General features: G+C 36.1%; 3 protein-coding genes across 4 annotated transcripts; 2 read left to right on the top strand and 1 right to left on the bottom strand.

Annotated features, from left to right (window-relative positions):
* Nucleotides 1–3,276: 3,276 nt before the first annotated feature.
* LOC149410947 (protein takeout-like) lies at nucleotides 3,277–67,976 on the top strand. The gene is made up of 5 exons (XM_089647493.1): nucleotides 3,277–3,439; nucleotides 26,963–27,206; nucleotides 37,796–37,929; nucleotides 54,190–54,339; nucleotides 66,485–67,976. The coding sequence occupies exons 1-5, from the start codon at nucleotides 3,373–3,375 to the stop codon at nucleotides 66,637–66,639; spliced, it is 750 nt and encodes a 249-aa protein (XP_089503619.1). The 5' UTR covers nucleotides 3,277–3,372; the 3' UTR covers nucleotides 66,640–67,976.
* A 132-nt stretch (nucleotides 67,977–68,108) lies between these two features.
* On the bottom strand, nucleotides 68,109–74,057 carry LOC149410948 (S-formylglutathione hydrolase). The gene is made up of 5 exons (XM_089647492.1): nucleotides 73,917–74,057; nucleotides 73,544–73,767; nucleotides 71,663–71,908; nucleotides 70,974–71,193; nucleotides 68,109–68,890 (listed from the first exon to the last, which is right to left on the bottom strand). The coding sequence occupies exons 2-5, from the start codon at nucleotides 73,756–73,758 to the stop codon at nucleotides 68,708–68,710; spliced, it is 864 nt and encodes a 287-aa protein (XP_089503618.1). The 5' UTR covers nucleotides 73,759–73,767; nucleotides 73,917–74,057; the 3' UTR covers nucleotides 68,109–68,707.
* Nucleotides 74,058–75,873: 1,816 nt separating this feature from the next.
* Tango11 (transport and golgi organization 11) lies at nucleotides 75,874–104,150 on the top strand. 2 transcript variants are annotated; one of them, XM_089647481.1, is made up of 5 exons: nucleotides 75,874–76,029; nucleotides 78,210–78,454; nucleotides 86,924–87,179; nucleotides 88,844–88,870; nucleotides 91,645–104,150. In XM_089647481.1, exons 2-5 carry the CDS (start codon nucleotides 78,211–78,213, stop codon nucleotides 91,841–91,843), a joined length of 726 nt encoding a protein of 241 aa, XP_089503607.1. In that variant the 5' UTR covers nucleotides 75,874–76,029; nucleotide 78,210; the 3' UTR covers nucleotides 91,844–104,150. The 2 variants fall into 2 exon arrangements, with proteins under 2 accessions (XP_089503607.1, XP_089503608.1); XM_089647482.1 differs by lacking the exon at nucleotides 88,844–88,870.
* The last annotated feature ends 40,029 nt before the right edge of the window (nucleotides 104,151–144,179 follow it).

Raw genomic sequence — 144,179 nt, forward strand, 5'->3', positions numbered from 1 at the left:
TTATCATCATTATTTATGCAACTCTTTTTTTATTGAGTGATCAATAATTCTATATTGGAAATTAGTGTTTGTCAATTATCTTCTATTTTTTTCATCAATTCAATCTTTTAATTTTTGACAGATGATTTTTCAAGTTTACTAAAGGCTTTACCAAAAAGAGAATTATATTTTCTTAATAAAATTTAAAAATTGATTTTGGCAGGCATGATCCTGAGACAAATATTTTATTAATATTTCAGCTTCACAAATCCTAAAAAGGGGTTTTGAAGTGACCCACCGCTGTCCCACCCCGGTATAGGTGACTTATGGTCACCCCTTCGGAGTTCTCGCAAGAATCTAATTTTTTTGTGTAAACGCGTCTAGATAGTATAAGAAAGAATCTAGACCTTCAATGTCCCCGCATACAGTGTTAGGAAGCGGTATGCGAGCGCTTACAGGTAAGTAACTACAGAGCAATAAATGCTTCTCAACTAAGAAAGACAGCAACAAAACAGAAAAAAGATGGACATTTTGGAGAACGTGGAATTCGTAATCATTTGACAAAACCAAGAGAGAAAAAAAATGAAAAGACTATAAAGTGTAGATGCATCACCAACCTGGAATGAAAAAAAAAGAGATGAGAAGCATATTGTTACAGTGTAAAAAAATAAAAATAATGATAATAGAAAAGTAAAAAAGGACATATTCCAGCAACCATCACGAATATCGTGTGGTCACTGAGTAGCAGATGACCTGTAAGCATAAGAATATAAGAAGAAAAAAGAAAAGGAAGGTGGTTCAGCGCCTCGCAGCTGGCTGTCCTGTGGGGGGATTAGTGGTGGTTGGAAAGACTGAGACGGGTCCGGATGACGCGCCCCTAAGCCGACCTCCCGGTGGTGCCCCGAAGAAGTGTGTGGGATGGTAGGGATTATACCCTAAAGACCCTAGGGAAGAAAAGGGGTTTGAGGGGTAGACAGGAATCTTGGGTTCAATATGTATGATCCACCCCTCCCATTGCGGTGCAAGGCGATGGGTAAAGAGATATTCCAGCTGGAGAGGTTAAAAAGTCTATCTCGACCAGTCTATCCCGCCGCAAACACCTAGACAAACCTCACCCCACGAAGTTAGTCCTAAGTCACCAAATATAGCGAACCACTTGGGGTGACCTACGGCAGGGATGTTGATTACCCAATAAATAATTCCCGGCGGCGGTACCCAAAACCTATAAATACCTCCCAAATGAATAAATTCGCTCTAATTTTCTTTTCACAGAGTGCAAAATTTCACAACGTGTTCAATAAATTTGAAGGCGACATAAGCCTCTAATAACGGGGGTTTGCTCGACGTTCACATTTTAATTATTTCTTACGAAAGTATTCCTAAAATCTCAAATGTCTCTAGAAGGATTCCTACAATTGTAAGTTATTTATATTTAAGATTAATAAAAACATGACCTTACAATAAAAATATTTTATGTGAAACGTTTGGAAAATTTTATAAAACTTTTTCAAAATATAAAATTAGCGGCAAGCACCAGATTTTATTTTTCTAGACGATGAATTAGTAACTTCCCGAAGTATCCCTCTAGAAACATTTGAGATTATAGTAATAAGTTAATCAGAAATAATTACAATGAACCCCACGGAAAGATCAATTTTCTAAGCCTGCTAGGGCAAAGTCGATCGTAGGTCCATCCATTACGCCGGGCAACGCGCCGAATATAGTTTTTACATGAATTCATCAGTTATGTCGTTAAGATTCCCACTTTATTTTAGATATTTGACAGGGCAAATTCGACGCAGATCTGTCCAATACACCAAGGCCGCGCATCACACATTTTTGTGCACGGCTGCATCACTTACGTTGTTAAGATTCTGGCTTTATTTTAGGGTATTATCTCGTTTATTATATTTATTTATAATTTCTCACCATTTACTGGTTACCGCCGGGAATTTTTGATCTCGCCGCTTTGGGATGATTGCTTTTTCTCGAACAATGAATAATTTCACAAAATAGAATCTTATTCTGAGGAATCAGGATTGCATGGGTAGATTAAAACTTTAAACGGTAGCATTTATATATAATTGAGCGAGGCTTCCTGGAAATACATACATCAAACTGTAGTGATTCTTATGTTTTTTTTGTTTTTAATATAAAGCTACAAGTCAAACTTCATACAAATTAGGAGACGTACCTGACTTGCTTTAAACAGTGATTCCTGACAGTATTTGAAGTTAAAAATGCAAATGGAATTTCGGTCTCCGGAAACATTTCTTGTTGGGTTTTTTTTCAATTTTTTTAGCAACAAAAATTCTTTCACGTGTCACTGGTTAACCCCCCAAAACCTCACCCCGACACTAACTGTCCAATACCTCACCCCGACACTAACTGTCAAATACCTCACCCCAACACTAACTGTCCAATTTCTCACCCCGACACCAACTGTCCAATACCTTACCCCGACATTAATTGTCCAATATCTCACACCGATACAAACTGTCCAATACCTCACCCCGACACTAATTGTCCAATACCTCACACCGACACAAACTGTCCAATACCTCACCCCGACATTAATTGTCCAATACCTCACACCGACACAAACTGTCCAACATACTCTGTCTCTTAACATACTCTATATTTTCATCACAGGAAGTGGAAAATGCTCTTTCACTGGAAAGACATCACATTTCTGCATTTCTTGATATGGCTTTAGCTTAATTTAGTAACCAGATCTGAATATACAGGTATGCAGCTTTACTCTTCCCTCTCTTATTCCCCTTACCTGAAATGTTAAGATTTTCATAATCATGACAAAACATGAACATCACGTCAAAAAAAAAGTTTTTTTCGTTTATTAGAATACCTATCAATTCGAAGAGATTCTTAATAAATTATCAATATTTTTTATCACAATGTTTCTTACGTGTGTGAGAAAAGAAGAGATTATAAAAATTAATGCAAGGCCGATGTAAGCGTAATGAGAAAGATTAAAAAAGAGACGTTTAGACATGTAGAGTGAATGAACGACGAAAGGAATGTAACAATGGTACTTATTATTTGTGCAATCTGTATAAATGAGATAGGAGAACAGGAATAAATTAATTAATAAAATGTACTCTTGTATTATTGTTTCTGTTGCATGCATTAAGTAATGCACTTACAACTTACAATCAGACGATTCAGTAACTCGACCCAGTCCCAAGTACAAGTCATCCCCACTCTCACACTCTCGAAGCAATCCAAGTTTTCTTGTACACGGAGATGTCCCGACTTCAGCAATCGCATTTCAGTTTCTGTCGCGAAAGCAAGTCTCGAGTCTACAGTAGAAGATCGCAGATAAATTTTACATTAGAAACATTTTTTTACCTCGTTTTTGAATTTGAAATTAGAATGTCGAATTTGCATTTTGTTTTTGTGGCTGTGCTTTTGGCGGTTTCCACTGCGGAAGATGGACTACGTGAGTACCTACTTATTTATGTTTAAAATAATATTTCCAGTTTTTTCAGTATTTTATAAAATTATAAAAATCCAATTCTGGTGATCTTTTTCAAGGAAATTTTTAATTTTAATGATCTGAAAATTAGTGACTTTTTGTAAAACGTTAAAATATTAATATTTTAGGTAGGTATATGTAATATTTTAAGAAATCTTTTTAAAAACGAAAAGCTGTTATGCAAATTCGTTTTCATAAAATATCTCAGAGTTTTTCAAAACTGTATTAATTTTATAATAAATAAATTAACGTAATACGGAAAATGTAAATATTCCAAATATATATAGGATGTTTGGGAGTCAACTCAGCAACTTCGTGAGAATTTAGTAATTTGTTGTTAGTTGCAATTATTTTGATGGAAAAGTTAGACAATATAAAATAAATAACTTTTTAAAATTATAGTGTCATTTTTCTATACAAAAACATTTTCCCATAGAGCCTTGTCTAAAATCTCCTCCGCTCTGTTCAACATCACATATATTCCAAGTATGAACTCGACTACAATCCTGTATATAATTTATGAATTTTGCCAATTAAAATTAAATCAATTTATAAATTCAATTTCCCCTTCTATTCAATTTAAAATTATGGCTTAAAACACCCTTCAAGGGTAAAAAGACAGAAATATGTTTTTTAGTAATTTTTGTAACTTTAAAACTATAAATATTACGTGATTTTATTATTAGATTTACATATTAAAATACTTGAATTATATTTTTAACTACGCTTAAATATATTATTTTGATATTATTATAAGTTTCACTTGTTTTATAACCATTACGAAAGATGTAAGACCATCGTAATCTCTATTTTGTGAATTTAGAGGTATTTAATTTAGTCAACCTTTTTATCAGAGTGTGTTGTGGGAATAACGGGTGAAGAGAGCAAGGAGATGGGAAAGATAAAGGTTGAGAAGTATGTAGCTATTCAGATATGTCACTAAGTACGACCAAAGCTATTTCACAACATAATAAATAACCCTTTATATATAAACAGGCTAGAACACAAACATCATGCTCGTTTTAACTTTAATGTAGGACTTATTGTACCTAAGCATACAAATAAATATGGACAAAGAACGTTAAACTATATGATTCCCAGTTGTTTTAAAATGTTACCTGCTGAAATTACAAACTGTACCCAAAACAAACAATTGGTGAACTTACTGAAGACTTGGCTTACTGAAAGAATTAATTTGTATTAGCTTACAATGATATATTATTCTAAAGACTTTTAAAATTGTTATTTTTGTTTTCATAATTTTCTTTTGTTTCAATTCTGTAAAATTTTTAATTTTTAAAATTTGTAAAAATGTAACTATAATAAGATTTATAATGTAAAGAACCCGTTAGACAAACTGCTCACAAGTAGTTTATCGGGATTTTTTTTGCATTATTTTTGTTAAGTGTGTAAAACATTAATAAAAAATAAAAATAAAATAAAAAATTGTTCCATTGACTTATGGCAACTGTTGGCCATCCTATTTTATTTATTTGCGTCATAAACAATCTTTGTACATTTCATATTTTATAGCGTAAGGAATTTTACGTCATTGATCAATAAAATAATGACATTTAATATTTAAGACTAAATTAAAAATAGAAAAATACGTAATTCTGATAAAATGCAAGTGTATCATTTTTAAATATTCTCTGGGATTACATTTGAACACGGAACATCAATAATAACAATGAGATAAAGTGATTTTATTCAACCCAAACAGCTGTTGTTTAATAACGCATTTCATGTCATTTTGTTATTCAAACTTATTTTATTCAATTCAAACTGAAAATAAAACAGGAAAAAAAGGAAATCTCAATAAAATAATAAGTTTTCTGACATTTTATTTTGAATGTTATGAATTTAATGAGGTTCTTATTAACCAGATCGATATCTGAGAATAATCTATTAAACGTGCTACAGTTTCTTCTTTTAAATACATTTGCAAGATAATTAGTATTGCTGTTGGAAAGGAGTGTAAGGAGAATATACTACGCAAATGTGAATGGTAGCAAATGTCGGGGACACCCGAGGAAGACATGGCATCAAGATACTTGAGTCGGGCCATGTCAAGAGTCAAACAAATAGAAGAGTATGTATGATGCGATGTATGAATGTGAATGAGGCAAGAAGTGTGTGCCAAGACCGAGTTGTTTGGCGGTCCATCCTCTCTGCCTACCCCTGCGGGGAAATGGCGTGACGGTTAGCTAGTTAGCTCTAAGGAATATAAAATGTGTCCGAAGATCGTGTAGATTTTAAAGGAAATCTAAAATTAATATTTTAATAAATAAAATTGCTAAAATTATCTTGTAAAGCATTACCATTTACTATTTATACGGTAATCACATGAAAAATGTTTATCTGTGTCAAATTCCGCATTAATGATTCATGTTTATTATGATTTCAAATCCATGTAAACGTGCTTATTCAAATATACATTTTGAACGTGTTAATTTTATCAGTATACGTTCATTTTAACATCAATATCACGTAGTAAACTAACACTTCGTTCAATGTCAAAAAAGAGAAAACTCATGCAGTTGTTAGGTTTAGGATTATTCGCTTTTGTGTTAATCTCAATTTAGTAAAATAATAGCTGACGCGTACCCGGCGTTTCTGGGGGTTATCCTTAAGAGATAGACATATAACATCATGTATTTTTCTGTAGCTCTTTTTAAGATATACAATTTCGTAGTAAATTATTTTGATGTATCTCATAAGGTTTAGGCAGCGTTAGCAATGTAAGCGCGCGAAAATATTTTTTTACGACTTGATTAAAAACATCGATTTTTCTATACTATTCAAAAATGTAATATGCATGTTTTGTATACATAATCCTTCCTGAAAAAATTTTCTAAATGATAATGAAAACCCTATCAAAATCATTGCCTTGTTTAGAAGAACTAAGCGCACAAACAGACAGACGCGGATAGCAACTTTATTTTATACTATTTAAAGATGTCTTCCTAAATATTTTTTTCATTGGTTGCCTTCAGAAGGGCCGAGTAGTCGAAAGGGAGAAATAAAGTGTATGAAATCAATCATAAATAATACATTATATTCGGGCCTTTCCATCAATGTTCACGTATAAATTAACCCATCGCGAACTAAGATTTATTTACAAATATATCCGGATGAAATTAATTTTCAAATAGATTTGCTGTTTTTTTTAGTGCATAACAAAATGAATTACTGCTTTGGTAAGCAGAATAAATATCTATTTCGGTTTTAATGTTACAAATGGACATAATATGGCTTAGAAAACAAAATAATTTTCAGTTTACAAACATTGTGTAGACGATGTAAAGAAAACTTGAAACTAAATACAAAAGTTTAAAAACTACAGACTGCCTCAGAACAGGAAACCCTAGTTAGGAGAACTGTTTTTATACTTTATACCTACATCATGTATTAACTTTGCAATTGCAACTTAGAAAAAAAAAATCAAAATAAAAATATTGAAAATCTATGATTTTTTTTCGTTTACCGATTGTTTTTTTTATTGTTAGCTTAAAAATTATCACTTACTCAACTAAAAAACATTTTAATCGGGAAAAAAATTTAAAGATTATTGTTATTTCACTTTATCGTGCTATTTAAAATTACTTATATAAGCAAAACTAAATATATAATATTTTCAATGAGAGGCCATCCAGTAAAATCACGCGAACTAAAATTACACTAACGCCATAGAAATAATGTTTAATGTCAATGTCCAATTATAGAAAAGTCACAAAGCAAAAAAGTACAGTCTGTGGCAAGCCTACGCACGACGGAAGTGAAACTTTTAGTATTCTTCTCTCTCTCTTTTCATTTCATTCTCTCTTTTTTTCTGTCTATTGACATATTTATAAGTAGCATGTGATAAAAAAATTAAAAGTTATAAAAATATGGGATTCGAACCCGGGTCCTGCATAACGAGTGTCGAACGCTCTGCCTCTAGACCGCGAGGAGAGGTATCTCGCGCGACGAGAACCGCGTATACAACGTGTACTCCTCAATTGACTTGTCCTGCGCCAATTATCGTTTTCAAACACGGCAAATGAATAAAAACGAATAAAATATCAGATAACGTCTCGTTAACGCTTTATATAGGGTCGAATCGAAGATATATCGGCAGTGTGAAGTCATATCTGTCGTTTTTCAAAATATTTGCGTATATTTGTCCGTTTTGGAAAAGATCTATCGTGTTGTAACAGTCTTATACCCGTATGGAGTCTGAATTTGAAAAACATTTCTAAATTTTGAAAAATTCACTTACGGCTGTGTTTTTTACTAAAAAAAACTTGTCACGCACGTCTACGAGGGTAATTAGTCGCCTTATCAGTCTTTATTAGTTATTTTAATGATTCAAAATAAAAATAATTAATAAAATACCGAGCAACTCTACCGGCTCGATTTGTAAGCTATATTTCGACCAAAATATCATATAGTCAAAATATCTAAAAGTCGCAGCACGAGAGCATTTTATCACTTTTCCTCGTATTAAAAAAATCACAAAAAGAAAAAATAAATTAGTTAAAGCGGGGATCGAACCTCGGTTCTTCACGATGACAGTCGGGCGCTCTGCCTCTAGACGGCGAAGCTGAGTTTGGAGAGTGACCTTAACTAGGTATATAATATTACCTAGGCTCCTATAGTGACGTTCATGAGTTGGTTTTACTCCGGTCCTCGAAATTGCATGACGCGCGTAAAGAAGTTTCACTTCAAAAATATCTCGGGGTAGTTTTGATGAAAATCTTAGATGGGACCTACATATCAAAGGTATCGCGGAAAAACTTTCAAAACTAATATATTTCTTTAAAAATCAAAAAAAATGTGGTAAATAAAAAGGACATGAAAAAAATCTATTACGCTTAATGTCACTCTCGTATTGAATATGGAATTATAGGATTGGAGATCTGCTGTATCTAAGTATAAACATAACCTGAATATAATTCAAAAAGGAATCATAAAGACCATACTGAAAGTACCCATAAGAACGCCTTCGATTGAAATTTTCAATAATTTTTATGTACCAAACGTACAACAAATATATGCTAAAAATGTACCAGTGAAACTATTCAAAAAAACTGAATCAATACCGCGTATTCATCAAACAAGGTCAAATCACAATGACATAAAAATATACCAGGTCATAAAACCACATTCGAGTAAAGAAATTGTATTTATTTTGCGATGAAACTCCACAACATCTTTCCCCGTGATATAAAGCGAATAGGAAATTTGAATAATTACAATTTAATTATTTAGAAACATTTGTTATGTTATATAAAACCCTTGTCAGATGCCAACTTGAGTATAACTCTACGTTATGGTCTCCATTTTTCAATATTCATTCAGATAACATTGAAAAGATTCAATGGAAGTTTCTAAGGTTTATAATTTATAAATAGTATATTCCTATACAAAACATAAATTACAATTACCTCTTGGATAAAATGTCTCTATTGAAACTTTCAGAAAGAAGAATAAGCACAGATTTAATACTGTTACAAAGAATGCTACATTTTAAAATTGACTCTCCCGAATTACTTCAATGTATCGATATCCATGTTCCCAAAAAATCATGCCAACATTTCTTACCTTTTTACTTCAATAACACCAGGACACTAGCTTACCAAAATTCTCCGATTCCGAGACTTCACAATCTCGGAAACAAATATTCTGATCTGGGTGATATATTTCATTTGAAAACTAATCAGTATAAATGTTGTATATTCTTTTATATCACTTTTATTCTTCTAGACACAAATAGACCTATGTACCTATATAACTTCTCCGCTTCTACTATTTTGTTTTGTTGAATCTTTTAAATTCAATTATATTCGTGAGGATTCATTTTTGCCATTATGTTTACATTCTTCTTTATTGTATTAATTTTTAAGTGTTTATTACTCTGATACAAAATGCTTGTATTTCTTTTGAAATAAAAGCCCATTAGGGCGTGTAATAAATAAATAAATCAAAAATAAAAATATAGTTGAAAGAGATTAATAAAAAAAATATTAAAAACCACATAGAAAACTAATAAAACAGAAATTAATAACTTTAGACCGCCTCAGCACAGGTCACACTAATGAGGAGGACTAAGAAATACAATTTACTGTACATATATTTAATGTCATATTTTGTATGTACAATGATTAAATAGTCGCCATAGTAAAAAAAATTATAAACAATTGAGAAATTTTGATAAATTATTTGATAATAAAACAATAGTGTAGTGTTGCCTCTTTCTCTTACTGCTTAAATCATATATCTTGCCCTAATTCAAAATTATGTATAACGAATATTATGAGTCTGATTCAGTTTGTACCGTAAAGCACACAAAAATACCTGAGGGGTTGATTTACTAGCTAATTTGGGGCGGCTCACGTGCGTTGTGCGCGCAATCAATAAATCAAATCAATAAGACATCTGGAATTCAGGCTTAAAAAATTCGATTTTATTTTTAACTTTGGAAATGGCGCTTTTTTCATGTGAATTCCTCACAAGAGTCCCAAATTTTTTATACCAGTGGAACAATGGAATTACCAAATTTGGGTATTTCGTGAGGCAGAACAAAAGGAAATGAGTAAGAGGAAGGTTAGACCTCGCAATTTTTCATTAATTCTAATGTCTTTTTCGGGCGTCTCCTACTTCTTATACCATTCACTAATGTATACCACAATGTTACTGTTAAAAAAACGTATCATTCGGCACTGTATCCGACTTCTTTTACAATTTAAATCGCTCTCTAAACACTCCTGGCACTAATAAGAACAATTTTGACATATTCAGTGTTATCAGTAAACTACTTTACAAGGTTTGCGAACACGAACATACGCAGCCTGATGTTTTTGTACATTAAGAGATTCATTTTTTCATGAATAATTTACCACAAAAGTTTTACGGCATGAGCTTGGAACAAGGTATATATATACAGGGTGTATCGGCACGTACCCGACAAACTTTAACCAGCTTTTACTTAGCACATTTGGAGTAAAAAATGTAATGGGCACTTTGCTGTCCGGTAACATTTTTTTTCAATTAAAACAAAAAATTATAAAAAAATCCACACTACGTCACTGTCATTGGCATTGTTTCTCGTGTTCAACAGTTGTTATTAGCAAGTGTGTCAAAAAGCGTCTTCGCTCTTTCATACACACTAAATAATAATAGTTAAAAATGAGACGAATGGTGCCATGCCATTTCGTTGTGATTGTAAAAGCGCGCCAATGTAGGTACGTACGTATATTATTCAACGAAACTCGAATAAAATATTGCCAGATGGGTTTTCAAACTTTGACAAAGAATAAAACAGTAGTGACATGTGGTGAAAATATGAATGATAAATTTTTTATTAAAAAAATGTTACCGGACAGCAAAGTGCCCATAACATGTTTTACTCCAAATGTGCTAAGGAATAGCTGGTTAAAGTTTGTCGGGTACGTGCCGATACACCCTTTATATACGATTTTTTTACAATATCGCCTGAATTGCAAATGTACAATTTTTTCACATTGCACAAAAAAAAGCTAATTGAGTTTCAATATAAAATTTGAATAATGATATTGTTAGTCACGTCATATTCATTTATATTATTGGTAAATTAAATCAATTTATGTAAATTTTCATTTATCATATATTAGTAATAAAATGTGATAAAAAAGCACAGAGGCTAGATACGACGGAGCGGAATTTAATAAGCTATCAAATAAATTGCTTATTGAGTGGAAAAAAATATACTCCATAACAGGAACCACTCCGTAACAGGAACTTACGATGTAATTGTACTATTATAATGTCAGCACACTTCACGACATCCAATCGAGCTGAAACTCGCCGTGTAGCCTCTTTGTTGATGACAATGCATCCTATTAACATTTAGTGGCAATCACACTCATTTCTCTGAAATTGGATGATTCGCAATAAATTTCGGTTCCACTCAACGGAATTTGACTTTATTAGCGCTGTTGACTTCATTTGCTTGGGGAGAAAAGTTCAATCCTCAGGCAAATTTAAAAAAAAATATTAAAATGCATTTTTCCAGTTGACAGCAGTAAACAGTCAGTCCCTGGGGAGGAATGTTCAACCCTCCCCTTTTTAAATGCCTTAGAGCCTAGCAATAAATTTGTTTTAAATTTGACACGCTGTTAAATAGACGTTAATGTATGGTAAATGACTGTTTATCAGTTGTGTACAATTTAGAACACGTTTATTAGTTAGGCAGGAAGTGCATAGAATAAATTAAAAAAAAGCGAAATTTGGTTTTCTATTGAATTCCATGAAAAGTGAATTAAACAAAGTGTCCCTCTGTCGGTTATTGTTTATTCTTTAGCTGACTGATTTGGTTGGTTAACATTTCAGTTTGATCGTGTTTGTAATATTGCATGCTGCAATAAACATTTATAATAAGCGTATAAATCGTGTAATCGATTAATGATCATCGGCCTGATGCAGGTTTTTCATTTTACTTGATTTAGTGCATGACACAGAGAAAAAAACATAATTAATACAAATACAATACGGTGTATTATATATAGAAGCATATACAAAGTTTGACTTTATTTAACCAGTGATTCCTGACATTATTTGGAGAAAAAAAATTTTCTCCGGTGAATTTTTGATTTTTAATTTTTAATTTTTCACTTTCGACGAAAAATAAAATCTTTGGCTCTCCACTAACTTTATATTTAAAATCAAAATATATATTGGATATTGATGTCCGTATATAAAAACTAAAAACTGTTTTTGAAAGGCGAAATAATAAGCTTTTATATTGTGTAATTAAAAAATAAATATATAATTTTTTAATATTCAAATTTTGAAATCGAAAAAAAAAATTTAACCTACGTCTTTTTTTATATTTGTAGAAAGCATTAACTTTGTGGCTCGCCATAATTTACAATGTAAATTCGTTAATTTGTTTTTGACTTATTTGAATTATTAAAAAAAAAGATATTTTACTAGACAAAAATATTTTAAATATTATTCCTACTTCACTTTTGGTTCATACAAATATAAATATTAAAAAATTCATAAAGTTTAATATTTTTTTCTCAAATTGCGGTGGGAACCTTTAGTTTCATAGTGGTGTACATTTTAATTCTTCTGGATTTAATTGTAAAGCGTGGTGTTTTCTCTTTCTAATGCCATTTAGATCGTATTTCTAACCATGAAAGTAGGGGAGATACAATGATTTCGATGATATCATGTGAGTTATTCCCTGTCTTCATAATGCATGTTTCATTGGAGTCTTTTCTTGATTGTTGCTAAATGAGATAACAAATTAAATTAATCATCAATTGCCACTTATCATATTAACTAACACATTTTCCTAATCAATAAAATTACTATAATAATGACGTTATTATTGATACATTAATATTTATAATGCTAATATTACATAATTCCGGTTCAGGTGACATTTTTAAAATGACTTGTCAGTCGGAAGATGAGATCTCAATAGTAATTAATACCTTTATTCCTAATTGCTCGTTGCCCATAATATCATTTTATCACAGCAATTACCTGTCAGGTTAGGTTAGGTTAGGTTGAGTTCAATTAGAAATAATGTATTCATTGAAATGTTTGCATCATTATATATTATTTAATTGTTTTAATTTGTATATTGTTAATATCGGGCAATAATGTTTAAGATTGACAAGTATGTTTGACGGCCTTCGTTGACGAGGGTTTAGACTCTCGTCTAGCAAACCAGAGATTGCGGGTTCAAATCCCGACGTGCGTAAGTAAATTTTATTTGTTTGTGTTTAGTGTATTTGCGGCACGTTCAAGAGTGGAAGATATTCCCAGTATCGCCCTGGTGTAAGACCGCCATTCAGGATTGAAGCGTTGCTTTAAAAGGCTTTGATCGTGTTTGGTGACGAGATCTGAATAGCCAGGTACTTCCCCATTTAATAAAAAAAAAATAAAAAAAATAGTAAATATTCTTTTTAAACGTCGTTTTTAATTCTATTGAACTTTAAATACATTTTAAAACATTGTTGATAACAATCAGAAAAATTTCACGCGTTTGTGATTTAATGATTTTTTATTTATTTTTCTATAAAACCAATAAACTTGAGATAAATTATGAAATATACGTTAATTCATTGGCTTTAAAGTATTACTAATCTATTGACTGTCAACTCAAATGGACTTACAATATTGCACAAAACTGTCAATAAACTGAGGCACCTAATTTACATATTCAAACGCCTGAGCAATATTGTTAACATAAGAATTATGAGGCCTGTTTATGATGCATTGGTGCTTACATCCATTTCGTACGGAATAATCGCCTGGGGAGGAACAAACAATAACCATGTGAAACCTCTAGAAATTATTCAGAAGTCTATCATTAAGATAATGCACCAGAAGACCAAGACATATCCCGCCGATCAATTGTTTCAGGAATCTGACATTATGGAACTAAGGCGGATCTACTGTGTCCAATGTCCTTATAATTTCTGTAATAAGCCAAATCGTTCTTCCCAGAGACACAACTTTTGCGTGTACACAGTGTCCCACTGCAAAACCAGGCTGGCCCAAAGACACATTAACTATATTGACCCAAAATTGTTTAATTCCTTGCCGAATTCCATCAACATGTTCCAAAACCTATAATTTTTACTACGCCTATGATGTCTAAAATATGCCATTACCGACTACAGTAAAAAAACTTTTTAAATTACTTTAGCTTCTATTCAACTGTTTTCATTAAACTCCAGTAAAATCACATTCATCTATCTATAGGTACTATATGTTTTTCTTTATTTAACCACTGTTTTGTATACATAATTTATAATGCCCACGCACAGACTTCTCCTTTGTGGGATTTTTTGTAACTGTCTTATATATTGTATAATTATATATTATGTACCTGTATCGTAAATATCGGGCTCCTGTGGTAAGTTACAAAAGACATATTACTTTTTTTTATTAAGTGTGTAGCTAGGTTAGGTTAGGTTAGAGAGGTACGTATATTTAACTTAAGAGGAAGGTACATGCCAAAAATGTGTATATTCTTGGTAAACCTTATATCTTAGGTAATAGACATTAAAATTGCTTGACAAACGGAGTCTAAAAACGTTCGATTTCAAGCAAATAAATGGTTTTTATTTATTTTGTAAATAATTTCATAAGAAAGCAAAAAAGTTAATCAAGTGAAACTGTCACAGGTAATTTTAGCTACAATACTGTATTTTTTAAAAGTTGTTTCCTTTATGCGTTCATAAATTTCTACTGAAAAAATATATTTTTTATTAGTTTGCATTTATATTTTTTATTGAGTAATTTATTTTTTTATTTGTATTCTACTCAAATGAAGCGCTAGGAAAACCTTCAATTTATCTAAAGCATATTTTTTTGGTATAAATAATGTACACCAATTCGTTATAAATATTAATCAAAATAGTGATTTGACATAAAGCAACAAAAGGTTAATAACAAGAATGATGAAATTACACAATTGTGTCTTGCAAACATTACGCACAAAGCGCTCAATCACAAATCTCAAACTTAAGTATGACAGTACATCATAATAAACGTCACTGGTCAATACATTTTTAGCGTTGATTTAATACTACAAACAATGCCAAGGTTACTACAGCTAAATCGTAAAAAAATCAAGGTTTACGAACAAGTTTTTATAAAACTATTTTTAAAATAATATTTAGAAATAAAATGAGGAAAAATTATTGTTACTAATTAATATCCGGTTATGTTCGAATTTTAATGAAGTTAATCTTCTCGATCAATTGAATAAATTTCTTGTTGCCAGAGTTTAATCTGTTTGGTTAATAAAATGTGTCGAGAGGAATCGACCAAGCGAAGTGACAATTTTTCAGATCAAGTTAATTTATTCTAGATTTACAAAAACTTATTAAAACCTTTGATATTTTTATATTAGAAAAGTAAAAAAAAAACTGCTTTTCATTTACATACAAAAGTATTAAAACTGAGAGCTTTTGATTTATTAACGTCTCAATTTGCCATTATAAGCGACAAAAGGTTAATTGACGGTCTCCGTGGTCAAAGGGTAAGGCTCTCGACAGCAAATCAGGAGGTCGCGGGTTCAAGTTCTGTAAAAGCAAATTTTATTTGATTCATTTTTAGTTTTTCATAATGAAGTGGAAGATACTCTTAGTATCGCCCTAGTGAAAGACCACCATTTAGAAATATATGGAATAGTTGCTTGAAATGGCTTTAGCCGTGTTTGGTGACCAGATCTGGATAGCCAGGTACATCGCAACCTTTATCTTCTCCACCTCTTTCCCCTCCGACTACATTCAGCCTCACAACACATCCCAATTAGGGATGGCGTGGTCTCACTGAATCTAGACGGTTAAGGGCAGTTGGGACTCTAGTGTGTTTCTCACATAAAAAAATATTATATGAACCCTTTTTCAAATACTTTTTTTATGATTGCAATCATGCATTATAAATAAATTAAACAAAATTAATTTGTTTAAAAAAAAATTAAAATGTAATGGTTGAACATATGTTGAAGTGGGGGTGGAGGCGTGTCTAGGGATTAGCGAAGAGTGGGGAGAAGAAGAGACGGTGAATTTTTAAAAAACCTAAGCCTAAACCGCTTGAAATCTCATACATATAAGTATCTATGTCATACATTATACGGGTATTACAGAGCACACTCTTCGAAAACTTTGCATAACAAAATTAGTCAGTCATTGCTTTTTTTACTCTTCATTAAAGTTATTTTGAATATATTTTCTATTGTACCATTCATAACAACAGTTGACACGTCGTTTTTCAACTACAATTATTTCTATAGGAAGTCATTCATCTTCTCAGGAAACAAAAAACCCAAAGTGTAAGAATTACCAGTAAAATATTTTTACTTCTCCGCTCCAAATTGTGATGAGAATTATTAATGAGATGGACAATAGATAGATGAGTCTATGAGAATACGTGATTACAAAAAAACGTATTGAAAATGATGTGTTGAAAAAGATTATATTTTTTATTTAAATTTTTGATTGATGCTCGCTTAGTTAAGAAATAGTTTTTTGTATGTGATGTAACACATTTAAACACCTTCAATCCCAATCAGCTTGAATTTTGGCTTCTATTTTTATATACTATTGTCATTCTTTCTACCTCATTTGCTTTTTCAAAATTATAAATGGTATTATTGATTCACCTACTCTACTGCAATTCATTCCCTTCAATATCCCCTCGCAAAGACTGAGAAATAATGAACTGCTCTTCCTCAACCATCATTCGACAAATTTTGGATATTATTCACCACTGTCCAGAATGTGTAGACTGGTCAACTCAAGTCAAAACCTTAACTTTTTTGGGATAAGTCTGAATGATTTTTGCCAGTCGCTAAACAAGTGACGGAATATTAAAAGTGTCCTGTGGTCCTGACCCACGGCGTAGTCTTGACTTGATTCGACTTCTCACGTTATTTTCTTATATTATATCTGCCTTAAGTCTTTACTTTCATGTATCTTTGTCTACTCCTGTATTTTTCATTTTACTGTATTCGTGTTATTATTTTGTAATTTGGACGATGTCCGTTAATAAATGAATAAATAAATAAATTCTGCAAAAAATATTTAAAAGTAACATCCCTGAGACATATTGCGGCATGGAAGTGGTAGAGGAAGAATCAAAGTAGACTGAATTAGAGCTGGGTCGATCACGATCGACCCACAGGCGAAGTGATCGGTTAGAGAGTACTTACCCGCTCTTTTATCGGGTTGTAAATCCATGTTACACGTATAAAAAATTGGCATAGAGAAAAGAGATTGTTGCACCACCCGCCGTGAGTCCCCGAACCCGTCACACCCGAGACCCGATCATTGATCGGGTGCTTTCGTTTGACGTATATAGGTAGGTAATGTGTATTTTAGGTAGACCGTGGCTACTATTTTTCTTTGTCGGCTGTACAAAGAAAACTTACTGCAGTAAATTTTGACAATTTATTAAAAATATGGTATCATTTTTCTTATCCCTGTTGAAAACGGGACTGCAGGCTTTTAACGAATGAATTTACAGATCTCCTAACAAAATTTCAGTAAAACGCGAAGTGTTGTGAGGACGGCGGAACATGTGTTCTTAAAAATTCTAATATTGTGGCATTTCGTCATTATATTTACTAGGAAAAAGATACCTGCATGAACACATATTCCGACATATTATTCTGAATGGACTGATTTTTTATAAGAAAATGCATTGAAATTATGTTTTAAAAGGATTTCAACAAATCAGCCTTCTTCGTTTTTCTTCGTGTTCTGGGGTGAGATTTGTGATCGCCGGTCTGTAAAATTTATATATATATGGTCGCTCGCCACACCGGCACATATTACGGGACATGGATGCTGACGATTGAATGTTTTTTTAAGTAACCTGATCGATCATTGGTGGTTCATGATCGGGTTACAATGATCGGGTAGATCACGAGCGACCCAGGACTAGACTGAATTCTGTGGAAAGGTATCTGAGGCCCGTATTTAAGGCCGAATTAGAAACGTGGAGATGCAAATTTAGTTTGATTTTATTATATTACATTTATTTTTTTATTGTGAAAGAAAAATAAAATATTAAAATCCATGAAGTTTCGTTAAATGGTTGAAATTTTATTTTCGCTCCGTGAATATATTTTTATTTTTCTCGATATTACTAACAGGTTTTCAAAAAGTAAAATGAGATCACGAATCCAGACTCTTATCCCCACAAAATGAAATCACGCAGACACCCATCCCCACAAAATTATATTACACAGACTCCCATCCCCACAAAATGACATCACGCAGACTCCTATCCCCACAAAATGAGAACACACAGACACCCATCCCCACATAATTATATCACGCAGATTCCCATCCCCACAAAATGAGATCAGGTAGACTTCCATCCCCATAAAATGAAATCACACAGACTCCCATCCCCACAAAATGATATCACGCAGACTCCCACCCCCACAATATGTGGTCAGGTATACTCCCATCCCCAGAAAATGAGATCACGCAGACTCCCATCCCCACAAAATGAGATCAGGTATAGGAACTCCCATCCCCAGAAAATGAAATCACGCAGACTCCCATCCCCACAAAATGAGATCACGTATACTCCCATCCCCATAAAATGAGATCAGGTAGACTCCCATCCCCATAAAATGAAATCTCACAGACTCCCATCCCCACAAAATGATATCACGCAGACTCCCACCCCCACAAAATGAGATCAGGTATACTCCCATCCCCAGAAAATGAGATCAGGTGTATAACTAGGAGATATACACCTGAAGATCTGTAAATTCATTCGTCAAAAGCCTGCAGTCCCGTTTTCAACAGGGATAAGAAAAATGATACCATATTTTTAATAAATTGTCAAAATTTACTGCAGTAAGTTTTCTTTGTGCAGCCGACAAAGAAAAATAGTAGCCACGGTCTGCCTAAAATACACATTACCTACCTATATACGTCAAACGAAAGCACCCGATCAATGATCGGTTCTCGGGTGTGACGGGTTCGGGGACTCACGGCGGGTGGTGCAACAATCTCTTTTCTCTATGCCAATTCTTGGGAGTATTCCCATCCCCAGAAAATGAGATCACGCATACTCCCATCCCCACAAAATGAGATCACGCAGACTCCCATCCCCATAAAATGAGATCACGCAGACTCCCATCCCCACAAAATGAAATCACGTATACCCCCATCCCCATAAAATGAGATCAGGTAGACTCCCATCCCCATAAAATGAAATCACACAGACTCCCATCCCCACAAAATGATATCACGCAGACTCCCACCCCCACAAAATGGGATCAGGTATTCTCCCATCCCCAGAAAATGAGATCACGCAGACTCCCATCACCCAAAATGAAATCTCTTATACTCCCATCCCCATAAAATGATATCACGTAGACTCCCATCCCCACAAAATGAGATCACATATACTCCCATCCTCATAAAATGATATCACGCAGACTCCCATCCCGACAAAATGAGATAACATATACTCCCATCCTCATAAAATGATATCACGCAGACTCCCATCCCCACAAAATGAGATCACATATACTCCCATCCCCATAAAATGAGATCAAGTATACTCCCATCCCCACAAAATGAGATCACGTATACTCCCATCCCACAAAATGAGATCACGCAGACTCCCATCCCCAGAAAATGAGATCACGTAGATTCCCATCCGCACAAAAGAATTCTATCTTATTATTTTACGTGATAAAATAATTCCGAAGGTTAAATAAACAAATTAACTTACTTCGTGACATTGAACTCGAAGACATACTTATTCTTACTGGTAAAACTGCTTTGCTGATAGCTTTAGTGATAAACGCACTGCATAATTCGTATACATGTGCCATATACTATATATATGATCGAAGAAAACAAACACTTCGTTGCTTTCCATTATATAAATGTAAAAAGTTCTTTCTTTTTTTGTTTTACACAAATGAAAAAGTTCTTTGTTTAAAACTACATTATTTGAGTTAAGTTTTCAGTTTTGTTTTCCTTGCAATCTTTCTCTGTACTGTAATTCAGTTTATATGTATATTGTCCTGATGAAGGTTGAGATTAACAGAAACCGGTTGACGTGCACAACTCAAATAATGTGGTTTAAACAGAGAATTTTTTCATTGAATATCTTATTTATTTTAATTTTATTGTGAAACAGATATACACACAAATTCTCTAACTTTCTGACAGAATCTCTAATAAATATAATGTCAGAGGCCCGAGGGCTGCATTACATCTGTGCTACAGATATTTTCATCAAATCTGCGCAAACTTATTAAGACTATATTAGCTCACCGCTCGAGAACACTCTCTGCTTTAGAAAGACAGATTTTCTGTTCATAATTACAGTAAGGAACTCCAGTGAAAAATATTATGGCTAAAAAAAAATATTATATATCATTGCACGTAGAATTTATAAATCGTCATTTAAAAACGAATATAACACCATCTCATTAAAATAGACCTTTTGGTTGGCAAGACAATGCGAATCTACTGATTCTGACGCGTTTCGACATCACAACCAGTCTGCGTGAGTAATATATCTATGGTCTATAAGGTCCACAGTCACATAATTTATTTCGTAGGTTTTTTTAACACCGGTAAAATGTTTATCAGGTGCTGTCTTGGATGTATTTTTGCACTTTGGTTCAATACAATAACATTGCTTTAACCTTGACTTTCTGCAGAAATAAAAATCCTGTTTTATTTGAATATTCGATTAACGATACAGCTTTAGAAAGAGTCACGGTAATGAGAGAGCACGGAATTAATTTGTATGAAAAACTAAGTTTCGCCAATCATATCCACCAAATTGTAAGCAAAGGCATGAAAACACTAGGCTTCGTATTAAGAACAACTAATAACTTTAACTCCATACAAGCCATTAAACTGTTATACATATCTCTAGTTAGAAGCATAATTGAATATAACTCAGTAGTTTGGTCTCCCTCTTACAAAATTCACATTAATAATATTGAGCGAATTTTAAATTAAATATCCCATTAGAAGACTTACAATATCATTTCTTATTAAATACTCTAAAAATACACACATTGGAAGACAGGCGTAAAATTAACAACTTTTTTATTAAAAATTCTAAACTCTAAATTCGACTGTTGCGAACTTCTGCAACTCATAAACTTACGAATACCTACAATAACAACACGACAAAATACACTATTCCACTGCAACACACATAAGCGCAATTACATTCTTAACGGTGGGAACACTATGGGAAACCAATACTAAGATGATGTCGAATGTCGATATATTTAATATTAACTTTGCGAATTTTGTGGATCACGTAAAAGATTTATTCCAACACTATTCTTAAACAGAAGTTGTATTTTTGTAAACCAGTCAAATCGATGTATTTTTTAATTTATGTTCTTGTTATTTTTATTTATTGTTTTTGTGTTTAATTCGTAGAACTCCATTTAATTTTTTTATAAATTTAATTTAGATTAAATTTGATAATATTATTATTAAGTTCTGCAAGTGTTTTAGTTTTTTATTATTGTGACAGCTGTTTCGGCTTACAAGGCCATTTTCAAACTGTGGTTAGTCCACATTGAGACGACGTTTTTATACTATTTCAAATTTAAATTTTGAAGGTGCATACATTGATTGTATGCACCTTCAAAATCAATGTATGCACCTTCAAAATTTAAATTTGAAATAGTATAAAAACGTCGTCTCAATGTGGACTAACCACAGTTTGAAAATGGCCTTGTAAGCCGAAACAGCTGTCACAATAATAAAAAACTAAAACACTTGCAGAACTTAATAATAATATTATCAAATTTAATCTAAATTAAATTTATAAAAAAATTGTTATTTTTAATTTTGTTTCTTGCATATATTATTTTTTAATGTAATTTTATTTTTATTATTTCTTTCTCATGTTTCAAATTTTGCTGTCATCAAAATTGTACTGCCTACATGTAAAAGCCCTCTGGGCGAATAGATAAATAAATAAATTACTAAATAAAATCTTCATCACAACGTTCAAAATTTTATATGCATGTTGATGCATTCTAACCGCTGCGCGCTGTAATAATACAATATTATATTGTGTCGTTAAACGCACAATTTAAATAATTCATTTGTTATGCCAACGCATATTGCAAAACGCTCGCTTTCAAATAAATACTGCAGACACGATAGCAAAGGTTTGCCGGAAGATGTAGGTGTTATTATATATTATTATTGGTAGTAGAGTTGCAGGTTTTAGGTAGGTAGTATATAACATATCCGGAAGACAGTTCGAGAAAACGGAAGAGGAAGCGGTGAAAGTTAAATATAATCCGTCTGCTCTGTAACACCACAATTGCATTAGTTGAAAGATGCTAAAACAAAAAGGGAGATATTGTAAACTATGAAAGAATAATATGATTGTAGAAGTGAATTCTTGTTCGATTTTTCATACAAATTAAAATTTATATTTGACTAGCAGACATGTACTCAGCGTTGCAAGTGGTTAGCCTTATGAGATAGACATATACCATCGCCTACTTTTCTGTAGGCCTTTTTAAGATATAAAATTCCGTAGTACATTGGTTTGATATATCTCATAAGGTTTAGCCAGCGTTAACAATGTAGTGCACGAAAATATATTTTTACGACTTCATTATACTACATCGAATTTTCTCTACTTTCTATAAATATAATATGCATGTATTATATATGTACACCTTTCGGCAGAAATTCTCGAAATGATATTGAAAACCCTATCAAAATCCGTTCCGTATTTAGAAGAACTAAGCGCACAAACAGACAGACCCGGATAGCGACTTGTACTTGAAGTGATTAAAAAACGCATTTTAGTGGGCGTAAATTTAAATTTACGTTGGAGCACAAATTTTTCGTTTGTAAATTAATAGTATATTAAAGTATAAGTGGATAAACAGGTCTTTAAAACACGCGCGATTATTCGAGCACGACGGCGTAGCCGAGTGCTCGAAATAAAGCAAGTGTTTTAAAGACCAGTTATCCACGAATACTTTACGCTATTTTTTTTTATTGGTACACTTTGAAAACATAAATATTGATATTATTATTGAAAATTTGGAAATAAGAACTATTAATGAATTCGTGATGTGACATCACAATATCTTGTTGTCATGGAAATGAAAAAACAAATATTAATTTGCAATGTTTTATTTGACGTTTAAAATATTCCTGTCAGATTTATAGTTAAAAGTTGACATTTAGACTTCACATTTTGTTGATTTGTTGATGTTGCCATGGTAACTTTAAAAAACGCGCGTTCTATAAAGTGCGATTTAAACACGCAAGAGAGTACTTTAAATGAGTAAAAAAGGGCACCAATATAAAAAAAATTCTTAACGATATTTATTGTTTAAATTTAATTTTTATTATATTATCGCAGTAGGTAGGGCAGGATTATTTTTTTTAACAATTACAATTATCTCGCGGGCCGCGGGTGCTCATTCCCCACTGTTCTAGAACTTGTATTAATGTTATACTTAATTGTTATTTTAAAAAATATATTATTCTTATGCTTGTATTTAGAATATGCAATTATTATTGTTTATAGTATCGTTGATATAAAATTAAATTGCTTATAATTAAAGGTAGTAAAGGTTTTTTGAATTGTCAATTGATCTATCTTTAGGTCATCCCAAGTGGTTGGATACTACTTTTGGTGACTTAGGAGGAGTGCCCAAGTTCATAGGGTGTGTTTTGTCTAGGTCTCGGCGGGCAGAATCGGAAGAGACTAGTTGAGGGAATGTTAAGTACTGAAACAGTTTTGGATAATACCTACCATTTTTCCCCTAATACTCTATCATATCTACTATCCATTTCCTTCCTTAAAAACAGCCTTACCCACATTGGAAAGAAGATGATTTGTTGCATTGTAAATTTTCGCAAGTCAACATTCGTATTCGTAGAAGGTGTAATCGTCGTGTCCTCGTCGTATATTCACATGCTTTGTGCTCTGTTTTCAAATATCAAAATCACATCAAAGATTATTTCGTTTTGGAGGAAACTTTTAGACCTGCAGCCGGACTCTCTCGACCCTTGCACCACAGTGGGAGGGATGGATTCATACGTCCTTCACTCCTGGACACATTGACCCCCAGTTCGTACCTACCTCTCATACCTTTTTCCTTCACAAAACTTTCTTCCAATAGAAAGAACCTCCACAAGTTTTTCCTCAAGGCCTCCTGTGTAGAGCTAATGTAAAAAATATATATACCCAATAAATTTAAAACGTTCGCACTTTCCTCTCACTGAATAAATTCCTCAAACGCATTTTCCTCAAGCTAGTCTTAGTTCGTTAGTGCACTTGTTGCACCTTCATATACCTGCAACAGTTGTGTGTCACAGTCAGTGGCGCAGCGGCGATGGTTCAAAGGCTTTTAATTGGGCTCGACAATAAAGTAAAATAATTTGATTGTCGATTTTACTGGCTACATAATAGAATAACCTTTTTTTACATTAACTCCATACAGAAGGCACTGAGGATCATCATTTTCTCAGGACCTATGTCATCTTTGGGGATACTCTGTGGCGGGTCATTTTGAGGAGAGGAAGGAATGAGCATGGACATCTTTAAAAGACCCATGTTGTAGGAGAGAGGAAACATAGAGGCCGGCAAATCGTTAAGAAGCGACAGATTTCAACTTTGTTGGTCGCATTTTTACTGTGTTTCCCTACCATTTACAGGTGCCGAAGGGATCAATGACATAATTTCCTCGGAGCATCTTCCGTAGAAATACCGGAAGAACAAAGAAAGATTGTCTACCTAACGTCTGTGCTCTGAAGATTGCAATCCGTTTGTTAAGATGGGGGAATCAATTTAACAGACCGCCCGTTTTTGCACAAAGTCAAGGATTTTTTTCAGGTATTTTGGAGCTTCAGACTAGAGGTGGCTACCATATTCAACAGTGGAACGCACTTGCAATTTGTACAGGGTCAGCAGTTGTGTACTATTAATATATTTGTAATACCTAAATAATGTATTTCATTGAACCTGTCAATTTATCGTATTTAGTTCTTCGGTGTCCATTCTATTCAAATCAAATGTTTTTAATTCGAATGTACTTAACACATGTGTGAGCTAAGCTATCGATATGTAGCCTTAGGTGTTTATCTGTGGCCATAAAGGATTTGATACGCCACTGTTTGGGTTCCAAGTAGGTACTGGTCTCACTTGCCTTGAAGCGGTTCGTTGGACTATTGCAAGTGCGATGTTTGCAACCAGGTGAACAGTCAATGCAGCCACAACTGAAGGTACCTAATAATTAATAATAAACTAGTTAACTCACTGAAAATAAACAGGTGCATACAAATAAAATGGAAATATGACTAGGTTGCATTTCAGTGGTTTTTAGCTTTTTCTTTTTTAAAGAAAGAAAAAAATTAATGGCAAAGTTGGGATCCCACCAGGAGATCCTATATCAATACAATATTGACAATATCCGTCAGCTAGATAATGTCTTTAGTTATTATTACGATCTATGATTCTACAATTGATAATGAACCATGTGGACGCATAACTCATCAAGATGACAATTCAACACACATTTAACAAGTTATATAAAGTCATTGGTGATGATCTGGCTTGTAAGCCACACAGACCATCAGGGAATAATTAATTCCCTATGAAAAATGGGTTGATTACAAAATTCACTCTGCAGGAAATGTAACAAATTATCATCCAGCCACCAAATACAAAAAAACAGAGAACTCACCGAATATATCACTCGCATTGAGTTTGGCAGCGATTCCTTAATCCCCAAATTCGGCAGCGGACGGCAATCAGCACAATAACACTTGCATTCGCACCATGAAATAATTATCTGTCACGACCAGCTCTCAAGAGAGTAGAATTTTGAATGAAATTGAATTAAAACATTGTAATTCTAAAAGTACTGTCACATTCTTGTGACAAAAATATTTAAATCTTTTAGTCTTAAATCGACCAAACAAGAATAGTGGTGCCCTCTTTGACTGTATTTCATTATCACTTACCTGCAGAGCAAAATCTATGCGAGAATTCCCAAAGAGGTCTATAATATCACTATTTTTTATTTTAATTTTCAAATTTTAAGTTAAATAATTTGAAGTCTACTGCTTCTCCAGTAATGAAAAGTGATGTCACAATAACTATATATAGGTAACATAGGTTAGGTTATGTGTCACCTTTTTTCATCGCTTTTATTAACTTTATATACGAGCATATATCTAACTTCTTAATATTTACCTCATTTTGTCGGCTAAATCATGTAAGTCAAATAACACGTTTGAAATATGCTGTATGTAAACAATGCATCTGTGTGATTAGTGCGCTCAGTGTGTTCGCATCACCAATCGCAGCATACTCATAACTAAATTTAGAAGAATTGATCGTTTTACTAAAAATTAAATATTTCGTGAAAAGGTTTAAAAAATAATTTGAAAAAATCTCATCGTAAATTTGTAAAAAGGGTCGCAAGGAACGCGGGGAGTGTTATAATTAATTTGGTGTAAATGAAGAATGGGGCATGTTGCTGTCAGGTTACACTATATTTTATCATAAAATACCCCAATAAATCACTGTTGAGAAATAAGAAAACGTTTTACCTGGAGTCCCTAATCTTGTCTGCGAATCAATTTGTGGTTTTATTGTGGACTGTAATCAATATTTCAACTGGAAACTGTTTTTTTTACATTCGCTCCACTCTGGACCTATTTCATCTTTCGGGATACTGTGCGGGGAGTCATTTTTACGAAAGGAAGAAGAGGAAAGAAAAGGGTGTAAGGGGTGGGTAGGAATCTGGAGGTCAGTGTGTTCAAGAGTTACAAACGTATGAATTCATTTCTCCCACTGCGGTGCAAGGTGATGATTTATACAATGAATGGTTTCCGAGGCGGCGGTACTCATTACCACTTTCCAAATTGAATTCTGATGGAATAGAAAATCGCGTTATGATGAAATTTTTTTTAATTTTTTTTTTTTGTATTTTCCCAGCCCCTTACATCAAGCAGAGATGCCACTCTTCGGATCCAAAACTACTGTCTTGCATCACGGAATCCGTGCAGCACGTCAGGCCGTGGCTGGCTTCCGGGATTCCGGAAATCAGCATGCCCAGCGTGGAACCCTTCAGGGTGGACCAGCTCAGCATCTCGCTAAGCACGGGGCCGCAGGGCTACAAGGTCACCCTGAAGGACGTGGACATCTCGGGAGCAAGCAACTTTACTCTTTCTAAGCTGAAGTAAGTACCAGAAGCTACTTTATGATTTAATATATAGACCTGAAAGTTTCCCTTTGCGAATTTTGAAACAAAAAGCGCAAATTTCGCATAGTAAGCGTTTAAAGAATATTTGGAAGGGAGTTGTGTAAATACGAATGTTAGAGGGAGCACGCTAACATTAAAAAAAACGATAATAATAAAGCGAAAATAGTACAAAATATTTAATAAAACACGAATCGTTTAAAATAGAGCAAAAATCACTTAACAAATGCTTTACTTGCATTTGAAGTTACACTGCGAATTTTTCATACCTATTACATATTAAATAACAGAACCAAACATGTTTTTAATAATTTTCAGAGCTTAGTTTTCGTTTTTTTTCCAATGACGGAATTGCATATAATTACCGTTTCGGCATAAGAAATGTATAAGTATTATGTTAAAAAATAACATATATTTTTTTGAAACTCAAAAACTTAAAGATTTTAAGAGAAAGGGTTATAAATTGGTAGAAGTTGGGAATGCGGGGGCTTAAGTAACGTGAATTTTTAATCGAAATTCGTAATATTTACACAATAAATGCAAATTGCGCCAAATAACAAAAACGGGGAATTATTTTCCAAACGGCCTCCTGTGTAAAGTTACAGTTAACAATAATTTATTGTTATCAAGTTTACTTGATAATTCCTTCGGAAGGCGAAACAGCTGTCCCACATAATAACATTTTATTTTTTGCACTATTGTAATAGTGTACATTAAATTACATTATAAGTAACTTGCAAATAATAATAATTAATTTATTTACTATAAATAGAGGTTGCATGTGAATTCAAGTTGCCATTCTGCTTGCCTGGAGATTTAACGATAAAGCCCTATGTCAATACGATATTGAAAAAATCTTTGGTCAGATAGCGATATTTGCGAACACGGTCAGAATGCGATTTCGACAGTCGGTAGACAAAATCCGCTGCTTTTAGCGTGGCCTTCAAGGTGTGGATAAGTTGTCAATATCCACAACTTTTTGAATAATTTTGTTCGTTATGCAAAATAACTGGCTTATTAATTAATTCAGCTTCCAGCTTCGAGAAATAAATGTTGTTTGTTATGGCTAATGACCTCATGCATTAATTAACTCCCTTTATAGAATGTACATGCGAACTGCCAATGTTTATTAAAGTTAATATTTAAATTCGACATTGTCAATTTATTAGTATATTTAACTTTTAGGTAGCCGTCTGACGTTTACGAATGTCAATTCGTGGAGAGAATTGAGAGAGAACATCAGTCTGGCTATCAACAGCGCAACCGTGCAAGGAAAATCGGTATAAAAGCATACGCCTATCGATCCGATTTTTTAATGTGAAACTGCACAAGAATCCCAATTGTTCCCAACCGTCTGCAGCCAATTGAGGTATTTTGTGAGGTTGAGGGGTAGGAGATGGATAAGAGCAAGGTGGAAAAGTACCTGGCTATTCAGATCTGGTCAACTAACACGACCAAAGCCATTTCAAGCAACATTTCAATTCTTAATGGTGGTCTTACACCATGGCTATACTGAGAGTATCTTCCACTCTGAAACGTGCCGAAAATATACTATTTATTATTTTTGATGAGTAATTTGTGAAATGACACAAATTAATCTAATATTTGCGCACGCTAGGATTTGAACCCGCGACCTCCCGCTTGCTAGTCGAGAGCTTTACCCCTCGACAACGGAGGCCGTCGATATTTATACGGCGTCGTGTGAATTTATCCGGTACATAGAATTCTACTTTATAGCGCTATAGGATGACTTGTATAGCGCCGTTTTTGTGCAAAATCACCTCAAGGGCGCTGTACAAGCTCATAATACATTTCTACAGTGATCTATGTTATTACTAACTTTTTATGGAGATAATATACAGTACAATACTTACCTGGTAGGTCACTTGAGATTAACACTTAATTTACATTATCTAATTGTTTATTAGCGAAATTTAGATAAAGAATATAGGACATAATGGGAAAATTGAATATAACTGGACTTTCTCTCAGCTTAAAAAGGTAAATTTTTAGTTTAGACCTGAATTCTGTTGGACTTGTTATGGAATTTAGTTCCGGAGGGAGTTTATTCCAAGCCTTCGGCCCAGATACTCCGAAAGCGCGATCACCAAACTTAGTATTTGGCTTGCGCTTAGGGTCTATCAGTCTGCCTACAGCTGCTGATGTTGCTGATCTAAGAGTTGACTGCCTCAGACCAGTGTTTTCCGAGAAGCATAGTTCAGAGATGTAGGGTGGGGCCATTTCATTGATGGATTTAAACACCATCCAGCACAGTTTGTACTGGATTCTTTCAGGGCACTTGAGCCAGTGAAGGTTACGAAGGTATTCCGTGCTGCTGCATTAAACACTGATTGAAGTTTGTCAATTTGATATTTTGGAAGGCTGACATAAATGCCGTTGAAATAATCATGTAGTTATCATGTAGATAGACATTGCATTTACGTACACTATAATAATTTAACTTCAAACAACACTGCAGGCGCCTTGTCCCAAATAAGCTATAAGTGCCAATGTTTTGTCTATACTTTCAACTGTCAGTAGCTAGCTAATAGGTCGGTATATACTCATTATCTAAGTACCGTCTGTTGCATGTTGGGTTGTTGACCGCAAATTATACAACTGTTCTGTGATGTTTGTTTTGTAATAGACGAAAGTCATCACCGGGTACAGCATTATATTATCTTCATCCTTTATACACAGAGGCGAATCTTCCCTGTGTTCAATGTGTGCGGTGCACAAGGGAGTTCAAACCTGGGGCAGACTTTAAAATGATGATAGCAATTCAACATCTTTTTTGATTTACACAAAAGTTCCGTTCTCATGAAACCAACATCAACTGTGAATGAGTGTTCCGCTCACTGAATGAGAGATGGTTCAATAGAATGAACAGAACGAGAAATTATTAACGTCACGAGATGATTCGAAGCTAAAGTTAACAAAAGAAGACGTCGGGGATGCCTCGGGAATATATTGAACGATAAATTGGATTTAATACTCTTTCTGGCTACCCAATTTCATGGCATTTTAAAATTTGAATCCTTGTTTCGACTCTGCTCATGCCGAGATCATCGCATGTTTCCTGATGATTATTGTAAGCATTATCTAGCAGAATTTTGATGCAACGTATCATTATTTCGCGTGCTGGATGGATGTTGCCCAATTGTGTATTTTATCATTTGAAAGACAAGTCATCATTAGTTTTGTGTTTCCACTTTAACCAACGGTGATGCCACTAGACAAGATGGTGTAAATAAATTTAAAGGAAAATGTTGCCAAAACTACAAATCTATAATTTGATTTACACAAATTACTAATTTTATAATAAACGTAGCAAGTTTAGTGACAGAAACAGCAGTAAAGAGTCGTTTCGGTTAGTGCCGGACTACTGCCTAGGCCTTGGAGTACCCCAACCAAGCGGGCCCCAGGGACAGGTTTTAATTTTATTTTTTAAAACACGGAGAAAACTTGAGATAAAATATTGCTAATTTATTAGGAATCTCTTCAAAATATTTTTAATACGGTTAAAAGCGGGATTGTAGTTCTTCAACGACCAAGGTTTCCTAATAGATTTGAAGTAAAACACGAACTTTTAGTCATTGTATATTATGCAGCTGCATGAACACGAGTTCCGATTTATTATGAATGTACTAAAAGTTTATTAGGAAACGGGCTGCAATCCCGTTTTTAACTGGATTTTAATAAATCAACAATACTCATTTTTCTCCGTTCATTTACTTATTGAATTAGACAGTACACGTCCCCACCGTCCTCCTACCCAACCCCCTTTAGTCACAAAAAATCTTTATCAACTTCCTTAATTAACCGTAATTGAGATTTTATAATTTTATTTTATAACACGAAGAATATATAATCAGATATAATTGTAATGTTTTCATTTCATTTTTTAATATGAACACCGCAAACAAGAGTCTTAACTGCTCCCAACCTTCTGAATGAGGAGGGGAAGGAGGAGGGGAAGGAGGTGGGAAAGGGGAAGGTGGTGGAGTACCTGGCTATTCAGTTATTGTTACCAAACACAGCCAAAGTAATTTCTGCGTTTAGTTTTGATGTAGCCGTCAATTAGCGGATACCAAGAACTATTGAGCTTAGCCCCGAAGTACACATCTGCCCTGATGGCGGACAATGCAATACTGTCCGAAATGTTGGCTAAAAAGGGAGGTAGAGCAACACGGCATAATACCCCAAAAATAAATCCCTATAAGACAGTTTAAAAGTTCACTGCAATTAAAAACCAAATTACGTCTTTTTTAAAATACATCTGTTATTATAAAAACTTACTTTTTTGGGTTGACTTTTCAATTCATTTGGACTGAATTGAAAAATAATGACTGCAGAAATATTGCAATGATGTAACGAAGCATGAATAACAAGAAAAAATTATCTCACATAATAATGCCAATACCTGCAATTAACAATTTGTTCTCTCCTTGACTTACATTGACCTAATTAAAATGGACATCGATCTTAATTAATCCTTTTTATTCAAAACACAATTATTAATAATTATTGATGAAACTTACTTAGTAACCATCTCGCCACACATCTTTGTCTTGGCAAACAATCCTTGCTTCATTTACATTCATGCAACATCTCACGCATACATACGTCTGTTATTCGAGGCGCGTTTGTTCTTTTGAGGAATTCATTTTTTTTAGATTTGATCTTTGGTTTTCGAGGAAATTGAGTCCGAATTTAGATTTTGATAATTAAATTTTTTTTAATTGTTCACTAGGGGGTTAATAGCTATTTAATGTCTTTTAAAATGCGCCGAAGCATGGAAAAAGGATTTTTAACCCTTTAGTTGGAGAAAAAACAAAAATATACAAAAAGCAAAAACCAAAGTGATATAATAATAATAATAATATTTTATTCCAGAATGTGGGGAGGTTAGTGCAATCCCACACGTTCCATATAGATATACATTTTCTTTGTACAATAGATATAATAAATTATCAAATAAGGACAACTATGCAGGGTGTGGTCTTGAGCGCGCTTGGGCCCAGCGCTCACTCAGGAGTGGCGCTTGGTGCTGGTAGGCTGCGGTCACCAACGTGTTGGCGGAGGCCATTAGCCGCATCCTGGCTCCAGTGACCCGGTGTCTCATCAGGCCGGCAAATCCATTCAGTCCTAGTTCCGTGAACATTTTCGATGCGCTGCTGTATCTTTGGTATCCAAATATGATTCTACAGGCGTCATTATATTGAATTCGAAGTCGTTCCATCGAGCAAGTTTGGTAGTGACACCATGTCTCACACGTATACAGGCCAGTACAGAATGCGTTGAACAGTATTTTTTTAACAGTATTGCTGCATTTGCAAAATCTGCGGGCAATCATGTTAGACACTATGCTTAAGCTTCTCCTTTGTCGTTCGATATCGTCATCGTTCGATAGGTCTTCATTAATAATGTGCCCCAAGTATTTCACGTTCGAACATGTATTTATTTTTGCCTCGTTAAGGTATACGGGTAGCATCTTACTTGTATCTTGACTTTTTCCGTGGTGGAAAGCAATCAATTCCGTCTTCTTCGGGTTGTACATCATATTATGCTGTTTTCCATATTCTTCACAAATGTTTAGGAGTAATCTTGATCCCTTGATCGACGGAGCTAGGAGGATCATGTCGTCCGCGTAGCTTGTATGATTCATACATATACTGTTAACACGACAGCCTGCTCTGATGTCCAGGTGACTTTACAACTCGTCCATGTATACATTAAATAGAATGGGGGACATACACCCTCCTTGCCTTACTCCTGACCGCAAATATATCGGCTGGGAGTATGTACTTGCCCACCGTACAACATTTCGGTGGATATGAATTCACCATTTCCCCCTTGCACTATGTGTTTCTGTGGGGGTCAATCGGCGTAACTACCGGTGATTTTATACCCGAGTACAGTCACGCTATTAATAGCCAAACCAATATTATTGGCTACGTAAATGTTAAAAATACTAATAAATTGTCAATATCGAATCTAAATAATAACTTCAACATACATTGGTCATCCGCTTGTACTTTTTGATACAAAAGAGGTAGTTAATTAGTCAACTTTTATTTCTTAATGCTGCAACGAAATCAATTGATCGCGTATTAGATTTAATTACGTCTATGGATCGTTATATTTTGTCTTGTATTCCTAGTCGGCACATGGAGTTTAATAATGGCAAGGATGGCAGGACTATATATTTGTATATTTGACAAACCTACTGAAAACTAGAATCAAGTTTATAAATGTATAAAAAAACATTTTTAATACGTTTATTTTGCTACGCATGCAGATTGCACAATACACATCGTACAGTAATCCAATAATTAAAATTGACCTTTAAAACCGTACCGTTACGAGTGCATCGAGAAGTTGAAGTTTGTCCCCTACTCAACTGGGACCTTCAAAAGACAATATGTTCGAGGTCAAACACGTTCTGGACACAATACACTGGAATCGATTTCAGTGACCTAGACACACTTCTTATAATCAACAAACAATCATGACTGATGAATACTTGGAGCAGGTGGATGAGTTTTTGTATTTGGGAAGAATGTTCTAGAGAGATGGGAAGGCTGACAGAGATATTGAAAGAAGGGTAAATGCAGGTAACTCCGTTAATGGAGGACTGAACGCAGTTGGCGCCAAGAAAAATATGCCCAAAGAAGCGAAGGTAAAGGTCCACAATGGAGTATACTAACTACTCTGATATATGGCAGTGAGGCATGTAACAGGCAAAGGATGGACGAAATTAGACTGAATGCTGTAGAAATGAGATCTCGGAGGCGTACGTGTGCTAAAACCATGTATGATTGAGTGAGAAATGTAGAGATTAGCAAAGAATGCAAGACTGATGTAAACGTAATGAGTAATATTGTAGTAATGAATGAGCGAAGAAAGGAGTGTAAGGAAGAACATATGATGAAAATGTGAATAATTATTTTTATAAGCAATAATTATTAGCCTGAAACACTCATCCACATTGAAAAATCTCCTGATAAAAGATACATGACGCCAACGGGACTTGAACCCGTGTCCTTTCGATTTCCGGTCGACAGCTCTGACCACTGAGCCATGGCGGCTTATCTCTTATCCACGAAATAATTCAATATATACTAGTGTTTCATTCAACAATTACTGCTTGTTACATTTTTTCACCTGAAACAACCAACTTTATTTTATATGAGAAAGGCATTGTAAGTGCTAACTCTCTCACTAGATGGCGTCGAGACAAATTGTCTACATTTTTTGGTGAAAATACTAGTAAGCGCCCCTGAGGTGATATCTCACAAAAGCGGCGCTATACAAATTGTCCAAATATTATTATTATTATTATTATTAACTTGTCAAATATTGATTATTATTTTTTTGATAAACTAATGTTTAAGAAAAGATTTTTTGATGAGTGTTTCAGGCTAATAATTATTGCTTATAAAAATAATTGTTACCCTTTGTGCGATGCATAAAAAATCTTGTCTTAAACATTAGTTAACCAAAAAAATAATAATGAAAATGTGAATGTTAGAAGAAGTCGGGGATGCCCGAGGAAGACATGGCACGATCGAGTGAACCAGATAATTGAGACGGGCCGATGTACGAATGTGAATGAGGTAAGAAGTGTGTGCCAAGACCGAGTTGTTTGGAGATGCGTTCTCTCTGCCTACCTCTGCGAGAAACAGCGTGATGGTTAGTTAGTTAGTTAACAATCATCATCATCATAAGCACTAGAAATGTGAGATATTTTCAACAACAGCCTTAATCTATTCGTTCCGTACGTATAGTACGGAATTGGATTGAATCATCGATAAAATATTGTATTTGTTTGCCTTTCTTGAAAGAATTGAGGTTTCAAACAAACAAAACTATCTATTCAGATTCATATTGCGTATGTACGGGCGCAAACAAATAATTTGTCTTAATATTGTAAAGCAATACCTTGCAAAAAGCGTATTTTAATAAAATAAATTAATTAACGCCATCTATAAATACGTAGAACATAACGAGCGTGGCGTTTAACCTATAATTATTATATATTTATATGCCAATTTTTGCATTGGATTTTGGAAACTCGTTCACGCGGCGGACATTTTGCATTTTGAAAGGCTAATTTTGTGCATTTTTTTGTTGTTCAATTAGCTGAAAAATTAAAACCGCTGAATTTTGTATCTGTCTACAAACTATCTTATACAGGATAATTAATTGGTGTACTCTTAATAAATTTTATCTTAAAATGAATAAGTGTCATACGTATAATAAATCAGCCAATTATTTATCCATATGAACTTAATAACTCAACCCTTTCCTCTGTCGAAGAAATTAATAACCTGGGCATCATTTTCGACTCTAAATTAAACTTTATATCTCACATAAACGCAATTAATAATAAGGGAATGAAAATGCTTGGATTGATTCTTCGAAACTCCAGAGGCTTCACGTATGGTTTAACCTTGAAAATTTTGTATACATCTTTCGTTCGAAGTCAATTCGAATATAACTCCTCAATCTTGTACCCCCATTATAAAATTCATTCAGATTCAATGGAAAAAAACTTAGCACAAATTCCTAAGACCCATTAATTTTAAACTTGGTATTACCGTTGAAAGTATAATTTTTTATTACTTAAAAGGAAGCTACAAGCCGAAAGTGTGTACATTCTTGGTATACCTTATATTGTAGGTAATAGGCATTAAAATCGCTTGACAAACGGAGTCTAGAAACGTTCGTTTTCAGGGATAAAACTGTTTTTCATTTATTTTGTAAATGATTTTATAAGAAAGCAAAAAAGTTAATCAATTGAAACTGTCACTAATAATCTTAGCTATAATACTGTATTTTTCAAAGTTGTTTCCTTTACGCGTTCATACATTTCTATCAAAAAATATTTTTTTAGTAGTTTACATTTATATTTTTTATTGGGTAATTTATTTTTTATTTATATTCTACTCAAGCGCAACGATAGGAAAACCTTCAATTTATTTAAAGCACATTTTTTCGTATCTATAATGAACACTAATTCGTTATAAACATTAATCAAAATAGTGTTTTAGCATTAAGCTTCGCCATGAAAAAAATAAATTTATTAAAACTCTCAGATCGAAGAATTATATCCGATTTCATATTTATGTTCAAAATTGTAAATGGTAAAGTAGACAGCCTTGATTTAATTAACCTGATTGAATGTAATACACCTACAAGAGCTACTCGTTCTAAAACCCTGTTTAATTGTAACAATTATAGGACGGAGTATTTCAAACATTCGCTTGTAGGTACCGAGATTACATGAAGTTAGTAATAGGTACGCAGATGTACTTGTACTTGTACTTGTTTATAGTATTTTGTATGTACTTGTATCTCCTTCTAGAACTTGTATTAATTTTATACTTTCTATCGTCATTTTATGATCAAATGCCACAGTTAATTGTTATTTTTGTTTAAATTATTACTAGTGTTTGATTATGCTTGCTTTCTGTGATGTGTAATTATTGTGTATGGTATATTTATACCGTTTATATTAAAAAATAAAATAATATATTTAAATATTCAATTTGTTGTTTTGTTGAAGGGCAAGGGTTTGCATTTGAATCGCGGAAGTGTAATTTAGTCAGTTAATATATTTTTTTAAATTTATGTGTATCGTTAAATGGCTATAAGGTATTATAACTTCCTAAATCACAGAATACTAATGATCTTCAAAAAAGGAAAACAAGTTATGTTCGCTGAATATGCATTAAAATTAAATTTAGGTACTTTAACCTTTAAAGCGCCAAAAGTATCCATCAGATACGAAAAATTTGTATCCGTTGAGCGCCGGCGTATCCAATAGGTTATCTGAACAATACTTTCTGTCTGTGGAATTTTCACCGTATCAGTTTTCAGAAGCTCGACATCCCTACGGATGTAAGTTACATATTTATATTTAAGATTAATAAAACCAGTACCTTTCGGTTTAAATATTTTATGTAAAACCGTTTGAAAATTTTATAAACCGTTTTTCAACTGTAAAGTTAGCAGTAAGCCTCAGATTTTATTTTTCTAGGCGATGAATTATTAACTTCCCTAGGGATCCCTCTAGAAACATCTTAGAGTTTAGTAATACGTTCATCAGAAATTATTGAAATTAACCCACGAAAAGATCAATTTTCAGTCCTGCTAGGGCATACTCGACTGTAGGTCCGTCCATTACGCCGGGCCGCGTGCCGACAATTGTTTGTAAACAACTTCATTACTTACATCGTTAAGATTCCTGCTTTATTTTAGAAATTTGCTAGGGCAAACTTAACCGCAGGTCTGTCTAATACACCAGAACCGCGCGTCGCATATTTTCGTGCATGGCTTCTTCCGACTTTATTTTAGGTTATTGTCTCATCTTAAGTTTGCTTTGAGAGACAGGTACTTACGTGCTTCAAGTTGCTTTCTGTTAGGAACCCTGACAAGATAAACCGACTTATAAACTTCCCGAGTATACTGAAATACCAGCCAAAAAAGTTTTATCTGAAACAAAGTACCTATTAAATTTGATTACAAAAACTATAAATGTACCAACGTGTATTGTGTTGCAGGCTGAGCGAAGACGGCAAGCCCTTTGAGGCCCGCGTAAAGATGCCCCAACTGCGCATCGCCTCCCGCTACACCAGCAGTGGGGTGCTCTTCATCATTCCAGCTTCCGGCAGCGGGAACTTCAACGGACTACTTGGTAACATCGCATTCTTCATCCTATTATTAGTCGTGTTCTTTATCTTCAACTTTAGCTTCTTATTTATAGAGATACCTACCGTTTTATTTTCTTCTTTCCCCGCATGCCCTACTTCGTATTGTTCGTCATATTTCACTTTAGCTTCTTATTTAGGTACTTCTTTTTATCTCATTCTTCTTACTCTATTTCGTCTTGTTCTTCATCCTTCACTCCTTTTCCTTTATTTTTTTGTTAACATTCTTCTTTTTCTACTAATTAATCTTCTAATTTTTCTCTTCTTTAACCTTATTCTTTAGCTTTTTCCTGTATCTTCTTAATTTCATCATTTATCTCCTTCATTATCTCTTATTCACTTGACTCATCAATTTGTGAGGCGTATTTGGGTACCGCCGCTCCAGGAAATATTCTTCGATAACCAACACCTGCGCCATAGGTTACCCAAAGTATTTGGGTAACTTTTGTGACTTAGCAGTGGTGATTTATCAATGTCTTGGCGGCGGATGCGTGAGCTACCACTGCGCGACGGGCTTGATCGCGAAAGACTGGTTGAGGGAGGCTTTTTGGCCTTTTGACTCCAGCCGGAATATCTCAGCCCATCGCCTTGAACTGGATTTGGAGGGATGGATTCATACGTCACTCCTGGACACACTGATCCCCGGATTCCTACTCACCTAAGATACCTTTTTAATTCCCAGAACATCCTTCCTTTCCAATTACCATTTTTCCCTCCTTCCTTAACTTAGGACCCTCCAGCGTCCCCTAAGGTGACATTGGTGAAAACTCAAAACATCTTCATTTTCTTTCTACGTACCTATCTCAAAGACTTGTTCCGTTTTGTTCCTCACCTCATTTATCTTGATCTATCTAAATATTTATATAAAGAAGAGTGTTTGTGGCGGCGTGGCTTTGTTTTTATGCCTTGATTACACTAGACTACATGAGATTTAGAAAACTACCCTCCATCCACTTTTCCCACAACTCAAAGCAGAAACTTGATGAATGCACACGTGACGTTTAAAATAAGAGGAAAATTGCTGTCTGCATCTGATTTCTAAAAACTTTGTGGAAAGCCAAGGTAACGCCTGAGACTTCAGCCAGTTTTAAATAATTTTGAACAACACATAATAGTGGCAAAAAACAGGCTTGACTATCGAAAACATGGCCAGACTGAGAGTGTACTTTGTATCTTTTTAACTTGTCTCGAGGAAACTTTACCTCTCCTAAAATGATTATTATTATTTATAAAATATAATAATTTCATATCATTGCGAATCACTCGTAGAATAGTGTAGAAGGCTAAAAAACCGCCAAGGTCAACATTGTAACAAGCAGGGTTGCCAATGCAATGTTCGAAAACACCCACAATGGATGTTCAAATTCCCCATAAGTTCCTTAAACTCCAAATTGAAACAAAAATCTGTGGAAATTAGCATTTATTTTCTATTATTTAGTCATTTTTAGATTTTCTCTTTAGGCTTGAAAAATAGAAATTGCTTGAAAATTTGCTGCGATAGTAAACGAAATAATAGTACATTCACACATGTAATTTTAAATATTATATTTTAATGTGGTTGGATAATCAAGAACTAAAACTTTTTTTAAATATTGTTATTTTTACATTTTTTCTGGGAATGTTAGTTTAGGCGTAAAATAAATCAAAAAGCCTCTAATATTAATTTCGCATTGCAAAGAAACAGATTTTATGGAACTTTTTGACATTTATTCGACATGAACACAGATTCTAGTGTTATAACAACATACTAATACCTAGATTCTAGTGTTATAACCCCATACTAATACATAGATTCTTGTGTTATAACAACATACTAATAAACATAGATTCTAGTGTTATAACCCCATACTAATACATAGATTCTTGTGTTATAACAACATACTAATAAACATAGATTCTAGTATTACAATCCCATACAAATAAACATAGATTCTAGTGCTATAACCCCATACTAATAAACATACATTCTAGTGTTATAACGCCATACAAATACACATAGATTCTAGTGTTATAACCCCATCCTAATAAACATAGATTCTAGTGTTATAACCCCGTATAAATCTCACAATTGACCTCTATAAACAAAATATTTGAATGTTTGAAATATTTGGAAATCCATCTGTTCTGTTTTAAAAGTGTTCATAATATGTTTTAATTGTTTTTTAATTAAATCGTGAATGTCAGGGGAAATTTCCCTACATTATTGGGAAAAATCGAAATCCAGCGATTTACGAAAATTACCCAAATTTAATGTGACATTTTTAATTTGTGTTCGAAAATGTTCGTTGTAACTTCGGATTTAACGAGGGGATATACTGGTATCACAGACATAGGAATTAATAGACGAGAAGATAATGGCGAGGGGTAAAATCAACTGTTGAAGAACGAAGGGAGTGAAGCTGACTGTGATTCGTCAATAAATCAATCTGACAGTAAATAGGCATCTCGCATTATAATATCACCATTTACTTCTTAAAAGTAAAATCTGCTTTTGAATGAATAGACATTTTTACATGGGAGCGCAAATTACTCGCCACGTTATGAACAAATTTGCGAAGTCCAAATTCGGCAAAAAAATTCGGTTCTATTTTCAGAGTCGAATATTTCGTTTAAGTATTTAGTTAAGACACTTTTATAAATGTTCATAATTTACTTCCCAGCAACCAACCAGCTTTGTGTTTCGCGTCCAGACGTTTCTCGATGTGATAGTAACAACTGATTCATATTATACGATGTGAATATGCTTAAAATAAAGTAAAATAATACTTATATATGGAATGTAATACGACAATTGGGTTTATTCTCTTTTTCACATCTATTTTTACAAGTTTTCATAATACAAGTCAACATTTTGCCGTGTTATTTCGTAAAATGAACCGATGATGCCTCGACCATAGTTCGCACAAGAATGATGACGTCACGTTTTCAAATTTCACTTGAGGCCATACGCGAGCACAGCCGGCTCCAATGGAACCGGTATGGGGAGTGGGGATAATACGCTTTTAATCACTTAGGGCAGGTCTACTAATATTCATATGTCTATGACTGGTATCAATTCCATACGATCTTAACCCTTCTATGGGCAATGTGGCCTGGCCAGGCCATATAAGAGGTGTGAGCTATCAAAATAGTTTTAGATAAAGACAGGTGTGCAAATAGTGTGTATGAACGTATCAATATGTTGTATATAATGTGCAGAGATGTGCTTTATTTCAAATAAATCCATTTCAAATGGAAATGCAAAATGGGTATTTTCCATTTTGCATTTTAAATGCTTTTCTAAAAACCATTTTCCATTTTGCATTTTAAATGCTTTTCTTCAACATTCTTCCTACTATCTCCATTCATCTTTTTTTCATAAGCCCCAAATATCAGTCGGTCCTCAACCTCGCTATGAGAGATAAATTACATTTGTCAAGTTGCTCCCTGGTAGGAGCCCTGGCAATTGAGTGATACCATTACAAAAATACTGATTCAAATACTGAACATGGGGCCATGACGCTGTAATATTAAATGTTAGATAGCAGTTTCTATGTTTTTACGTTGGCAACATTAGTCCCGCGCAAATTTTTTGTGGTTTCATTATATGTAGTCGTGGTGTTTTTGGATTTACCATCATGTAATATGTTTGTTCTACATTGATGTCCATTATTAAATGACAAAATTGTTTTAAAATTTTATAATTATTTTAATTGTTTGACCTGAGAAACCATTTTGTATTTTCAATGCATTTTGAAAATAGGTATTTTGCATTTTGCATTTGAAATGCTTTTCTAAAAACCATTTTGCATTTTGCATTTTCAAATGGAAAAGTTTTGACCCATTTCCATTTTGCATTTCGAATAGTTTTGGGTACCCATTTGCACATCTCTGATAATGTGTATATAACTGGACAAACACCCTGTTTGCGCGCACACTACCAACGATGGCAAGTCCTTCTTTCCATCAGAATTCTGGCCAAGTCAAGAGACGTGAAAAGATAATCGCAGCATACTGTTCGGCCGGTATAGCGATACTTGCAAACTAAATCCAACACCACTCGTGCGCCTTGATTCACTTCACGATCAGCATCTGGAAACTTTCCGATGTAAATTTGACCACTTAGCGGGTAACAGACCCACCAGACCGCTATTTAAGGATTGTTCAAGTCCTTGAATTTTTTGACTTAAATTATTATTTTTTATTCTATCAGCTGAACGTAACCTCATTGGCAATTTCACCATTATGAGTTGTATAGAATATTGATATGGCTTGCCAAAAAGTCGACGAAAAAAAAATCACATTTAAAACCAAAATGGCCTGACCAGGTCACATTGTCCATCGGAAGGATAAGTCCGTTCTCATATTGTAGAACCTCCGCATTTTACCCACAAAATACCCAATCGAATTAAATTCTCCGCAAATTAGAGAATTCTCACGAATTGTCAACCCTGGTTATTTAGTATTTGGCCTCGACTATTTTGTTGTGATATTTTTTCTCGGTCTCCCGGTCAGCAAACTTCTTAAGTACCTACTTACTTCCAATGTGCGTACTACACTTTTAAATTAGAGATTTGTTTATTGCATACCTACATCCTTTTAAATTGTAATAATCTTAACTAAGTTACCTTACTTAGTTAAGTGGTCGAGTGGTGAAGATCATCGACTTCGATTTCGGATTTTGCGAGTTCGAACCCCTGGGTGGGCTGTGGTATTTTGTAATACATAATATTACATTATTTTTAATTTTATTAATCTAGAAAATATATAGAGGGGTAAAGTCCACAAACTTCGGGAAGTAATTCTATATGATGGTAGAAGGTAGATCGGTATTACAATGGAAGATGCTCTGAGGAACTAGCGTCATTGATCCCTTCGGCACCGGTGAATAGTCGGGATACACGCCAAACGCGCGCCCAACATTTGTACACAGTTGACATTTGTCACATGAGAACGGGTCGCTTCTACGATTCGTTCTTAAGTTCAACAGCTCGGCTGTGGAACGAACTGCCGGCCTCTGTGTTTCCTCCCTCCTACAACATGGGACTCTTCAAGACCCATGTTCACTCCTTCCTCTCCACAAAAAGACCCTCCACACAGCATCCCCAAAGATGACATAGGCCCTGAGGGAAATTATTTTCTTCAGGGCCTCCTGTGTGGAGTTAATATAAAAAAAAAATTTAAAAAAAGAAGTAAAAAAAAATATTCTTTTATTCGAAATTCCTTTCTTTGTTAAAAGTTATTTGTCTTTTTTACTTGTACTAACATGTAGAATCACCTCCCGAAGTTTGTGCACTTTACTCAGTATATACAGGGTGTCCGGGGGTAAAGTACGCTAACTTCGGGAGGTGATTCTACATGATGGTAGAAGTAAAACAGTTAAATAACTAACTTTTTTAGAAATTCCAATGTTTATTTTCCCCCACAAAAATATTTTTCCATAGAAGAATATTTATTTTCCCAAACTTACAATTCAACTTTTTAACCTAAAAACTACCTTAAAACGTATACCATACTCTAAGTGTCGCCCTGGTGGTGACCTGATCTGAATAGCCAGGTACTCCCCCACCCTCCTCTTCCTCTTCTCCTTCCCCTCCCCACTACATTCAGTCTCACAACATACCCCAATTGGGGATGCCTTAGTCTCACTGGCTCCATACCGGTGGGAGCAGTTGGGCCTCTTGTGCGGTATTCAGGTTTAAAAAAAACTGTACACAAGATTGAACCTCAAAATCTAAAATTGTTAAATAGGTAATTTTTAAATTCAGCTTGGCAAACTTTGGCACCTCAGAATATGGTAAAGCGAATTTAGAACCCTATACGACCAATATGACCAACTACAACAATGGTCAACTGTCAGATAAAAACAAAACGGCGATTGTAATGTTAGAACTTCGTCATCATTGATGTATTATACTAGATTAGCCCTGTGTAGTTAAATTCATTTTCAAAATAACGCCACGTAGCGTACGTCACAAATATGGAGATGAACTTAACAACCCAACTCTGTTTAAACTCCTTGTACAAGCGTTCAAACTCGTAAGCGAAACCACGGAGAATTTGTTGTCAGAGGTGTTGTAATATTTGGAACGGGGTTATTTTTGTGATTGAAAAAATGAACTTGCCCAGCATAGCTGGGAAGCAAAATAGACCAACAAAAGGTAAAACGCAATGCACAGTGCCCATTTCGCATTGCGTCATAATGCGTGGGCCTTTTCATAAATGTGGATGTGAACCAAACCAAAATTGTATTGGGGTTATTTTTAAGTGAATATGCCGTGTCTAGTCTAATTTAGTCTATGTTCGTCATACAATTATTACGACTACAACACAGATGGCCCTAACAATTATTTTTGTCATAGAAATGATTTTGCATTCAAATGTCGTTTCCCAGCAAAGGTGACGATTCGATCTAGTAAGTGGTATATCTATGGTCGCACGTTGCACGCCACTTTCCTCTTCATCATCTCCTTCCCCTACATTCAACCTCACAACATACCCAAATTGAGGATGCCATAGTCTCACTGGCTCCAGACGGTTGGGAGCAGTTGGGACTGAATGTCATTTACACTGTGCTTATATATAATTTTACTTGAGGAACGGCTGCGGTACCTTTTTCATACAAAACTTAATTTTAAAACTGCCTAAAGAAAATATCTAGTAAGGATGCCAGCTATTTTATTGGTTGTGTTTGAAATTTTAAAATAAATGCCACTAAAGAATTTGTTTTTCCATGAACGTCGAAAGTATTATAATGAGCTTGACGGAACACAAATTTGCTGTGTATTTCATTATGTTAACAAAGTAAATTGGGCAATATTAATTAATTCATTTTTAATAACAACTGTTAACTCACAAAATATTGCTAAAGTTGTAATGAAAAATTAAATTTTTAATGGCCTATATTTTATAATTTAAAACACAAATAAATAAAACAGCCAACATCCACACTACATAATTATGTTGTCTCTGGGATTTTCTCACAAACTTTTTAATTCAATAAAACAATTGGACTTTTATTGTGATAGATCAGGGGTTCCCAACCTTTTGTACTGTAGAGCACATTCTAAAATGTCGGTAGGGTGGCAGGCACCACCTATTTTTAATCGACAAAATAGGGGCAGCAATCGCAATCAAAATGACAACAACGCGGTTCCAGGCGGAGAATGCTATTTGCACATCACTCCTTGTACACGCCGAAAACCCGAAGTGAGCCGATGATCGCCGAACCGATCGGGACGGTACGAGCACGTGACTACTGTCAGTTTGGTTGTCGGGGCCATGCTTATTGCTTTCACTGACAGAAAGAGCTGGCAGAGTCATGTGCCGTGTGTTTTGGCGTCTTCGGCGTTCATCAGCTCAGTTCGTGACGTTCGTTCACTTCGGGTTTTCTGCGTGTACGAGGAGTGATGTGCAAATAGAACTCCTCGTTCCAGGCTACCGTGAAGAGTGCAGTCTGGCTTGCCGCTCGACGAATTGCAACAAGTACTGTCAGCAGAGGAAGCACTCATACATACAATATCGCAAACATGCGTACATATTTAATAAACCTAGGCAATTAAAAAAATTAAAACTCTAACAAATAAATAAAAATAATTCATATTTTTAATTAATGTTAATCAAAAAATTCTTTCACTGTCGAATAGTGGCGGGCACATACGAATCGTCCCGGCGCACGGTGTTCGGAACCCCTGTGATAGATTGACAAAAATCTTATTGCTCGTTGGAATAATCCGGACCCCGACCTTGAGTTTCTCACCTTATTTATTATCCTGTTATTCTCTACAGTTAACGCCATCTATGGTTAGGTCACCTAGTAGACTAATTAATGCTATCTATGGGTGAGGTCATTTACGAATATCAAGGATATTACAATATATATATTAGCTATATCTTTAGATTTAAAAAAAATTATTCTGCTTGCTTGGGCATTTCGGCCTCAAATCAATCATTTTGTGTAAAAAAAACCGCATAACAGTTCCTTTTAACACTATATGGTCGGGCATTTTACCGCCAAATTGGGGGCAAAGCGTGGGTGTTTTTTTTAAATTTTAGCGCCAAAATTAGACTTTCCGCAAAATATTCATATCTTATGATCTATTTGATATTTTTCGATGAAACTTTCAGTGTTTTACTTTAAAAAGATGTCTCTATTTATAAAAAAAAACTATAACCTAATAGTGCTTCAATGTGTGATAGCATTCGAAACACTTTCCTTTATGCAGGGGCACATTGCAAAACTTGCTCATCTACCGCGTTTCACTGCGTAGTTTGTGAGCGGAACATACGCGACAACGATTTTATTTTTTTGTTGTGTTTCAAACTCATTGTATTGACAGGTAGATAGATCGGGTACCGCCGACAATAGAAAACACATGACCCCTGTATCGAACGCATTACGCAATGCTACCCAAAGGCCGCAAAGCAGATGTCTGACCATGTGAGGATAAGAAAGCTGTATTTACCCGGCCGGCGAGTACTGAGCACAACGCGCGCCAGGACTCAGTATTTACGTAGTATCCCCTCCCCGGCTCGAGAGCACTGGGCACATCGCAAGCCATGGACCCAGTATTTACGTAGCATCCCCTCTCCTTTGCCCAGGCGAAGCTAGGCCAAACACTGAACAGCAATGGTCAGCCAATCAGCGCAAAGCCACAATAATGCTAGAAATATTTCTCTTTTCATATATAATTGCGCAAATTAATGTTAGATTTGCGTGAGTCTCGCCGCAACAATGCTAAATAAAAATATACAGGTTGAAAGGCTGGACTCACGTCTATGTTGTAAAGTAATATTGAAATATGTAAACATTAATATTAAGTAGTTATAAGGATTTCCTCACACCAATGTCGGTCTGAGGACCCACTGATTCATATTGTACAATTTATTATAAAAACATTAAAAATGCTAGGGAAAAACAGTTTTCATGAGATGAAGCGGCGTAAAGAGTACTATTGAATAAATAATTTTAATATTGACTATTAAAGTCATATGAAAACACACGAAGCTGCACAAAAATGCACCTCGTTTACGCTGGGCATTTTAGACGCGCGCACACCGATGTGTGCACGCCCCCGCTAGTCCTATATATACTGCGCGTAAAGCGATCTCAACTCTCTCTCTTCCGACATCTACTCTGACCGCTTCACTCTGGACTGCTTCTCCCGCTGGAACTACTACAACCGCCTTTGACTTCTGACCTCTCGCTTCCTTGGACTACCTACTGCTCTTTCCTTGGATACACGACATCACAGCAACCGGAAAAGGCCCTGAACATAAAGCAGCTCACCGACTAGAAGATTCAGCACCCCTTATTTACAGTCAATGTAGAGGACTTGCGTCTGATACATTGTGTGGTCCTTCGCAGCCGCATTTTCTAGTCTCCAGCTGCCAAGATGACACCATCTCTACGCTCCGGGAAGAATACATTGGAGGGAACCGGAAAAGATGAGTCACAAGCCGCTGGCAGTACCCCGCACCCCGCCGGTCCCTCACAAGCCACTGGAATGGCGATATCGGACCATTCTCCGGTACAGATACCCATCCATGACTCATCATCAGACAGCGAGGCGTCAAATGCAGATTCATTCAAACAACTGCAGCGAGAATTGAGAGCAGAAAGGCGACGAAATCGGAAATTACAGGAGGCCCTCATCGCTTCAATAGCGGCTCCTACGAAAAAACAAGCGCCTTTAGTGGAACCTGACACACATACGGAGCAGGCAACCACACATCAACAAGGTGCCATGCAGGGCGCCTTACAAGGCTCCATGCAAGGTGCCGCACAACAAAACAGCGCAGAGTACCGGTCTTCAGCATCCAACACCACGATGCGAGGCCAAACAACCCCTCTGCAGCCTGCTATCATCAACACGGAGTATCCGGCCGCAATATCCGGACAACAGCCGACACAAAGTACAGCTCAAGGGGCCTCACAGATCCCCGCAGCATCCTACAATCCGGAATATCAGCCGGGCTCACCACATACACAGTTCGGCCAGACACCGCCTGCAAACAACACATACGCGACATTCCCGGGCCATCCCACGCAGGATGACACGGCGCGACAAACCCAAGACTGGGTCAATAATAGAACGGAACAAACGGCGCCAGCAAATTCGTTTCAACAGTTTGCGGCCTTTATGACCGAGGCTTTCCGCGCCTCGCAAAATGGCGGTACTCCGCGGCAGCAGCCCGAAGAAGAAAACCGCATGGCGTCCCTTATCGCACGCCAATCAAGCGCTAAGGACCTCCCACCATACTACGGAGACGCCGTAGAGTGGCCAGCATGGCGCGCTCAATTTTATCAATCAACGTCTACGTGTGGGATGACGCAATCAGAAAACCTAATGCGCCTTCAGAGAGCATTGAAAGGCAAGGCTCGTGAAGCGGTAAGTCCACTCCTATTGGACCCCACGCAAGTACCGGAAATAATGGACGTGTTAGAACATCGGTTTGGTGGTGCTCACACAATTGCATCACTGATGTTTGAAAAAATAAAAAAGTTGCCGCGGCTTCCCGAAGATGCATCAAACGACGCACTTATTGAGTTTTCGGGTACAGTTCAAAATGTGGTGGCCTCACTCGGCAGTCTTAAGTGTGATTATTTATCTAACCCCGCGCTACTAAGTGAAATTGCGTCGAAAATGCCTCTCGTCCTAAGAGTGGCGTGGTTGGATAAAATAGCCGATCAAGTGATAAGTGCGACAATTCAACAATTAGCCGCATTTCTAAAGCGGCTCACAAACGCGATCCCGCGCTCGGGCTTAGTTGACAATGCTCGGGTTCCAATACGACCACGACGGGAACAAGTATATGCGCAAAATTCTCAAACTGATACGGAGAGCGAAAAGTGTTCACAGTGTTTAAATTCGCACAAAATTCACGAGTGCCCCGTGTTTTTGGGGAAAAATATCCCCGGACGATGGGAAAAAGTAAAAAATTCCCGACTTTGCCATAAATGTCTAGACGCAAGACACCATACGAGAGCGTGCAAATACCGTGTGTGGTGTGGAGTGGGTTCTTGTCGGCTTCCTCATCATAAACTACTTCACGACCCGTCGCGTGTGAAATCATCTGCCGGTACCTCGCGCGATAGTGAAAACCAAACTGTAACCAGTACCACGTCGTATGGACATGAATCAGTGCTGTTGAAAGTGATACCGGTAACCATATGTGGCCCAAACGGGCAAGTGTCAATTTATGCCCTACTAGACGAGGGGTCAACTGTGACCCTTCTAGACAATGAAACAGCGGACAAAGTGGGAGCGAACGGGCCGATCCGCGGGCTCCGTATTCACGGGGCGAGTGGTATGTGTTCGTCAGATAGTACATCCCGGCGAGTTAAACTATCAGTGCGCGGAGACGGTGACGAATATGTTATTACGGCGAATACAGTGCGAAACCTGGACCTACCGCAACAAAACATAGCCGGTCGATGCCAAGTGAAACCAAAAATATTATTGGGACAGGACAACGTGCATCTCATCGTGTCAAGAGAGGTGCGTGAAGATACCGAGAAAAGAATGCTGTCCCGTACTGCACTCGGTTGGATCGCGCATGGAGGCGTTCATCCCGTAGAAAATATAACGCTGAGCATTATCGGCGAAACCGAGAGTGGAGACCAACAGCTCTCAGAGCTAATAAAACAAAACTTTGCGATCGATTCACTTGGAGTGACGTCAGCGACACGCGTAAATGCGACCATTCAGCGAGCAGAGGCTCTTATGGAAAACACCACTCGGCCATATGACACCGACCGGTGGGAAACGGGCCTACTGTGGAAAGAAGATAATACGCACCTGCCTGACAACAAACAGTGCGCGCTAAAACGATTATACGCATTAGAGAGAAAGCTAGCGAAAAATAATACATTAGAAGCAGCATATAAAATGAAAATTAATTCTCTGATCGAACGTGGATACGCGCGCAAATTAAATATTCAGGAGGCGGCCATTCCAAGCCCTCGAAAATGGTACCTACCGCATTTCGCGGTAGTTAATCCCAATAAACCGGGAAAGCTAAGAGTGGTTTTCGACGCAGCAAGCCGCTGTCGAGGTGTATCATTAAATGATAAACTGTTAACAGGGCCCGATCTGCTCTCCTCGCTATTGGGTAACATTTTGCGCTTCCGCGAAGGAAAAATCGCGCTCGCGGCAGATATTGCAGAAATGTTCTTACAAATAAAAATAAAAAGTGAGGACCAACCATCTCAACTATTTATGTGGAGAGCAACGCCAAATGAAGAGCCGAGCACTTACATGCTCACCTCAATGATGTTTGGGGCAACTTGTTCCCCAAGCAGCGCGCAATTCGTGCGAAACAAGGTAGCTGAGAAACACAAAGTGCAATATACCGCCGCGGCAACAGCCATACAGAAAAAATTCTATATGGATGATTATCTCGACGCCGTGGACACATCGGACGAAGCCGCCAAGTTGGTACGGGAGGTGAGCGCAATCCTTGCGAGTGGGGGTTTCCTGCTCACCAATTGGGCTTCAAATGACCCTGCCGCTATTGCAGAAGTACCCTTTGAACAACGGGCGAAATCGGCAATACCTATCAGCAGCGGGGACCACGAAAACGAGCGCATACTAGGCCTCGTATGGGACCCCATAGGTGATCACTTTCTCTACAGCTTCAGGGAGGCAGCCTCAGCCGAGATGATCCCACACCCAACGAAAAGACAATTACTAAGTATTGTCATGAAGATTTTTGATCCTATTGGTTTCGTATCATGCTTGACAATACGTTCAAAAATACTTCTACAAGCAGTGTGGAGATCGAATATAGGTTAGGATGAACCAATTAAACCCGAGCACGCGAATAAATGGTCGGAATGGCTACTACTTCTCAGCCAGAGTAGCGTTTCTATACCACGAAGATGCTTAATTAATAAAAACGGCGATTTTGAACTCCACCTGTTCTGCGATGCATCGGAGTCGGCGTGTTGCGCTATTGCTTATTTAACCGAAAACTCCCAGGAAGGCACACACTCAACTTTCCTGGCTAGTAAATGTAAAGTGGCACCATTGAAACCCCTTTCTATACCGCGCCTTGAGCTACAAGCAGCCCTAATGGCCGCACGATTGGCGGCTACAATCAAAAGGGAAAGCCAAATTCACATAAGAAGAATAACATATTGGACGGACTCAACGACCGTCTTGTGTTGGCTAAGGACAGACCCGAGGACTTACTCCGCCTTCGTGGCCAACAGGCTAGGAGAAATTGATGATTTAAGTGAAATAATGAATTGGAGATGGGTACCTACTAAATTAAACCCGGCCGATATCGGTACAAGAGACATCGAGCCGCCCGACCTCTCGCCCACTAGCAGGTGGTTTTGCGGTCCTGCCTTTATTACCCACCCAGAAGCTACATGGCCCCGTGAAAAGGAGCCAGTCATCCGACCTGATAACCAAGTTTTGGAGGTGAGGCCTCAATTTGTCGGCCTCACAATAATAAAAGGAAGCGGATTACCTCTTATTGAGCGATTTTCATCGTGGCATCGGCTCATACGCACCACTGGATGGGTTCTCCGCTTCATAAGGAGATGTCGGCCGAACCCCAATAAATCATCAGAAGGTCCTCTGAGTGCCGAAGAGACCCGAGGAGCAGAAATATTATGGGTAAAGAAATCTCAAGCAGACTCTTTCGCGGCCGAAATTTGCGCTACCCAAAAAGGCGATACACTACCCGCCGACAGTCGCTTGCGAACGCTAACGCCTTTCCTTGGCCCAGATGGCATTATACGAATGGGCTCACGGTTACAAGCCCTGAAAGGAGTTGCCAGTGGAGTACGGACACCAGTCATCCTGGATGGTGACGAGGCATACACTCGGCTCCTGATCCGCCACTATCATCAAATGGCGGACCATTCGAGCACCGAAAAAACCATGGCGGAAATCAGAGGCAGCTTTTTTATATTGAAATTGCGCACCAACCTTCGCCGAATAGCGCATGAATGCCTCGAATGCCGCATTAGGAAAGCTCAACCACTGCCACCACTGATGGGACCATTACCGGCTGCCAGGCTTACACATCACGTGAGCCCCTTCACGCACTGCGGCCTAGACTATTTTGGCCCTATGGAAGTGACAATCGGTAGGCGTCGAGAGAAACGGTACGGGGCATTATTCACCTGCCTGTCAACCAGGGCTGTACATCTCGAGTTAGCGGCCTCACTAAGTGCCGATTCAGCTATAATGGCAATGCAGCGAATGTCAGCTAGACGAGGCCAGCCCGAATGTATATACTCCGATAACGGGACTAATTTCCATGGCGCTGACAAAGAAATCCGAGACGCGCTGGAATCAATCAGTCGAGACCCCAGAGTACAAAACTACATTGCAACACAAAAAACATCGTGGAAATTTATCCCCCCCCTGTCTCCCCACATGGGGGGAGCTTGGGAGCGCCTCGTGCGCTCTATAAAGAGAGCCCTCAAGTCAACTATGAAAGAGCGCTCACCGAAAGAAGAAACTCTCCTCACGGCCCTGGCAGAAGCAGAGTACATAGTGAACAATCGCCCGCTGACACATGTCTCTGTCGACCCGAGAGATGAGGAGCCGCTAACCCCTAACCATTTTTTGCTGGGATCAGCAGGAAAGCGGCCACACCTGTCACTGTATGCGGCAAAAGAAGAAGAGGTCTGCCTAAGAAAACAATGGCGAATCAGCCAGCAATTAGCAGATATGTTTTGGCGGCGATGGATGAAGGAATACTTGCCCACTATAGCCGCACGTCAAAAATGGCACCAGCCAGGTACCCCTATCAAAACGGGTGATCTTGTGCTAATCGTGGATCCCGCTTTGCCCCGCAATAGTTGGCCCCGCGGGCGAATCATTGAAACAATGCCCGCCGCTGATGGGCATGTAAGGACCGTTCGGGTCCAAACCAACACCGGAGTGTACGTGCGCCCAGCGGTCAAAATTGCCGTACTCATGACGACACCAAACACGGGCCCTAAATCACAAGAGGCCCCCCCACGCCGCCAAAAAGGAACCGGCCGAATGGATCGCCGCCGGACAAAAGCATCCCGTCACGTTCGAATTTGCTAGGCGCAGCCGATACTGCACCGGGGGGAGGATGTATCGAACGCATTACGCAATGCTACCCAAAGGCCGCAAAGCAGATGTCTGACCATGTGAGGATAAGAAAGCTGTATTTACCCGGCCGGCGAGTACTGAGCACAACGCGCGCCAGGACACAGTATTTACGTAGTATCCCCTCCCCGGCTCGAGAGCACTGGGCACATCGCAAGCCATGGACCCAGTATTTACGTAGCATCCCCTCTCCTTTGCCCAGGCGAAGCTAGGCCAAACACTGAACAGCAATGGTCAGCCAATCAGCGCAAAGCCACAATAATGCTAGAAATATTTCTCTTTTCATATATAATTGCGCAAATTAATGTTAGATTTGCGTGAGTCTCGCCGCAACAATGCTAAATAAAAATATACAGGTTGAAAGGCTGGACTCACGTCTATGTTGTAAAGTAATATTGAAATATGTAAACATTAATATTAAGTAGTTATAAGGATTTCCTCACACCAATGTCGGTCTGAGGACCCACTGATTCATATTGTACAATTTATTATAAAAACATTAAAAATGCTAGGGAAAAACAGTTTTCATGAGATGAAGCGGCGTAAAGAGTACTATTGAATAAATAATTTTAATATTGACTATTAAAGTCATATGAAAACACACGAAGCTGCACAAAAATGCACCTCGTTTACGCTGGGCATTTTAGACGCGCGCACACCGATGTGTGCACGCCCCCGCTAGTCCTATATATACTGCGCGTAAAGCGATCTCAACTCTCTCTCTTCCGACATCTACTCTGACCGCTTCACTCTGGACTGCTTCTCCCGCTGGAACTACTACAACCGCCTTTGACTTCTGACCTCTCGCTTCCTTGGACTACCTACTGCTCTTTCCTTGGATACACGACATCACAGCAACCGGAAAAGGCCCTGAACATAAAGCAGCTCACCGACTAGAAGATTCAGCACCCCTTATTTACAGTCAATGTAGAGGACTTGCGTCTGATACAACCCCGCACCCATTTAGAACCCCTTGTTTACAAGTTTCTCACTCCTTACAGCTTTGCACAACAAAACGAGTAAACTCGTCTCCCGCGTCTTACTGTAAAAAGGTGTATGACGAGTTTTCTCGTTTCCCACAAAGAATGTGTTCTGGTGAGTGTTAATTAATAAATGTTTTTTATCTCCACAAACTAATGTATTTGAACATGTTACATATTCCAGATGGGGTGACAGCCGACTTGAAAGGTCAGGTGGTGTCAAAGGTCAAGGACGGAGAGCGCTACCTGCAGGTCAAGTCCCTGGACCTTGACCTCCACGTCAAGACCGTCAAGATGGGCGTCAAGAAGATATTCAACAACAACAGGATCTTGAGTAGGTTGCCTTCGATGATCTAAAAAATATCCAATAAATAATAAAGGCCGGGCATGTTGCTTGAGTAAGAGGAAAGTGGCTGGTTTAGATAATTTGCCTGCGACACTCATGCTCGTAAAATCGGAAATAAAACTGTGCTACACCAGCATAAATTTAAAGTAACTACCTATTTAGCCATTTGTACAAATGCCTAACTTATTACATTTTCTTTTGATTAATATGGCTCCTACAATCTATCAATTAGTGCAGACTTTATAGTTACCTACCACAAAAGTTTTTTGGTAATAGGTTTTTTATTATTTTATGTATAAATATCATCGTGTTCAAGGTTAGCATTTGTTTCACTGTTAGCCAATTTAGTTCCTTTAACATTTTAGTTACTATTTCGCCAAGTATTATTCTCATTGTTCTATTTTAGAGAAATTGCAACCAATTATTGTTAGTTGTTACATAAGAAAAGAATCGTTGAGCAGTAGTCAAAATGGGCAGCAATAGAGCAATTTTGAATAGCTTACTAGGTGCATTCTGTTCTTATAATCTATTAACTGACATTTACACGGCGTTACTCCACTAGTCTCTAGTTTGATAGGATATAGAATATCATTGTATAAAGAAGATAATAAAACACTTATTATTATTATATGTAATAAATATAATATGCATGTATTATACATATATATATATATATATTTATCCCCTCTCGTACTATGTTGATCTCGAGCGACGGTACGCCAGGTATATGTTGATCCGTTTGCATTTGTTGATCCACCCCGGATATGTTGATCCATTACCCAAGCTGGCATACATATGTAAATCCCTACAGATCAACTTGTGTCATCGAGATTTAGCTGTAAGCCACGACCATTTTTCGGTCGCATATACATTTTACACGATTTATTTTGTTGATCCATATATTTCTGAAACTTGACGGCTTGCATGCGTTTTAACTTGTAACCGCCAATTTCGCGCGCGTTGTGGTACTTTTTAGATTCCGTTAGAACATCCATATTCTATGAAAATGACTTTGTACTTAAGAGGATAGACTGCCGCACGCGTATTTATATTGGAATGGAACTTTCGCAAACGTCAAATCCATGCTTAAAACATCTTTTGAACTTGATTAAACAAAAATGTAACTTTAATGCATCATTTACTACGTTTCGTGACTTAGCAGGGGTGCCCGGGTTCATGGGGTGAGATTTGTCTAAGTCATTTTATGAGAGAAATTTTGAACATTGATTGAATCAAATTTTATTTTAATGTATCTTTTACCATCTCTCCGGACGTAAGTTTCTTGTAATGATTAAGTTGAAACAAAGCGTAATATCCATAATATGTGCCTATTAAAATTGCGGCGATTAGATTGGTGAAAATTAAATTTTTCAAATTTTTAATTGAAATTGCTGAAAAAATTATTCCAATTTGTTTTTTATTAAACATGGCTAAAGTCATTTCAAGCACCGATTCCAACCAACGATGTTTTAGTATATGTTCGTCAATCAACAGGAGCCATAATATCTGTACATCAGAGCCCTCGAGAATTATTACAATTATGTGTACCGCCGCCCCGGGAGCCATTTATTAGATAACCAACACCCCTACCATTAGTCACCGCCAACGATTTAGCGAGACAGTTGTTTATTTTTTGTATTTTTTTACATCGTCTCCACACAGCAGGCCCTAAGGAAAATCGTAACCCTCAAGGCCTATGTCATCTTTGTGAATGCTGTGTTGAGGGTATTTTGAAAGAAAGGAAGGACAGTGAGTTTTGGGAAGGAAATAGGTATGGATGGGTGGGTAGTAATCTGGGGGTCAGTGTGTTCGAGTGATAAACATAAGAATCCAACTCTCCTACTGCGTTGCAAGGCGATGCGTTGAAAGAGGATTAATCGATCCGGCCCACCACGCATTTGGTAGGCAAGCGCATCCGCCGCCAAGAACCGAACAAACCTCACCCCATAAACCCGGGCACTCCTGCTAAGTCACCAAACATATCAAACTACTTGAGGTGGCTCTCGACTAGCAATCCGAAGGTCGCGGGTTCAAATAAATTTTATTAAAATTAATTTGCACTATTTTACAATTAGTGTTTGGTTATATCTGAATAGCCAGGTACTCTCCCACCTTCCTCCTCGTCATCTCCTTTGAGGTCTCCTTTGAGGATGCCATAGTCTCACTGGCTACAGACGGGAGCGGTTAGGACTGTATGACTCTGGTGCGGTATTCACACAAGTTTTTATTTATAAAAAATGAAAAAAGAAATATTGACAATATTATAATCAGATATCATATTTCCTACAAAAAGCTACAGCTTGCTTCGAGAAGTTGAATAAAATATTTTTAGCACAAACATGGCAGAAGATGAACTAACACGTGCAGTTTATAGTAATACCAACTAAAAGATAAGATAAAACACTTCAATATAGTTTATTTAAATTTTGATAATTCCTTCATGCTTCATATTAGTGTTTAATAAAAAAATACAAATCATATCACACTACATCTTAACTTAAAAGCAGATATGTTTTTATACACAAAAAAGGTTTATTTGTATATTCTCTGTATGAAAACTATTTTCGTTAAAAAATAATACTGTATTGAAAATGTGATCAGACCAAAATTTCGTTGTTAAGACAATGGACCTGCATACTGGCCGGGATGTGACAACACCCTGATTTGAATACATTTAACCCATATAATAATTAAAATTTAATTGTTTTGTCTTTGATAATCAACGGCTATGGAATTCTACGTCTTGCCACCGCGTTTCCTGATACTATTTATTACTAAACACGGCGAAATATTTCAAAACGACTTATTTACGATTCCAGAATGTACTTTATTCATAATTGTTTTAAAAATTTATCTTTTTCTTCAGACAATTTTTTTTAAAAAGTGCTTATAAAATACGTTTTATTACTTATCCACTGGAGCGATTTCTGCCATATTTTGCCAATATTGTGCAATATCTTAGTTTTACCTCTAGGTACACAATAGAGTGGGTACATATGGAATCTAAAAATATGGGATTATTGATTAAATCTAGGTGGATTCATTAGCTTTAAACCGCATTTAGTAGTTTATATGGTTTCTGTGTTAATGTTTTTGGGGGATGATTATACCGGTACAATTGACCCCGTATTACAACAAAACTCCAGTTTCTGTGAGTACAGCTCCTAAGTTTTATAAGCTCAAGTGCATGTCCGTCCGTAACACTTAGTCAATGTACTTATTTGTTCGTTGTCCTCTATTTTCTAATGTGAAGTTGCTATTTTAATTTAAATGAATATATATACACATTGTTTGGGAATTAAATGACAAAATTGATTTAATATAATAGTATTTGTAACCACCTTGTAGCTGTTTTTTTAGTTCAGCCGATTTCCGGTTATATTGTTTTATAATATTAAATATGAGATGATTTTAAAAGAATCGTCTTTAGAGCTATTCGAAACATTCGCAAAAATCAAATCCATAAAAAAATCATAACTTAGCAGGGGTACACTGTTGCATTTGCTCAGCTACTACGTGGCGGGCCGGATCGAAAGAGACTGGTTGAGGGATACCTTTTGGCCATAAAAATCTAAAATGGCGGCAAAGGGAATAATGTTATATGGTATATTTTGAACTTCTTACTACCTCTCCTGATTACGCTTCGTGACTTAGTAGGGGTAGCCGGGTTCTTGATTATAATGGGTAATTATTTAAAATGGGTAATCACCGGATGATTGAACGCGGTTGGAGATAGCAAAAACTGTCCAAAGAAGCGAAACTCCACAATGGAGTGCTGGTACCTACCCTAATATATGGAAGTGAGGCATGGAACTGGTAGAAGAAGGCTGAAAGTAGACTGAATACTGTAGATATGAGATCCCTGATGCATATGTGCGGTAAAATCATGTATGACGAAATCTATTCTACAGGTATTTTATTAGAGCCTGTTAAAAGGAGCTAGCAGCATTGATCCCCGGACGGACACGAGCGGAACGCACGTTCAAAATAAAGTTGATGTTGTCTTTATGAGAACGGGTCGTTTTTCCAACTCGTTTTTGCGTAAGTCCGCTCGTGTGTGTGTTTTTTCCTCCATATAATACGGGCCTCTTTCAGATCCGCATTAATAAATTCATCCCTACAGCCCCTACCTTAACCCGCCTTATAACGCTGCCCAACTGGGTGGCGACATAGTTTCTCTGTATTTAAAGTGTGAAGACAGGGGCGCTCTTGTGATAGGTGTCACATAAAAAATCATACTTGCGAATTTGAATATAAAGACAAACAAAATGATCATTTTGATGATTTATCCGGTCATCTCCGGTAAGATGTAACAATCGTTTATACAGAATATTAATATTTGAAGTTGAGTTGAGTTGTGCGATTACATTTTGTAAGTCTCCATATTCAAATTCGGCGGTATGATTTTTTTATGTGACACCTTTCACTAGAGCGGCCCTGTCTTTACACTCTAAATACAGATAAACTATGTCGCCAACCGGTTGGGCAGCGTTATGAGGGGGGTTAAGGTAGGGGCTGTAGGAATGAATGTATTAATGCTGGTCTTAAAGAGGCGCGAATTATATGGAGGAGGAAAAACAGATGCTGATAGCTCGTTCCACATGCGAGCCGACTTACGGTAAAACGAGTCGGAGAAACGACCCGTTCATATATAGATAACATCAACTTTACTGTGAACCTGTGTTCCGCTCGTGTCCGTCGAGTATCACTGGGGATCAATGCTGCTAGCTCCTTTTAACAGGCTCTTATAAAATATCTGTAGAATAGACACAGCATACGCACATTTTGTCATACATGATTTTACTGCACATATTTTTTTTTTTTTAAATGAAAGACAAACATTCCCAGGTTACGAATAACCCAACAATGTTTAAAAATCTCCTACTACCACCACAGAAAGCCGAAAATGTTGCTTGTGTTGTGATGGAGGACTTAGCCAGCCGAGGAATCGAACACGCGACGCTCGGGTGAGACCCAAGCGCTATGCCCACTCAACCACTGACCGGTCTCAGGGATCTCATTTCTACAGTATTCTGTCTACTTTCAGCCTTCTTCTGCCAATTCTGTGCCTCATTTCCATATATTAGGGTAGGTACCAGCACTCCATTGTGGACTGCTAGCTTCGCTTCTTTGGACAGTTTTTAGTTAGCTCCAACCGCGTCCAATCATACATTAATTACCCATTATAATCAAGAACCCGGCCTCCCCTACTAAGTCACGAAGCGTAATCAGGAGAGATGGTAAAAGATATAGGTTCAAAATTTCCTACATAACATTATTCCTTTTGCGGCCATTTTGGATTTTTATGATCGAAAGGTATCCCTCAACCAGTTTCTTTCGATCCGGCCCGCCACGCAGTAAATGGGCAAACGCATCCGCCGCCAGGACCTAGACAAACCTCACCCAATGAACCCGTTTTTTTGTTTTTGAATCTTTATTTAGATGTATGCAAATTTTTTCATACATCTAGTAGGAAAATGTAAAAAAATACAAGAAATAACAATTACATTTTAAAAGAAAAAGATAAATACACAAAATTATATTATATAAGATATCTAGGTGACTAAAATAATGTACCCCTGCTAAGTTATGATTTTTTTATGGATTTGTTTTTGCGAAATTTTCGTTTCAATCTAAATACGCATACATTTCTTATAAACAATTCAAGCAACAAACAGTCGAATGAACACGTCATTTTTATTTGAAACGGTACCATCTCACAGTTATTTCATGCGATATTCGACTCTAGAGACTAATACTTTGAGTTCAATATCACAAAAGATTACGGAATCACATAAAACCTTATGATGAACAGTCCACCGATTGCCCCTTGATTGGTCCATTTAGTAAAACCATATATAGGGACACAGATCAACTTTGTCTAATAACTTCTTACCTGGATTAACATACTACGGGAATAGATCAATATATATGAGATCAACATAAGTATGCCAATTTGGGTAGATCAATATATATGAGATCAACATAAGTATGCCAATTTGGGTAGATCAACATAAATTATGCATCCGATTTCCATACAAATTTTGAAAATTTTATTAACAGTATATCAAATGGTTTTTCTGGCAAACTGGCAACATTGATAATTATTGTACCACTGTTACCAATTCATTCAGATGTATTCCACAATAGCCAAGTTATATGGTGTTAAAGGTGGATCAACTTAGTCTAACAACTTCTTACTGGATCAACATACTACGGGAAGAGGTCAATATATATATATATATATATATATTGTCCTCTTCCCGTATTATGTTGATCCAGTAAGAAGTTGTTAGACTAAGTTGATCCACCTTTAACACCATATAACTTGGCTATTATGGAATACATCTGAATAAATTGACAACAGTGGTACAATAATTATCAATGTTGCCAGTTTGCCAGAAAAACCATTTGATATACTGTTAGTAAAATTTTCAAAATTTGTATGGAAATCGGATGCATAATTTATGTTGATCTACCCAAATTGGCATACTTATGTTGATCTCATATATATTGATCTATTCCCGTAGTATGTTGATCTACCCAAATTGGCATACTTATGTTGATCTCATATATATTGATCTATTCCCGTTGTATGTTGATCCAGGTAAGAAGTTATTAGACAAAGTTGATCTGTGTCCCTATATATGGTTTTACTAAATGAACCAATCAAGGGGCAATCGGTGGACTGTTCATCACAAGGTTTTATGTGATTCCGTAATCTTTTGTGATATTGAACTCAAAGTATTAGTCTCTAGAGTCGAATATCGCATGAAATGACTGTGAAATGGTACCGTTTCAAATCAAAATGACGTGTGTTGCTTGAATTGTTTATAAGAAATGTATGCGTATTTAGATCGAAACGAAAATTTCGCAAAAACAAATCCATAAAAAATCATAACTTAGCAGGGGTACACGGGTTCATAGGGTGAGGTTTGTCTTGGTCCTGGCGGCGGATGCGTTTTCCCATCTACTGCGTGGCGGGCCGGATCGAAATAAACTGGTTGAGGGATACCTTTCGACCATAAAAATCCAAAATGGCGGCAAAAGGAATAATGTTATGTAGGAAATTTTGAACCTGTATCTTTTACCATCTCTCCTGATTACGCTTCGTGACTTAGTAGGGGAGGCCGGGTTCTTGGTTATAATGGGTAATTAATGGATGATTGGACGCGGTTGGAGCTAACTAAAAACTGTCCAAAGAAGCGAAGTTAGCAGTCCACAATGGAGTGCTGGTACCTACCCTAATATATGTTGCTTGAATTGTTTATAAGAAATGTATGCGTATTCAGATTGAAACGAAACTTTCGCAAAAATCAAATCAATAAAAAATACCTACTGCCTGGCGGGCCGGATCGAAAGAGACTGGTTGAGGGATACCTTTTGACCATCAAAATCCAAAATGGCGGCAAAAGGCATAATGTTATATGGGAAATTTTGAACTTGCATCTATTACCATCTCTCCTGATTACGCTTCGTGACTTAGTAGGGGTGGCCGGGTTCTTGGTTATAATGGGTAATTAGTGGATGATTGGACGAGGTTGGAGCTAACAAAAAACTGTCCAAAGAAGCGAAGCTAGCAGTCCACAATGGAGTGCTGGTACCTACCCTAATATATGGAAGTGAGGCATGGAACTGGCAGAAGAAGGCTGAAAGTAGACTGAATACTGTAGAAATGAGATCCCTGAGGCATATGTACGGTAAAATAAGTTGATGGTATATCTGGTGCAATATCGCACCAGAGTCCCAACTGCTACCGTCTGGAGCCAGTGAGACTATGGCATCCCCAATTGGGGTTGTTGTGAGACTGAAGATATTGTGAACCTCGAAGGAGATGACGGGGAGAAAGTTGGGAGAGTACCTGGCTATTCAGATCTGGTTGCCAAACACTAATTGTAAAATAGTACAAATTTATTTTAGTAAAATTTATTTGAGCCCGCGACCTTCGGATTGCTAGTCGATAGCCTTACCCCTCGATAACGGAGGCCGTCATTTAGGTACGTTTTAAATTATGTTTTACATTTGAAAGTAGAAGTTTATCACAATTTGGGAGGAGGGTATGTGTACCGCCGCCCCGGGAACCATTTATTTGATAACCCACACTTCTGCCATAGGTCTCCCCAAGTTGTTTGATATGTTTGGTGACTTATCAGGAGTGCCCGAGTTTATGGGGTGAGGTATGTGAGGGGCTTGGCGGCGGATGCGCCTGCCTAATAACTGCGTGGTGGGCCGGATCGATTAGTCCTCTTTCAACGCATCGCCTTGCAACGCAGTAGGAGAGTTAGATTCTTATGTATATCACTCGAACACACTGAACCCCAGATTACTACCCACCCATCAAACCTATTTACTTCCCAGAACTCACTCTCTTTCGTTTCCTTCAAAATTCCCCCAGCACAGCATTCACAAAGATGACATAGGCCCTGAGGGTTACGATTTTCCTCAGGGCCTCCTGTGTGGATATGATGTAAAAAATATAAGAAATAAACAACAATCTCGCTAAACGTTGGCGGTGACCTATGGTAGGGGTGTTGGTTATCTAATAAATGGTTCCCGGGGCGGCGGTACACATAATTGTAATAGTTCTCGAGGGCTCTGATGTACAGACATTATGGCTCCTGTTGATTGACGAACATATACTAAAACATCGTTGGTTGGAATCGTAGCTTGAAATGACTTTAGCCATGTTTAGTAATAAACAAATTAGAATAAATTTTTTAACAATCATAATTTAAAATTTGAAAAATTTAATTCTCACCAATCTAATCGCCGCAATTTTAATAGGCACATATTATGGATATTACGCTTTGGTTCAACTTAATCATTACAAGAAACTTACGTCGGGAGAAATGATAAAAGATACATTAAAATAAAATTTTATTCAATCAATGTTCAAAATTTCTCTTATAAAATGACTTAGACAAATCTCACCCCATGAACCCGGGCACCCCTGCTAAGTCACGAAACGTAGTAAATGATGCATTAAAGTTACATTTTTGTTTAATCAAGTTCAAAAGATTTTGTTGATCTCATATATATTGATCTATTCCCGTAGTATGTTGATCCAGGTAAGAAGTTATTAGACAAAGTTGATCTGTGTCCCTATATATGGTTTTACTAAATGAACCAATCAAGGGGCAATCGGTGGACTGTTCATCACAAGGTTTTATGTGATTCCGTAATCTTTTGTGATATTAAACTCAAAGTATTAGTCTCTAGAGTCGAATATCGCATGAAATGACTGTGAGATGGTACCGTTTCAAATCAAAATGACGTGTGTTTCTTGAATTGTTTATAAGAAATGTATGCGTATTTAGATTGAAACGAAAATTTCGCAAAAACAAATCCATAAAAAAATCATAACTTAGCAGGGGTACACGGGTTCATAGGGTGAGGTTTGTCTAAGTCCTGGCGGCGGATGCGTTTTCCCATCTACTGCGTGGCGGGCCGGATCGAAAGAAACTGGTTGAGGGATACCTTTCGACCATAAAAATCCAAAATGGCGGCAAAAGGAATAATGTTATGTAGGAAATTTTGAACCTGTATCTTTTACCATCTCTCCTGATTACGCTTCGTGACTTAGTAGGGGAGGCCGGGTTCTTGGTTATAATGGGTAATTAATGGATGATTGGACGCGGTTGGAGCTAACTAAAAACTGTCCAAAGAAGCGAAGCTAGCAGTCCACAATGTAGTGCTGGTACCTACCCTAATATATGGAAATGAGGCATGGAATTGGCAGAAGAAGGCTGAAAGTAGACAGAATACTGTAGAAATGAAATCCCTGAGGCATATGTGCAGTAAAATCATGTATGACGAAATGTGCGTATGCTGTGTCTATTCTACAGGTATTTTATAAGAGCCTGTTAAAAGAAGCTAGCAGCATTGATCCCCGGTGCACCGTGCACGTGCGTGATACTCGAGCGGAACACAGGTTCACAGTAAAGTTGATGTTATCTATGTATGAACGGGTCGTTTCTCCGACTCGTTTTACCGTAAGTCGGCTCGCATGTGGAACGAGCTATCAGCATCTGTTTTTACTCGTCCATATAATTCGTGCCTCTTTAAGACCAGCATTAATAAATTCATTCCAACAGCCCCTACCTTAACCCGCCTCATAACGCTGCCCAACCGGTTGGCGACATAGTTTCTATGTATTTAACGTGTAAAGACAGGGGCGCTCTTGTGGTAGGTGTCACATAAAAAAATCATACCGCCGAATTTGAATATGGAGACTTACAAAAACTTCCGTCTGGAGCCAGTGAGACTATGGCATCCTCAAAGGAGACCTCAAAGGAGATGACGAGGAGGAAGGTGGGAGAGTACCTGGCTATTCAGATATAACCAAACACTAATTGTAAAATAGTGCAAATTAATTTTAATAAAATTTATTTGAACCCGCGACCTTCGGATTGCTAGTCGAGAGCCACCTCAAGTAGTTTGATATGTTTGGTGACTTAGCAGGAGTGCCCGGGTTTATGGGGTGAGGTTTGTTCGGTTCTTGGCGGCGGATGCGCTTGCCTACCAAATGCGTGGTGGGCCGGATCGATTAATCCTCTTTCAACGCATCGCCTTGCAACGCAGTAGGAGAGTTGGAATCTTATGTTTATCACTCGAACACACTGACCCCCAGAATACTACCCACCCATCCATACCTATTTCCTTCCCAGAACTCACTGACCTTCCTTTCTTTCAAAATACCCCCAACACAGCATTCACAAAGATGACATAGGCCTTGAGGGTTACGATTTTCCTTAGGGCCTCCTGTGTGGAGACGATGTAAAAAAATACAAAAAATAAACAACTATCTCGCTAAATCGTTGGCGGTGACTAATGGTAGGTGTATTGGTTATCTAATAAATGGCTCCCGGGGCGGCGGTACACATAATTGTAATAATTCTCGAGGGCTCTGATGTACAGACATTATGGCTCCTGTTGATTGACGAACATATACTAAAACATCGTTGGTTGGAATCGGTGCTTGAAATGACTTTAGCCATGTTTAGTAAAAAACAAATTGGAATAAATTTTTCAGCAATTTCAATTTAAAATTTGAAAAATTTAATTCTCACCAATCTAATCACCGCAATTTTAATAGGCACATATTATGGATATTACGCTTTGTTTCAACTTAATCATTACAAGAAACTTACGTCGGGAGAGATGGTAAAAGATACATTAAAATAAAATTTTATTCAATCAATGTTCAAAATTTCTCTTATAAAATGACTTAGACAAACCTCACCCTTTGAACCCGAGCACCCCTGCTAAGTCACGAAACGTAGTAAATGATGTATTAAATTTACAATTTTTGTTTAATCAAGTTCAAAAGATTTTTTTAGCATGGATTTGACGTTTGCGAAAGTTCCATTTCAATATAAATACTCGTGAGGCAGTCTATCCTCTGTAAGTATAAAGTCATTTTCATAGAATATGGATGTACTAACAGGATCTAAAAAGTACGACAGCGCGCGCGAAAAGTTACAACGCATGCAAGCCGTCAAGTTTGTCAGAAATATATAGATCAACAAAATAAATCGTGTAAAATGTATATGGCACCGAAAAATGGGCGTGGCTTACAGCAAAATCTCGATGACACAAGTTGATCTGTAGGGATTTACATATGTATGCCAGCTTGGGTAATGGATCAACATATCCGGAGTGGATCAACAAATGCAAACGGATCAACATATACCTGGCGTACCGTCGCGCGAGATCAACATAGTACGAGAGGGGATAAATATAAATATATATATATATATATATATATATAAACCTTCCGGAAGAAATTCTCTAAATGATAGTGAAAATCCTATCAAAATCCGTTGCGTAGTTTAGAAGAACTAAGCACACAAACAGACAGACGCGGATAGCGACTTTATTTTATACTATTTAGAGATATGTAGCTTCTCTGACTATAATAATAAATTATCTAGCTAAATTAATGAGACTGCACGTTAATATGTAGTTTATGTTTGAAATGGTGATGAATCGACTCCGTGGCATAAAGTTGTATAATTGAAAAAACAGACAGAAGCAGATAGCGACATTATTTTAGTATAATAGAGATGTAAAAGCCAAGCTGGGGGTAAAACCAAATAGAATATATTTATTTGAATTTTTTTCTTCTTTCCAGTTGAAGCCACAAATCTTTTCTTGAGGGAAAACGGCCAAGAAGTCCTGAAGGCGATGCTGCCCCAACTGAAAACCCAACTGTCCAAAGAATTCATGAGGATTGTGAATCAGCTGCTGATCAATGTTCCCGTCTCGCTGTTCTACGTCGTGGATTGATTCAACGACGCTTTATTAATTAACAACAAGTGCAATTTAAATTATAACTATAGTGTTAAGTTTATTGTTTATTGATAAACTTGTCGAATTCCGCTTCAAGCTTAATATGCAAAAAATATATAATAGCACTCGGTCTCAGATTAATTACTACAAGAAAATATATAAATAGCACTCGGTCTCAACCATAGACATATGAATATTAGTAGACCTGCCCTAAGTGATTAAAAGCGTATTATTCCCCACTCCCCATACCGGTTCCATTGGAGCCGGCTGTGCTCGCGTATGGCCTCAAGTGAATTTAGAAAACGTGACGTCATCATTCTTGTGCGAACTATGGTCGAGGCATCATCGGTTCATTTTACGAAATAACACGGCAAAATGGTGGCTTGTGGTATGAAAACTTGTAAAAATAGATGTGAAAAAGAGAATAAACCCAATTGTCGTATTACATTCCATATATAAGCATTATTTTACTTTATTTTAAGCATATTCACATCGTATAATATGGATCAGTTGTAGAAACATATACTATCACATCGAGATACGTCTGGACGCGAAACACAAAGCTGGTTGGTTGCTGGGAAGTAAATTTTGAACATTTATAAAAGTGTCTTAACTAAATACGTAAACGAAATATTCGACTCTGAAAATAGAAGAAATTTATTTTGCCGAATTTGGACTTCGCAAATTTGTTCATAACGTGGCGAGTAATTTGCGCTCCCATGTAAAAATGTCTATTCATTCAAAAGCAGATTTTACTTTTAAGAACTAAATGGTGATATTATAATGCGAGATGCCTATATACTGTCAGATTGATTTATTGACGAATCACAGTCAGCTTTACCCCCTTCGTTCTTCAACAGTTGATTTTACCCCTCATCTTTAATTTCTAGTCTATATATTCATATGTCTGTGGTCTCAACTTAATTAATACAAGAAAATATATAAATAGCACTCGGTCTCAACTTAATTAATACAGGAAAATATATAAATAGCACTCGGTCTCAACTTAATTACTACAAGAAAATATATAAATAGCACTCGGTCTCAACTTAATTATTACACGAAATAACTATTTATGTTGTGGGAGATTGTAAAAGATGCATTAAAGTCAATGAAAGTAAAGTTCTCAGGTTAGAAAATACGCATAAATTATTAAAATAATCCAAACAAACACCCTGAAAAGCTATTTAGTTCGACTTAAATACGCGTAAACTTTACACAGAGAACTTCAAATCAAGTGTTTTTTTAATGAACCTGCAACTTGCAGCGGAATTCAACAAGTATACCTTACTATTTTATGTACGCATTACCGATGTTTGATGAATAAAATTTCTTACTTCTTTTTGTGTACATGCTGTGTTATTTATCTTCCTGACCGATAAAAGTTAAAAAAATAAGAAAAACAATAAAAATTGGACAATTTCTTAAATGCAATTTTTGTGTCATGTTTATTAAGTTTTATTTACAAAATGTATAAAATAGAATATTATTGGCAACTGATTTATATATTTTACAGGATATATATTATGTATAACAGGAAAATAAAAAGATATCTAAAAAGTTGACAAATTCAAACAAAATGTACTGCGAAATCTTAAAAAATAAATTCGCCACTGTCGGGAATTCCATTTAATGTAATCTACGGTAAAGGATAAGTTGCTTCCCGGCTAAGCCGAAACTGATTAAACTGCTTCCCGCCTAGGCTGAACCAGGTTAAGTCACTCTCTGTCTAAGCTGAACTCGATTAAACAACTTCCTGGTTAGGATGAACACGTTAAGCCGCTTTCCAATTAAGCTGAACCAGGTTAAGCTGCTTTCGGACTAGGCTGAACCCAGTTAAGATGCTGTTTGGTTAAGCCGAACCCAGTTAAGCTGCTACCCAATTAGGCTGAACCCGGTTGAGATGCTGCCTGGTTTAGCAGAACCCGTTTAAGCTGTTTCTCGACTAGGCTGAACCCGGATAAGATGCCGCCTGGTTAAGCTTAACCCAGTTAAGTTGCTTCCCGGCTAAGTCGAAAGTAGTAAATGAAGAGTCTGCTATAGTTTGTTTGTACGATGCGATGAGTTACGCGTAGAGGATCTTGGCATGGTACTCGAGGTGTTCTCCGATATAGGTGGCAATGTAATAGTAGGAGTGGTCGTATTCCTCCCTCATCTTAAGGACGCACGGCAAAGCGGCGCTGAGGCACGCCTCCACCAGCTTTTCGGGTAACAGCTGTTTCTCCTTGTAGAAGTTATCCGCCTTACCCTGTGAGGAAAAAATTCATATTATATTCTCCAAACGATGCCAGAGAAAACATTTCATTAATTTCAAAACATAAGGCTCACATTTCGCCAGTAAATTTGATTATTTTTTCGCAAATGTTGCACAGTGAGGAATTTTGAACCATTCCAGCTGTCATCCCATACAACGAAAGTGAATTTTCGATTTACATAATTAAAAATTAAATTGCTAAAATTAAAATTATCCCAAATGCAGTCAGATTCCTTTTATGGTAATTAAGGTAAATCAGAAGGTTTTATTAAAAAATATTTTGTATAATCCGTGTCCAGCGATTCTGAATAATATTTAATATATATAATGATATTTTCCTTGTGATTTGAATGACAGTCAATTAAAACACAATTGAGTTTCTCTGTATTGAAAGAAGAGGTTTATTTTGTTAATCTCACAAGAGTTACATACAGAAAAGCATTCAGTAACAAAACATTACCTGTAATGAAAGAAACGACATTTAATGTTATTAATTTTATGTCAATTCCTTAATCACAATCACGATAGCAATTACAAATTATTTCCATCAATCTGTCATGTCACAACCCATAGATTATTTTTACTATGTCACCATAAACTACGAAATATCGAGTCGACTGTGTAGGTACTGTGGCGCACATCCAGCCAGTGACAGTCCACGACACACACAGCCACAATGACGAGACAAGCTCGGCATTGCATTGAATTAAAGAAAATTATATTTTTCTTTACATATACAGGGTGTCCGAAAACTCGTAGTACAAGCGGGAAACTGGTGAATCTACATCACATTTGGAGTCGATTTTGTAGTATATATTTTTTTTATTTGAGCTTTCGTTATCGAGTAAATCGAGTTTGAAGTTGATTTTTTTTTAATTTTATTTTTTTTTTTTTTAATCAAATTCTTATAAATTATTACTGAAGATCAAAGTACCCAACTAATTAAAACTATTTGAAAGTAAAACAAATGAAGAAACTCGGATTTGAAGCATTATTTTGAAATCACCCCTCATTTAACCCGGTGTAATCATAAAATATTTCTGCTCTGCAGGGTTAAAACATCTGTTATTCAACCCTAAACACCAGAAAAAACTTTAACCCTAAAATAGCCGAAAAATATATTTTTTTGGTTTTTTTTTTTTTTTGAAAATGCTCAAATCAAAAAACTTTATGTTTTTTTGGGTTCCCCATGTGGTGTAGATTCTCCAGTTTCCCGCTTGTACTACGAGTTTCCGGACACCGTGTATATAAATATAATAAATATAAATAATAATATATAAATAAATATATTTATTTGAACACTTTTCTTCTTTTCAGTTGAAGCCACGAACCTCGTGTTAAGACGAAAGCGCTAATGTTGGTACTTACCTACCTATGATCGAAAATATATTTACTTTTAATTAATTAATTAATAATTCTAAATTTGAAATGTGCATTTCTTTTGTTTAAATTTTTGACACATTTCGAGTTTTTTCAAGTTTACTAATGGTGTTCATTCGAAAGGTAAATTTCTGATTGTCAACAATTCAATGACATTATTAGTCACATGAGAATGACATTATTTTTCACATGAGAATGACATTATTTGTCACATGAGAATGACATTATTTGTCACGGGAGAATGACATTATTTGTCACATGAGAATGACATTATTTATCACATGAGAATGACATTATTTGTCACATGAGAATGACCTTATTTGTCACATGAGAATTTCATTATTTATCACATGAGAATGACATTATTTGTCACATGAGAATGACATTATTTGTCACGTGAGAATGACATTATTTGTCACATGAGAATAACATTATTTGTCACATGAGAATGGCATTATTTGTCACACGAGAATGGGGCGTTTCTATAACTCGTTCTTGCGTTCGACAGCTCAGGTTGGTATGATTTCTCAGCTTCTGTGTTTCTTCCCTCCTACAACACGGGTCTCTTCAAGCAATGATTTCCCTTATGGAATCCTGTGTGAGGTTAACATTAACTAACCAGTACGCCGTTTCTGCGCAGGGCAAGGGCAGGCAGAGAAGATTGACCCCCACACATCCCTGAAATAAATAAAATTACCTGATCAACGAACAGCTCCAGTGGCGGCCCGTTATACGTCTTGACCAGCTCCACGCTGTCCCAGAGCTTCCAGAGTCCCTGGTCCTGGCCGAGGTAGCCGGCCAGGGCTTTGCGCCCCCAGGGGCCAGCCGAGGGGTGGCAGATGGGGGCGAAGGCGCTGCACGAGCGGTACAGCCCGGGGTTCTTCAAGGCACACACCATGGCACCGTGCCCCCCCATACTAACCAAACAACAATTAACTTAATTAAATACATCAGATGAAAACATTTTCATTAATGAATGAGAGGAAACGTCAGAGCTGAAGCTTTAATCTCTTTGTGGACGAATTTGGAAGTTAATTTACCAATTTTAAATCTATTTCAGATAAAGCAGATCTTTGAATATACAGGGCGTAGCTAAACAGACAGTGCAGTTTTGAAGGGCCTGTACATCCCGTGTGATGGGGTAGGAACCTGGAAGGGGTCTCATTGTGTCGGGAGGGTAGTGCTGTTTTCAGTTGTTATCATGGTTTGGTCCAGACAACACCGGGGACTCCATATCTTTGATGGGTTAGATTGTGTTGAAAAGGCCGGCGGGATAAAGGTTAAGGTAGGCACAGCATTTCAGCCGTTATAAACTGGACTAGTGTGAATCAGTAGATGATATAGACACGTCTAAAAGAAAATAATTATTCAAGAGCAATAACAAACCTATGTCCCAGTATGCCCATCCTGCCCGAGTCCACAACGTCCTGGAAAGCGGTGGTGATCAGATCAACCAGCTCCTTGGTGACGTAGCTGAACATCCGGTAGTTGGTCTTCCAGGGCTCCACCTCCGCGTCCACGTAGAAGCCGGCCCCCGAGCCAAAGTCGTACGCCTCGTCTTCCCCGGGGATGTTCACCTCGCGTGGAGACGTGTCCGGGCAGACAATCACTAGACCAAGGGTCGCAGCGTACCTGCATCGCAAACAAATCAACAAAATATAATGCAAATTCTCAAATAGATGAAACACGTGGCATGAAACCAAAGAATTCTTAACCTAATTTATTTGCGTAAAGTATTTGAATCAGTATAGAGCGTCGCATTTCAATTATATAATTTTTGATCTCCCTAAAATTAAATAAGTTTTTCACCTTGGAATTAGATGAAACTCTTAATGTTTCGGAATATATTTGTCCCACTGTAAATGATTGTAATAACATCGTAGATAAAATAGCAAAATAATTCTCAGTATTGCATTTAAATATCAGATAATTTAATGAATTTCTACATTGTCATTGGACCTATTTTGTTTATAATTTACATTAATCAAATGTTTAAACTATCACTTCACGGTAAACTCATATCTTTTGCTACAATAATTATAGAAAAAAAAAACATGGAACGAGATTACCAATGCAGCCAATCAAGACATGAAGGTTATCAAAAAATGGTTCGATAACAATCTATTACCAAATTTACATAAATTTTTATAAAATAACATTGTTTTTAACACCACTTTATTGTATTTATTTTCAATATATTAAAAAAACCGGTTTCGGTTCACCCTGAACCTTCATCAGGGTTATATAAAAACTTATGTTTTGGTTTGTTGTTTTATATATTGAAAATATATAGAATAAAGTGGTGTTAAATACAAAGTTATTTTATTCTAATTATTATAATCTATACTCAACACCGAAAAAACTTATTAAATTCCCTTCTCTCATCGAGAAGATGTGCCAAAAACTTTAATTGACATAACCATTCATTCAAAAAATTGTATAAATGACATTACATGTAATACGGACTGCGCTAAACCAAATTATAAATCTAATGTTAAATATTTCGGAATCTTAATAGATAAAAATGTTAAATGGAAGGACCAGCTCAACCTCACAGTGGAAAGAATAAGAAAACTTATCTGTTTCTTCTATAACATATGTAACATATTAAACAAGAAAACTAACAAAATGGTCTATTATGCATTAATACAGTCCCTACCTATGGCATTATTGGGTGGGGAGGGGCTTTTAAAGCTATGTTACAGCCCATAGTTACAATACAAAGAATAATAATAATATAGGACAATTTGTATAACGGCGCTTTTGTGAGATATCACCTCAGGGGCGCTTTACAGTTGATGCAGGTATTACAAAAAATATAAATATTACAAAAATAAAGTGAAGTTAAGTTAAGTAAAATGAAGAACGGGAATAGGTGAGACTCTGCAGCAAGAATCCTAGGTGGTGAAGAAACTGGACCAGCTGCTGCAGCGAGAGAGTCTACCGCGTCCACCAACAGTGCCAGCACGAGGTTCGTCATCCATCCAGGTATGTGTCTGCTGTTAATAAAGCGCTGACACAATATCCTCGCATAGATACCAGACCTTGGCAGCACGGCTGTGACGTTCGACGAAGATAGAAAATGGAGACTGCAGCAAGAATCCTAGGTGGTGAAGAAACTGGACAAGCTGCTATTAAAATTATCTTTAGGAAACCTGTACGAGTTCCCAACTTTAGAGATATTTTGGGAATTTAATGTACCAACTGTCACAGAATTGTATAAGAGAAATGAGGATAAATCCATGTTAAAATATACAGTGTACTAACCTTTGAGCGCCGGCTTTAGTAATGAAATTCTGTTCATTGCAGGTTAGTCCGGACAGCCAGTAAACTACGGGCACTTTAACATTCCCTTCTGATACTTGCGGCGGCAGGTAAATGGCAAACTTCATCGGGCATTTTAATTCTGAAGACTGGTGGCTGAATACCTTCTGGAAGCCGCCGAAACACGCATTGGATGATACTAGAGACAGATTCTCCATCTTGGGATGCTGAAAATACATTGTGGATGAGTATCTCCCCGAATAAATGTAATTGTTTTGCGCAAATCTCAAAATTCTAAGCATTACGAAAGTGATGGATGTCTGTTCTAATTTTAATTCACATACGGAATGTATTCATTTATTTATTTAAAACTTACTTGTTTAAGTATAGTAGTACGGATGCCGGTAAGAGCAAGTACAAAGTAGAAGCGACTGTGACGTTCTTGTTATGAATTTTATTTAAAAACAGAGGTTATCTCAGTTTTCTCGTTATCTGTCAAGTGTCATTGTCATTAGTGTCAATGTCAAACTTTATTTTTCTATGGTTAAGTAAGTAGGAACCAGACCGTTACAGCATAATTAATTTTTTTTCCTTCGCCTGACTTTTTTTTTTATTTTCTAAATGTTATTTTCCATGAAGTGGTGAATAATTTAAATTTACAGAATTTAAAGTTATGTGGGATTGTTTCAGAGAATTTGAACAATTCATCAAATTTCAAAGTTAATTTTCAAGGACTGTGAAAGTTCTATTGCGTTAGTTCTATTATTATTTCAGTTTTGTGAAGCAACTGGCCCATGTTGATATAATAACAGAATTTCAATAGGACTGTCACTAAACATGGAAATTAACGTTGAAATTTGATGAAGTGTTCAAATTCTCTGAAACAACCCGTTCTAAATGTTCTTTATTCAAATAAAACGGCGTCAAATGCGCCTTACGATTTTTACCTCATAGGGTGTTTTAAATGTTATCGTGAATATTCCCCTTGTCCATGTTGGCCCAACGCTTTCTGCTAATATTGGTGCCAACTCGCTAACGTATAAACGCCGTCGCCAACGTGGGGACCAATGCTTGTGACCAACGCGTTGGGCCAACGTTGGCGCTAATGTTCTTGGCCAGTTCACGAATAAAAACAATAATGTTTGGAAAGTAAATCGAAACTGGCACACTTTACATCATTTTAGAAAATTTATTCGTCAATATGTAAATAAAATAAATATACCTCCATTAGCCTCCATTATTTTTTTCAAGAATAAAAAACATTACAAATAACCAAGGCGGTTCTACGACTGTAGCGAAGATGTTAGAAATTGCTCTTTAAGACGTGGTGCACTTCCCTATACAGTCAGAACTGTGGACACAATATCCAGTAGCGCAATGGGACAAGCTGAGCGTGTGCTACAACAACGCGTTCAGCAATTTATGCAACTACCAAGGTTCTGAAGTGCCTCCACGGTATTCACACAAGGGAGGATGCACTCATTCACCGCTTTACTTTGTCATCGACTAGCCAGCTGCTTCTGAGGCAGGACACGAAAATCGACAAACGTCGTTGTCGTGGCTGCTTCTGAGTGGCTCAGCTCTCCATTTAATTAGCGATGATAATTTAATTTTAATTTATCTTGTTAATTTACTGTTTTTTTTTTATGTTATCATTAGGTTTACCTATTATGTTTTTTTTTCATTGTTATTATTTCTCTCTTGTATAAATATATCATGAAATATGATAAACTGGGATTGCACTACCTTCCAAGTCCTGCTGGATCAAAAACTTGATTAATAAAAATAAAATAATATAGCAAAAATTCTTTGTGCACGCCGGGATTTGATACCGCGACGTTTGGATTATTAGTCGAGAGCCATATCCCTCGACCACGGAGGCGGTTGAATATAGATTGATGTGGAAATTATCGCAGCCGTGGAAATTTATTTGTACAGCACGTTTAATTATGAACCATCGTAATTTGTAAACGTAAATAATCAATCACGCAATAATCAACACTACCGTCTCTGCTAAACGCGTATTGCAAACTCATAAATAAACCACTACAAACTGAAGATGGGGACAACGTGTGAATGCTGTTGACGGGTTATCGCCAAGATCCTTTGATGTGTGCACGAAAACCGGTATGCTATACACTTTGGGCCAGCGCGTTCGTCCAATGCATTGGACTAGATTCACTAGATGGTTGATTTATGCATTGGACAAACTTGTACATGGCCCATTAGACTTGAAGCCTTGTATTTTCTCGGTAAGGAAAATTTCCTGGCAATACTACTTTTCTTCGTCTGGCAATAAACAGTAAATAATATTTTGACCATAGAAAGTAGAAACCAGTAGAAACGTATTTTCGACCGTATAATTTTATATGAAAGAAAATTACATATTCCTATTGGTTATTTTTTTGTAAAAAACTCATTAGAAATCGTAATTTACTAATAGAAACTGCGCCCTTCGATTTAAGAAACAAGAAGTGATCTTTTCTCAGGTATTCATCAACATTTATTCAATGATCACCGATTAAATTATGTAGGTACACGTATGTAATACTGCAACAAAATAAAGAATTGTTCTGTATTAGGTTATTCATCCGTCAATTCAATTAAAAATGTTCACCTTCGGATTTACACCTTCTCTTTCGTATGGTTTACTTTTTCTAATCTCCAATTTGTGTATCGATGACTTTTGCCAGTAATAATAATCCAACCACGAATATTTCCAAGTGACATTTATTTTAGGGTATGATCATCCCTTCTCCCTGTTACATAAAATATAAATATAAGTGAAATATTTCAATATCTGTAATCGCTTAGGAATTCTAGCCATCATAAAATATCAGAACTACGAAATTTCTCTTATCAGTGACATAATTTGCACAACAATTGTAAGTACTGTTCCAGGAAAATGTCTAAGTAAATAAGTGTAGATTTAGAAAACGTGAAACGGGGTGAATTCTGATGTAAAAACCCTGCTCCACCTTCTTCAGTGTACTCAATTGATGAGAATGACTTGTGCCCGTGGTTTGAATTTATCCAAACAACGCCAATAAGGAATTCCAGTAAAAAAAAAAAATTTCTAACTTAAATACCAGTACACTAATATTTTTTTCAAAAATAACCTTTTCACACCCATTTCTATAACCAAAACATTTGATCGTTTTCAAGCAGTGTGGTTCGTCACTTTAGTCTTCTTCTTCTTTCGTATGGTGTTTGGTCACTTTAGTTGGATAGGGTTTTTACTTCGCCTTTCTATGTTCTAATGTATCAAAGTTTGCAAAGACGATTTCCCATAATCTATTTAAGTTTTCTGATTTTGTGTTTCAAAGTATTTTAGTTAGAACCTTATGCAAAGAATCATTACGTCCTAGCTGGTTGCATATGGTTCTATCTGCACGTTTAGGTATTATCTAAAATGGTAAGTATATGTCGTCTTTAAATATTTCCTTTAAAATATGTTGAAACTAAAATTCTTTAAAAAAGATTTAACCTCAAAATCAGAAATCGGTAAAATGATAATGAGACATCGTATTTGCAAACATTGACACCTCATATCTCAGGACAAGGTAAAGTGAAGACAGAACCCTGTCCAACTGAGGTGACGAAATGTCGATTTCATAGTTGAAATAAGGAGTTTTCAAAGTCCGCCAAAACGATTGAAATCTGGCAGGGAAGGAGTGACTTTGTATGTACCTAGGTTTTGTCGGTTAACAGTAATGTCTATCCCACTCGGGTCGGTGTGAAATCAACAAATCCCAATCCCAAAAATAACGTGAATTCTTTTGAAATACCATGTGCGACTCTACGCAGTCCAGCTTGGCACAAAATTGTGCGCATTCTAGAGCATGCGGCCGGCCGACCAATGAGGTAGTGGTGTGAGTTCTGTCAGAATCCACCGACCAATCATAGGGCATTTAAGTCACTTACAGATTTAATATTTTTAAATGACAAACCCAAGGTAATTAGCTTACTGAAATTACCAAATATTTAGAAATTCCACAATCTTAAACGACTTAGTAACAAATAAAATTGATTAAAACCCTATAAACTACCCCTCCCCCCCTCCCCCATATGTTGTGTATATAAACCGTAGACTAAGAATTTTGTGTACCAGTCTGAAGATGGCTTTGACGAGCTGAAACCGGTTACGGTCAAAATAAAATTAAGTGGAATAAAGTTTTTTATTTGTTTTATTGTAATATTTTTAAATGACTATTTATTAATTCTATCTGTAATAAATCTTGTATATTCAGAATTAGCGTTTGTTGATCTATATGAAAATATGTATTTTAATCTTTAATATTTTTCACTCAAGTTTCTTATTGTCACAATTTTGCCATTTTATATTATGACCAAATTCGTTAATTCGAGCATCGTTCTTTTCTCGTCGAGATGAATTATAAAACATTCATTAATTAGTGGGTCTTGTGAGTGGTCTAGAAATTCATTAAAAGTTTATGTAACTATCAACGGAGTATATTTTCACAAAGTTATGACACAGAGAAAGAGACGTGGCGGATCTTGGTGATCTTGGAGACGCGAGTAAGTCTCAGACGGCGGTTCGGCGTTTATATTGATCTCCCGAGGCACGGTATCTTGGAGTGCAGTCTCGACCGTTCACATTTTTACATCATCTGTTTGTTACATACTGTTGTGTTTGTTTGTTGGTCAGCATGTCGCGTAACCACAGCCCGTCACACTGGAGCGTGGGCGTGGAGGACCGCCTGCTGAGGGACGCTGCGTACACTGAGGACATCAGCGTGCGCATGCGTGTGCCCAAGCGCATCACGGCGCGCGGAGAGGCAAACGAGGAAGAGCTGCAGCAGATGCAGCCCGCCTCCTGGACTAACCACCGCGAGAAGTTCGACATGAACGTGCCCGACAGGATTATGCTGCTCGGGCAGGATCAGCACTTAGGTAGGACCACTATTACAGTAACTAGATGTCGCGTGATAACAACCAAAGTGACCGCTAATGAAATGGAATTGGCAGATTTTTATTTGTTTGTTTTGAAGCGATTAAAATCAAAACTAGTAGTATTGAGAGCAGTAGATCTCGCGTCTAAAGTAGTAAAATTTCCTCTGAAATACATACCTGCTTAATTATAAACCATACAATTTATGTAATATTTTTTTATTTCAAACTAGCTTACCCCGCCACGCATTGCTGTGTCTCAGTCTGTCTGTGCAGATAGAAAAACAATAGCGTGCGTTGCTTTTACGTCCAACACGGCTGTTTTAAAAAAAAGTTTTTTTTTTTTTTTTTTAATTATTATGTGACATATGTATATATAATATAGGTAGATAAACACAAGCGTATTCGAATGTAACTTTGAGTCAACATTTCGGTCAAGCAATTGTTGAAGAACTTTCGGAGATATAAGATTTTAAACAAACAAACATTAACATTTTTATTTATATAGATAGATAAGGAATTATTATACAATTTATCCAAAGAAACGTCACTAGTCAATAATTCTTTTTTCGAACTTTCTTCAGGCAGCTAGGTATGTATCTTAACCGTTAGAGTGCTATCCAGCACTATCGCGCTGCAAGACTTACTCGAAAATTGCGACACGGTGCTGCGTACTTTAAAATGCATTCTCGGGAGAGCGTATGTTACATTCAAATGCGTTGTATTGCGGTTGGCGCGAGTCTTGATAACTGTACTTGATGAATGACAGCGACACTACGGACGACGAGACCTCTGTTTGAAAAAAGTTTTTACAGGAACATCTGACGATTTTTTTTAAATTCCTCGACTAGGAGGCGCTTCTTGTTCCGATGCAAAACCAACAGCCTATTTCAATTTATTTTTCACCTTATTACTTTTAGAAAATTTGTCAAAGAAACCAATCGTTTTGCTGCACAATTCTTGAACTCAGGCAATTTGAAATCAAATTCATGGGCAAAAAAGTCGACATCAACTATTGTGAATGTAATAAAAGCATTCATTGGCGTCTAACTGGAAATGGGGATAACAAGATGAGCCACCATGTTTCTTATTGGAAAAGGGATTCCAATGAGATAAAGCGATCAAACCTCATATGTGCTCACTGTAAAAAGGGACTACATGGAATTTGCGCGGTAAAACACAATTGTGAAGCGACATAATTTTATGTATTTTAATATTTTTTGTAGTTGTAAATGTGTAGTTTTTTTTATTAGAAGCGTAACATATCATTCTTTATTTGTTTAATTGCAAAAAATCTTTAAAATTTGTTGATATTTGTCCAAGTTATTGCATTTTTTTATTTAATACCATACTTTTTATCTAAAAACTTTAGCAAATTACAAGCATACTTGAAAATAAGCTTAGCACCAAAACGGTTAATATTGAAAAAATGCAATATTACAGACAAACGAAATGCAAAAGCTAGGTACTGATTTTGAAAAAAAAAAAAATACCAACACAAGACACAACGATTTCACATTTGAAAAAGATAATCTTTACTGAGGCATTAAAACGGCCACCATTTTCAAACGGAAACGGAACGTACATCGTGGCCATTATTAAATTCCATGTGCTGACTAGGAACACAAGACAAAATGTAACATTCTTCTGCAATACATACACAACCAACTATCAGACACACTCACTGACCAATAGGATGCATTATCTGGGCAACAAGTATGGGAGTACTATTGATATATTTATTGACTCCATTTATAGAATTAAGCGTAATGTATACCAGCGCTTTGTTGAATCCTACAAATTATAGTAGCGCTGGAAATGTAGTTTTGGTGATTTGCCTTATATGTAGTATTTTTCTAGTTTCTATTTTATTTTATGTTACTGTTACATGTTTTACTAATATTGTTTCATATTCAGTTTATCACTTTTACTGTTATAACATCCTTTAAATTTTTTTGTATAATTTTCGATAGCTCACTAGATCAGTGTTCCGCAAACTTTTTGTGTTCAAGGTACACCTATCAAATCAAGCAATTTTAGAGGGACACCAAAGAAAAAAGCATTATTTATTTATTACTAAAATCAATATACCTAATATGAAAAGATGTTTAGTGAGGAATGTGAGCCTGTTTAAATGAGCACAGGAGATCAAACTTTGAAGCAATCGTTGATAAGGCTGCTCTTATCTCTTCATCGATCGTCCTCAGGCGTTCTCTTTTTTTTTGATTTAATAGTAGTGAGAGTTGAAAATCCCAATTCGCATAAGTAGGTTGTGGAAAATGGTAATATATTTTCAACATCATGTTTGAAAGCAGTGGATAATCATTTTTTATATGCAGCCAAAAATGTGCTAGCTCTACTTTGGAAAATTTTAGTTTTAATGTCCGATCAGTTTTTAACTCCATGAATTCTTTCTGCTCGTTTATCGGCAAGTGTCCAAGGGAAATTTTATCCGAGAGTGGATTTCACACCCAGTCCATAAGTTGTAGGTCACACTTAGGAAAATAACAGTTCATTTTTTCTGCTAATAGCTACAACAAGTGTTTCACTATCAAAGGCTGCACTTTTGTTCTGAATCGACAGCCATGACATTTGGAAACAATTCATTACCACCATTGACAGTGGCTGATCCATAATACCAACTCAAAGCGAAAACTTTCAATTTTGTCCAAAGACGTTAAAATATAAGAATTCCTGCCTTGCATTTTTCTGTTGAGCTCATTTAAATTAGCGAATATGTCCGCCAGATATGCAAGTTTTACTACCCGTTCTTCTTCTTTAAACTCAGAAGCAAAATCTGAACCCTGGGCCTCTAAAAACGTCAGGGACTCATTTTTTAGCTCGTAAATCCGAAATAGCACTTTTCCACGAGAAAGCCATTGTAATTCTGTATGAACAGAAGTGACTGATGATCTGCTCCCATTTGCTTTCTTATTATCTTCACAATGCCTTGATTTTTTTCCGCGGCACACCAACTGATGACCACTGTACACCAGTGTGCCGCGACACACGCTTTGCGGAACACTACACTTGACAACACACTACCCGGCTGGGCGTAAATAAGTACAAACAAATTTACAGACAGGCGACATGCAAAACTGTTGAGTTAAGACAGGATTTCGCTTCTCAGTCTAAATAATGGGAAAAAAGTTATTTATCTTTTTTACTTGTACTATCATGTAGAATCACCTCCCGAAGTTTGTGCACTTTACCCCCGTATATAAGTTCAAATGCCGCTGGTTTTTATTTGCATTGATTGTGGAGTGAAGTGTGTTTTGCACACCAGTTTGTTGCTACTCAAATGAATGCCATTGTTTGAATTCGATAATGGTACTTATAACAGTATGTATAAGAAAACATTGAGCTTATCAGAAACGGCATATTTTATGCAAATTGATCCGTCGTACATAAAAAGAAGGACTGCTAAATGATGCATTATTGTGTTTTGAGTGCACTGGTCACTTCGTGTGCATTCTCTGCATACTGTATTTGTCCTTAACCTGTGGAACACCTGACCCTTTTTGAGGAAAATCAATAATGAAATCAAAAATGAACTCTAAAGTGTTTCAAGTGCATGCGATTCTGTTAAACATTTTTATGCACTTTCTCATGGCTTACAGGTTTAAATCGCATATCAAAAAATTTCAGCTAGGGCAAAATTCCTATGCCGGCAGCGCTTGAACGGTTTGTCAGCGGGAAAAAATTCTTCTTACTTGGCGCACAATTGGTTTTCTAGAGGTTAAAAGGTAGGCAGAGAGGATGGAATGGCATGCACCTCCTTACTGACACACTCCTTGCCAACATTTTTACTATCTTTTCCATCATGAGCTATAGCATATTTGATCAATATCACCAGCACACTGACACGCCCACAGAAAACTTGTATTGGTTTATAACATTAGTGGCCTTAAACCTTCTGCTGGAAAATACCTCTATCTCCGGTGCTGTGCAATTTTGTCATTTTTAAGTTGAATAAAAATTAATAGTTTATTACATAACTAGCTGAAGTGTGGTTAACCTTAGGAGATAGACGTATACCATCGCAGACCTTTCTGTAGACCTTTTTATGGTATACAATTCCGTAGTACATTATTTTGATGTATCTCATAAGGTTTAGCCAGCGTTAGCAATGTAAAATAATTTTTTTACAACTCGATTACAAAACATCGACTTTTCTCTACTTTCTAAAAATATAATATTCATGTATTATACATATAAACCTTCTGAAAGAAATTCTCTAAATGATAGTGAAAACCCTATCAAAATTAGTTGCGTAGTTTAGAAGAACTAAGCGCACAAACAGACAGACAAGGATAGCGACTTTATTTTATACTATTTAGAGATTACTCAACCGTTCAGGCCATACTTCCGCTTTGCAATAAAATCCTAATAAATGGAATATTTCTGAACGCATCCGAAAACTAAAAACTGTTTATTATTATTTATATTTATTTTTATTTGAAATAAACATATAAATTTCAAAAATTTAATTTTTTAATGCAAACATTAAAGTTTAAAAAATGGCTTTCCTTAAGTTTTATCGTCTAAACACTGAGCTAAAAATACTGATAATGAAAAAATTCATTCAAATACACGGTGTCCGGAAACTCGTAGTACAAGCGGGAAACTGGAGAATCTACACCACATGGGGAACCCAAAAAAACATAAAGTTTTTTGATTTGAGCATTTAAAAAAAAAAAAAAAAAACCAAAAAAAATATTTTTCGGCTATTTTAGGGTTAAAGTTTTTTCTGGTGTTTAGGGTTGAATAACAGATGTTTTAACCCTGCAGAGCAGAAATATTTTATGATTACACCGGGTTAAATGAAGGGTGATTTCAAAATAATGCTTCAAATCCGAGTTTCTTCATTTGTTTTACTTTCAAATAGTTTTAATTAGTTGGGTACTTTGATCTTCAGTAATAATTTATAAGAATTTAATTAAAAAAAAAAAATCAACTTCAAACTCGATTTACTCGATAACGAAAGCTCAAATAAAAAAAAATATACTACAAAATCGACTCCAAATGTGATGTAGATTCACCAGTTTCCCGCTTGTACTACGAGTTTCCGGACACCCTGTATATGTATTATTTTTTTAAATATGGCAGCCATATTCTCGAACGGGACTATATTTTCGTCAGCTTGAAGTGTGTTAATTATGTCTGTCCCTTTGTCACACATGTTCAATTGCCCACTGTTTTTCAATTGTAAATGAATGTCACTTTAATCCTATTCAATACTGTGAATTATTTCACAAATTACAATCAATTATTCAAGACCTCAATATAAGTAGTGTCTACAAATTACAGATCTAGTTGACATTGGGGTAAACACACAATGGGGACATTTTTTTGGGTTAGCTGGAAGAAATAGGATGTAACCTATAAGCTACACCCTTTGTACTCTTTTTGTGCAATAAATATTTTTTTAAATTTTGAATATATTATGATAGTCCGCGCTTGATTTTTTGAGAGCTCCTTAGAGCAGGCTCTGTTAAAACACCTGTAGAACATGCGCAGCATGCCCACATTGTGTCTGTGCATTAGATATATAATATCAGTCTGTTAACAGTCAATCAGACGGGCCGCCCTCCTTTGCACAGAATCAAGTAGGTTTATCAAAATACAATATTGAATTCACTATCTAAAATAACCTTAGTTTAGACACACATGTCAATTTTAATCTAAATTTTATCTAAATTGATAAGGTAAATACACAAGATAGATTAACAACAATGATAAGTTTCTTATTGAATTCATTTTTCAAGTCAGCGTGGCATTATGTTTCTACAAATTATGGATTGGATTTGGTATACATGTGCTCACAATCAGTCTTTTGCATGCATTTTAAACTGGCTTAGGCTGGAGTCACACCAAGTGCTTTGCCTAGTGCTAAGCTAGGTGCTATGCTTATCTGCTGTAAACACATGCTCCCACATTATATTACGATTTTATTATTTTTAGTAGTAGATCCCCCAATGCTTCGCTATTGCTAATGTCTTTCTCGAGCTTCTCCGATTTCTTCCACCATTCACTTCTGTATACCACAATGTTACTGTTAAACAAACTACATTACATCGACTTTAACCCTAGATAACTAAACTGTTTTCATTGTTTCATTGACTACGCAATAAAACACTAGAAATAAATCAAAAATATTTAATTAAGATAGGAACTTGTTGCATGGCACAAAAGTAAGGTTTATAATTAACAAATTAATATCAAAATATCATTCTACACAGTGAGCACACATGTCAACATTATGTGGACCACAAATAGCCTTTCTACATCTGGTGCAACGGTGTTTGGTCACCCTCCGGGACTTAGATGGACACAGGTAGCAAATTTTACGCACGTTTGACGTAGATGGAACCGGAGCTTCTATTGTAGAAGATTCGCCAGCATTAACAATAAATATAAGAATATATGAATGTACCCACCTTAATAATAAAATTGTTGTTGTAACTAAACTTTTGTCCAGCGAACGACGAGATGGTCATAGGGCAGGTTTTGGTATGTGTGTGGCCGCAATCGCGTCACGTGCTGCACTGTTTACTCAAATTAGGAAGGTAATGAAAGAGTCGGGGAGCGGGGGGAAGTAGGTGATTATGAATTTCGCCGAGTAGCGCGTCGTCGCCTCGACGAGCGATAGGGTTAATACCACTCCGTATCTCACTCCGGTGCAGAGATATTGCTTTAAGTATTCCTCGGGCGTCTCCGACTTATTCTACCATCCAAACCACTCTGTAAAAACTCCTGGCACTAATGAGAACAAGCGTTGGAATTTTCAGCGATATTGGTTGACCACCTTTTGAGTTGACTGAAGTTGAATATGTTAAGATTGCTTGTGATTTATCTTTATCTATTATGTTATTAAACTGCTGTGTAGTATTTTAGTATTATTATTTAACGAGCAGGCAGCATTCTGCTGATGAGCTCATATCTGATTTCACAATAAGCTTAACAGTAATTGCGTTGTTTTAAATTTGAAATAAGTTAATCCTTTCTTCTCTCCAAATAAGAATCCAGAGGGAAGTGAGATGCAGTAAGGGAAGGTAAGGAGGTACTTGGCTATGCAGATCTGATCACCGAACACGGCTTAAACCATTACAAGCAACATTTCGATTCTAAATCACCCTAAAATGTGCCACAATTATATCAATGTATAATTGTGAAATAACACAAATTAATCAAATCAAATTTACTTGCGCATGCTGGGATTTGAGCCCGCGACCTATGGATTCCTAGTTAAGGACAATAAGATAAAACAAACCTCAACGACATGACCACTGGCCCCATGTATAAAATTATTTATTTATTTATTATAACATATTTATTTTGACGGCCGGCATAGTCCAGTGGTAACGCATTGGACTGCCATTCCGAAGGTCGCGGGTTCGAACCCGGCGTGCGCAAATAAATTTTATTTGATTAATTTGTGTGATTTCACAATTAATTAAAATAATATATAGTATATTTGCGGCACGTTCCAGAGTGGAAGATACTACCAGTATCGCCCTGGTGTAAGACCACCATTCAGAATTGAAACGTTGCTCCAAATGGCTTTAGCCGTGTTTAGTGACTAGATCTGAATAGCCAGGTACTTCCCCACATTCCTCTTTCCCTTCCCCACTTACCTTCAGCCTCACAACATCCCCCAATTGGGGATGCCATAGTCTCACTGGCTCCAGACGGGAGCAGTTGGGACTCTTGTGAGGTATTCACTATAAAAAAAAAAAAAAAAAATACAAGATAATTATTTAAATTAACAGGAAGGCTGACAGAGATATTGATAGAAGGTTAAATGCAGGTAACTCCGTTAATGGAGGACTGAACGCAGTTGGCGCTAACAAAAAATTGTCCAAAGAAGCGAAGTTAGCAGTCCACAATGGAGTGCTGGTACCTACCCTGATGTATGGAAGTGAAAGGATGAAAGTAGATTGAATGATGTTGAAATGAGATCTCTGAGGCGTATGTGTGATAAAACCATGCATGATCGTGTAAGGAATGTGGAGATCCGCAAAGAGTGCAAGTCTGATGTAAGCGTAATGAGTAAGATTAAGAAAGGGACGCTTAGATGGTTTGGGCATGTAGAGCGAATGAGCGAAGATAGGAGTGTAAGTAGGATATATGATGCAAATGCGAATGGTAGCAGAAGTCGGGGACGCCCGAGGAAGACATGGCATGATCAAGTGAATCAGATACTCGAGTTGGGCCATGTCAAGAGTCAGAATAATAGAAGAGTATGTATGAGATGATGTATGAATGTGAATCAGGCAAGGAGTGTGTGCCAAGACCAAGGTGGTCCGTCCTCTCTGCCTAGCCCTGCGGAGAAAGTGTGAGTGATGGCTAGTTAGTTAGTTAGTTAAGTACATATTTAAAATTATAATTAAAACATATTTACCTTCACGAGAGTCTAACACTTGTGTAAAGGGAAATAAAATATAAATAAATAATGTATGTTATTTGCAGGAACCCGAGCCCCGCCCCGCGAGATCACCCTGGAGAACTCGGTGCTGGGCTCGGCGCTTGTGGGCGGGCATGATGAGGGGTGCGTGCGCGTGCAGACGCCCCCGCGCGTGCTCACTCTGCAGGACCACCCCTTCCCTGCCGCCGACGATCCCCTCAACAGCCCCCCCGGCCGTCATCAGGCCCTCGCCCCTTACTCTAATCACAATAACATCAGCAGCACGCCCAATCATCTCAATGACACGCGCCTTACTTTCAGGTGAGAGACTTTTTTTTTAACATTATATCGGAGCAAAAATATGATGTCGGCTGAGAGTTAGTGGTACGGAGTGAAAATTACTGTAATATCGTAGATATTAGTGTAAGAGCCCATCCGTAGATGGCGTTTAGCTGTCGATTATTGTAGAGAAAGCGTGTATAATAAATAAGGTGGGAACCTCAAAGTCGGGATCCACATTATTCCAACCGCCTGCTAAATACAGAGAGTCCACTGTCAAATGTCACGTTAGTTCCATAATTTTCCGCTAGGACACTGATGGCAAGCATTTAGGGCCGGCAGGTGCTGCTCTTTGGCGGCGATCGCAAGAACTAGCATGTGGCAGCTTCGATTATTATTATTGTTTCCTATGATTTAAACCGCTACGTAACAACATATTGCTAATGCGTAGTGAATATTATGAAAATGCCAATGTACGTAATTAATTTGCCTGTACTCACATATTCTGAAGCCAGTAGTACAATATTGTTTAATTTAAGAATTAAATAACATATAGATTAATTAATTTTCTTAATTAATTAATCTATGTTCATTTTTTTTATGAAATATTTTTTCCTCCTAAAAGTTTTTAAATCACTAACTCCAACCTCAGTCCATTGTTTATAAGTAGATTTAAAAAGTAAACGATGAAAGCAAAAGTACCCATACATTTATTTTATTACACCCGCAAAACCATTGACAAAAATTATAACTTTTTAAAATCACTTTTAACCTCTTTATTGTTCTCTCATGTGACATATTATAACTTTTGAAATAATATAGCTTTTAAAAATTATTACCGTAACCTTTTAAGGTTAAACGCAACGCTCGTTGTATTCTACGTGTTCACAGATGGCGTTAATTAATTAATTTTGTTTAAATACGCTTTTGCAAGGTATTGCTTTACAATGTTAAGACAAATCATTTGTTTGCGCCCGTATATACGCAATATGAATATGAATCAATAGTTTTGTTCGTTTAAAGACTTAATTCTTTCGAGAAAGGCACACAAATACAATATTTTACCGATGATTCAATCCAATATTGTATTTGTATGCCTTTCTTGATAGAATTGAGTTTTTATATGGACAAAACTATTTATTCATATTCATATTGCGTATATGAGGGCGCAAACAAATAATTTGTCTTAATACTGTAAAGTAATACCTTGCAAAAGCGTATTTAAACAAAATTAATTAATTAAAGCCATCTGTGAACATGTAGAATACAACGAGCGTTGCGTTTAACCTTAATGCAGATAACATAGTCAATTTTTTTTCTATTTTTTACCTTAAATGGGATACTAAATATTTACCTTTTTTTACATTTGGGGATAATGAGTACTTATTTTAAAAAATTATTATCATTAACTCACAAATAATAATTGCGTCTTCAATGGTGAAAAATTGTTTTTTTAATGGCCCATATTTTTTTAAATTTTTAAATACAAATAAATAAAGTAGCACACATCAGTACTAATGAAAAAGACCGTGCAGCCGTTCCTTTTAACGTTTTCACCGGTCTTTGTCGCCTGGTGATTCGCATTACTTGAGGTTTGGATTGTAGTGGTTTCGGATTACAGAGACTTACACTGTATTGTATTTGAAGTATTCCTGTTTCACTAGCTGCACTTTTAATCATATTAGCCTGTTTGTATGGAATTGCAGCGAACGTCCAAAGCAAATTCAGCTCAGGTAAAATGTTGATTATTTGCTATACTGCTACTGCGCACACCCTGTATATTAGCTTGCACATATTGTATGTATTATGTAGTTATAATTAGTAGATGGCTATGATGTGATTATCTCAGAGTCCTAACTATCTGGCGCCAGTGGGACTACGGCAACCCCAATTGAGTCCTTATGTGGAAAAGTGTATTCTGAGATATTGGCTGTTAAGCTTTTCATTTGACTCTAGTGAGCATACAAATATTTAAAGTCCATTAATTTTTTTATGTAATAAGGTATTTCAAATAACCCCTCAGGCCTCTGGCATATTCTGTTAGATGGTCAGATTATTTACGCTTTTATTTTATTTTATTCAATTTAATCATAAATTTTCAGTACAATAAATGAATCCTATAATTTCTCTACCCGCTATATCCGATTTTTTGACAAAATGATCTGAGTATGACATCTTGTTCACATTTTTGCGAGCAACAAGAGGAGCCTAAAATTGAGTTTCAAAACCCTCCTTATCACGACCAAAAACCATGTTAAATCTGCGAGTGAGAAACCAAATCCGCTATATCATACAGAAAGTTACTATCAAAACCCGCTATATCAGATTCAACCAATCACAAGCAGTTATTTTGCCAAAATACAATATGGCCGCCGCTCTGACGCCACGCTCGTGTGTCAAATGATCTACGCGTGTGTTTCTAAACCCGCCATGTCGGCTCAGTTGACTTTCAAAATCACGAAGTGAGTATCAAAATCCGCTTTATCCATTTTATTTATCGAAATTACTTAATTATTGCTAGACATATTTAGAAAAATAAATGCTTTTAGAAATTTTATTACTCCAATTCATTATATAAAAAATTGTAATGCAATTATTTATGTACGCTAAAGATATGACAGTTTTTTGCGGTTTTCTCCAAATCAATGATAGTTGATATAGCGGGTATAGAAATTACACGACTCAAATATGAAATAAAAAAAATAACACAATTTTTTCATAAATCAGCATTAATTTGTGATTTCTTAACATCATCATCATCATCACTAAATAGTATAAAACAATGTCACTATCGGCGTCTGCCTGTTTGTGCGCTTAGTTCTTCTAAACTATGCTACAGAGTTTGATCAAGTTTTCACTATCATTTAGAGAATTTCTTCCTCAAGGTTTATATATATAATACATGGATATATTATTATTATTTTTTTAATGATAAACTAATGTTTATAAGATAAGGTTTTTACGCATAGCACAAAGGATAACAAATTATTATTAGCAATAATTACTCGCCTGAAATATCCATACAAATTGAAAATATCTCCCGAGTAAAAATTCAACTTCCGTCGGCTGCATTTATTTTTACTTAGGAGATATTTTCAATTTGTATGGATATTTCAGGCGAGTAATATTTTGATATTATATTGGTTGAAAGTAGAGAAAATTGTAGCAACGCCGGGTGCATGTCAGCTAGTTTTCAATATTGATAAAACTGCAATACATTTTTCAGCAAATCAGAAATATTTGTCTTCTCCGAAAAAGTTCAAACAATGATAAATATTCCAAGAACCAGCCGCACTAAGACGGAGTGATTTTTTATAAATTTTATAATTTCTAAATCCCTAAATGTTTAATCGTTGACCCTGTACTATATGAGAAAAAACACAAAATTTTATTCTGGAATCATGGCACCGTCAACAGGAAAACCTTGTAAAGTGGAAAGATGGATTCTCATAACTCTATTTCTTGAAAAGCGGGGTCAGTCAGGGTGGATGTATGTCCCCAGTACTGTTTAACTTATACATGGACGAATTAACCCACAGGTTAAACAATGCTGGAGTGGGCTGCCACATCGGAGGTCTATGTGTTAACAATATGAGCTACGCAGATGATATGGTTCTGATGGCACCGTCAATACGGGGATTAAGAATTCTCCTGAAAATCTGTGAAGAATTTGCTCACGAAACCAACATGATCTATAATGCGAAAAAAAAACAGCACTGTTGGTCATAAAACACGGGGAAGGCCCAAAACATTCCCCCAGTCTTTTTGAATGGTTGAGAATCTGAAAACAGTAGAAACCACAAAATATCTAGGACATGTCATCAACAACAAGTTAACGGATGATGAAGATATTGACAGGCAGAGGCGTGTACTGAGTATAAAATGCTCAAACATGCTCAGTAGAAGATTTCGGCTCTGTAATCCACAAGTGAGAAGGACGTTCTTCTTAGTCTTTTGCACCACCCTGTACACATGCGAGCTCTGGGCTAATTTCAAGAAAAGAACAATGGAAAGGCTTCGGGTGCAATATAACAACGCTTACCGACTGATCCTCCCCACATCCTGGAATAAAGAATTTATTATTATTTATTGACCTGCAATGACTTCTTCAGGTGGCGCGTGTCGGACTATTGTTTCTCACTCTTGCAACTCTTTCTAGTGACATCCGTTAAAATAAACAGTCGCAAATTTTCTTAAACAACGAGCTTGTAAAACTCAAAATTTTTCCCACACATCGGTTTCTTGATGCCACACTTATTTACTAAAAAATGCCCACACGAGAAAAAATGTATCATGTCCTGTATTTGATCCTTTCTTCTCTCTAAATAAGAATTCAATTGAGCTTTAAATTGGTTTATATTAGTAGAATTAATGACATGTTGTGTAAGTTTGTTCCATGCATCCACTACTCTATTTATTGCATGGAAATGTTTCGTAGGATTGGATGCAAAAGAAGATTTGCTAATTTTTGTTTCTATTTAGTAATGATTGTTGTTGTTTGTTGCAGAGAAAGCACCCCACCGACCGAGGGTTTGACCGCTGGCGAAGAGGTGGTGCACCTCCGGCGGCAGGTGGCGCGCATCAACCGCCGCGTCATGGCGCTGGAGCTGGACAGTCTGCAGCGTCAGCAGCGCGAACGCCTCGCTGCCGCGCTCGGTCTCGCCTACCTCGTCTTTAAGGTCATCGCCTGGCTCAACCGCAACTAGGCAAACAACCCTCCAACAACAAACAGTCCATCAACAAACATACATAATAGCATCCATCCCCAAAGATGACGTAGCCTTTGAAGTTTCCCTAAGTAATAATTAATGTAATCTACGCGGCTGTCACATATGTGATCTACCGGCGGGTATCCCCATAAGCGGATATCTTGTAATATTTGATTCATGAAGGCCCACTAAAAGGTTGAAAATTAATTGAGCGGAAAAACAGCATTATGTGAAAAAGTGAGTTCTGAGATAATTTGACTTTCTTAGAAGTCAACATGAGTACAATTTTCCTGTCTGGAAACAACATTACAATATTCATGTACAAGCTATTGAAAAAAACTAAATAAATTCTTACATTTTATAAGTTTTAAAATGGATAATCCAGCTATTTTGTTGAACTATAACACTTTTTTAAATGAAAATAATATGCTTAAATTGTTGGACAGAAGAATTTTCACTGACTTAGTATTTGTATGTAAAATTTTAAATGATGCTTTTGATTGTCCAGAACTGCTTGAATTGATAAGCTTTCAGATTCCACTACGTAATACTAGAAGTCTGGTACTAACTACCTTACCCAGAATACTTATGGAAGGAAAAAAATATCTTTTTTCCATAAATTTTAAAAATTCCAGTTTAAAATAAAGCAGATATAAAACTTTATCACCATAATAATGACTTGTTTTGACATTACCGTCGCACGGAAAAAGATCGCATTACTGACCGTCTCTATAGACCGTGTACTGCCATCTGTTGTTGAAATTTTAGAATGATTTTTGCTGTGAACGTAGATGGATGTACAGCGCGTAATCTGAATAGATCTGCACAAAAACATTATTTATCTCGATAATGCTGTTTTTCCGCGTAAGTGCTCAATTTATAGAATATCTCTTACGCCGGATACAGACGTGTGTAATGGAATTTGTCATATGGATGTCATTGTCATCCTTGCATGTAACGACGATTGCGCTGATCCATCGCCTGTCGATTTTTAACACAGATCCTCGTTTATTTTTTATGTGACGCTTCACTAAAGCGCCCCTGTCTGTACAGTGAAAATGCAGTAGAGCTATTTCGCCACCCGATTGGACAGCGTTGCGAGACGGGTTAAGGTAGGGGCTGTAGGAAGGGATTTATTAATGCGGTTCTTGAAGAGGCCCAGATTATATGAAGGAGGAAAACGGATGACGGTAGCTCGTTCCACATACGAGCCCTCTTGAAGCTCATGAAGCATCAACTGTGAACGGTGTACATCGACTTTTGCGCACATGGACTGGGGATCAATGCTGCTAGTTCCTAACAGCGCTATTAAAATACCTGTAGAATAGACTCAGCGTGCCCACATTGCGCCTGTGTATTACAGATGGCAATCGGTCCGTTAACAATGGATTGTCAATCAGACAGACCGCCCTCCTTTGCACAGAATCAAGTTTGGACGGATATCGTAACGGCTTTTGTATTCGGTTGTAAATTCGTCAACAGATCAACTCGAACAACAGGATTCATGTTGAGATTGTATACCACGCATTAAATTACATGATACACATTACATGTGTCCGGATTTCGCTGCTTCTTGAAATCTCTATGTGTTGGCTACGTTAGTTTAATTATCCAACCTTAGGAAGTTTCCTCAGGACCAAAAAAACAACAGAATAGGTACTAGAATTGCATCTTTAGAATAGGTATTAAATAGTCATGTTATGTAGGTACTTAACCGTCAGATGATAATCATTTAACCCACCGGCATTTTAATTTTTGTTTTTAAATGAGTTCCGTAAATAGTCATAATTGAAGACGTTGCACGAACTATGATGTATGGAACATTTGCAAAGGACTGGAGTGTATCAGACAGACATCCTCGCCCCCCGCCGGTGTGCGTAACATACATCCGGCTCGAAGGACCACTTATGTATCATACAGGGTGAGATACACAAGACTGTAAGTACCAGAGGTTCCGATCCATGTCGTTCCTTGAGTGGCGTAGGGAAGGAGAATGCGCGGTCTCTGTAGCCGCTGTAGAGCTGGTCCGATCGCTTGCAGGGTTCTTTCTGTTGACGCTTCCGAGTCTGGTCCAAAGAGGTAGGGATTTCCGTGGTCCAGGGTAAGGCGAGGGTCAGAAGAGAAAGAAGGCGAGCAGAGGCGGAAGTCGGAGTGAGGTACAGGGTAGAACAGAGAGTGTTGTAGAGCTGATCTGCCTTTTTCAGGACCCTGTGCCTGTTTTATAGGGCCTGGGCAGCGGTCGAAAGCTACCACTGCCCCCCGTGTCAGGCACGATTCTCAGAGTCGTGTCCGCGCGGAACGAGATGACTGCATACTGCCGTTCATACGGCCGATGGTTCTTTCACGAGAGGTCGGCATACGGCCGTTTCTCTACAACCTCTCTGTCTGCTTTCCTCCAGCCACACTCCGACGTTTTATTTATTATCATATTAGGATTACAATTAAATCAATACATTAGACATCTTATATTTCACAGTTTTAAGACAAGTTACAAAGAGATACAATAGTGACAAGGATGCAATGAACCTAGGCTGAGCGGGACTAGTTCCTGCAAGCCGGCTTTAGTCATATGACCGCGCCCTGGGCTCATGCTTCGATTTGGGACTCGCCCCCCGCCAAACGGCAGTCGTCGAGTCAGGAGCAGTATGTCCGACACACAGGTTAAAAAATTCACAAAGTTTCATAAATTTTTCTCAAATTTCAAAACCTTTGGTTTCATAGAAGACTATTTTTGATTCTTCTGAAGTTAACTTCTAGATTTGATTATAAAGAGTGGTGTTTTTTCTTTCTAACACCGTTTAAATCATATTTTTCAACATGACAGTAAGGGAGAAGCAAACATTTATATGAGACCATGTGAGCTGTTCCTAAAAGCGAACAAATTTGTCTGTGTGGTTAATAAGGGATTTTATTAGAATATTTTAATTCAAAGATGCCGTTATTCCAACAAGGAAAACAATTACTTAATTCATCAAAACGTTCATTTTCGGGTTCTGTGAAAGTCCTATTCAAGTTCTGTTATCATAACATTATAGGCTAGTTGCTTGACAGAACTGAAATAAAAACATAACTTGAAAAAATCTTTCACAGAACTTGAAAATTAACTTTGAAATTGATAGAAATGTTAAATTCTCTGAAACAACCTGTCCTTTAATAATTTATTATAAAAATAATCATATTAATTTAAAAAACAATAAACAAAAATTTCTACAGGAGAATAATGATGAACAGCGTTTTTCTTTTGTAAGAATATTAGTCCATGAAAATACCTTACATATTTGTGACGTTCATCGTTATTTTACTCATTTCTTTTTGTGGCTGTTTCCTTTGAACTACGACTCCTTTCTTAGAAGTATATGATTTCCCAGCATCTTTAAGTGTTTTTCTTTTAACATCCTTATTTTGCATTTTCAACGATTAAAAACACCTGTTTTTTTCATCTCGGCTATACTTTTCCAGTTATATCTGCCATGTAGAGGTGGCAATTTGAAGTTTTAAAAACTATAACACATTCGTTACGATCCGTAGATAGTTCATCATCCATCGTTGTTGTATTCAAAACTCATATTGTGCCATTCACTATGTTTTTGGTTCATGTAACGTCTTCATTAAATTTTTTGAATTAGAGTCAGGTTATTAGCAGACATCTCCCATGTCTTGACTCTTTATTAAAGTCTGTAGTTGATTTTTGTCTGTGTCTCCTGGTTATGACATTGTGCTGGTTCAACTCCTGACTACCTGAAGGCCGGAAGGGACAACGAAGTCATGTTCACATTTATAGCTAGCTATAACTGATATACTTTTCAATATAAATGACACAAAACTATTATAATGGTTGAGGAATTTGAAAAATATATATACTTTTTTCTGTCAGAATACCGCACTGGAATACACAACTGTGAGACTGGCATTCCCAATTGGGGTATGTTTTGAGGTAGTGGGGAGGGGAAGCGGAAGTCGGGGAGAATACCCGGCTATTCAAATCTGTTCACCAAACACGGCTAAAGCCATTTCAAGTGGTCTTCACCAGAGCAATACTGAGAGTATCTTCAACTCTGGAAGATGCCGCAATTATTCTATATATTATTTTTGAATTGTTAAATAAAACAAATTCATTAAATAAAATTTACTTGCGCACACCGAGATTTGAACCCGCTACCTTCGGATTGCTTGTCTAGAGCCTTACCTATCGACTATGGAGGCCGTCAAAATAGGTTCATAGTAATTAAACCATCAATATGTATGAATACGTCTAATTTGACACTTATTTAAAAAGAAGCGAGAATTGAATAGATACCCTTGACCAAAGCCACCCCATATTACGGTACTAGTTACTATGTAAAACTAGCGGGCTCCCTCAACGAGATGTATTAATACTAATTCATCATTGAAGAAGAATAATACTAATAAATCTAAATGAAAGATGAAACAGAACAAAACAGAGAAAAATAAAAAGGTAACATTCTCAACTGGGAATCGAATCACGGACTCTGTTTTACCGGGCAATATTTCTAATCACTCGGCCATTGAGACCTAATTATAATACCATTTGTTGATCTCATATTTCAAATTCAGAATTAACAATATTATCTTGCAACTAATTTTACTGAATTTTTTTGGTTTGTAACCTAGATAGTGTCTCGGATAAACTATTTTATTTATATGGTACATCTATTGACTTTTTCTAAAAGTGTAAATGAATATTCAATTTTTAATACTAATTTAATTTGATTGAACACTAATTTATTGATGGACTTGGTCGCTCTTTTCGTTAATCCATTAATGCAGGAACGTCTTGACTGCTCTGAGAGAGATTGGTAATGTGGTGAAAAGGTTTATTTGACTGGGAAAATAGAATGAGTATTATTTGCGGACTGTAATAGGTATATTTTTGTTTTTAATTAATTGACACATTTTTATTTAGAAATTTCTTAGAAGCGTTTTACCGAACACTGCATAGTCTCTGTAATGCGAAGAATTAAATACTTAGCCTGTTCGGTTTAGTGAATTTTCTGTTTACTGGAATCTTTAAGAAACAGCAGAATTTTCAGATTACTGGAATCAGAAAATATGCACATTTAATTTTTAAAATACTTTGTAGTAGTTAGATAATAATGAGAAGTGAGTATTTCAGTTTCTGAAAATGGAAAATAATGCAAAATAATGTTAGTGCATGTTAACCATGTGCCTATTTTCTGTATATTTACCCTGGAACCTTTAAGAAACAGCTGCATTTTCAGATTACTGGAATCTTTAAGAAACGGCTGAAATTTCATGACATTTGAGACTGACTTTTTCCAGAACCTTTTAACATAGATGCTACATAGTAGAAGATTTTATTTTTATTTTTACATTTCAAATCGGATGCTCTGGATTTACCAAAGTTATATTCCCTCACTAATTTTGTACACTCTCTTTTTTCTCTCTTTTTTGTTTGCAAAACCAAACAGCTGTCATCGCGATGTTTCAAAATGTCAACGACGCAGTTTATTGGAGCTATATACGAGGATACAAATTTTTAATACTATTTGTTATGCTGGAGACATTCATGAAATTATGATAAACTAATCGCAGAAAAAAACCTGTTGTCACATTGAATCTTTTAAAATTCATCTTATTTTATTCACTCGAGTGATGGGCGTTCGGTTTTAGATTTGGCTATACAATTTAATTAATATGAACTGCTTACTGCGGTTAAAAGCCAACGAATCCACCTCGATCTCGTCTCTCGATCCAAGTTAGCAAAGGATCGCTCAAGACGTTTGTGCAAACTTGGCGTAATATGCCAAAAATCCCTCGAGTGGATATATGAGGATAATCATAATTCATGAAATTATGAAGAACTAACCGTTCTTGTTCACACATTCTATGTTTTAAAATCCCTAGAATGAGTTTCTTCCTTTATAAGGTTCAATCTATATCGACATTCCTCGTCATTCGATGAATCATCCAAGTCCATACTGATAAACGTAGGCAATTTACTCAAATTGCAGTGAAAATTACGCTTTTTTCTTCAATGATTATTGTCTTGTGTTTTCCACCCAACAACCCCGTCCCCATCAGCCGATGAATACTGAGGTTCAGATTACAGAGACCATTCTGATGCAGTTTTAAAGTAATTTTATTTTAGGTGTATGCAGACAAAGTTTAGCCACCATTTAAATGTTGACCGGAGAGACAGAACGGAATATCCCGGATTTTTGCAAAAATAACTTTACTGTAGTATATTTTCTGGGGTGACGGCAAGAAATGCCCTCAAATCGTTACGCTATGAGTTCAAAGTGTTTTATATAACCCCGTATTACTCGCCATACAATCCCACACAGACCTGTCACACCTAAAAAGATGATGTGCTATAAGCAAAGATATTAGAAGAACGAGATATGCTATGTTGGCCGCCGGACCGTAGCCGGAGTACTACCTAATTAGGGTACTTTGAACGGTATCGGGACGTGTACGCACAGAAATCTGTTCTATGTATTAGTGCGGATACCTTAGCGCAAGCGAAGGTGTGCAGTAGTATTGGTGAACAAAACCGGCGACACTGGGCAAAACCATTCCACTCAGTACGAACTGCGCATAGCACATCTCGTTCTTCTAATATCTTTGGCTATAAGTATGGGCGTGGCGACGATATGCGCCGTGATCTGCTTATACTGTATTTTAAATAAAGATAGTTTAGTATGAAATTTAAAACTCGGAATTATTAAATGTTTATCGAACATCGATTGACATCAATTTAATTCTGTTATTTGATAGTATTATTATCTTAATGACTACACAGTTTAGGATTGTTGTAAACAGAAGTGGCGCCCTCTGTTATTTTTAAAAAGAACCGCTAAAGTTTTATTTACTAGTTCATTTTAATTCCTTTTTTTTATGTGAAATATTGAAGAGTGTGCTATTATTCTATGTTAAGAGAACTGTTATAATGAAAGCACAAAAATATGAAATACTGATTATTTAAAAACATAATATAACAATGAATGTTTCTTTGTTTGTTCCGATTTCGCTGAAAATTTCAATTTTATTTCAAAAAAGACTTAACTTAGGACGGGTTGTTTCGGAGAATTTGAACAATTCATCAAATTTCAACGTTCATGGTTCTGTGAAAGTCCTATTCAAGTTCTGTTATTATATCATTATAGGCTAGTTGCTTGACAAAACTGAAATTAAAACAAAACTTGAAAAAATCTTTCACAGAACTGGAAAATGAATGTTGAAATTTGATGAATTGTTCAAATTCTCCGAAATAACCCGTCCTTAGTCTCTGCAATGGAAATGTCGACATAATGTACTTTTTTAACAGTAACAATGTGGATTTCATGATACTACATGAAGTGAATAGTTGAAAAAGTCGGGCATGCCCGAGGAAGATACTAATCAAATAATTATTTGTGGTAAAATGAGATGTGGGTAAGAAAGAGGTGTAATGAGAATGTATTACTTGGAAGTGAATAGTTGAAGAGGTGAAGAGGTTGAAGGCACGATCAAGTGAAACAAATACTTATTACAATACAGTAATATTATTTCCATCTTCAACTCACCGAATTGTCAGGTACTCTAGAATTCACAACCTCCAAACGCCGGGTACACGTCAGCTAGTTTAATATACAGGGTTTTCCAATAAGAGGTGTTATTTTGAATAGCCCGCTATTTCGGTAAATGTTACTTTTGAAGCTGTCATTTTTTGACATTTGACAAGTAAAAACTACGCCATTAATAAAAATGGAACGATACACGCTTCAACAACGCATTGAAATTATTAAAATTCACTTGAGTGAATCAAATGCAAATCATCTTGAGTGATGAGGCCCATTTCCACCTCGGTGGCTTCGTCAACAAGCAAAATTGTCGCATCTGGGGCTCGGAAAACCCAAGAGTTATTGTTGAAAAGCCTCTCTATCCTCAACGTGTAACTGTTTGGTGCGGTTTATGGTCCGGCGGAGTCATTGGACCTTACTTTTTCGAAAATGAGGCTGGAGCAACAGTTACGGTGAATGGATTGCGCTATCGAGAGATGATTAATGATTTTTTATGGCCGGAATTGGATGGTATTGATCTGGACAACGTTTACTTTCAACAAGACGGCGCTTCGTGCCACACAAGCAACGAAACCATTGATCTTTTACGATTGAATATCAAAATAACACCTCTTATTGGAAAACCTGTATATTTCAGTCATTTTATTGGAATTTTTTTCTAATTGGATTTTTTACAAAATATTTTACATCAATAACTGACCATTTTCAGTTACAAAATTATTATTCCTTATTTCTAAAAAGCTGTTAGAACAAAAATCCTCGTCAGTTTTCTAAAGCAAAAAAAAACATTTTATCATTTGACCTTTACGCCGGTCCTACTTGAGTGGCTGTCCGATAATTCTATATGAATATGGTATAACAATCTTTTTGTAAGGGTCCCAACTATAAATGTGTCTATCTGTGTGACACAAATCTCCCATTTTGTTATCTTCGCGTCTCTTGTGTGGAAGAATATTTAATCAAAAGAAAACTGTACTAAACCTGTAGAATGGGTAACAAATCAAATAACTTATGGCGCTGGAGATGCGATAATCATTCTTTTTTTGTAATGATTTGTGCCAAAGTGAAAACCAATTTATTTTTTATAATGTATTAAAATACATACATTTTTTTCACACTCAAAATGGCCCAAAACTGACTTTTACTTCAGCTTATCGAATTGTATTACGAATTAGGCTTTAATTTCAGATAGTACTTTTATAGTTGGGGTGTGATGATTTCTATGTAAAAAAAAAAATTCAAATATATGCATTATTTTCAAAGATATAGCGGTTTAAAAAAATCCACTTTCTCTTTGATGGGACCCTATTTTCGCCCGCTTGAACCAAACCATTTTTTGTTATTTTAAATCATACTTTTTTATCTGTATTATTTGACCAATAAGATGCATTTTAAAAAGTTCTGTTTATACACTGTGTCCAGAAAATCATAGTACAAGCGGGAAACTGGTGAATCTACATCACATTTGGAGTTGATTTTTTAAGGTAAAACTTTTTTTTGATTTCAGCTTACATTTTTAATGTTGTCTTTTAAAATGCGTCGAAGCGTAGCTGGTCCAAATTTTTTTTTTACCCGTTTAGTTGCCGAAATTAATTTTTTGGGTTCTATGTGAAGTAGATTCACCATTTTGGTTCTATGTGAAGTAGATTCACCATTTTGGTTCTATGTGAAGTAGATTCACCATTTTGGTTCTATGTGAAGTAGATTCACAATTTTGGTTCTATGTAAAGTAGATTCACCATTTTTGTTCAATGTGAAGTAGATTCACCATTTTTGTTTTATGTGAAGTAGATTCACTATTTTCCCGCTTGTACTACGAGTTTCCGGACTGCATAACATTATTTATTTAAAAGGAAAATAATTACATGAATTTTTTCCTGCTCACTTAAATATTTTTTATAATAATGTAAGTAAAAATAAATACTTTATAGGAATTTTAAATTTTTGATGAATTCTTTATTTATGATAAATTTAAATATTTTCTTTCTTTTTCGACTATATTTGTTTTACGAAGAAAAAAATTATTTGTTTATCCACTCGAGCGATTGCGATTATATATATATATACATGTATGCATTTACCATATTATTTAATTAATTGAAATTTCGTTGGCCTTAAACAATATTTTGAGGAATGATTTCCTCAAAACATTGTTTAAAGCCAATGAAGCCAAGGAAATCATTCCTCAAAATATTGTTTAAAGCCAATGAAGCCAAGGAAATCATTCCTCAAAATATTGTTTAAAGCCAATGAAGCCAAGGAAATCATTCCTCAAAATATTGTTTAAAGCCAAGGAAATCATTCCTCAAAATATTGTTTAAAGCCAATGAATCGAACTAAATTTTCCCATTTTTTAGGTACTACAAATTAGGCAATGACAAGCGATTGCTCAAAACGTTTTTTTCTGCAAAATCGCCATAATAAAATGCTAAAAATCGCTCGAGTGGATGGTTTAGAATAATTTGCGTTGGTATTTTAATTAGTTGAAGTCAATACTTGAATTGGTGACTGCTGTAATAATGTACACATTAATTAATATCAGTTACAATTATGTATATTTAATGATGTTATTTGCAATAATTGATGATATCGCCCCGACCAGAGACCAAGTTGCACCCAGGATTATAATGTTGCTTGAAATGGCTTTAATCATATTGTCTTTTATCGGAGCTATACTGAGAGTATCTATCACTTGTTGGATATCATCACTAAGTATTTATAAAAGCCTTGTTGTGTTTTATTATCTGTTTTATATCATCTAATTATGTATAAGGTTAACATAGAATAATATACACGCTCCATATGGAGCTATGCCAACTCAAGTTAGAAAATATGTCCACTCCATTATACTGTACTCTTGGAGGAAATATATACAAGGAGAGAGTCCTGTTCAGATAATTTACAATGATATCTGTGTACCTGTCATCAATACACCAAAGTACGCTCCAGTCATCATTCCCGCCAGGTCATTATTAGTACAAGTCTTCCGCGCAACTCGAGTCGTGCTTATTTCGTTGTGCACAAAACTTTACAGCGTCAGACGGTATCGAAACAGCTCGGCTGCTGAAACAGTGACATGAGCGATACAGGTTACGCTCATAACTGCAAATCACGTGTTAGAGCAGTGCAGATATATAACTCATCCCATGCACTATCGACGCATGCGCGAATCGTCTTGAAGGCAAGTGAATTTTGCACCAATTTGATCACACATTAACTAATGTGTCTAGAATTAATCCGTCTAGGGATACTACTAATTTACAACGTTAGCGCAACAACATTCAAACATTGGCACTCGTGTGAACACTGACTGAACAGTTTTATCTATTCAACTATTTTACAAATGTAACTAATTAATTTGTTACATTTTAAAAGTGATATGCACTGCTGGCAATTTCAGTCATGATGATCCTAATAGTCCTGGTGAACATTGAAGCCATTTTAAACGTAAATGTTGACACTGGTAAGAGCATGGGCGTGGCTTGTTCCTCGATAGCTTATCCAAGATCAATATTGTCTTCAATGAGAAAGAAATTTCATAAATTTGTATAAGTCAGATAATTTTTAAGCTATCTCTCCTTAGTTATTATTCCTCCAAGACTACTGCACTAGCAGGGCAAGCGTTCAGTCCATTAAGGTTGGACATTGGTCAGACAGTTGATGTTTCTTCTTTTTAATAGCTGCATGGCACCTCTCACGAAAGGCCAAATGCAAAATCAAGTGATTCTATAGAGTGTATATAGAACCACAATTGATTAAGCGTAGCAATGTCCTGTTGTTTAAACTCAACCGTTTTGCATTTCATCTAACTGTAAATTGATTTGATTGTGGCTATTTTTATGGTTGTTTATTGAACATTCGATCCGAAATCGGCATGTTTATTTGGACTTTCTTGTTCGCATTTTTTCGATATTATGGTACCTACCTACCTGAAGAATGTTTGAAAAAAGTGGGTGTGTCAAGCCTACGCAAGACAGAAGTGAAACTTCTTTTGTTAAACCGTATGAACCACAATCAATTACGTATTTCACTCGTATTACACTCACGACGCAGTATACTAACCAAGCAGCTGATGCTTGGCGTGGCGCAGTTCGCTGGTGTCTGAGAGAGAGGAAAGAAGAGAAGAGAGAGAACGTTCGTGAGCGGCTTCCCCACCTCAACAAGCGCATATGGTGAGAGAGGGACAGTGAACGGTGAGCGGTGGTGGGGGTACCCGCATTTTTGTGTCGATCCTGACTCGGTTTTACTCCGTCCCCGAATTACGCGCCTAAAGAAGTTTCACTTCAAAAAGAATTGTCATTGAGTGGCATGTTTTTGGATAAATTGTATAATTCCTTATTTGAAATAAAATAAAACCTAACCAATCTCCGCTTTACCCCCTCAATGAGCGAACCTTGTTAAGGTTAAACGTAACGTACGCTATAATCTGCGCGTTCCATAACATATACACGCAATATGAATAAATTATACTGTCCATATAGAGGTGTACAAATACAATATTGTATCGATTATTCAATCCAATATTGTATTTGAGGAGATTTTAGGTTTTGATTTTTTATGAGAAAATTGGAAACATTATTTTGGACGCGTGGTGTACTGTTCACAGAACTACTAGTGTATCATCATTTGGTGAAAATGTTTTGTTCACTTATCTAACTTAAGTTGATATAGATCTATTAGGAACAGTTAGTACTGAACATAGAATAGACTTATATACTGGCGCAGTGGTGTGAGTTCTAATGAACACTGTACACATTTTATTCATATTGTAAATAAACATTATTGTTATACTAACTCTTGTTGTTTTATGTGACACCTCACTGATCCTATTTGTGTCCACTACAGTCTGCAATATTATATTACAACCCGGTCGGGTGATTTTCTGAGGCGGGTTGAGGAAGGGATTTATAAATGCGAGTCTTGAAGAGGTCTTATAGGGTTAACAGCTGGTCACTATGCAAGAATCTGTCCTATTCAAGACGCCCAGTTTCTTGTGCGCCAGATTTCCTGGGTCTTCCATGGAGCCGGTCTGATACACTTACTCCAAGCACTTCAAAGGAAGCTTTATTGGGGAGGATGCTTCCATCAAATTGCACCAGACAGTCATTGATCTCTCTCTTACTCCAAGCATTTCAAAGGAAACTCTATTGGGGAGGGTGCTTCCATCAAATTGCACCAGACAGTCATGGATCTCTCTCTTACTCCAAGCATTTCAAAGGAAGCTCTATTGGGGAGGGTGCTTCCATCAAATTGCACCAAACAGTCATGGATCTCTCTCTTACTCCAAGCATTTCAAAGGAAGCTCTATTGGGGAGGGTGCTTCCATCAAATTGCACCAGACAGTCATGGATCTCTCTCTTACTCCAAGCATTTCAAAGGAAGCTCTATTGGGGAGGGTGCTTCCATCAAATTGCACCAAACAGTCATGGATCTCTCTCTTACTCCAAGCATTTCAAAGGAAGCTCTATTGGGGAGGGTGCTTCCATCAAATTGCACCAAACAGTCATGGATCTCTCTCTTACTCCAAGCATTTCAAAGGAAGCTCTATTGGGGAGGGTGCTTCCATCAAATTGCACCAGACAGTCATGGATCTCTCTCTTACTCCAAGCATTTCAAAGGAAGCTCTATTGGGGAGGGTGCTTCCATCAAATTGCACCAGACAGTCATGGATCTCTCTCTTACTCCAAGCATTTCAAAGGAAGCTCTATTGGGGAGGGTGCTTCCATCAAATTGCACCAAACAGTCATGGATCTCTCTCTTACTCCAAGCATTTCAAAGGAAGCTTTATTGGGGAAGGTGCTTCTATCAAATTGCACCAGACAGTCATTGATCTCTCTCTTCATCCAAGCATTTCAAATGAAGCTCTATTGGGGAGGGTGCTTCTATCAAATTGCACCAGACAGTCATTGATCTCTCTCTTCATCCAAGCATTTCAAAGGAAGCTCTATCGGGGAGGGTGTTTCCATCAAATTGCACCAGACAGTCATTGATCTCTCTCTTACTCCAAGCAATTCAAAGGAGTTTCTATTGGGGAGGGTGCTTCCATCAGATTGCATCAGACAGTCGTTGAACTCTCTCTTACTCCAAGCATTTCAAAGGAAGCTCTATCGGGGAGGGTGCTTCCATCAAATTGCACCAGACAGTCATTGATCTCTCTCTTACTCCAAGCAATTCAAAGGAGTTTCTATTGGGGAGGGTGCTTCCATCAGATTGCATCAGACAGTCGTTGAACTCTCTCTTACTCCAAGCATTTCAAAGGAAGCTCTATCGGGGAGGCTGCTTCCATCAAATTGCACCAGACAGTCAATGATCTCTCTCTTACTCCAAGCATTTCAAAGGAGGTTCTATCGGGGAGGGTGCTTCCATCAAATTGCACCAAGCAGTAATTAATCTATCTCTTACTCCAAGCATTTCAAAGGAGGCTCTATTGGGGAGGGTGCTTCCATCAAATTGCAACAGACAGTCATTGATCTCTTTGCCGAAATCAAACACGCTTTGGTTTTTGATCTGATACTGAGAAAAATATATACCATTCTTTGGGTATTTTTCTACGTATCGCCAAGTTTGCTAGATTACGCAATCATCATTTCGGGCATGTTAAATAAAATTCTAAGACCACGGAGACAGGAGACACGCGATTTTTAATAGTAATGGTAAATACCATAATTGCCGCTGGTAATCGTAAGTAGGTATGACTTGGCCCAAGTATTTGCAGTATGCACCAGGAGGTCTAGAACGGACGATTGATAAGCCCTATGTCAATAAGATATTGACGAAATAGTCATCTATGGTCAGTTAGCGATATTTGCGAGCACGGTCAGAATATCATTCCGACAGTCAGTTGACAAAAGCCTCTACTTATAGTGCGGCCTCCAAGGTACCGGTTAAGCTGTCAGTATGCACGACTTTGGATAATGTCGTTCGTTTTGCAAAATAACTACTTTATTGATGAATGGGGGTGAACTAACTAAGCTATTAGAAATGAAAAAAAAATCGTATACACGATCCATAGACTTAATTAATGCACCTAAGACTTGATTAATTGATTACGTTCAAGCAGAATCGGCCCTATGTGGGTGCAATTGGAGCAGTCCGCTCCGGGTGCATAATTGCCAAGGCGCTGATAATACCTAACAGTCCTAACACATCGCCATTGAGATTATTTTTCATAAAAATGGCGCTACACAAAAATACAAATCATGCTAATATTATTTATTTCAGTGATCACTAGGCGTCTACTGGTTGTGACAGGGGGCGCCATAATTTTACTTACGCCGGCGCCATTTGGCTCAGGGCCAGCCCTGCGTTCCAGTTAGTTATGACTAATGACGCCATGAACTAATTAACTCCCTTTGTAGTGTCAAAAAGTATATGCAATGTTTATTAAAGTTAATATTTCTATTCGACATTGTCAATTTATTAGTTAGTATTTTTAACTTTTACATATCCTTCGTTTAGGAATGTCAATCAATTCTGATTTATTGCATTATCATTATCGGTCTGGATATCAATCATCGCGACTGTGCTCTGGAAATCAGTGTACAAACATCAGTAGTTATGCCTATCGATCCGATATTGTAAAGTTATCGATTTCACTGTGTTAGACCCCCTGGTAGTGGTAAGTTTGACCCAGCCCACATATTTGTAGTACGTCCCTGGTCCAGTAACGATAATGGTAAGTATGACCCAGCCCACATATTTGTAGTACGTCCCTGGTCCAGTAACGATAATGGTAAGTATGACCCAGCCCACATATTTGTAGTACGTCCCTGGTCCAGTAACGATAATGGTAAGTATGACCTAGCCCACGTATTTGTAGTACTTCCCTGGACCAGTAATGATAATGGTAAGTATGACCCAGCCCACGTATTTGTAGTACATCCCTGGTCCTGTAATGATAATGGTAAGTATGACCTAGCCTACGTATTTGTAGTACGTCCCTGGTCCAGTAACGATAATGGTAAGTATGACCCAGCCCACATGTTTGTAGTACATCCCTGGACCAGTAATGATAATGGTAAGTATGACCCAGCCCACGTATTTGTGGTACGTCCCTGGACCAGTAATGATAATGGTAAGTATGACCCAGCCCACACGTTTGTAGTACGTCCCTGGACCAGTAATGATAATGGCACGTATTTGTAGTACATCCCTGGTCCGGTAATGATAATGGTATGTATGACCCAGCCCACGTATTTGTAGTACATCCCTGGTCCTGTAATGATAATGGTAAGTATGACCCAGCCCACGTATTTGTAGTACATCCCTGGTCCTGTAATGATAATGGTAAGTATGACCTAGCCCACGTATTTGTAGTACGTCCCTGGTCCAGTAACGATAATGGTAAGTATGACCCAGCCCACATGTTTGTAGTATATCCCTGCACCAGTAATGATAATGGTAAGTATGACCCAGCCCACGTATTTGTAGTACGTCCCTGGACCAGTAATGATAATGGTAAGTATGACCCAGCCCACACGTTTGTAGTACGTCCCTGGACCAGTAATGATAATGGCACGTATTTGTAGTACATCCCTGGTCCGGTAATGATAATGGTATGTATGACCCAGCCCACGTATTTGTAGTACATCCCTGGACCAGTAATGATAATGGTAAGTATGACCCAGCCCACGTATTTGTAGTACATCCCTGGTCCTGTAATGATAATGGTAAGTATGACCCAGCCCACGTATTTGTAGTACATCCCTGGTCCTGTAATGATAATGGTAAGTATGACCTAGCCCACGTATTTGTAGTACGTCCCTGGTCCAGTAACGATAATGGTAAGTATGACCCAGCCCACATGTTTGTAGTACATCCCTGGACCAGTAATGATAATGGTAAGTATGACCCAGCCCACGTATTTGTAGTACGTCCCTGGACCAGTAATGATAATGGTAAGTATGACCCAGCCCACACGTTTGTAGTACGTCCCTGGACCAGTAATGATAATGGCACGTATTTGTAGTACATCCCTGGTCCGGTAATGATAATGGTATGTATGACCCAGCCCACGTATTTGTAGTACATCCCTGGTCCTGTAATGATAATGGTAAGTATGACCCAGCCCACGTATTTGTAGTACATCCCTGGTCCTGTAATGATAATGGTAAGTATGACCTAGCCCACGTATTTGTAGTACGTCCCTGGTCCAGTAACGATAATGGTAAGTATGACCCAGCCCACATGTTTGTAGTATATCCCTGCACCAGTAATGATAATGGTAAGTATGACCCAGCCCACGTATTTGTAGTACGTCCCTGGACCAGTAATGATAATGGTAAGTATGACCCAGCCCACACGTTTGTAGTACGTCCCTGGACCAGTAACGATAATGGCACGTATTTGTAGTACATCCCTGGTCCGGTAATGATAATGGTATGTATGACCCAGCCCACGTATTTGTAGTACATCCCTGGTCCTGTAGTGATAATGGTAAGTATGACCCAGCCCACGTATTTGTAGTACATCCCTGGTTCTGTAATGATAATGGTAAGTATGACCTAGCCCACGTATTTGTAGTACGTCCCTGGTCCAGTAACGATAATGGTAAGTATGACCCAGCCCACGTATTTGTAGTACATCCCTGGTCCTGTAATGATAATGGTAAGTATGACCCAGCCCACGTATTTGTAGTACGTCCCTGGACCATAATGATAATGGTAAGTATGACCCAGCCCACACGTTTGTAGTACGTCCCTGGACCAGTAATGATAATGGCACGTATTTGTAGTACATCCCTGGTCCGGTAATTATAATGGTATGTATGACCCAGCCCACGTATTTGTAGTACATCCCTGGTCCTGTAGTGATAATGGTAAGTATGACCCAGCCCACGTATTTGTAGTACATCCCTGGTCCTGTAATGATAATGGTAAGTATGACCTAGCCCACGTATTTGTAGTACGTCCCTGGTCCAGTAACGATAATGGTAAGTATGACCCAGCCCACGTATTTGTAGTACATCCCTGGTCCTGTAATGATAATGGTAAGTATGACCCAGCCCACGTATTTGTAGTACGTCCCTGGACCAGTAATGATAATGGTAAGTATGACCCAGCCCACACGTTTGTAGTACGTCCCTGGACCAGTAATGATAATGGCACGTATTTGTAGTACATCCCTGGTCCGGTAATGATAATGGTATGTATGACCCAGCCCACGTATTTGTAGTACGTCCCTGATCTGGTAATGGTAATGGTAAGTATGACTCAGCCGAAGAAATCCAAATCGCAGCTGCCCTTGCCCCTTGCCTTACTTCTGTTTAATTAAACAATTATTGATTAAACATGGTTTTCAGTTTAGTTTCTGATTTAAGTGTTAATCAGAAACATTAAACGGTTTTTAATCTTTGCTTTCAATTTCTTACTTTCTTAATTATTTATTTGATCAAGTTGTAAAAAAAATTTGAAAATTAAATTTTAATCAGAAGTATTTTGTCGATAAAAACCTATTTTTAATATAACTACTACGCCTTTTAATTCAATCCTTTCTGCAATATAGCAGAGCATATTATGTAGTCATTGGTCAGGGATCCATACATAAATGTCACCTTACGAGAATTGTGCAAATAAAAATAATATTTTAAGAAATGTTTGGACTACCCAACGGATCGCGTATTCGAAGAATTTCAAATATATACCTGAATTTAAAGATCTGCACATGAATTTAAAATTCAATCAATCCCATTCAATAAATGCTGGCGTTCCACAGGGATCGGTTCTGTGTCCGACTTTGTTTTTGTTTCACATCAATCACCTTTTGTCGTGTGCACAAATTCATTATTACGCTGATGACAGTACACTCCATGAGAGATTTTGTTTGACATTCTCCCAAACAATAGGCAAACTCCAATCGCTCGGAGGGCTTTGAAGCAGAGGATGGGCGGTTACCTCGAGAGGGATTCCTTTTAAGGCAAGAATAACCTAGTCGAATCTAATGTAAAAAACCGTACTATAGTTAGGTAATCATATTTTATAATTAAATACTTCATTAACACACCACCATTATACTTTATTTTTTATTTTTTATTGTTGATACATTTTTTTTACAATATTTCATATTTCAATTTAGTAATGTTGGCCTCACTGGGTTGTTTACCCGTGCTGAGGCCCCCATTTTATAATTTAAGAATTTATACATTTAAAAAAAAATAAAAGAAAAGAAAAACAACATTAAAATAAAGATAAATTTAAAATAAAAAATAAAGATTAAAAATTAAAATATAATTATAACACTAAAAGAAAAATATCAAAAGAGAATGTAAATCGGCATTTATAATGATATATGTGTTTGTGCGTGTTGCGTGTTTTATATATTTTTTTTGTGTTGCGTGTATATGTTTTATTCTTTTATGTTATAGTATTTTGGTAATAATGTCTTTTTGTTCTTTAATCCATTTTTTTATTTTGTGTTTGAATTTATTTTTATTTTCCTCAATTTTTTGTTTCAAGTGGAAGACTGTTGAATGCTTTAATAGCGTGGTATTTATGGTGTCTTTGTCCAAAGGTAGTGTTTACCGTCGGAGTTTTTATGTTTTCTTTGTACGCTTGTCTGACCGGTCTATTAGTGATATTTTGTGTTTGTTGGGGTTTGTTTTTTTGGTCGAAAATGTAGTTTAGTAGTGTTTTAACATATAATTGGCGTATATCAAGTACGTCACAGCTTTTAAATATTTGGTCTGTGTCGGTTAGTTTATGTTTTTTGAGTATTACCTTTAATATCGTTTTCTGTGCGATTTCTATTTGAGCGATAGCTGCGTTTGTCGCTCCTCCCCAAGCAATTATTCCATATTCTATTATTGATTGGCATAGTGCATAATATATTGTTTTCAATTGTTTTATTTTATATATGTTTCTTATGTTTAGGAAAATGTGTATTGTTCTGAGGAGTCTATTTGTGATTTGTTTGATGTGATGTGTCCATCTAAGATTATGGTCAATTAGGATTCCTAGATACTTTATTTGTTCTGTTTTTTCTAGAGGGGGGCAATCGCAGATGTTGGTGTTTATGCATTCGTGTATTTTTATGGTGTTTGTATTGTTTTTTGGCTGTCCTGTGTTAGTTATGCTGTACGTTGTGAATTTTGTTTTCGATATGTTTAGTGTGAGTGTATTTGAGTCCAACCATTTTTTCACTTGCGTGATTCCTAGATTCGCTATGTTATAAACCTTATTCCAATCCTTAGATTTAAATAATAAAACTGTGTCGTCTGCGTAACTAATTATTTCTCCATCTATTTCCATGCTGCAAAGTTCATTTATGTAAATTATGAAAAGAACGGGCCCTAGTATGCTTCCTTGTGGAACTCCGTGTGTAATCGGCAGTGGTTTGCTAGTATAGTTATTAATTTTGACTTGTTGTGTTCTGTCGCTCATGTAGCTTTTTAATAGTTGTAGTTCTTTGTTTTTGATACCCATATTTTCTAATTTTTTAAAAAGTGTTTTGTGGTAAAAATCCCTAACAAGGGATATGGTTTTTTCATTATGTAGACTAATGAAAGTAATCAGAATCATTAAAGATACAATTAAAAATATTGAACTGTGTTGACCACTGTGAAAGCCTCTGTGGTCTAGCTTTAAGGCTCTCGACTAAGAATTTGAATCTCGGCTTGCACAAGTAATTTTATTGAATTAATTTGTATTGTATTACAATTTTACATTATACCATTTTTGCTGCACGTTCCAGAGTGGAAGATATTCTCAGTATCGCCCAGTTGAAAGAGTTGAAACGTTGTTTGAGGCTTTATCCGTGTTTGGTGACCAGATCTTGATAGACAGACACTTCTCCATCTCCCCCACCCTGCAGCCTCACAATATACCTCAATTGGATATGTCCTAGTCTCACTGGTTGGGGCAATTGGAATTCTCGTGGGTTACACACAATTAAAGATCCGACAGTGTCCTATATTTTCCTTTACAATTTTTTTTCTTCCAGTTATTTACCTGCACATCGTATTAATTTTTAATTACATTATAGGGATCGGGGTTTTATGTCTCTTTTTTTGTCCTTCTTATGCTACGTATACATCTGCGAGCCGAACTGCTGAAATGAACCTCAACTTATGGGAAAGAAACGAAGCAACTGCAAATGGCGCGAAACGCCGCTTGCAGTTGATTCATTCCTTTCCCGTAATTCGTGGTACGGTTCGCGTTTCGGTTCGCAAATGTATACGTAGCCTTACACGTCGGAACGGCGGGGCCGATCGACGTGTTTTTTTTGCATATGGAAGGTTGGAGGACTGGGAAGTGACATAAGTTACTTTTTATCCCGGAAAAACATTTCATTCCCGTGGGAAAATTCTTTGCCCAATATTTTCTCCCTAATACCACAGTAGAGTAATTATAATAAAAAATTACAATATAATACGTGTCTTCTTATTTACAAAATAAATAATAAACTCATACATACAAATACAGGACTCATTGAAACGTCCCAAGTTCACACACACATTACACGGCAACACGATAAAATACATTTAAACACCATACATACTCATTATGACAGGCAATCCATTGGTTACGAAGGAAGCAACATATATAATTGCCTCCCAGACGAAATTAAAAATGAAAAAAGTATAGGTACATTTAAAAAAAAATTGTTCAGTTTTATGCTCAATCAACAAAACAATGAAAGTGAATAATATCAGTGTGTAATATATTTATGTGTAATATATATGTTATTTCTAGTTAAATAAGTGAAAAATGTAATTTTCTTTTATCTAGAATAAAAATATTTAAAAAAAGAGTAAAAGCTAGTACATTATAATGAATCAGCTTCCTTCAGCTTAGTAAGTACCCATTATCTGTGAAAAACTTTAATGTAACAATATTTTCCTATAACCTGTTGAAGGGCGGAGCATAAAAAAAGGAAAATATAAGTGTAACCTCACGTTTTATTAGCCTAAACCAGGGGTCTCCAAACTTTTCAGCCGGAGGGCCACATTGACTACTCCAGTGAGTTCAGAGGGCCAAAACCGTTTTAATTTCTAGACACCCATATTTTCTGTCCTAGGGAGGGGGGAGGGGGGTAGACAATAGAATTTTCAGGGATGAAAATATAGCTTTAGATAACGTAGCTTTGAAGATAATTTTTGATACTCGTTTCTCAGACTTTGATATCATTGCGAATCAAATAAAGATTTTTCAAAAAAATCCTCTCGATATATTCGCGCGATACTTGTGGACGCAATGTATTGGTGCCAAGTACCTCGCCAACGAGCATATTTATTTATTCGCACGAAAAAATTCGCGGAGTTTTCGCCCCTTCTGAGCAAGGTCTTAGCCATTAGCTGTCGCGGGTCCTTGATGACACTGGTCATAAGATGTCGCGGGCCGGATGGATGACACTGGTGGGCCGGATACGGCCCTCGGGCCGTAGTTTGGGGACCCCTGGCCTAAACGATACTGATTTTGTTTTTCATACATTTTTCGAAGCATTAAGGTCAAAATTCGAACCCAAATTATTCTAATAAGGATCATATTAGAATGCTCGCAATGCATTGTCATGATTTCACTGCATGGAAAAACTTAAATGGTTGATGGATTTGACCGTAAAATATTCGATTTTCTGTAAAACACGTTGCTGGTTGAGTGACAAAAGCGAGGTTTGCCTCCTGCTCATATATTTTGATTTGGCTAGATGTTAAAATCCGCCTAGAAGAAGTTGATCAAATAACTTTGGTAGAAATTCCGAATCCATCAATTGACCAAGAATTGTTCGATATTATTACCACAAACATAATCCCTGGTCTGTGCAACTTTTAATCTACGAGTACCTATACCTTACCGCGCTAAAAATACCCTCGTCATGCAGTCTTGTAACACAGCGTTACTCTATGAGTTTTGAAAATGATTTCGCTTTTTTGTAAAAATATTGTTGTGAATATCTTTCATAGGATTATATGAAATTTATTGTGAGAAAAAAATATTGATTTTGGGCAAAACCTGAAATATTTGAAAAATAATCATTCATCTATATCTATATGAATAAAAATGTAAACATTCGTTTGTTCAAAACCTTAAATCTCATAAATTTCTTCACCGATTGCTTTGAAATTTTGACATAACGTTGCATTCGAATACGCGTGTGTTTTATCTACATACATTATATAGATGTCACCTGTGACTAACCTGGGACTAACGTGCTTTTTTTTGAGAAAATAACAGTGCCATCTGTTGGACATAAAAGCAAGACATAGTCGGTGGCTGCTCGCCGCCTGTCTATGCCAGGGAGATAGGTATCACTTCCATAGTTTTTCTATCTACACAGACAGATTAAGCCACAGCAACGCGTAGCTTGATACAGCTAGTAATAGATTTAAGATTTTGAACAAACCGACATTTCCATTTTTATTTATATTGTATATGTTACAGCCAAAGTAATAAATCCGTATATTATATATACTATCCAGCCATTATTTATAATGTCTACCCAATTTAGACAAAGTGATAATTGACACAGAGTTAATCACATTACCTAGCAATTTTATATAATATCTTCGAAGACTTGGATAAAGTAATAAAACAAGTAGGTATAGGTAAAGATTATAAAATCATATTTCAATTTGCCTTTAATTTATAAACTAAATTTAAACTAGGTTAGGTTATTATAGCTTATGATAGGTTAGGTTAGGATAGGGGGTAACAAGTCAGTTGGACCGTATTTATTACTTTGGCTAACTTTGACCCGATATTATGAATAATATCCGGATAAAGTGATTAATTTATCACATTGTCTAAACAATTTTGTTAGTTTTTAATATAGGCACAAGATTGCAACAATAACATTTGGCTGTCATCAGTTGTTTTGTTTTGCTCTATCTAAAAATAATTTTATACCATTCTTTTTTGCTTTCTGGCAAAAAAAAAAAGTGTAGTGTGTTGTGCCTTGAGGTTTCTTCTCCCTCCTGATCTTCCAGGAGTCACTTTTCGCTGCTGATTTCCAGATATTTATAAACTTTTTTACTTCTGTCATTTTCCATACTATTGTTGTAGTTGTTTACTGTTGTGAATAATGGAGGAAGATTTCCCTCCTGGATCCCCTACAAAGCCCCCAGATCCCTCTCCAGACCCCCCAGACGGGGAAAATGTAGAAATTTCTGACAGTGATTCTGTCATTTTGACTTCTACCAAAAAAAGGAAATTTACTCCTTCTTCCCCAATAAAACTTGACTCGCCTTCGACTTCACAGTCCCCACCAGCACTTTCTCAACTTCCTCCAACAAACTTTTATTCTCCTCATTCCCGTGGCCCATTCATAGTATACGCCCAAAAAACTGAGCAAGGAAAAACCATCCACCCTCTTGAATTTGGCAAATTCCTATCAAATAGCAAGAATCTTTCAATCAAGCCTGGAGGTGTAAAAGCCGAGGGTCGCTTCCGAATCTCCGTCGAATTCCTCTCAGGGTCAGCTGCCAACAGTTTCATCAAAAATATCTTCATTTCATCTAATTCAAAGTTCAAGGCATATATCCCTACTTTCAATGTCACTCGCATGGGCCTGGTCAGAGGTATCTCGACTGATCTGTCCATCGAAGAAATTCTGTCTTCACTTTCAACCCCCCAACACATTGGCAATCCCATAAAAGCCAGGAGGCTAAATTACAAGGACTCCTCTGAGGGTATAATTTCTTGGAAGCCCTCCCAATCTGTCGTTATCACCTTTGAAGGTCAATCTCTTCCCTCCCATATATATTTATTCTTCAACTCATTACCAGTTGAAATGTATACTTATCCCACCACTCAATGCTTCAATTGCTGCCGTTTTGGTCATACAAAAGCTGCATGCAGATCTCAACCCAGATGTTTTAAATGTGGAGAAAACCATGCAGCTGACCAATGTCCTTCTTCCTCCTCACCTAAATGTTTTAACTGCTCAGGCTCACATACAGCCATCAACACTTCTTGCCCAGAACAATCTCGCCAAAAAAATATCAAAATTTCTATGGCCTCTCAGAACTTGTCTTTTCTGCAGGCTTCTAAACTATTCCCGCCTGTCAAAAAATCATTTGCTGAGGCTTTATCCAGCAACTCCTCATCCAACCCTCTTCCCTCCTCTACAACAACTTCTTCTCGTTCAACTAAATTCACATACAAAAATGCTATCTCTAAACCGGCTCCTGGATACGATCAGCAACAACACAACTCACTGCTCTTAAATCCAAATGGTTCATCTTTTTCAAATGCCACAAATGGGTGTGCAAATAATTATAATCCCTCCTCAATGAACTCTCATAAACTTTCTGAAAAACTCTCCCAAGACAATTCTTCATTTATCCAAACTCTTATTATGCTTCTAATTGACCTCATTTCTTCTCAAACTAATCTACCGTCCAACGCTGCTACTATTATTTCCACATTGAAATCATTTATTCAAAATGACTCTTCAAGATGTCAGAATACTTCAGTGGAATAGCCGAAGTGCTATTTCTAACAAATCTGATCTCCTTAACCTTTTAAATTCCAACTTTATTTCTTTGGCTGCTATCTCGGAGACTTGGTTTACTCCATCCACCCACTTTAATGTGGGAGGGTATTCCTGTCTCCGCGACGATCGCCCGGAAGGTTCGGGCGGCGGTGCTGCCCTTTTTATTAAAAAATCCATATCATTTTCCCCAATAAATAATATCAAACCCCCCAATGCTGACTTCCAAATGGTTGCAGCTAAAATAAAGGACACATCCTTTATTTCAGTCTATCTTCCCCCAACAGCCCACTTCAATAAACAAATTTGGTTGCAAATTGTAAGTCAACTAAGCCCTCCTTTCTTTATATTAGGCGATTTTAATGCCCATTCCCCCGTCTGGGGTTCTGCTTTCTCCGACCGAGATGGTCGAAGTGTGATGGATTTCCTAGATCAATCCAACCTTTTCCTTTTGAATGACGGATCTCCTACTAGGATCTCACGCCCCAGCACAAACCCCAGTGCAGTGGATCTCTCGATATGCTCTACTAGTCTAGCTTCTCTCACCTCGTGGGTGGTGTCCACCGACCCTTGCTCCAGTGATCATTTCCCGATCACCATTACTTATCAAACTTCTTTCCAATCAGACAAGTCTCATATTTCGACAAAGGTTAAAACAAAACACACCAAATGGGATGAATTTAACTCTCATATGGACAAGTTCCTACTCAATTTACCCGCCACCGATATATTTTCCGTCAAAGATGATTATAATAACTTCAAATCAATGCTCATATCTGCAATAAATAAATCAAATCCTCCCCCTAAAACTAAATCTCTCAAAAAACTCCCTCCAACTCCCTGGTGGGATGAGGAATGTTCCAAAGTAGTAAGAATTCGGAAAGCTAAATCTCTTACCTATCGTTACAATATGACTATGGAGAACTATCTTATATACAAAAACGCTGAATCCAATGCCAAAAGGGTATTGAGGTCAAAAAAAAGATCCGGATGGTACAACTTCTGCAGTTCAGTATCTACGAACACTCCAATTTCGGAAGTTTGGTCTATGATCCGAAGATTTCGATCCTCCTTCAGTTCACCATCTCCTCGAGCGTCTCATTCTAAATGGATCGATGAATTCTTGGACAAAATTGCCCCCCCCTTCTGTACCTAACTTAGATGAAATAACGCCCATCTATAATACTCCTATGTCTAATCATTGGCTAGACTCTCCATTCACCTTAATTGAGCTAAAAAGTTGTTTATCAACAGTCAAGGACTCATCTCCAGGCAGAGATGGTATACCTTACAGCATTATCAAAAATAGTAATGATAATGTTCTAAACCACTTCTTAAGCATCTTAAATAAAATCTTCCAGACTGGTATAATGCCTGATGACTGGAGTTGTCAAATAATCATCCCTATTTTAAAAACAAACAAATCACCAAATTCTGGATCCAACTACAGGCCAATCGCTCTTTCATCCACCCTCAGTAAACTTTATGAAAAATTAATTAAAAACCGATTAGAATTTTTTGTCGAGAGTAAAGAGCTTCTCTCTCCATCTCAATTTGGATTTAGGAAAAAAAAATCCACTCAAGATAACCTTGCCATCATCAGCACTGATATTAATTTATCAATTTCTAAACAGGAAGTTTGTCTTGCCGTCTTTATAGATATAGAAGGCGCCTTTGACAATGTTTCCATCCCAATCCTGAAAAAAAAACTTCTAGGCCTTGGCCTTCCCCCCATGTTTGTCCAATCAATTATTAATCTATTTCTAGATAGAAAAATTTTCATTGAACTTCCAGATATTTCTCCTCAAAGTAGGTCTATTTGGAAGGGTTTACCACAAGGCGATGTATTGTCCCCCTTACTGTATAATATATACACATATGGTATGCATGTCACTATTCCCCCACAAATAAAAATTATCGAGTTCGCAGATGACATAGCTTTCTTCTTATCATCCAAAATCATCCCTCTTGCCGTCAAATATCTTAACGAAGCCATGAATGCCCTTTGCACATGGCTCACGTTACATGGTCTTGAACTTTCAATCCAAAAGACTCAGTGTGTCACCTTCTCAAACCGCCATAAAAACCCCCCCGTTCAAATTTTATTTAAAAATTCTCCAATCTCCAACGCTTCTGAAGTAAAATTTTTGGGAGTAACATTTGATAGGAAACTTAAATGGTCTTCCCATATTAATAATTTAGTTACTAAATGCGAAAAAAATTTAAATATCATCAGATCATTATCTGGCGTTTGGTGGGGAGCTCACCCTACTTGCATTAAGTTGCTTTACAATGTACAAATTTGTTCTTAAATGTTTAAATTCTAAATGTCATCAGGTTATCCCCAGCGTCTCGTTGTTCATTGACTCAAACCATTCATCTACAATCAGAGCTTCAACTAAACCTATTCCTGACATCTGTAAAAATTTTAAGTCTCTCTCAGAGCTCCACATCATCCAAAATTATCTACTTCCCTTATACAAACTAAAATATAGTCACGTCACCCTATCCCCAACAATATTTGAAGGGATCGGAATCCTTAAAAGTCATTCCAATCTCCCGGCCCGAACTGTCAATAATATGTTCAATGACATTATTTCATCTAAATGGCCCAACTTTTCTCTTTTATTTACTGATGGATCCAAATCTCCCGACTCTCCTAACTGTGGTATAGGTATTAACGTTTACTACAATAATTCTAATGACAGAATATTTCATTCAATTTCAAATCAATTTTCAATATTTTCAGCCGAGTGTATTGCAATAATAGAATCTCTCAAATATATAATCAAAAATAATTTTGAACATTCCCTCGTTCTCTCTGACTCTCTCAGTTCCCTCCAAAAACTTAAATCCAGTCCTCTTCTTCATCCTGATGATCACTTTGTATGCCTTATTCGAGAGATGATAGCCTCCATTCAAAGCTCTGGTAAAACTGTAACTCTGATTTGGATTCCTGGACATGTTGGTGTCATGGGTAATGATATTGCGGATGCCTTGGCAAAACAAGGAGCGTCCAACCCTGTTGTTACCCTCGTAAACCACATTCCCCTATCTGACATTTTTTCCATCATCAAAGATAGATCCCGCAATGTTTGGTGGGAGTATTGGCACATTGCTAGTCAATCCAAGGGAGCCTGCTATGCCTCAATACAAAGGACTATTCCATTAAAACCGTGGTTTCAGCAATTTCCTCATTTTTCCAAAAAAGAAATTTCTTCACTCATTCGAATGAGGATCGGACATTGTTCCGTTCCTTCCCATCTTTTTAAAATTCACGTCCTTGACTCCCCAGATTGTACATTCTGTGGTCTAGAAGTGGGAACTTTAGATCACATATTTTTTGGTTGTCCCTCTCTAAACAAATATCCTCTCTTCTATCAAGCCTTATCTAAAATTGCCTCCCCTCCATTCAACATCTCATCTCTTCTAAGTCTGAACTCGACTCCAATTTTCATTATAATTTTGAAATTTGCCTATTTAAATAAAATTAATATTTAAATTCACCTTTCATTTCTCAATAATTTTAAATGATGGCCAAGAACACCCTTGAAGGGTGAAAGCCAGAAATAATGGAAAAAAAAAAAAAAAAAAATATAGGCACAACTTTACATATCTACGGAAAAAATTATGATTGTACCTTCCTTCCCAAGGATTGGAGTGAACCGCGCCAACAACCTTGCCAAATGCATGCCGATCGGACCGACATTTATTTCGTTTATTAACTGCTGTAATGTCATACGATTTCAGAGAAATGCCAATTAGGTTTATTTTTGTAGTACCATTTTTGTGAAATATATAGATGGTGCTTAATCAAAGCTAGACAATAACAACCAGTAATTAAAATAACCTTTCTCAGATTAAGCAACGATACCTAATTTGTGGGTATATTACATTCTCTCCTCCACACAGAATGCTCAGAGATTATAAAGGACCTGAAGGAAATTGCAGTCTAAACGTTTGGGATGAAAATGATTTGAGCACAAATGGCTTCCTGATGATGGTACGGTAAACGAGAGGTTTACCCCAGGGTTCTGTTATCAGTCCTCTGTTGTTTAGTATTTATATAAGCGACCTAGACTCAGTAATTCCTTTTTCTATCAAGCGGCTTTACTTTGCGGATGATATCCTTATATATTTGTTACATAAAAATATTATTCTTGCAGCTAAGGAAATGTATTTGGCTTTACAATATATTAAAAGCTGGTTGTCAATAAATGGGATGAATCTGGCGGCATCTAAAACAAGGGTCGTGGCTTTCACGCGCAAAAGAAAAATTCCTCACTTCTCAATCTCTTTTGATAATGTGCCTCTTCAAACCGCTACTCAAATCAAATTCCTTGGTCTTCTTTTGAACCATAAATTATCCTGGCTTCCACACATTCAGATAATTTCTACAAAGTGTGAAAAGGGACTTAATATGATGCGAGCAGTTTCCAGAGTATGGTGGGGATCTCATCCTACCACTCTTAAATTAATGTATAATTCCCTAGTTCGGAGCCACTTGGATTATGGCACATTCATTTTTGACCCCCTCCCTAAATATTGAGATAAGAAAATGGAAAGAATTCAATCAAAAGCCCTCAGAATGATTATTGGAGCTATGAAGTCTTCTCCAATTAATGCGCTTCAGGTGGAATGTGGGGAGCCTCCATTATATTTCAGAAGGCAATTCCTTGCCAATAAATATATGTTCAAGGCTTTATCGTTATCACATCATCCTATTAAACAAAGTCTTAATTGGTTAAGTGTTAATTTGAATTCTAACAAAAGATTGAGAGAAAAAAAATGTTTTCCTCTCCTAATTAAAAGTTTTCATCTCTATAATTCTCTGTCATCTTCCCTCCAATATCTTTAAGAAGTTCCCAATCTCCCTATATACAATATTCCATTTAAGGCAATCACTTTTATGCCGAACACAATAACATCAGACTTTTGGAAGAATATTTTACCTTCCCCAAATAAAATTCAAAATGTGGATGACTGTTTTAAAAGCATTGTGGCTTCAAAATTCCCTGGATTTTCCATCCTTTACACAGATGGTTCCAAATTTGAAAATAAAAGATGTGGAGCATCGATATATAGTCCAGAATTCAACATCATTCTCACTTATAAATTACCGAAAGAAGTTTCCATATTTACAGCTGAATGCTTTGCAATTGAACAAGCGCTAAATCAAATCCAGGTTCTCAACATTCATCGAGCCTTACTATGTACTGATTTGCTAAGTGCTCTAACTAAAATTATGTCAAATATTCTATGTTATCCGGAAGACAATATTATATGTAAAATAAAAAATCTTCTCAATTCTCTAAGTGAATCTGGGTTTGAGACAATATTGGCCTGGGTCCCTGCCCATTTGGGTATCGAGGGTAACGAGATGGCCGATTCTCTCGCCAAATCTGGTTCAAATTCCGGAACTATCCCACTAAATTTTAGAATTCCTATCTCCGATGTCTTCCCGATTCTTAAATCCAACATGACTCGTGCCTGGGAAGAAAATTGGGCAGTCTCCAAAATAAGAAGTGGATCTTTCTATGCTGGAATTCAAAACCATATCCCTACTAAGCCATGGTTTCACGGTAAAAAACTTTCAAAACGATTCATTTCATGTATTTCGAGAATGAGAATTGGTCACTGTTCAATTGCATCTCACTTGGCTAGAATTAGAGTTTTGGATGATCCGGTCTGCCAGTGCGGTGTGGAAGATGAAACCCTCGACCACGTTTTCATTAACTGTAAAATCCATTCATCTTTCAACAGAGGCGGATTTGCAGTCTTGGCCGCCCTAGGCCCCAGACCATGTAGCCGCCCCTTTCTCAGTACCCATCATATTGACCAGGAGTATTCAAACTTTTCAGTAAGTTTCTAGGGTCAAAACCGTTTTAATTTTCCTGCCATTATCATTCATGTTTCATGGGGTGAGATTTGTCCAGGTCTTGGCGGCGGATACGTCTGCCCACCTGCTGCGTGGCGGGCCGGATCGAGAGCGACTGGGTGAGGGAGGCCTTTTGACCTTTCCAGCCGGACTATCTTGACCCATCGCCTTTCACCGCAGTTGGAGGGATGTATTCATACGTATGTCACTCCTGGACACACTAATCCCCAGATTCCTACCCACTCCTCATACATTTTCCTTTTCAGAACTTCCTAACCTTCCCTTCCTTAAAAAGACCCTCCACACAGCATCACCTAAGATGACATAGGTCGTGAGGGAAAATATTTTCCTCAAAGCCTCCTGTGTGGAATTAATGTAAAAAAATACGCTTGCTTAATTCGCTAGTTCAATTACTGTATAATTGTCGATTGTCGCAGGCCGGATTGATGACATTGGCGGGCCGTTGTTTGGAGACCCCTGATATAGACTATAGACTACATAATGATTTTACTTTATTGAAAACTTTTATCTAAATCGATTTAGAAATTTAGTTGACTATAATAGCTGCTAGTTTGTAATACTTTGTAAGGTTTCAAGGATTTTAATAAAACATTTAAAACAGTTTTAGGTTTAATTTATTTAATTAGTTTCACGTTAATTCTCATACAATAACATATAAGTGTTTCACAGTTACAATTAGGGTTGCCAGATACGGGCTGGATAAAAAGTTATTATTAAGTCTCCAAACAAATAAAAGAAATCAGCACCTCTTTTAAATAAAATCAACTTAAGGTTCATATTCGAATATAATAACTAAACTTAAAATACAAATTAAAACGTTGGTAAAAAAAATTACGTAAAGCATTATCTAACATAAAAAAAACTGAACTCAAAACAAAAATCTGGCAGTTACAATTCTCGTCTGCACTTAAGTGCAGCAAAATCATTAATTAGATCTTCGCAATCCAATTTCTTGTTTACACGTCGTAAACAAGAAAATGATCGTTCTCCAGAACAGTTACTGACTTTTTTTGTCACGATTGGCCGCCCCTAATATCTGGCCGCCCTAGGCCCGGGCCTACATAGGCCTAAGGGCAAATCCGCCTCTGTCTTTCAAGAACATATACCGCCGGCTTATTAAAATCACACACCAGTCCCCCCTTAACATTTCATACCTTTTATCTCTTAACAATTCTCGTGTTCATACAGCTTTCTGTAAGTTTATTAACCTGAATGAATTCAACATTTAATTTTTGTTAGTGATCTAAATGATTCCAATATTTAATTTGTTTTATTATTCTCCCTATTAGATTATATGATATTGATATTCTTATCTATTAGATTAACCGAATTTTTTTATCCACTTTAACTGTTACCGGCACAAAGCACTCTTTTCAGGGTGAAATGCCTAAAACCAAAAAAAAAAACGTTTTTTTCATGTAACATATCTTCCACCACCTTCATCACCTATACAGCAATAGTTATAGTAAAAAAGGTAAGTATAATATATTTATATAAATACTTTGTTATATATATTTTTTCAATGAAAAGAAAAATGTCATTAAAATAGCAAACACGAAATAAATTACTCAACGACGCAATTTTTTCATACAATTTAACACGCAAATAATTGTGGACTTAATACAACCCTGAATTAGAGACAGACTAAAAAATAACCAATACTTCTAAAGTTTTTTGCGCGCATCAAGTAAAAACGCGTGATTTTAACAAACACATCAATAATTATCATGTGGCAAGCTCGCGCCATGTACTATTGTTTATATGTATTCGTTAAAAGCGTATAACACACTGCATGACGTCATGATTGTGACTAGTTTGAAAGATGACGCCAGAAAATTTACTTGTCGTTGGTGAAATTCTAATAATTTATGATATTTGTTAATGCGTTGCCTTCAATCTATCGGTAAGGTACTTATATTTTTTTTATTCAGATAGCCGATTACATTTTCTAAAATAAAGTCCGCGATAGGTACAATCTAAAATATTTGGAACTGGGTTATTTTTGTGATTGAAAAAATGAACTTGCCCAGCATAGCTGACAAGCAAAATAGCTTAACTCTAGACCAACAAAAGGTAAAACGCAATGCACAGTGCCCATTTCGCATTGCGACACAATGCGTGCGCCTTTTCATAAATGTGCACGTCAACCAAACCAAAATTGTGTTGAGGTTATTTTTCAATGGCTTACTTTTTTATAATTGTTATTGCTGCACTGATACGACCAGATTCCATTACTATATCAAGAGTAGCACATGAAATTGTTAAAAAGTTACAAAAATCGTTATTATCAAATAATCTTACGTGAACTTAAACCATGAAAATAAAAATACAAATAATGTATTATATTATGATAAAATATTTCTCTTGACTTTTTTACTAACGCAGTTATTATATTATACAGTTATTACACTAATACAGTTACAGACTACATAACGAGGCCATCTATTATATTTATAGACCTCCTCCATGGTTGACTAGTCACGATCCTCAGTTACGAATCCGGAGGTAGCGAGTTCTAACTTTGCACGCAGGGGACACTATAGTAAAAACACTGGACATTGATTTTACATTTATTAGAAGACTATTGGACCCCGCAATGCTTCGCTATTACTAATATATAATATTTAAGGCGATTCACTACGTAGTAATGCAAAATCATGTGTTTTTGGTTTGAAAATTTAGTCGCCTAGAAATGTTTCAGATGCGTCAATTAAATACTGCGAGTAGAATACATTTTGGCCTTTGAAATAATCGAGTATTTTTTAAGATAAGTCTTTTTTATAAGCCCAGAAAAAAAATAATGTATAAGGCCAATGAAAACTGCTTTAAAGTTCAAAATCTCCTACTTACGAACCCATTTTCGGTTATGATTTTATTGTATAATGTGGAAAATTAACTTATTTATAAAATGATCGGAAAATATTTAAATATTTGTGCCTGAACATCCACAAAATAAAATAAAAGGACTTTTTGGCCATGTTTTTTTCTTGCATAAATCCAAACAGATGGATGGTGTTAAGCGGGAATTTAAGCCTTATCACCACCTACGTAAGGTGTGTTATTGATAGTGGCTGGATTCAAAATATTACACGACGTAGTGCATCGCCTTAAACGGTGAAAAATCAGAGTGAGAAGGTGAAAGGTTCCTGACTGTATGGAAATGACTGTCTAAAAGGGTGAGTTTAATGTTTAGCTCTGAACTCTGTCGAGTCTGTGATCATTCTTAAATCATGTGGCAGTCCATTCCGGGCTTCAGGTCCTGACACTCCGAAAACCCGCTCGCTGAACTTAGTATCTGATGTGCGCTTTGGTTCCTTCAATCTTTCGATAACTGATGACGCTGCTGACCTAAGGGTTGACTGTCGTGAATTGGTATTTTCCGATAAGTAATGCGGAGCCATTCCGTTAAGTGATTTTAATACCTTTTAGCATCTAATAAATAAATCACACAGATAACAAAAAATAAGGAGGAGGTACAGCAGAAATAACCCTTTCGTTTAGAAGCTCAACTGTTCTTGGGATCATCTGGCAGAGGGATCAACTGTCCGAAAGATTAGCTGGCAGAGGGGTCAAATGCCAGGAGATTAACTGTTCCAGGGATCAATTGGCCAAGGGACCAATGGATCGACTGTCCGGGGTTCAACTGGCAGAGGAGTCAATTGCCCGGGGGTCAACTGTCGGCGGGCCAACTGTTGTGAAATCAACAGCTATCGGGTCACCGTATTTGACACAGTAAAACGAGAACTTTGAACCATTTTACCTACCTTTAACTACTTTGGTAAATTGGACGTAAGTCCATTAATAAATAAACAAATTTCATGCTTGAGAATAATCTAATATTAAATAGAATAACATAGTTTATCGCTAGTGTGACTATAGATTACATAACAAACCCAAATAATAAAACGTTTACAATATTTATAAATGTTTAACTCTATGTTATAACGCATTTATTTTTCGTAAACATAAACAAATAAAACTAAAAATCAAAAATGTGGTTTGCTCTACATCAAAGCCGATCATTAAATTCACACATTTTGGCAAACATGGAGAGGGTGTGTAGTTATTAGTAGCAATTCATTAGTCAGAGCTCAGATCAGGAGAGGTCTGACGGTTCTTAGATGGTGGCTGTTCACTGTTCAGTGCTTAGTGCTCGCTGCTAACGGCCGTTGTTCCCAACTTTTTGAACGATCAATCTCAGGCTCCGATCAAGTGATTTGTTCAGTATCGGTCGATTCGCCTGTTTCCAAACATCTTTACCGTTGATTATCTTTAGTGGCCCCGCCCACTTTCATTTTCAATAAAATGACATCAAAGTAAAAACTTTCAATGTTAAATTAATATTGTATTTATTATTAATGATAAATATATTTTTTTAAATACTCTAATACATAAACCGAAATTTGTATGTGTTTTTAAACAAACGTGCGTAATATGTTAAAAATAAAGTGCTAGCTTGACTTAAATGCCACCGTGTCGAATATTTTTCACTCTGTCGACACTTTTTATAACTAGTCATTTACTGAGGCAAGCTTAATCCAGTAGTTTGGCTTCCTAAAATTGGTAGATCGCTCAATCGCCATTTTCCCGTTAGAAAGAGCGAAGTTGTGCATTTGAGCATTGTTGAGCCAAAGTTTCGGCTCAACACTTGATCAGTAGGATTGGGAACAACAGCCGTTAGTGCTCACCGCTCAATCTCGCTCAAGCCAGGTGAGGTCTGGCACGCCGAATCCAGAGCCTGCACAAGGCCACGTACAGCAACAGACCTCCGGAATACACGCTGGCAAAGAAGGAAAGAAATGTTGCGACCCTCTTGATCTGTACCATGTTCTTTCTTCTAAAGAAGATCCTAGGCGTTGAAGCATCCCACCTCGAGTCATAATATCGAGTCCATTTTTTTTCCATCTTCGTAGTTGCAGGAAAGGCCTGATAAAACCTAATGCTAGCAAAACGGAACTTCGACTCTTCCTCAGTGCCACATTTTTCTTGGTCTTTTAGCGGTTCTCTTCGAAATAGAAGTTTCAGCTAAAAATATATCGAAAAAAATATTAATGAAATCAGAATTTTTTTCATTTGAAATTATTTTTCCGATTCATAACAGCTTTGCTTTTCAGAATACTAAATTATCTGATTTTTTTACTTTATTTTTGTTGATGTTATTATGTGTACACCGCGCAAGAGTCCCAAAGCAAAAGCCGCTAATTTAGTCGGCACTTACTGATATTTTTGCTGATCTATGGTGTTACACTTTTCTCAGCCTTTCGTTTAGTATACAAACATTGTTCTATAACTAAATTCATGGTACGTTTTTACTTCTTTTGTACTCTTGTTATTATCCATTCTTATTGAACTCTTTTGTACAACTTGCTGTGATAATGAAACTACTTATGTACACGCATTGTACATACTAAATTACATCTTTTATACTTACTGCTTAAGTAATAAAAAACTACTTCACAACGGTTAAATGGTGTTTTCGTTACATTGTAGAAAGACTGTACAATTTCAATTTCAAATTATTACTAATAAAAAGTGTCTCGCGACATTGCATTTTAGTAAACTGGCGCATTTTCACGGGATTATTAGTAATATTAGTGTAATATGCTGTGATTTGTGATTTGTAATGTGCGATTTAAAACATGATTTGGTTAATAATTTATATTCTACCGATGGACTTGCTATTATATTAGTAAAGTTCACTATAAGTACATAATATTATTTGTGTTATTTTTGTCAGCTTAAATCCATTAATACAATATGTTGTGAATATGGTTTCATGTTATTGTCAGAAGCAAGGTTAGGTGAGACATTTTATTTTTTATTGATTTTTACCGAAATTAAATTAATTAATGAAATTTCCTTATGTTGCTTATGTACCATTTTTCGTGAAAGTTATTTTGGGGCTCCAGAACAGAGTTGTATGCCAACTTCAACAATGGGGCGCACTTGCGATATGTGCAGGAGTCAGCAGTACAGTACCTGTATTCCGACGTGCGCAATTAAATTTTATTTAGCTAATTTGTGTTATTTCACAATTTACTAATTTAATATAATATAAAGTACTCTCAGTATCGCCCTGGTGTAAGACCACCATTCAGAATTGAAACGTTGCTTGAAATGGCTTTAGCCGTGTTTGGTGACCAGATCTGAATATCCAGGTACTTCCCCACCTTCCTCTTCCCCTCCCCACTACCTTTACCCTCATATCATACCACAATTGGGTTCGCTATGGTCTCACTGGCTCCAGACGGTTGGAAGCGGAGAGTGGTATATTTATGCGGTTGGGACTCTTGTGCGGTTTCACATTAAAAAATAGTACGACCGCCTTCTGGGAGGTTAACGTCTATAATTATGAATTAATTATTTTGTATGTAAAAGTAAATTACTGACATCAAATTAAAATTCAGTGGTTCTTACGTATAGTATAAATATTTGGTTTTATAAATATCGTTCAGTTTCGTTAGTTATATTTTCCTCTCATAATTAAATTTATTTAAAAAATTAAGCAACGGTGAATTTAACTACGAGATCGACTAAATAAAATTCCGCGATCCGGGGCTCGTGGCTCGGGGGAATCGTATCACTTTGAAGCTAAAAACTCAATTTTATTGCGTCACGAGGGTTCAGTTTGCCAAATGTTCTTAAGTTTAGTACAGTGTCAGAGAACCTAATTATTAGTCAAATCTGATAATTATTTTCACTCATATTATTGATATAGTTGGCTTTCACTGTCTATTTAGGATCATAATATATCATATATATTATATAATATATCATAATATATCTCAAAATACGCATCTCGTAATTTTTTTTTATTTTTTTGTTTTTTTTTAATTTTTTTATTTTTTTTTATTGTAACACATAAACAAGGTTACAATTTTTTTAACAATATAAACACCAATATATCAATCACTCTCCTAATAAAGCAGCTGCTTGTGTTTAGAAGAGGACAACAAAAATATTTTTACATTTGTTTAAATTAAACAAAAAATATTAGTAATAAAACAAAAAATAACACAAAAAATAACAATAAAAGTAATAAAAATATAGGTTAGTTAATAAATGATTCAAAGAATTTAAAAGGCAAAAACATATTTCTAAACAATAAGTAAAGTTATGAGGTGGTACAAGAGTATTTTAATTTAATTTTTTTTTTATATTTTTCGTAGTTTTCTTCCGATCGTATATCAAGGGGTAATTTATTAAATAATTTTACACCCTTGAATATATAGTGATGCTGTGCTGTTGTGGTTCGTGCTAGTGGCACGGTTAGTCCTCCAACAGATGTTATTCTTTTGCTAATATTCAATTGTGGTAAATTATTTTTACTAAAGAAATATAATAAAATAAAATATAATAAAATAAATAATATAATAAAACTTTAAACCTATCTTCTTTAGAAAAACGTAGAAGAGACTCCGATCTAATTTGCACATTTAAAATAATCAACAGTATAACCGACTCACCTGAACTGTTACAACTCATTCAATTCAACATCCCATCACGTAGACTCCGAAATAATGAATAGTTGTTCCTCAATCACCACTCAACTAACTATGGGTACCATTCTTCTTTGTCCAGTATGTCGAGACTTGTAAACTCAAGTCAGAGCATTGAATTTTTTGGTGTAAGTCTAAATGACTTTCAAAAAGGGATACGTAATGTGTAATTTTTCACAACTTAATCGTTATTGATGCTCTGACTTGTAGTTATTTTCTATATGTACTTTTTCTATTTTACATTGTCTTTGCCCTTCACATTCATGTACTCTCCATTCACTGTCATCTATGTTTTCTTATTCGTGTCAATATTATGGTTTTAATGGACATATTGTCCGTAAATTAATAAATTAAATTAATAATCGCACTTGGTTGACTTGCAGGTGGCCAATCCAAACGCAAAAGATTCCAGAGTTGAATTAGAGTAGTTTTTATCCGATTTTCTTCTTATTATAATGAAAATAATAGTTTGTCAAAAAATTGTTACAAAAAAATATTTTACTGTTATGAGAATACCGCACAACAGCCTAAGTGCTTGTAACCTTCTGGGGCCAATGAGACTATGGCATCTCCAATTGTGGTATGTTGAAGGTAGCAGGAAGTGGAAGTAGATGGAAAATAGGAAAGTGGGGAAGAACCTGATTATTCTGATCTGGTCACCAAACACGTCTTAATCCATTTCAAGTAAAGTTTCAATTCTAAATGGTGTTCTTACACCGGGGCAATACTGAGAGTAACTACTACTCTGGAACGTGCCGCAACATTTGTACTATATTTATAAGTAGTATTATTTTGAATTATTTAATTGAAACAACACAAACCAACTAAATAAATGTACTTGCCCAAGCCGGAACTTAAACCCGCGACCTCCGGATTGCTAGTCGGGAGCCTTACTCCTCAATCACGGAGGCCGTCTTATTTCGACTTTGTAGAGATAATAAGTCTTTCTCCAGCGCCCCTGACTTTTTTACCATTTAAACCACTCTCTAAACACTCGTGACACTAATAAGAACAATCTCCGAACAAAGCGAAATCGATCGAGTAGTTTTTGAGCACATACATACATTGATTTTTGTTTAAAGAGTATTTTATAAATAAAATTAAATTGATATCAAATAAAAATTTTAACTAAAATGCATAGGAACTCAGAGTAAATATTTGGTTTCAACATCAAATTACAATGTAATGTGGTCCTTATGTATATAAACATTTGATTATTATTTTTTTGGTAAACTAATGTTTAAGACAAGATTTTTTATGCATAGCACAAAGGGTAACAATTATTTTCCGTCCCGTTGGCGTCATGTATCTTTTATCAAGAGATTTTTCAATGTGGATGAGTGTTTCAGGCTAATAATTATTGCTTATAAAATAATTGGTAAACATTTGATTTTTTAAATATCACTCAGTTTTATTATATATTCTTCTAACCATTAATGTTAAATTAAATAAAGAACTGACAACATAATAAATGCCTGGGTCGGCTCTGGTGGCACGCGAGCACAACACAACACAGCGAACCACAAACAACGCCGTCCCAATATGAGATGCAAACTCGTTCGTGTTTTTCGAGACCGAAAGAAAAGCTATTCGCTGAAACCGGTTAGGATTCAGTTCGTCGGCGCTAAAAAAGACGTCCCAATATGTGAAACAGCGGCTCGCTGGCAGTTCGGCTCGCGTATGTATTCGTACCATAACGGGTCTAGTAAGAACGCGTTCTAACTAAAAACATATAACACACGGGCAAAATTGGGAATTTTGCGCGCGAAAGTACATTTGCTTAAGAGTTCATAATTAAGGCGATGCACTATCAATAACACCCCTTACGTAGATCGCGAGAAGGTTTAAATTCCCGTTTAACACCATCAGCCAGTTTTGATTTAGGAAAAAAAAAACATGGTCAAAAAGTGCCTTTTATTTTATTTTGTGTATGTTCAGAAATAAATATTACATTTTTTTTCTGATCATTTTATAAATAACTTAATTTGTCACATTATACAGTAAAATCATAACCGAAAATGGGTTCGTAAGTAGGAGATTTTGAACTTTAAAGCGGTTTTCATATGCCTTATACATAATTTTTTTCTGGGCTTATAAAAAGATTTATCTAAAAAATACTCGATTATTTCAAAGATCAACATGTATTCTACTCGCAGTATTTAATTAAAGCATCTGAAACATTTCTAGGCGACCAAATTTTCAAACCAAAAACACATGATATTGCATTACTACGTAGTGCATCGCCTTAATATAATCATCATGGAACGGGTCTAGTAAGAACGCGTTCTAACTTAAAACGGGCTTTCGCTGTAACATATACAATGTTATATGTATACAGAACATAATAAAAAAGCTAAATTAATACAGCGATAAAAGGTGGGCATGACGATGTATGAAAGATGTAAAGATATGTCGAAAGTTGTACAATGGAGTTTGATAAGTATCTCATAGTAAAATAATAACGTAATTAAATGTAAGGGTTGTAATTAACAAACCTTTATTACGCTCGATTGGGTGTTTTTTAGAGAACATTGAAAAAATAATATAAAGATTAATAGTAATTAAGGTAAATCAGAAGGTTTTATTTAAAAATATTTCATATAACCCTTGTCCAGCGATTCCGAATAATTACCAGATTAATTAGCAGTCGTGTTTTAAACCTAGGTATACGCAAGGTAATGAGGTTCGTTAAATCCATGGTGTCAAATCTGCCATTCGCTTTTGAAATGACATATCGGTCTATGGTTACATCATATTATTCCCTGGTTCTCTGGAATTTACATAAAATTATTAATAGCAGCTTACCTGATTAGTTCCTTTGGGTATTGTAAATTGTCTGTCGTGGGTAATGTCGTGACCTGCCAGTGACCCAATTTCTGCACCCTGGGTATTCTGAATAAGAATGTTAGATGCCTTTGCACAGTGATACAATTTTCCATCTTCTTCTTTTGTTATTGGAGTATGTATGTAAGCCTTCAGTTTAAAATGGGAGATTGTCGAATTGACGGGGAATACAAAACAACTTGAATCGGGAATTACCCAGTAATTGTCGAATCCTTCGGTATGTTCCACGTATTTCAAGTCATTAGATCCAACACTGCATGTATAAGTTGTCTTATTATCACTATCCGTCACATTATCTTTACTCACGAATTGGTATGACTCAAGTTTAAGGAATTTTTCATTACACGGATTAATTTCGTAAATCATTTTAAGATAATAATTCATGTCTGACATAACGGGCAAACACAACACACTTAATGTAACGAATATTGTATATAATATCGGAAAATCATCCATGTTTCTAATTAAAGTACCACAATGATGATTAATGTATGACAGTGAGTTTGCTCTGGTACTCAATCAAAAAAATGTTCGGTTTTACCGTTTTTTTGCTCCAACAAATGAGTGCGTTTTTTTAATTATGGTTTTAGAACAATGTATTAATAGTGGGTAGCTCCTGGCCCTGCACTAATTAAAATGGATAAAAGTCTTTAATATCCATATTTAGCCTAGCATGAAATCCGATGAGCTGGAGACACACCACGTGACCATATTTAGCCTAACATGAAATCCGATGAGCTGGAGACACACCACGTGACCATATTTAGCCTAACATGAAATCCGATGAGCTGGAGACACACCACGTGACCATATTTAGCCTAACATGAAATCCGATGAGCTGGAGACACACCACGTGACCATATTTAGCCTAACATGAAATCCGATGAGCTGGAGACACACCACGTGACCATATTTAGCCTAACATGAAATCCGATGAGCTGGAGACACACCACGTGACCATATTTAGCCTAACATGAAATCCGATGAGCTGGAGACACACCACGTGACCATATTTAGCCTAACATGAAATCCGATGAGCTGGAGACACACCACGTGACCATATTTAGCCTAACATGAAATCCGATGAGCTGGAGACACACCACGTGACCATATTTTTGGCACCAGGAGGTCTAGCACGGACGGTCGATAAAGCCCTATGTCAATACGATTTTGACGAAATCCGTCATCTATGATCAGTTAGCGATATTTGCGAGCACAGTAAGAATTTGATTACAGTCGTAAACCGCTGCTCCATGGTGTCGGATAAACTATCAATATGCACAACTTTTTGGATAATGTCGTTTGTTACGCAAAACAACTGGCTTATTAATGAATGTGAGTAAACTAACTAAGCTCTTAGAACTGAAAGAAATCGGATACACGATCCATAGACTTAATTAATTCATGTGAGATGCGATCAATTTATTCCATTCCCGCTTAAAGAAATATAAGTTATTTGTTTTGACTAATGATCTTATGAACTAATTAATTCCGTTTTAGTGTCAAAAAGTACGTGCGGACTTCAGATGCCTGTTAAAATTAATATGTCAATTCATTAGTATTTTTAACTTTTAAGTAACCGTCTGAAATGTTTTCAATTTTGTACATAATAGTTATAAACAATGGTTGCAAAAATAATTTCACACATTAATGTGGTTTACAATTGGATAAAATAATAAAAAAAAACTGAAAATATCAGAAATTGTCTTTCCATAAAAATGTTTAAAACATCGAATTTTTTGCATTAACAATGTCAATGTCACTGGTATAGGCTAAACTATGTAGGCGAGGAATTGGCGAGCTTGCTACATTATTATTTGTTTGTAAATGGAGTCATTGAAATAGATTCTTATGTGTGTCGAGTTAACATTAGTTTATCAATTAAAATTATACAACTTGTGTATTTCTTTATTTTAATGTATATATGTAATAGTTTCAATTTAACTGTGTTTATTCTGTCTGTTTTAAAATCTATGTTCATTGAACTCCCTTTTAAAATCGTTTTCCTGTGTAAAAAGAAGTTTATTGTATTTCCTGAAATGAGTTTTTTCTTAACTCACTGGGAATAATATATCTATATAAATAAACATGTAAACGTTTGTTTGTTCAAAATGTTCTTCACCGATTGCCTTGAAATATTCACATAACGTTGCATTCGAATACACGTGTATTTTTATATACCTATATTACATAGATGTGACCTGTGACAGGTAAAAACATGCCTTTAAAAAAAAACATCGCCATCTGTTGGACATAAAACAGACTACTACACAATTCTACACAGACAGATTGAGCCACAACAACTTGTTTTTTTTTCCGACTTTATGTCAGGGTTAAGTCTTCCTCATAGGACAAACTAAACCCTTCCACACACTTTTCCACAAATGATCATCTAGTCAATCTACATTATATTATGCAAGTGCATTATATAAGCAAAATAAATACAAGAACAGCACGTCAACTAACCAGAGATCAAATGGGAAAATAATTCACCGACTCCAGATATTTTCATATGAGAGGGTTCGGCTCGGTAGAACTTCTAACATGGCCTATAAATCCTACTGATCCCTCAACATAAATATTTTAAAAATCTTTCGTTATCCTACATGTATTTAAAATGACCGATTTTTGCATTGTAATATATAAATTTTTTGATAGATCTAATACGTCTAAATTTTTATAATATTTATTTGGTATATATTTAGTTATTATTTTTTTATGTATTATCACTAGATTTAAAAAAATATATTTATTGTATTTTATAAAATTGTAAAATGGGGGCCCCAGCACGGGTAAAGCTATCAAGGAGATCCTCATTATCAAATAATGTTTTAAAATTGTATCAAATAAAAACATAGAATAATAAAAATATATGAACACATTAAAACAATGGTTTGATACAAATCTTCTCTCGTTGAACACTAACAAAACATATTACATTTCTCAATTAATAAACTAAAAACACTCCCTAACACTAAAATAATAATTCACAATAACAAATGTAATAAACATATTTCCAGGACTGTTCAATATTGAACTCAGTATCAGAAAGTGTGTTTATATATTGATAAGATTAAGAAATATTTTAAAAATCAGTAAACTAAAAAGAGTATACTACGCACTAATCCAGTCGTTAATTCAATATGGAATTATTGGATGGGGGGGTCATACAACAATATTCTAAACCCGATCAAAGTGGTCCAGAAGCTAATCATCAAAGTAATTCTAAATAAATCCTCCATATATCAAACACAAACGCTATTCGCAGATTTCGTGGTGCCTCGGGTAGAGGATATCTTCAAGAAAATGAAATTATACAAATTTACAAAGATAATATCATCAAAAGCTTTGAAACCCACCTATCAATAAGATATCAATACAACATCAAAATACCAAACGAATGCAAAACAACTATATTTATTTAGGAATAAAGTATTTCATGAAACTTTCGATTGAAATAAACAAATTAAAAGATATCAACAAACTGAAACTAAAACTGAAGTTATACTTATCAGGAATAATTAACTAAATAATTGCCTGTTTTTCCCTTTTCTTATATTTATTTTCAGTCTATATTCATCTCTACTGTATTTAGATGCTTCTTATTACTCTCTTAATTGCTCATTAATTAGTATGTAACAGAATCCTATATATTTTTGGGGATCAATGGTGAAGGCACGAAATAAAAGGCGTGTCGTGAAGGTCACTGTGTTTATTGAGTCAGTTGCCGTGACGAGGAGATGATGTAGGACAGATGTTGAATACTCCGGTTGCTGCGATGATGTGGTCTAGGCGGTAGTTGGCGACGACGCGTTGAGACCGGACTCGATGACTGTCAGGCACTGGCGATCTGGGGAATCAATACTCCAGTGCTGACGGGAAGGCCGAAGGTGCGGCGGACCTTGTAGGCAGTTGAGCGGGAGCGGCGTAGACCAATGAGGATGCTGCGTGTCCTCGTGGTGGTCATGGTGGCGTGGATGAAGCGCTGGTCAGAGACGCTGGAACCAGGGCGCTTGTAATCCGAGTAGCGCTGGCCAGGGACGGTGATCTGGGCCAAGGCGCTAAAATGATGTCCCGATAGAGTCCATGATTATACGGGCGAAGCCGAGTAAATTGTCCTTCGCGCAAGGGTGCGCGAATTATCACTCTTAAAGATTTATCCACAGACGGCAGATTGATGACTGTCTGCCTGACTGGCTGCGTTGGGCTTATTTATACTATTCGGCCGGTGGCAACAGCAGGTAGTAAATTGCAACTAAATTCGAGGCACTCGCTCAGTCTGGGCCTTTCGCGAAATTTCGGCGGCGCGGAAATTATGCCTAGGCGGTAGACTCGAACTTCCTGGCGAGTTCTCGTAACATTCCAGAGTGATTTGCGATAGTATTGTCGCCGATAGACAAGTAGGTGCTTGTAGCAAGTAGGTTGCTTTGTTTTGATTTCGATCCCGGCTGCGTAGCTTGGGAGTAGGTACTAAGTAGGTCGAGCGGTTTATTATTAATTCTTCAATGGATTCTTCTCGACGCTACATATTTACATAAAGATGATCCAGAAGTTTCAATTATTCCTATTATATATACCTATTGCATAATGTTATTCTATTTTCCTTATAATTAGTGTAACTCGCCAAGCACATGAACCATTTTCTTCTTTGGTGAGATTGCGATTATAAATATATGTTGTGCCCATTTGTAATTTATGTAACACCACTCTACCCTCTTATATAAATATTTTTAATTATATCTATATTAAATAAAAAAATTAAAAAATAGTTTTAGCCACTGTAAATATTTGTTTTCGTTTCAAAACAACCATTTTTTCTTCAGGGCAAAACATATACTGCCCTACATATTTTGTAAATATTTTTCCTGAGGAAGGAACGGCTGGTCCGAAATCGGTCAGCGTTAATTAAAAAAATAAATATATAGTGGTTTAAACAATGTTACACTACTCCATTTATTTCAAATACATAACCACAAAGTCATAGCTACTTTCAAAAGTTAAAAAAAAATATTTTTCCCCACTCTCAATTTTTTTTTACCTTAATACCATTAATTAATACCTTACCATTAAATTTCTACATTTTCACTCGTTGGGGTAAGTTCCTACATGATGTTTTCTGCCATAAACTAATTTATGAAATTAGCAATTTAAAAAAAAAGAATTCTAAGATAATAAATAAGTAAAAAACAAATTGTGAAATAATTCTCAATAACCCTGTCATATATTAAAGCATTTAATAATTATATTACAACTGCTTTTGTGCGAAAATGGAAATGTTTTTATGTATTATTGTTCTGGCGGGATTTGCGTTTCGCTCCATGTATTGTGACAGGACTGACAGGGATTTCATTTTGTTGAACTCTTTCTGTAAGGAATCAGGCCTTAACAGGGGAGGCTGTGATGCAGCGGAAGGAACTACCGAGATCAGGAAGTACAACTTGTCCGACAAGACTGTGCAATTACCCCCGGATTGGGTGGACACCAATGGATACTATCTACTAGTGAGATCAACATGCGCATTTTGCATGGACATTGGATATGTTCCGGAGGAAAAAATAAAAGGGGTGAATAATGTTATTTTATATTACAGAAACAATACGTAACTAGAACCCGGAAAAGAAATCATATTGATTCATTGTGCTAGACGAGTAAGGCTCTAGCAAATCGGACGTCGCGGGTTCAAATACCGGCGTGCGCAATTACATTTTATTTGATTCATTTGTATTATTTCACAATTTACTCATTTAAACAAATATATAGTATACTAGAATTGAAGATACTCTCAGTATCTCCCTGGTGTAAGACCACAAACTTTGCTTTTAATGGCTTTGGCCGTATTTGGTGACCAGATTTGAATAGCCAGGTACATCCCCACCTTCCTCTTCCCCACTCCCTTCCTCTCCCCATTACCTTCAGCCTCATAACATATCTCAATAATTGGGGATGCTATAGACTCACTGGGTCCAGACGGTTGGGAGCAGTTGGGACTCTTGTATTAAAACAAAAAACATTTTGGTAAAGTTTCGGGATCGCTGGCCACGCTTAATATGAATGTTTGGTAATGTTTCGGGATCGTTGGCAACGCTTAATATGAATGTTTGGTAAAGTTTCGGGATCGCTGGCCACGCTTAATATGAATGTTTGGTAAAGTTTCGGGATCGCTGGCCACGCTTAATATGAATGTTTGGTAAAGTTTCGGGATCGTTGGCCACGCTTAATATGAATGTTTGGTAAAGTTTCGGGATCGTTGGCCACGCTTAATATGAATGTTTGGTAAAGTTTCGGGATCGTTGGCCACGCTTAATATGAATGTTTGGTAAAGTTTCGGGATCGCTGGCCACGCTTATTTAATTTCTGTTTATATTCCATGACATTTTGTTTCTTGGACAGAGATATGGGTTTTTTTTTATTTATTTATTAAATATCAAAAATAATATACAAAAATCAAAAAGTCCCAATAAACTACTTTAAAGTAGTTTGTCATTGGGTGCTTTTAACTTAAACAGATTATATCAAATGTATACATTCATATCATGAGAGGTGTAATACAATAAAAATAAAAACAAAAAACAATTAAAGCGTATGCAGTTAGAAATAGTTTGTATTAGAGTCTAGTACAAACTATTTCTTTCAGCTAGCCAATTTTTCAACAAAAAATTTCTTTTTATATTTGTACATTTTTTGATTTCTGCAGGTAACATATTTAAACAATTTGGTATCATGTAGTCTAGCGTTCTTTTTCCATATTTGTTTACATGCTTTGGTACGATTAGTCCTTCATTTAATGTAAATCGAGTATTGTAAGTGTGTTCCAGTCTATTTATGTACATAGGGCTATTTATGTGCTGAAAAATTATTTTATACCACATAATTGCTCTTACCGAGAGGATTTTCAGATTTTGATAAAGGTGTGGAACATTATGCCTTTGTTCATATAAACTTTTATGAGCTAATAATTTAACAAGAGAATTTTGAACTGCTTGAACATGATTTATATTTGTTTTAGAGGAAAATCCCCAAGCTGTAATTCCATACCTTATGATAGATTCAGCTAGTGATAAATAAATTATTCGAAGTGTGCATATTGGAACATAAAATTTTAATTTATATAATCTACTAATAATAGATCTCAGTCGTTCACAGACTTTATTTATCTGTAAATCCCATTTGAAAAAACAATCAATAATAACACCTAAATAAACATATTTTTTAACCAGTTCAATATTTTCACATGTACACAACGCAGGGATACCAACATGTAGGCAATCTGAATTGTGTGTTTTAATTTCGGGTATAATAGTATTTACCTTGGCATTGGGTGATCTAATGTGTATCAATTTAGTTTTTTTTGCATTTATGATTAGGCCAGAGTCGTGAGACCATTTTAAAAGTTCAATGTAATCTTTTTGTAAAAGTTCAATACATAAATGCAAATCACTGCAAGAAAACACCAATGCAGTATCATCCGCGTACACAAAGTGTTTTACATGTTTAAAAATAAATTTAATAAAAGATACATAAATTATATATAAAATAGGACCTAATATGGAACCTTGAGGAACACCTGCTAAGATTTTTCTTTTTTTACTTAAAGTGTTCAAAAGCTTTATTTGCATGCACCTGTTGTTCAAATAATTTTCAAATAGCTTTAGAAGTTTCCCTCTTATTCCTATGATTTCTAGTATTTTCAACAATTTTTTATGGTTAATAGTGTCAAATGCCTTGGAATAATCTATAAATAAGACTAATACATGATGTTTATTATTTAAATTATTATTTATCAAGCTGGCAAACTTTTGAAGTAGCACTTCAGTGCCCTTTTTTTTGGAATCCATATTGGTTAGTATCAATAATAGAAAAATCTTCCAAATATTTTATTAATTTGATTTGAATGTATTTTTCAAGAATTTTTTCGAGTGATGGCAAAATACTGATTGGTCTATAATTACCCAAAATGGTGTGATCACCTCCTTTATAAATGGGTCTGATAATACTACATTTTAAATCATCTGGAATTTTTGCTTCAAATAAGATTCTGTTTACAAAATGGGTTATAATTGGACCTAATGTTAATATATGTTTTTTTAATATCGCTCATTCTGATATTATCGATTCCAGGAGAAGAGCTTTTAAGAGTTGCTTCACAATGTTTTCTATATCAGCAATTTTAGCCCTAGGTAGGTACATGCTTTGAGGCATCTCCTCTGGTTCAAACCCAGTTGTCCTGTGATTACATTTATGTAACATATTGCAAACATTGTCAGAGAAATAATCAACAAAGTCATTTGTTACGCTTTCTTCGGTCCGATCTTTCATCAAATATTTGGATGCAACTTGGTCACAATCATTTTTACATTTCTTTCCTAAAATTTGATTACATTCGTCCCATGTTTTTTTTGAGTCTTGAAATATATTTTTGAATTTATCATTATAGTATGAGGTTTTTAATTTTATTAACAATTTATTTAAAATATTTCGAAAACACTTATATTCTTTTTCATAGTATTTGTTCGTTGGAGCATTTCTCCAACGTTTGTATTAAAAATCTCTTTTTTAATTTTATAAAGTGCATCAGTAGATATCCATTCATTTATGGCATGCGGTCGGTTTTTTGATTTTTTGCTTATTTCAATTGTGCTTTTTTTATACAAGTCATCAAAATAATTTTTAATTTTCAAATAAATAACAGAACATTCGGTTTCCTTTAGAAGCGATTTCCAATCATAATTACAAATATGTTTATCAACCAGTTTTTGCGAAAGAATTTTAACTTTATTATAATCATTTGAGTTTAAATTATCTACCGAGTTATAGCGTATACTTATAGCTGTTGTGTTGTGATCGGCAATGTTATAGTCACATACACATGCGAAGATTGTACTGGTTAATCCAGCAGGCAGTTTACCGCTTATTCGCACGTAGAAATGATCGATACATGAACTATTTATTTTCTGTTTAACAATTACTTCCCTAGTGACGCCATCTATACATTTTTTCAAATAGTTATTTGTAAGAATATTTTCATAATTTATTATGATAGGATCATTTTTGTTTAATAAATTTAAATTTATGTCGCCGAAAAATATTACACTTTCATTTGATTTAATATTGTTTTCAAACACAGAGGATATTTCTGACAAAAATGATAGCTTATTTAGATTCGGAGGTCGGTATATTGCTAAGACATTTAAAGTGCTCTTATTTGGAAGTGTCAATATTCCAAAAACGTTCTCAAAAAATTTGGTGTCCAGAAATATTTGCGAAAAGGAAAGGTTATTCTTTATATATAACAAGATGCCTCCACCGGATTTTTGTTTTCTACAATAGTGATACGAATTGTATCCGGGAATATCATAAAGATTAACAAGTTCCGAACGAATTGCCGTTTCGCAAAGCATGAGTACGTCAACGTGATTTAAACAGTCTTTAAAATAAACATGAAATAGGTCGAAATATTTACATATTGACCTAATGTTTAGTTGAACAAAATTAAGTTTACTTGTATCACATTTCCTTGAATCTTGCTTTTGAAACCATTCACGCAGGTTATTTACTTTACAAAAATTAATATCATTGTCATCATCTATGAAACTAAAAGACATAATGATTTAAATAAAATATTTCCAAAAACATTCATGGTTAGATTATAGTATTGTTCAGTATAAGGTAGGTTTAATAATTTGCGCCAGTAAATACATACTGTACATTTTCTACATGAAATATATTTGTTTCGTTCATTGTATTTTAATTGATAACTAATTGATAATTGATAATTAATTGATAACATGATAATTAATGGATAACAATAATTTATTTGTTTCATTCTCCATTTGGTAACGATTTGTAAGTAAGATAGTGTGCGTGAGTTTACGCCGCTAAAACAAGTATTGAAACAGTAGTGCAGATTTAAATGGGAATATTGGTATTGCGGTGTATATAAACTATTATACTCTTTATTTAAAATATAATAAAATATTACACTTATAACATTCCGTATAAAAGTAAAAAGTTGAAATACAGTATTTATTAATAGATAATTTAGATGCAAGGCAATGGACATAATAGTATATGTAGAGTAGGTGTATAGAACGTATTTAAATAGTGTAGGCCTATAAACAATGATTATAAAATGTATTTTAATATTCTGTATCTGGTAAAGAAAAGTGTGTAACTTTTGATGTGTTAATTTAATATTAACAAGCATCTTAAAAGAAGAAAACTTACATATCACATACGCATGTAAATAAAATTGATTATCTTCATTAATTATCAAAATACTACAATATAACAAAAGATTCTTATTTAAAATATATTGTTGCATTTTTTTTGATAAGTAAAAATTAATATTCAATATTTTGTTCAGCAATTGCGAGCATTTTTTTTATATACCTTACAGTTGTTTTTGTCATTTGCCCTATGATTAACTGGAAATGTCATTTTATATTTTTCATTTTGAGTGCAACAGTTTCTGCAGTTTGGTTGTTTGTCCTTGTTCCCGCATTCGCTGTATGTGTGGTCGAGACCGCAGTAGCTGCAAACAGGCTTTTCTTCCTTCTCTCTCTGCAGACATCTTGCAGCACCGTGTCCGAAGCGTAAACAGTGGTAACATTGCATTACTGGATTTGCGTCTTCAACAAAGATTCTTTGGTATCCGATTTTAATTTTATCTTTGTTTAAGAGTATTTTCCGGGTTTCACTCTCTACTTCAACCACATAGTTAGATGTATCATTAAATTTATTTTTAATTATTTTCTTGACGTTGAACACAGGTTTATGTTCCTTATTTTCCGACATAATTTTAATTTCTTCATTTTGTTCGATGATGTCACAAGTGAAATCTTCTTTATCATAATCATTAAATATTCCCTTGAAAATTAAAGTAGGTTTTTTTTTGTTAATTCCTTAGTATCGACATCATTTATTACTTTTGAGATCTCCATTTGTAATTTCTTCGCATCTTCTTTTTTTAAACACTCGATGATGATTCTGTTTCGGGATATTTTTTTGATGCCTTCAATACATATTCCCAGTTTACTAGTTTTAATATGTTTTTGTATTTTTTTTAGAATCGAGTCAGAAGAGTCACTGTTTGTTTTAGGACTAATCATTAGACAATATTTATT

Source organism: Hesperophylax consimilis, chromosome 26 (assembly GCF_061612785.1).
Source record: "Hesperophylax consimilis isolate HC1 chromosome 26, BYU_Hcon_1.0, whole genome shotgun sequence".
NCBI classification, from domain to species: Eukaryota; Metazoa; Arthropoda; class Insecta; order Trichoptera; family Limnephilidae; genus Hesperophylax; species Hesperophylax consimilis.

Bases quoted from the DNA above. Each gene is read 5' to 3' on its own strand.
- LOC149410947 (XM_089647493.1), top strand. From the start codon at position 3,373: ATGTCGAATTTGCATTTTGTTTTTGTGGCTGTGCTTTTGGCGGTTTCC. The intron at 3,440-26,962 runs GTGAGTACCTAC...GTATTTTCCCAG, and splicing joins CACTGCGGAAGATGGACTAC to CCCCTTACATCAAGCAGAGA. The intron at 54,340-66,484 runs GTAGGTTGCCTT...TCTTCTTTCCAG, and splicing joins CAACAACAACAGGATCTTGA to TTGAAGCCACAAATCTTTTC.
- LOC149410948 (XM_089647492.1), bottom strand. From the start codon at position 73,758: ATGGAGAATCTGTCTCTAGTATCATCCAATGCGTGTTTCGGCGGCTTC. The intron at 71,909-73,543 runs GTTAGTACACTG...TTTGCGATGCAG, and splicing joins ACTAAAGCCGGCGCTCAAAG to GTACGCTGCGACCCTTGGTC. The intron at 68,891-70,973 runs GTAATTTTATTT...TTTTCCTCACAG, and splicing joins TGGAGCTGTTCGTTGATCAG to GGTAAGGCGGATAACTTCTA.
- Tango11 (XM_089647481.1), top strand. From the start codon at position 78,211: ATGTCGCGTAACCACAGCCCGTCACACTGGAGCGTGGGCGTGGAGGAC. The intron at 87,180-88,843 runs GTGAGAGACTTT...ATGGAATTGCAG, and splicing joins GACACGCGCCTTACTTTCAG to CGAACGTCCAAAGCAAATTC. The intron at 88,871-91,644 runs GTAAAATGTTGA...TGTTTGTTGCAG, and splicing joins CCAAAGCAAATTCAGCTCAG to AGAAAGCACCCCACCGACCG.